The sequence below is a fragment of the Pyrgilauda ruficollis genome, unplaced genomic scaffold (assembly GCF_017590135.1).
Source record: "Pyrgilauda ruficollis isolate IOZ18807 unplaced genomic scaffold, ASM1759013v1 scaffold223, whole genome shotgun sequence".
NCBI lineage: Eukaryota > Metazoa > Chordata > Aves > Passeriformes > Passeridae > Pyrgilauda > Pyrgilauda ruficollis.
In genome coordinates, this window is record NW_024521762.1 from 409,702 (window position 1) to 553,880 (window position 144,179).

The 144,179-nt window shown below is 41.1% G+C and overlaps 1 protein-coding gene across 4 annotated transcripts; it reads right to left on the bottom strand.

Annotated features, from left to right (window-relative positions):
* Positions 1-349: 349 nt before the first annotated feature.
* Positions 350-78,570, bottom strand: ADAMTS18 (ADAM metallopeptidase with thrombospondin type 1 motif 18). Of its 4 annotated transcripts, XM_041468655.1 has the most exons (24): positions 78,314-78,570; positions 78,083-78,161; positions 75,891-76,207; positions 50,020-50,302; positions 46,212-46,411; positions 45,401-45,484; positions 44,398-44,533; positions 44,342-44,363; positions 43,686-43,793; positions 39,883-40,020; positions 38,294-38,447; positions 37,168-37,263; positions 36,079-36,227; positions 30,506-30,678; positions 28,504-28,634; positions 28,240-28,363; positions 26,930-27,174; positions 16,339-16,480; positions 15,016-15,142; positions 10,318-10,522; positions 7,673-7,864; positions 7,112-7,324; positions 5,962-6,109; positions 350-2,385 (listed from the first exon to the last, which is right to left on the bottom strand). In XM_041468655.1, the coding sequence occupies exons 1-24, from the start codon at positions 78,413-78,415 to the stop codon at positions 2,270-2,272; spliced, it is 3,684 nt and encodes a 1,227-aa protein (XP_041324589.1). In that variant the 5' UTR covers positions 78,416-78,570; the 3' UTR covers positions 350-2,269. The 4 variants fall into 4 exon arrangements, with proteins under 4 accessions (XP_041324589.1, XP_041324588.1, XP_041324590.1 ...); XM_041468654.1 differs by lacking the exon at positions 44,342-44,363 and having other exon boundaries at positions 43,686-43,791; positions 44,374-44,533; XM_041468656.1 differs by lacking the exon at positions 44,342-44,363 and having other exon boundaries at positions 43,686-43,791; positions 44,374-44,533; positions 78,310-78,425.
* Positions 78,571-144,179: the final 65,609 nt, after the last annotated feature.

The following is a 144,179-nucleotide window of genomic DNA, read 5'->3' on the forward strand; positions in this document are numbered from 1 at the left end:
TCCCCAGGCAGATGGGAGAGGCTGTAAAACCTCCTGCTGTGTTGAGTGAGGCTCCTTACCTCCAATACCACCTTGCAGATAAAGGAAGACTCCTGCTGGTTCTGGGATACACAAGTTCCCACTCTCTTTGCTGAGAGGAGCGACAGCTCAGGTTTGTCTTGCACATGTATTGTTGTGTATTTTAGCTTTTGTGTTGTCATACAAATAAAACCATGAATTTTTGCTCCATTTTGCCTTTTTGGGCCCAATTTCCCAATTACACAGCAGCAGAAAACCAGGATAACCTTCTCCTTATGGGACAACCAACAAAGATGCAAGGGAATGCACACAACACTTATAACACTTGATATTTACTTATAACCTCCATATTTTATTCATGAATTTTACAATTCCAAATATAATGAAACAGAGTATTTTATTACAAAGCTTATAAAATAATTAAATATTACACTTATAGTTTTTGCTTTTTTTACACCATAATTCATACTTTGTGACACTACCATTTTTCTTTCCTCAGTCCTCACTTAGGGAAGCGAGCAAAGAAATATAAAGGAAAAGCTATGCATTAATAAATTAATTATTTTACATCAAATAATAAAAAGGACACAATTATAAAAACAAAACAAAAACAACCTTTTAGTTTTCCTAGAAAAAAGGTTATAATTACACAATGTCCAATATCAAGACAGAGCAGTGTAGGTTGAGATATGTTTCCAATCATTTCCTAAAGTAACACAGAATACATGTTTTTAATTTAAATTGTTTCAGAAGGAACTGCTAATTTTAAGTGACCACTGTCTGGCATTAGTGCTGAGCTGGCTAATCCTACACTGAAACCATACTTTAAAAAAACACTCAAACTGAACTACATTCATCAAAAAAAGTTGTGGGATTGGGTGGAATTAGATAAATATGTCCCTCATAGGCACTCCCCAGAAAATTACAGTAGGACACAGCTCTGTCTCGGAATGGGTTTGGCAAATAGGTTGGGGTTTCTTCAATGCAGAAATCTTCTGAATGGCACCATTTGATACATGGTACCATCAAACATCTCGATACTGAATGGCCACAAATATCAGCTTTTTTACAATTCTTTAGGTTGCTGGTAGATTCTGAACTAAATACAAGTATTAGGAGGGTGTATAAAAATAGAATTGACTTCTATTTGGTAAGAGTGAATAATCCACTTATCTTTTCCTGCTTTTTTTTTTTTTGTGTGTGTAACATGTGAATAAATAACTGTTTAGAGAAGTTCAGCATGAATTAATGGACTGTAATATTCTTGTTATTTGCTTTGGGTAATGGATGAATCAAAATTTGCAGAGAGATTTGAGATTAGAAGGAAGACGTTGTTCAGTATCTTGGCATTCAAACAATCTAGCTACTTAAAAATATCAAGTTTAAATTTTAAAATTACATATCTAATGAGCTTAGAAAGTTGAAAACATAACCATTGAGCTCAATCAATCTGAGTTCCTTGAGTTAGTTGAAATATGCAATTCTATTTTACTTGTAACACAACAATATTAAAAGTCCAAATATTCTACTGCTGCATATTTCTAGGAATACATTTCAAGTTACTAGTTAACCACCTCTGAGTTTCTACACAAAGCAGAAAATGAATTCTTCAAAAATTATAAAAACATTAGCATGATGCACAGCTTGCTTTTCCAGCAGCAAGTCTGGTAGAGAAGCACCATAATATCTTTGTAGTGCACTATTTACTTCTGGTGGCCACACGTGTGACACTGCCTTCTCCAGCCCTCAGCCACGGATGTCCCTCCGGGACAGCAAACAGCTTCCTCACCCTGGGACAGCAGTCACAAAAAATAGCAAAGGACACGCTTCTGATGGTGTGATCTGTCCTGCTGCCACGCTGCTTCCTCCTCCAGCTGCCAAGCTCTCCTGCTTTGCATTCTGGTAAATCAGCCAGAAAAGGCTCCCTTGCCTTAATTTCTTCCTCGTAACATGTGACAGTGCAAAATGACACTTTTAAAGAAAGAAGAACTTCCCCTTGAGTCTCAGTGTTCAAGTGATCCATAGTACCCTGTGCTTTAGTGAGGTCAGCAAATTAAGGAAAAATAAGAAAGAAACATTCCTTTTTCAACATAAATCCAACAATTACTGTACCTCAGACATTCCCTTAGAAAAAATGTCTCTCCCATCAGTGGTTTATGTGGCACCATGTCTTGCCTCAAAGCAGAGATAATTCCAACATAAATTGAAGAAGAGAATCCCGTCACTGAAGGGCTCAGATAACATGCTGCTATCAGTTCTTCTTCGTACATGATTTACAACATTGCTTGCCATAAAATTTGTGGTTACAGACACCATGCTGGGGCACCAGATGACACCAAGTGAAGAAATCCACACAAGAAGGATCATCTGAAGGAGAGAAACCCAAGCAATGTGGTAAGACTGTGTTTTAGCAAGTCTGCAAGTCAGGCAATAGTCCCACACCCTTGTATGCCTTTGGTAATATTAAAAACATGGTGGGTGACTCGACTCAAAGGAGAGGAAACATGAATGAGCTTTCATCTCAAAAATACTAGTTTCTTGCTTTATTTTAAGAGACACTAAATTTTTGCCAAGAGATTTGTTAACTTGATCAAGATAGAACTAATATTATAGGGGGGTCAAAAGCTGAAGGTATTAAAAAATTTGGATCACACTTCATAGCTCAGGAAGACAGGAGGAAGTTCCACATTAGAGGATAAAAAAACCCATCTGTGTTTACATCTCTGATTACAGTTGCTCCAAACCCAGGCTCATACAAATGAGCCTACTCCATATTTGATACCACTTGCTGGTTGCCATCATCATCATCATCATCACGTGGAGTTCACCTGCACACACACCTCACAGAACTTGGAATGCCTGGGCCCTGCACAAAGTGCTCTGCCCCGTGCTTGCATTCCAGCACTTTCTGGAGACACTTCTTTCTCTCCTTTTTACTCTGCAGGGAACCTCAGAAATCTCTTTCCTCAGACACTTCAGTTAGGTGTCATGAATTAGCTTTTAGGATTTGACTATGCCATGTTAGCAAAATCTTAATTAACTGCAATGGGAGAAGACTTGCTAACCATGATTAGTTCTCAAAAGCCCAGCTTTTAGTTACAAATACAGCCAAATAATATTTTTAAATTAAAATCCTCTTACTCTTCAATTTATGTACAGATATAATTTATACACACAGCTCCATGGCTTTAAAAACACCTCCTAGCTGCTCCTCATTTTGCAGTGGATGCTTTATTTTCTTTAAAAGAAGAGAGTGATGATTCATATGGGTGATTTATAAACAAATTCACCATGTCTGAGAGAGCAGTAAGACTCAATGGGGTTTATCAAAATTTATAGCTAAACTGAAATCTCCTGCAAGCATGGGTAAAGATTTTGTTCAGCTCTCAGAACTACTGTTTACATGGTCAATAAAAGGAATTTACAAGGAGACTGAACAAAAATCTAGCCACCACTGTCTGCATTCTTAGATCAGTTACTGAGTCACATCAGATAAATGCTCCCTCACAGAGCACAGACAACTTCTGCATGTTCCATGGGCCAGGAGGCATCTCCATCTCTCTATAGCAACTTCTTTGGTTTAATCACCACTGCTCTTTTTTTATTCCCTTTTATATGATGGCAAAGGTGATTTTTTATGCCTTTATCACTCCAAAATTTATTTGAGTGAAAAAGAAAATAATTTAGTAATAATAATTCTTTTCAAATGCCATATTTTCCTCAGGTTTTAAAAACATTAGCTTGTCTTTAAACTCCAATGGTAGAGAAAGAAAATACTGTCCTTGAACAGGAACTGGGGAGCTCAGGACTGAACTGCAGCCTTCCCACTCCACTGCACTGCCTTTCTGTTCTGCATGGAGTGTCAGGAGGGATCCAGCTGGGAGTTCAGCACCAGACTTCCCATTCCTTCACCTGCTGCCACCAGACAGAATTTGGGAGGGCCCAAAGCAGACAAGAGATGAAAAGCACACAGCACACCAAGGAAGGAAAGCTGCTCTGATGAAGACAGGAAGGAGCTCTCCTGCCACAAAAGGGTGAATTAAAAAAAAAAAAAATAGAAATTACTGTTTAAAAAAAAAGTATAAGCACTAAGGAATCACGTTAATAAATCTTTATGTCCCCTTTGAAGATCAGAGGGCAATGCTAATATTGCAGAGGTATGGCTAAAACTGGGACCTAATTCAAGGACTATTGGAAAGAACACAAAGTGTCCCATAAAATTCAGTGGATGGGGGTCAGGCAGTCAGGTCCTTATTTCTATTTACCCAAGTATTTCTAAGTTGTTTAGATTTTCATTCATTTGAAGCAGCTGGATTTACTACGAGTTACGGTGACCGTAGCTGCATCTAGAGAGGGATGGAAATGACCCAGTTTGTCTAGGAAAGTGTGCAAACTCTCCCTGAAACATTAATTTCTTGCCTGTGATCACTGAGCTGGAGCTGCATGGCTGATAATAGAGACTGATTTGCTTCAATGTGATTCCAGTCCAGCTGGTTTCCTCTCTTTTTGCTACTTTAGACAGAAAGTTAGAGAGCAGCAAGGAGATAATTGATCTCTAGAGCCTGGCGACCCAGGTATAATAAAGGGGAAAGGGCTCCTGCAGATGTGAGGAGAGAGAGAAGCAGGCCAAGGCCAAAATTAATAACAGACAGTACTTCAGACATGAAATATAGCAGGGGAAAACAGAGGTGAAAGAAAAGTCTTTGCTATATCCTAACAGAAAAGGAAGTTATACAGAAACTCTGAAGTACAGCAGAACCTTTTAGGAATGTTAATTTGAAGTGTTAGGAACATTTACTGATAAAAACAGCAGAACTATTTACTTATCCCTTTTAGGACCATTTCATCTCCATATCCTTGTTTGGATTCAGGTCCCCTGATAGATGAGTCTGATAGCCTGCATGTCTCAGGCTGATGCAGCCGAATGGTCTGTTAGGATCCCACTGGGTTTCACAGGGGTTTTGTGCACAGGGAAAGCCAGGGATTGGGCAGACGTGGGAATGGTTGGCTAATGTCAGTTTACAAGATGCAGGACCAGAGCTTGACCTCTGCTCCCAGCTCCATTACCACCTTCCTCACACAGTCCAGCTTACATTTTATAGAGGTTGCTTTCAGCTCCCAGTTTTAAAAAGGTAACAAGTCAATTAATGTGCAGTATTTTGAAAGTCACTGTTTAAAGTACTTTAGCATACCTAGATAACCAGATTATGTGGGACAAACATGGACCTCCATGAGCATTTTTCATGCAGTTAGGAAAGAGTCACAAACAGTAACCATCCTGTAAGCTAATCTCTGGAACAGGGTAATGCACCACTCTGTCTGTGGTGGCGCTGAGAGAATTCCCCTTCCCTCATTCCATGTGGCACAAAACCTCTTGCTCCCCTCTCCCTTCTCACATTGAAGAGGTGGAGAGATAGAGTAGACACGAAAGTGGAGAGAGACCCTAATTTCATGTACCCTGACTGCATGTCATGCACTGGGCAGAACAGTAAGAAGGACATTCTAGGTAAAGCAATTTTGGAATCCCAGGAGCTGGGTGAAGTCTGGAAGACTGAAAATATATGGCAAATTCTTGTTGTTTAGTTCCAAAGTTGCTATTATTCATCAAAAGCAGTACCAGCACAGAATGCTTGTGTTTTTCAACAAGAGAGTAATAAAGGTGCAGTTCAGAACCAAACAGCATGACTTTTTCACATACTTCTTTTAACATATGCCTGTTTTTAAAATCTCCAGTACCAGTTGTACTCCCAAGTCTGCTTTAAGAGGGCTCACTTGGTGAAGAAGAGATGCTGTTAATATCAGAGTTACTGTAAATCTGGAAGCCTGGGAAAAAAACATCTATGAAGGAAAAGGCCAGATCAGTGGTGTAGCAAAAAGGGGATGTTTGCTGGGTATAGAACTCTAAGCAACAAGCCTGCTGCAGCATCTTGAGCTGAGTTTTACCTCTTTTCACGGGGACTGGGCAGAAGTTGGTGTTGCAGGCTCTCAGGACAGCTGGTTTCTGCTGGGGCAGGCAGCCAGCAGCCGGCCTGCCCTGGCGCAGGCACTGCACACTCCGGGTCTGCACTCCCCCGCCGCAGGTCACCGTGCACTGAGCAGAGGGAAAACAAAACCTTGGCTTCATTGCAGAGACTCTGAGAGCCCTGAAAGCCAAAGGGAGAGCTTTCAAGGGCCTTGGATGAGACTTTCAAAGCAAGAGAGGTGAGGATCAGGTGTGCTGCTGTCCATCAAGCCCCATCAGGACCAACTTTACAAAGATGTGTGTGTCTTGTGCTTATTTAAGGACTCCACTGAAAATCTGGTTCCTTACTTAGGCATCGAGACAGAAACTGAACATTTTAGAAACCTGTTCCTGATTGTTTGCATGGATTTCTTTTGATCTCTAAGCCTCTGGGCCCAACCCTGCTGCCTGAACACAGATAAAACTCCCATCAGAACCATAATTATGGCAGTATCTGGGGAAAACCACTATGGGTTTGCAGGAAGAGCTATGAAGTATTTTAAAATTAATAAGCCTTTTACTTGTATGTGTTTCATGAAAAGTTGTCTTTAAGATAAATGTGATAGTTTTCATCTGATTGCAATTGTCAGGCATACATTGTTTCATCTAAATATTATTAAATGGGTGCGTGTCTCATTGATATATGACTCATAAAGTAGATAAGTTCCAGAAATACAGAAGCTTGTTTGCAAGAATGTAGAAACAAATACAGACTGATCCCACAATTAATCATAGTATTTAGGGAATTCCAGGCAATCTATGTAGATGTTCAAATACATTGTGCACAGAGAAATGCAGTAGTTCAACCACAGTGCACTTTGAAGAAGACTGAGAAGAAAGTGTTGGAAAATGAGTGTGGAATGTAGTGCCTCTCAAGCATGAATAACATTTTTAAGTGACATTCTTCAGTTTCAGGACAAAGCACTGAGGTGCACCAAAGTACATGATGGATGTGGAGCAGCTGCATCCCATCTCAGTGGCTGAGTGGTGTGGTTCTCCTTAGGGAATGGCCCTGTGCAGGAGGCACCTGGGGCCTGTTAGCACTGGAGGCAGCTCCTCTGTGCCATGCCACCTCTGATTGCCCATTCCTACCTGCTGCCAGGGCGAGGAATACCAGCCAGACACCATGTTATACAACGTCTGTGATGGACAAGCTCCCTTGTTACAAGCTTCCTCCAGGCTGGTGTTTGGTTTCTTGATGTTCCTGCATCTCCTCTGGGGGAAGGTGACCAGTTTCCCCTGGATGCTCTTCTCGCCACATTTGAGTTCTCGCTGTCGCAGGCCAGGCCCGCAGGAGGCTGAGCACTGCAGAGGCAAAGCACAGCTTCTACAGCCTCACAAACACATGCAGATAAAGGGGAAATTGTGATGTGTCAGACACCCCAAATTGTGCATTATAAAAGCATCACAGAACTAATCCCACAAAGCCCATGCTCCATAAAGTGTAAATGGAAATATGAACCCCAGGCAGTGATTAACAAAGACATTGGGGTTCATCCATCTACATCTGGGATTTATAGCTCCTCACCTAGAATACCTGATTTTCAAAGCACAGCTCAGCTGTCTTTCCTCCCCATGGTTTGTTTGTCCCTGAGCTGGCTTTGCCAAGAGCAGCCAGGGCAGGCAGTGAGCCATGAAACTGCACCACTGTACCTCACTCCAGGAAGAAATCACCCACTGGAGCCGGTCATTTTTGGGACACCTTCCAAGCACACAGGTCTGCTGGGACTCAGGCTTAGGGTCTGTGCTGCACATGCTTTCAGGCAAGATTTTCACCTTGGGAGAACCAGGACTCTTGCAGTAGACATCCCGTTTCTTAATACCTCTCCCACAAGTCTTGGAGCACTGTGATGGAAAGAAAGACTTCTTTGAAAGAGAGGAAATGAAAACTGGCATCATTTGCATTTTCCAGCAGAGCACAGAAAGCATGGCTAATGTGCTGTACAGCTGTCATCACGATATATAAGTAAACCTGAAATTCTATTGGTAAATAAGTAACAGTAACATCTGTGTGTCACTTCTAAAACATTGTCCTAAGTGCTTTCTTAAATGTAAGCTGTGAACTCTCTCAGCCCCCATGTAGAACAGACAAGTAATCTCTTTTCCATAGATGAGGTAAGTTGGACTTGTGAGCAAAATGCTTTTGTGAGCAAAATGCTTTTTCCCTGCTCAGCATAGTTGAAAGTTGGTCCTAAGCTCCCACCACAGAATCTTCCATGGCAAGATGCTCTCAGCTATTTGTCATTTTGTCCTCACCTTGGCCTAGAGGGATGAGACCGAGGCAGAGGAAACTGCCCAGGGAATTGATACATAACTCCTCCACCAAAGGAGACAGAATCTGATACAGACAATGGTAAAGGAGATATTTCAGTTGCCAACTGCAGTGTAGGACGAGTCACCAGAATAAATATGCATCGCTGAGCCGTGGCTCAGTGGAACAGACATACTGTGGTTTGCACCCCCTTTCATACAACAAAATGCCTGAATGAGCCATTTGTGAGGAAATGAAGCAAAGAGCCCTGAAATAATGCTGCCAGCTTCCTACCTTCTTGCATCCTCTAGTAACTGTCCTTTCTACTAATCACTATGGGGCATGTTCCAAGGCAGACTCACTCAATGTATCAAATTGCAAATGTCTTTAAAAGATGTCATGAAAGCACCGTTGTGCTGAGGGTGTAACAAATATCTGCATGCTGAAAATCTGTGGGTTTAATCCTTCCCCAAACAAAATGATCTTTTCATTTAAAACGACACTGATTTGTGCAGAGAGCCTGTGTTTAGATTAGATGTTAGGAAGAAATTCCTCCTCTGAGGGTGGGCAGGCCCTGGCACAGGGTGCCCAGAGCAGCTGTGGCTGCCCCTGATCCCTGGCAGTGCCCAAGGCCAGGCTGGACACTGGGGCTGGGAGCAGCCTGGGACACTGCAAGGTGTCCCTGCCATGGCAGGGGGCAGGACTGGATGAGCTTTAAGGTCCCTTCCAATCTAAACCATTCTATGACTCTATGATTTTACATTTTTTTCCTCTTGCGACCTTTAAGTCTGCAATAAAAACAGTTTTCAGCTGAATCTTAAAACCTTTACTAACTTGTGCAATAGGCCTGTTCACTATATTCAGCAGGACTGGTGAACCTAATTTTTATGGCCTTATTTGAAAATCGCAACTTGAATTTTACACCTCTTAAAGAGGAGAAAAACGGTTTTTTGTAATGGTCTTATTTATTTATTTGTTTATTTGCCTTAGAAGAAAGAAAGTTTGTAAGTTTGAATGTATTTGAAAACCTGGTTTATGTAATCTTCTGCTACACTCAGGTTTTCTTCAGACACACTGGAAGAAAAAGTTCTTTTCTGAGAGTTGTGCTGGACTACTGAATAGTCCCTCATCTGTTACAGAATGTTACAGGGCACTCCCTGTAGAGGCAGTTTGTGCCTGGCTGTGGGTGCTGAGGTCAAGATGTTCTTGAACACCTAAATAGTGACAGCACCAAGAACAAAACACATAAGTAATACGTTTTCCAGCTAATTGAAATCCACCTTGAATCTCACTAAATGAAGATGGGAAAATAAAATGACTGTAAATCCTTTTATAAGGGTACTGTCAGCTCTCTCTTAAAACCCAGATGTGTGATTTATTTGAATGATATTTCATTTATCCTTACATGAACAGCTCCAATTGCAGTGAAAGACGGAGCAGAGCTGAGTTTTGTGTGTTTTTAGCTCAGGTGTTTCAGTGTCAGGTGTGTAAAGCAGGGTATGCACAAAGGAATTTGCCCTCATGGCAATAGCTGCAGCAGCACTGCTTGCAGGAGAGTTACTCTAACAAAGACAAAAGCACAGAAGTGAGTGGTCAATGTGTAAATCACTAATTTATCAATCCACAATCCATATACACATGTGCATTCATATGCAACTCTAACCCCAAATATTTCTTCATTCCTTGACTGCCTGCTATCTCTAAGAGAAGTCAATACTGCTTGGGAAGTAATCTCATAGAGGGTTGTTGGTCCTAGAGCCTTAAATTATGAATCCAGAAAGAATTTTCCCTCTGTTTGTATGTACCTAAAAGAACACCACGTGCCCACTTCTGGCAAGCCCTCGTGTGCCAGCTCTTCTGAAGGCTGGTTACAATGCATGTTTAGTTTACATGTTTATATAAACATGGTTTACGTATTATCTTCAAGAAAAAAACCACATGCAAGGCACTGATCTCCACAAAGTCTGTTCTGTTCTTTTGGGGGAGAATTTTTTGCAGTATTTTCATTATGGCAGCAGACAAAAATGTAAGTTTTTCTCCAAATTACCTGAGACCACGGGCCAGGGCTCCATTCGGGTGGGCAGTCCTGACCGCTGCACACTTGCACCTGTGCTGGGGTGCTGACAGGACACAGGGAATGGGCCACCACCTCCTCTCTCTGGAAAGCCCTTTTCTGGACACACTGAACGAGACGACTTTGCTGTCCCCCTCCACAAGACTTGCTGCATGTGCTCCATTCACCTGCTGACCAGCTTAAAGGAGGAGACGTGTGTTAGAAACACAGGAGTGCAATTAGCTGTAGAAAATCAATAAAAACAGCCACCTATCAGATGTGAATTATCCAGGGATCCTGCTCAGCCTATCTCCTGGTGTACTGGTATCTGTTCAAGCAATCAAGAAGCTGCAGTTACATGATCTATTTTCAAAGCATGGAACTTTCTGCTAGGGATGAAATACAAGTCACTCAACTAGAAAAACAAGTATTGTTTATTTATAGCTTTTATCCACTAGAACCAGCTTGCCTATGAATCTGACCTGGAATCCTGAATTCCACAGGGACTGAAAAAGATGTTGCTACTGAGGCAGGTGGAATATTTAGAAGATAGAATTGGAAGATAGAATTAGATAAGATAGAATTTAGCCGAGTATGTACTGACCATGTTTTGCTGAGATACACTCCACTCACACAGGGTGACAAATGTTGGCATTTCTGTCAAACCCTACTGGCCCTCCTGGTATTCATCAAAAAGAACTTGCTTGCTAAAAGCAGCAGTCCTGTCCCTGACATCCTGAGGAAATGAAAAGGCTCTGAAAGGCTGAGAGAGTTGGGGATGTTCAGCTTGGAAAAACAAAGGCTCCAGGGTGACTTAGGTGCGTCCCTCCAGTCCCTGGGGGAAACCTGGAAGAGAGCTGGAGGGGCACTTTTCACAAGGGAATGCACAAGGAAAAGGGGGAATGGCTTTAAGCTGAAGGAGGGCAGGTTTAGATTAGATAAAATGAAAGGAATAGTTCCCTGTGAGGGTGGGGGAGGCACAGGGTGCCCAGAGCAGCTGTGGCTGCCCCTGGATCCCTGGCAGTGCCCAAGGCCAGGCTGGACACTGGGGCTGGGAGCAGCCTGGGACACTGCAAGGTGTCCCTGCCAAGGCAGGGGGCAGGACTGGATGAGCTTTAAGGTCCCTTCTGACCCAAAGCACACTGTGACTCTCTAACTCCATGATATACATATCCTCAGACTAATAAATCTGGCAGACAGTTGATGCAGAATCTAAATAAAACAGAGGCAATCTAACCAGCACAAGCTGTTGGGCAGTGCATGCTCAGGCACGGGGACACTGCAGTTTACACGCCACGTCCCTCAAGTGACACAAAGTCTGAGGGGTTATTGACAATTGCTTGGGCTAAGTTCAGTTTTGAAATGCCAGGAGCTGCTCACTATTTCTATTCTTGAAGCTCTGAGTGGGTCCCCAGGCGTTGTGGGACACTTTGCAAACATGCAACCAAGTGTCTTTGTCCTTGAAGGCTTCCAGTGTAAGACCATAATCACAGCCAGACAGGAAAACAGAAGTGAAAAAGCAGAAGAAATTATGAATGACTAAATGATTACTCATTGAGAGCTCTTATTCAAAGATCCAGCACTGAAATTAAACTGAAGATTTTTAAATAGTTTGACCAATTTTTAGTAATTTATGCCATGGAAAAGATTCTTCTCTCACACCTGACCACTTGGCCAGTCCTGCTTCCACAGTTTCTCACAGCATCAATCCTGTGACCATTAGAATAGCTGCTTACATAAAGCTTTAGTGACAAGAAAGCTTTCTTCATCCTGTGTGAAAGATGCACAGCATCCCATTTTCCTGTCTATTCATAGCTGCCTGAAAACAAAGCTAGTTTTAATTGTAAAAATTTATAAAAAGCCTATTTTTGAAAAATTACTTTGGGAATAGAAGAAATCCCAGCTCTCAGTATCTAGCAACTTCAGGAACTGCCAAAAGTAGTGACAAATGTAAAAGGCACTAATTTAAAGACAAAGAATTATTAATGTGAAAAGTCAGTCATTATGTAATTCCAGAACATGTCAGAAGTTTCCTTTTTGTCTGATTTATAAATGTTTGGGCCGTTGAACTACAAACTTCTGAGAAAAGAGTTTTAATCCATTTTACAACTTCTAATTAGTTTGCCTTGATGTTTCTGACAATGGCCATTGGCGGAGTGACCAAAAGTGTTAATTTTAAGAGTTTATTCACCATAACTGCCCAGAAAGTTCCCCTCTTCATAGAGGAGATGGCAGTAAACCTATTTTAATATCCTCTAGTAAACTTCCATTTTCCAAGATTATCTGGGCTGTGATCCAAGAGTATCTTTCATTAGTTCAAATAACTAAATAATTATTACCAGATTTGGCAGCTCTGAAATCCAGCAACAGCAGTGTGCAGTGCTGGTGTCTATCTGTGTGGGACAGAAGTTTGGTCCCGCTCAGACTAATCAGCCTTTGTTCTTATGCAGCAATTATTCCTCACTGCCCATTACAAGTCTGGAGCCTCTTTTATGTCCCCAAACTGAGACACTTGTATCTCATCTGTCACCTCCTTCCCCTGCCTGTTCTGCCTGGTGTATTTGGGTTATTCTTTTGTTTCCTCCATGGTATTTATTAATCCTAATTTTTCTTTTTCTTTTTTTTCCTGTTGGCAGTCTGGCAGTTTTGGGTTTATGGGAAATATTACATGCTGTGAGTTTCTGAGCAGATTCCTCAGCAGAGATATCCTGGCACAGTTTCACTCAGCTGAATGGCAACCTGTTAATTTAAGGCATGGTCCTACATGTAGATCCTCCATGCATTAATATATCCTAAGGATTTTAAGAATAATTAATTAGTGAGTTGAACTATTTTTCTCTAGAGGTGCTTGGGGCTTTTACATGTTTTCTTTTTGTACTCATTTTATGGTTTGACTCATTAATTTTGTTTTAAAGTAGTAAATCATAGAATAGCTGTGATTTCAATATGAAAACATCACACTGTGTGCCAAAATGAATATTCAGCATTGTCATGGTAAATATATGTCAGAGGATGTTCAAAATACATCAGGATCTCCCATTATCAGAAATAGAAATTTTGTGTGGGGTCAATATAAGTAAATCTGATTTGGGTGGAGTTTTAATGATGCCACATCAAAACAAAGGTAAGCAGAAAGAGCTTAGACAGACCCTGCAGACATCACAGACAATACATTTCTGTGTTCATTGGACAAAAATAGTCCTGGCAGAAGATAAGTTGCACGTGAAAACATTGTGTTTGGCTACAAAGATTACTTAAAATTGGTATTGAGAAAATCATGTGGCTAAACTCAATCTAGAGAAACTGCTGAAGCAGTAATATGGGTCTCTCATGTCACAAGGTATCATTATTTAAACCTTATCTCTATCCTTTTGTGGTCACAGTGTGTAATTTGGCATTTGGGTTTGGTGTACTCTGCTGTACTCTTTAAATTTGCAGGAAATTCCAAACTATTACTGGGCTATTTTTCAGTATGTTCAACATATTGCAAAGTATGGATTTTTAAGTAAAACCAAAGTCACTATAGAACATATGCATCGTTTTGTTTTGACCCACCATCCTCTCCTAGACTGGGGGGGGATAAGGAATGCTTCCTATTAAACATCATTAAATGGGATATTTTGTAAACTATGGGAGCAGGCTTAGCCAACTGCTTTTACTGTTGCTTTTATCATCCCAGAGTAAAACCAGCAGATGACGCCAGGTCTGGACCCTTCCTCCATTTCTTCTGCTTCAATGCACCTTCAAGTGTATTTACTTCCCACTGACTGAAACACTCTTAATTCTTTCAACATATTCCTTTAGAAAATCTCCTGTTTTGGAGGCTGAAATATATAGTCCAACATAATACAGCTTTTCTGATCTTTAATATAAAATTAAAATAATGCTGAGGTTGCAAATTCAGGAATCCAAAAGTGAAATAACCAGTGGAAGAAAGATGGCCACTGTGTCCTTTAATCTATCCATTTTATCCTAAGCCACGTAACACTGTGTTTAATTATATAAGCACAGAACTTTTTTTTTTTTTTCCAAAGGACCCCTGCTTCAGCTACTATAAATCAGTGTTAACTCCCTTGGTTTTTACATTGATTTAGACCAGCTGGGTTCTAAGTGCTTATCTATATGTCAATGTCTTTCTTTGCATCTTGCCTTTCTTACATCTTTTAGAAAATAAGATTGTTCACAAAGGCAATGATTTGGTGTATATTTTTGTGGGCACCAGAAGCTTTGCTGACAGCTCATTTGGTTCAGATAGTCCTCTTCGTGGCATCACAATACTCTGTGGGACATTTTGTCCAAAGATCACTAGTTACACTTCACAAGACTCTTTTAGCCTAATCTAATATGTGGAATGCGAGTCATGGGGCCGAGCTTCCACACAGGGAGTAGCACTTTACTCAGGAAATGGGCTTAGTGATTCAAGATGAGGAAAGGTGGCAGAAGGAGCCCCTGGGAAAGCTGGATTTGCCCTGTGTCACCCAGCACAGGGACAGAGCCCTCAGGAGCCTTTGCTTTAGGCACCAGTCCCAAAACCCCACTGGGAGCCTTGGGCAGAACACCTTCAGCAATTCCTGGCTCCCCTTCACAGAGCACCAGGGGTTCATCCAGCAGGCAAACAACTCCCCCTGAGAGGATTCCCTCCGTGGCACAGCCAGACACAGGGCACAGCCAGCGGGCGCCCAGAGAACTTACTAGGCTGGGCAGGGATTTGTGTTGCACAGTTTTGTTTCCATCAAAGGCTTTGTCCTTGGGCCACAGAAGGAGGTGTTGACTCGTGCATGATGATCTTCCAAACAAATTGCTTTTGCTGTAATGTGTCCTGTGGAAGCATTAGAAAAGAAAACACTATAATAAACCTGTATTTGAAATGTAAGAGAAAAAAGTAGTAGGGAACAATTTTAACTAAACGAGTCTAAACTCATCCTTGCTACAAATCCACTGACTTGAACTAAATAAAATATGGTTTTATGTGGCAACATGTTTTTAGCATTGATTTCTTTCTCTGTAGCACAGATACTACTGAAGTCAGATAAAACATTTTAGCTATAAAAAAGAGATTTGAAGACTGTTCCCCCAGCAAAAAATTAGTAATTATCCAAGTCCTAATTCCCTGCAGACACTAGCAGTGCTTGCTTAGAGCCCTCCTCACACACTTGAAAACTACAAATATACATTCTGTAAATAATATATAAACATTATTTTTACAGTGAATCTCTACAGACTCCAGAGTTGTGCAGGTACGTGTGGCTTAGACTCAATCAAGTGTCAGCAGCAGGACAATTACAGAAATGCCTTACGTGAATTTATAGATTTATCTTTTAACTGAGACCTATCATCCACCTCACACATGGTTCACTGGGCACAGTGAATCAAAATTGGAAACAAGACTGTTTTCATCATTTTTATATCCATGCTGCAGCCTTTTAAAGGGAAGGAAGAAAATACAGCTGTCATATTTTATGGCTACAGTGCTCCTGGTGGATCTTTCTTCCATAAACCATTTACTGAGATGCTGTGAAATTCTTGACACTGCACCAGCAAGGTATTCCTGAATTTCACCTGAACATTTTTGCCAGTACAGGAGCATTTCCTTCAGTGCCCAGTCGTATCCTTTGGTATTACAGACTTCCCACATGCCTTTTTGCTTTCTTTACATCCCAGATTTACTTTCACTGACAAAACATACAGGATTTATTAAAAAATAATAGGTGTCTGTGGAAATCAAAGTGCATAATTAATTTCCACATTACTTCAACAGGAAGATATGATATGCATATGGGTTGACCTAAACAAAAAAGACTGACTCACTGGCATGACTGTTTTTTACTCTAAAGGCCATACCAAGTTATTTCCTCTGTGTTCTAAGTTATCAGATAAACAAATAAGGACCAGGTGTTCAGTGTAAACCCCTGTATGTATCAATATATATTTGCAAAATCAAAGGCAGCTGAAAAGCTTTGAGATGCTTTGAAAAAAATGAAAAAGAAGAGGCTTGGCAATGGGAAAGTCACTTACCACCACCACAGGTCGCTGAGCACTCAGACTGCACCGTCACCCAGGAGTAGCTGTGCTTTCTGACAGATGTCTTGTTTTCAATGCTGCTTTTGGCAAATGTATATTCCCAAGAAATCCCAGGGTTTTTGCCTTGTAACAGGATCTGTAGAGGGATATTTGGGTTTTTTTTTTTTTTTAAAAAGGTGAGGAGGAGATAAAAAAAAGGATTCTGTCAGTCTGAAGGAAGATGAATTAACAAGATACACACAAAATAAACAGACACAAAGCATGCTTGTGAGACGACTTTCAGGAGACCCAAAGGAGATACCATCAAAGCAATTCCTAAACAGCAAATCATTGCCTGACAAACACCTGCAGGTCTGTAAGAGAGGGTGCAGAAACAGAGTCCCCTCCTGACCGTCAGGGCACCGGACTGGGTCAGAGCGGCAGCACTGCCCGGAGCAGAGGTGGAGCATCCCCCCAGAACATCACCCTGTGACCCCTGCTCCCACTGGGAGCCCACTGCAGGGGCTGGATCTGCCTGGGCACTGCAGGACACGGCTCTGGCACGGAGCTGGGGACGGGAGACATCTCCTCTCTTCAGTAAGCAAAGCCCTGGCTGGTCCTGCTGCCTGTGCGAGAGGGCCCGTAGTGGCACGGGGTCCCCAGGCAGTGCAAAGAGAGCTGCTTCATTGCAAAAACCAGGCCTTTCTCACTTACACAGCTTTAAATCATAACACACGTAATGCAACCAACCCCCATACGCCATGATGTGAACACATAATGGTTCTAGAACTTGTTTTTCCACCTCTAATTCAGCCACTAATTCTCACTTTCCCACAGTCCTTTTCTACTCAGCAGGCCTGAGCCATGGCTTAGAAGGGTTTCCCTTTTAGGGTTTTATCTACATGCAACACCTAGCAAGGAGGAAGCCTTGCCCACCAAGCAGGACTCAGACGCTTTCCTGGCAGAGGCTTGAGCAAAGCAGCAGCACAGCTGTGGGGCTGGAGATGGCTTCCTCACTTCTTGGGGCCAAGGCTATAAAACACAAGTCTCTTTCTTGTAAAAAAAACTCTTGGTGATAAATTTTGTTTGTAAGACCCTCAGCTGCAATTTTTCTCATGGTGATTGAAGCTGATAAAGTTTCAGTGCAGGAGAGAACCTGTCCTTGGGTGTCTACAGAGCAAAAAAGGATTGGAAAAATCCTTTTTTCCAATAGTGAATATTTTATTCACTATTTCAGCATAATGTGTTGGAAAATTTATAGAAAGTGTGATTACTGACTGTAATAACAATCTCTGTCATCTAACTCAGGGAGCCCAGCTCTCAAGGGTTATAATAGCTCTCACTATTTTAGTGGTGAATTATATTGCAGTTTTCATTCACTGTACTAATTTCAAGACTGAATTATAATCACTGCAAGATGCATGAACATCTGACACATACCTAAATTTGGGGAGAAATTTCTATTTAACAAAATTTATTTTAGAAACTTTTGGCAGCAAAGTGCATTTCTATCCACACTTAGTAGAAACAGTGTGGGAGTTTACAGTTACAGAGCTCTAATGACTTTTAACTCTTCACCAATATGGATCTTGTCACAGTACCATAAAGAGCAGGTGCAGTTAACCTCAGTTCCTAAATTGACTTTTTTGATAAGCATTAGCATTTCAAGTACAATTCAAGTCTGTGTCTAATAATTGCCATTCAAAATATTAATAACTTCTCAGTGAAGTCTACATAATATCTGACCTGAGAACTTAAGCAATCCATACAAGTAGAACTGATCTCTGTAGAGACTGGTTTCATAAAATAGCAACAAACTTGCATTTATGCTGTTTAAGACCAAGGAATATAATAACATTTTGAAATGTAGGCAAGGGTTTTAAGGTATTCTGAAAATGTACCTATTGGAACACAGAAATTGCCCATGACAGTGAAAATTCAGACCAAATTTACATGACCTGCAGCTCAATAATGTTGAACACATGAAGGATCTGGACTGCACAGTGTTTGCTTTTCTAGAAGAAAGAAAAAATGAATGCTATAATTTCTATTCTTAGTAGCCAAAGATTTTATTTCAGTCAGGGAACCTCAATAACGATCCAAACTGAGAGAACAACAATTAGGGCTGCAAAAGGCAAATACTTCCAAATGAATTGAAGAGTATGTGCCTTCTCCTGGGAGGATTCATATTAGAAACTCTTTTAAGCACAGGTAAATCCAGTATTTCATGTGAATTTTTTCAGCCATCCAAGCTTAATTCATGAGCACTTTAGAATAACAGTGAGGTTATGGAAGAAATAGATCCGAGAGTGATTACTGACCTCTATTTTGAATGAAAATTCTTGGTAGAAATAGGATTACCAGCTCTGCTTTAGGGATGAGTTATAGATGCAAGTATACATCACAATTATTTTACAAGAACAGGATGAAAATGGAATACTCTGGAATTAGGAAACATGAGAACTGAGTCTGCTGTGCAACTCCTCTCTGCCCTGCACAGATGCACCCCAGACCTCAGGGTCTCTTACTGGCTCCCCAGGAAGCCTCCACAGTGTCCAGGGCTCCCAGCACATGGGGCTCACTAATGAGCATCTCACAAAGCTTCTGTGTTTCACTCCAGGCTCCTTCCTCAGGGTGTGCTTCTGCACCCTGGCTGCTGTACTCCATCCAAACAATTCCCAGTGTAACTTCTTCTTGGGGATTTTTCTTTTTCCCTTGGTTATTCATCAGTATCTGATATAAATGTGATAAGATTTAACAGCCCCTTCAGACGAAGGGGTTGATTTTCTCTTCTGAAAAATACTACAGGATGTATAATGCTTAACCGAGTTTTCATCAGGAATGCAATACTATTGCAAAGTTGCAATTTTGCCAAACATTTTTATTTTCACAAATCTATCAGACTGCTGACAGCAAAAATTCCAGCTGTTAAAACAGCTGCTCTAGAGTTTGAATATTGAACTCCAAGTCCACTGGCATTACAGATAAAACAGGTTGTAACAATGTGCTCACTCTACTCTTCTCCCAAGGACAAATTGAGACAAATATCTGAAGCATAAAGCTTCAGAACATGTGTTTCAGAAAAAAATGCAGTGTGTTAACTGTAGTAAGAACTGAGCCCTCTAATACCGTTCTTCATTTAGAACAATGCCTTCCCTGCTTCTTCTTACAGACCAGACCTCAAAATATTTTAATTTACATTTACTCATCCTCCAAGTCTAAGGTATTAGCACAGATCTCGGCATCTTAGGCAGCCAGAAACACTTTCTCCCATTTCAGAAGGTGCTCTGTGTTCCTTCAAGAGCAGAGGCTGAAATTCTGTCTGGCCTTTTAATAAGTTTTGTCAAAGGAGGAGGAGGTTTTGTCCATACCACAAAACCTCGTGTAAGGGTTAGTCCTCATCTCATTTGACTCTGACAACTGTCATAAAACTGTGCTGTGCCAGTGGCCAAAAAGCAGCAAAGTTTAAAACTTTTCTAATAAAAATATCTTGAAGTATTAGACCGAACATTTGTTTTCTGAAAGTGCTCTTTGTGACAGTGGAGGCAAGGAACAGATGGAATGCATTCTGAACACAGAGTTCAGAACAGGAAAGGGGGAGGATGAGAAGGTAAGAGTGGCAGTGTTACTCCTGTTAGAGCAACACTCTGCTGGTGCTTTAGCAGAGTGAAGGGGATGGTCGGGGACGAGTGAGAACAAGCCCTTGAGAATCCATCCCTCCAGAGAACAGCCACACCACGGTGCAAGGAGCTCGCAGCCGGCTGGGTGCCTGGGGGTAAGTCCTGCACCCCAGGCAAACTGCGCCATACTCATTTTAAGACCTTGGGCTACAGCCCCTCCTCGCACGCTGGGAAGTAGCCACAATTCTAACAGGCAGGAGAAGGGAACTTCCTCTCCATTTCCTGGCCAGAAGCCAAAGCCAGACCCCTTCCCACCCAGCAGGCAAGGAGAGGGAATGGTTACCAAGCAGGAGCAGCATCACTGTCTCTCCTCCTGCATCATCCCAGCCATGCAGGAAAAGGGCAAAATCAAACTACAGAGCAGTATTGGAGACAAGAATATTGCAGGCACAGAAAAACATATGCTTTGAAGTCCCTGGTGCTCAGCTGAAAAATAGTACATGGTGTATAACGTCTGACTGAGTTTTCATCAGGAATGCAATACTATTGCAAAGTTGCAATTTTGCCAAAGTAACGAGCATATAAAAAGTTTTCTATCGTATTTTCAAACATTCATTATAAAGCCCCTTCTTAACAACCCAATAACTGAAGTCTGCATATTCAGCCAAGTTATCAGACCTACAAATTTGGAAAGACCTCCAGCACTAGTCTACTTAACTGGATGCATTCCAGCATCTTTTCAGCCAACTGGCATTTGCTCCCAAATTTACAGCTGGCAAACAACCTCCTTAAACATTTCCAGTTCCTCAACAGAACTGTTTAATGTCTACCTTTAACACACCAACCACCTGACTTCAGACACAGCACTCAGCAGCTCTGACCGCAGGGCGCAGAGTTATAAAATTTACAGCTTCTTGAGCTGGAAAACCACAGGCTCTGGGGCTGGAATCTGCTGGATCTATTCCGAATGAAAGGAACCGTGCCTTTAGCTTACGGCACAAAATGTTAAAACAATGGATAAATTCAACTCTCCTGAGAAAAGAACCTTTTCCTTTTGCTGCTAATTTTGATGTGAAAGCTAAACCAATACATTCTCTACACTAGCTGTGCATCTGCTCCTTTGTTTGAGATTTTTTTTTCTCGTGGCCGTCCTAAATTTCCAACATAATACTCTATTTTGCAGGTCAGATTTTTAAAGAGTCTATTAACAATGCTTTGCTATGATTGACTTGGTGCTTTCCAGTATTTTTTTATTGTAAGATGTGCATGTAAAGTTACTTGCAGCACACTGAATTAAGAGAGATAAATTGATACAAGCTAAGTTCCTATTCCTTCCACAATGTTTTTTTCCATGTATAGGAAAGGATACTAATGCCTGGCTTGTAGCAGGCTGAAGACTCTGTGAGGACTAAGACATTTACAAATCACTTACAGAGAGAAGCTGAGCACAGAGGAAAAAAATACAGGTAAAAAGGACTATTTTCATGTGCATATGCCCAATTCACAAAATGGGCAAGAGCCCAAACTCTGAATCCCAGCATCCGCAGTGCCTTTGATCTGCATCCTCAAGCTGCATCTACATTGCAAACATCATCTACACGTCCTGGGTCATTCCCATGCTTTGGAGGCCTTGGGTAATTTCTTTAGGGGGATGTACAAGTCTGCAGGGAGGGCAGACAGAGAAGTCTGTGTGAGGACACGTGCCTGGCTGTGCTCTGCTTGAGACCTGCAGTTCTCATCCCCTGGGGATCTACATGCTGTTTAATAAATATTGTAACATCCAATGTCCTTAGACACATTCTGATTTCTCTGCTCAACAAGGTTAATTCCATGGATTTCTTTGAATTTATTCTGGTATATTTAAGCATGCAGCATATATGGTTCTGGTGGAAAAGTGTTTAAAACTAGTTTGTTGTCCTCAATGGGCAGTAATTGGATGGGATCCTTGACAGTGGCAGAACCAGGGCTTCAAAGGAAAGTGGGAGAACACCTGTTTGGAAAGCAGTAAAGGAAGAATTACCCACTGGGTACTTAAGCCAAACCTTAAAACAAAAGGGGTTTTATCTCTTCAGTACTTCTAAAATTACTTTAAACACAGTCCTAACTAAAAGCTTATGACAAACTACTGTTTTTCAAGTCCACTAAGGTCATTAAAAGAAAAAAAAAAAAAAAAGAAGTATCCTTTAAAGGGTCCTATATGATCTCATTTCTACTTCAGCTGTTTCAAATTTATCTTCCATTGTTATTATGCTCCATTTTTTTCACTGTTCACATGCTAAATGTACAACCTTCAGGGATGCTGTCCAGCTAATCTCTCCTCACTACAGGAGAACCCTTTTATCCATTGTATTGAGTCAACATCTGTATCTTATAAGTACATCTTAGGTCTCTTTAGCCTACTTTCTCTTCAGGGGAAATCAGTACAAATTTATCATCTAGTAGCTAATAATAAATGTAATCCTTTATAACTGCAACTTGGCTTTCTCCCAGTGGCAGCTACATCATCAGCAAAGCCATTCCACCTGGTCTCCCTTCTCCTGTTTTCCCCTATTGATAAAGAGGAAGTGATTTACTGGATTTAATTAGATGTATTCCTGCCTTGAAGCTCCATTCACCTTCTCTTCCTGTCAATGTCTGCCTCTTTACAAAGCATCCTTTCCATCTGTTACTTATTGATGTTAAAATAAACTCTCTTTATTTCACAAAGATGTCACAATTTCTTGATTTAATGTTTCACCAAGTTGGAGGTAAACTTCAGGGAGGATTCTCATCCTGCCTCATCCTGGAAAACTTTGCTTTCTCCAATTGTATTTGACTTCTCAAACCAGTCAATTCTTCCTTCATCTGCTTATTGATAGAATGGAACAAAAAATTACAAAACTATCATGTTTTTAAATTAGTTCCTCAATCCCTGGCCATGCAGCCTTTTTCATGCCCACATAAAGTCTTGTTTTCTTGTGCCCTTTCAGAATCTTTTTCAGTATTTGAATCGTGGAGGGTGACTGAATATTTCACCAAATGAATGTCCCCAGTGAGCCCCACAGGTGACAGAGCCCTGTGGGAGCTTTCCTTCTCCAAAGGATTTTCAGCAGCTGGTGGTGCCCACTGACAGCCCTTGTTTGCAAAGCTGGATAATTAATGATAAATATACTGAATGTTTCTCCTCAAGTTAAATATCTTTCAGTTAACATAAAAACATTGAAAAGGTCTTTAAAGAGGAATAACTGACCTTGGATTATCTAGGTCTACATAACAGATAAACGAGCTGAAGGAGCTCAGCTACATTAAAAAAATAAAATAAAATTTCTGTTTAAGATGAGACAAATGTGCTACAAAAACTAGATTTTAAAAAGCTGGTATCAATTTCTCATCCTAGGTTAGCATCTACCTTATTTTTATACCTCTGACCACTGACCATTATTTCATGTAATCTAAACTGGGCCATTTCAACGACTGTCTTCTGAATCTATGAATATTTTTCATTTCAGCTTTACTGGCTTTTGAAAACCCATAATCACCAAAAATATCAGTAATGTTAACTTCAGAAGGACACTGATACACAAATTCTGAAGGACATCAGTTTACTGGGTTTTCCCTTCCCCCTCTCTGTGAAATCAATTCCTGAACAATCCAGAAGGGATCCTGATGAATCCTAAAACCTCATGGTGCATTCACCCTTCCAGCAGTTGTGCTCAGGAAATACTGGTCATGCATATTAATTCCACATTCATCTCACAATGTTCTCTTCAGAAAATATTTGGCCACTGCAGTTTGTACTTTTTCTCCCACAACCCAGTTAAATTACAGAGTCACTACTCTGTCTTTTTTTGTATGATTCACACCCATAATTACATATCTATAATATATAGAAGTATAGATATGGAGGGGAGGGTTTGGTGAAATTCTAGGGTAAATAAGAAGAGCACTCTATATCTTGTTCTGTTCTCTCACCAATTTTTGAATAGTGTTGAGGACTGCAATGTCTGATGAAGTGAAACGTGCTCAGCTGAGCTCTTGAAAAGCCTGACAGAAAAGCAGATGCAAAGGAACACACTGTACAATGAAATATAAATACACCACATCTCACAGAACTGCAAGGCTGAACTTGTGGTGTGCAAGGCAATGGGAAATTTAAAGATTTTTTTCTTATTTGCATCTCCTTCTGCTCTCTCAATACATGCTTCAGTTGTCTCTTTCCAGAAAATATTTTGGAGGATGACTGCATTTCAAAGGAAGTGATTGCCCTGAGCACAGACTTGCCAGACCTGTCTGGTCCCATCCTCTCCTGGGAATGCTGCTCAGAGGACGTGCACAGCCTGAGCTTCCTGGATACCTGCAGCCTGCTTTGCATGCAGAAACAAAGGCAAAAACCTGGACCATTTCAGCCACCACCCAAATCTCTACCAAAATTTTAACTGCACAATGAAATGGGCACGAGCTGTGTTAATCTGGCATTCAGTCATAGGTGAATGGCAATAAATACAGCTGCAAAACCTTCGATTTTTCAGCACACCTGAATAATAAAATCTCCTGTATTATACATACAATTTATCCACGTCCTCAATACCTGCAGTGCACCATTTTACTAGGGCTCACACTGTATTATTTTGGAAGAAAAACAACAGCCTTAATCTAGGAAAAAAAGTATTAAATATATTTTGAATACAGCCTAATTTAAAAAAAAAATTAAATATCTAAAGATTACAGGAAGAAGTTGAGGTCCAAACCCTGGAAAACCTTATCTTACATAAAACTAATGTAGTTGAATAAAAAATTGAAGCAGGACTGTTTTGTGTGCTTCCTTGAAAATTATAGGTGAGATAAAAATGAAAACAAAGCTACACTGTAGTATGCTTAAACACTCCTTTTTTTCAGCTTACCATCAGTTTCTGGTATTTAGAGCTGAAGCAGGATTTGTTTCACTATTATGGCTGCAAGCAGACATTCAGCAATTTTGTTTCTCAAAACATATTTCTTCAGTTTTCTGGCATTTTTGCTTCTTAGAGTTACTGGTAAATTATAAATAATGCAGATCTCTGAACAGAAAATTCTGCTTTTTTTTTTACCAAAATTGAGCTTGCTGAATTTTGCCTAAACTATTAAAGAGGAAAAAAAAATCTTAAATCCAGTTCATAGATATGTGTAATTGGGGAACAAATAACTTTTTTAGCCATTAGCATCCCCAGCTACCAATGCCAGTGGTGTAGGTATTTCAATAAAAATACAAGGAAAGCTTAAATAAGCTCTGAAAGGAGCAACAGCCTTCAGTTAAATGTTACATCTTAATAAAAATCTTTAGCATAATTTGAAAGGATGAAAATAGAAGTGTTATTTGGCATTAATTTCTTTTCTTTAATCTTTATTCTGCAACGTATGTGCATGATATACAGCCAAGTCTTCCTGCAGGCAATTTATTATTCATACTTCAGCTCTATAATAATAATAATAGAGCTCAAATCTACTTTGGTTTATGACAAATAAGATTTCTGGGAGTTCAGCTGAACATTTCATAGTATTTGTAAGTGTGGTGGTTTTGGTGTAAGGCAGATGGTTTGCAGGGAGGGAAGCATGTCTGTAGCTTGTAGACCAAACTGATCAGACTAAAGGAAGATCCCTATGAACACACACCCCCAAAATGAAAATTCTTCAATGAAGAAAAATGTTGCAAAAGGCATTGTGAATTCTGATGGCAATTTGTGGAAAGACAAACCCTTAGCCCGTGTCAAACTGCCTGTTCTAAAGCTTGTGCTCACTCTACAGAGGTCTAACACGCCCATGCTCCAGGGCCTTCAGTAGTTCCCAAGGACACATTTCAGTCCATTACTCAGCCAGCAGGAAGAGCAGCAAAGCTCTTCAGTATTCCAAATACACACTCCTCTGGACACTTGTGAAAGCTTTAATAACCCTTGAAGAATATACTTCATGTCCCAGTCTGTGCTTGCTCTTTCTTGGTTTAACAGGCCCAAGCTGGGCGAGGGAGCGGATTCCAGAGCCTGGGATATGGGATGGGGGCAAGGACAGCAGGATGCTGTCATGGCCAGGGGGCACAGCACCCACTGCCATGCTCCCCAGGGGCACTGCACGTTCCAGAGTGCTGCTGGAAGGTGTGGGAAGCAACTGAATCCCTGCTGGGGGTGATCCTTCCTTCTCACTGGGAAGGAAGGATTCACCAAAACAGACCGAACAGCTGAGTTACAAAGCCAAAGAGAGCTAAAAAGGGCAAACTAATGGAGCTAACAGGAAGCAAAGCCCTGGATGATTCAGCCAGAAATGGCCCTTCAGATATTCCGATGCATTTTAGACGAAAATCTAGCTAAGCAACCTAATGCAGAAAGAGGTTTTTCTCAGAACAGCGGTAGCAAAGGCCAATTTCAAAATTGTAAGGCTTGAACTAACCATGTAAGTACCAAGTTTCCTTTCTGCTCACAATAGTTTCAACACAGGACATCTGGCAAACAAAGCAGGTGACACAAATTTCATTGTGAGATAAACAGATATAATAGAATAACTGAACCGACAGAAATTCATTTTACAGGAACCTGTGTGTGGTATTTTGACTGCATTCCAAGGTGGCTGTGAAAATGGCTCCACTCACCTGCAGTTTCAGAAGCATTATTTGAACCTGTAACCACTGAGCATTGACACAATGGTTCCTTTAATTTTTACATTACTGGATTTTATTACATGCCATGTATGGGAGGCAGTCATAATCTCCATCACCACTGTGCAACTCAGAAATTATACTGTAGGGTGTTTTATGCACCTTCCTTTTTGCTGAATTTGTGACAGTTTAGTAAACTTCAGACCTCGCTAAAGTAGTGAAAGGCCTTTCAATCTAGCATGACCGACCACACAATTAAGTCTGAATGCTATCATGACTCAACACTATTCTTTAATCTCTCTGAGAGCCCCAGTGCAGAGCTGAAGCTGTCGTTACCAATTCTGTAATGGACATCAGGGCAAGAACAAACAGAAGCCAGGCTTACTTCAAAGACCAGCGTCTCATTAGTGGGTCCTGCCGCATAGAGACTCTCGGGATGGTTAAAGGAGCGTTGATAATCAAAAACTGTCCCGGCAAAAGGGAACTTCCCTGGCCAGTCGATTGTCCAGTCTCCTGTCAGGTAGTACCTGCTGGCCAGGCTGCGCACGGCCAGGTAGCTGGGGGAGATGTGCAGCTCCTGCAGCTGGATGCTGCGCGCGCCCGCCGGCACCGTCACCACCGCGTAGTAGTCTGTGAGGAGAGGAGGCAGCAACGTGTCGGCAGCTGGCACACACAGGGCTGGCCCATCTCCATGAGCCACTTTGAAAATTAGCACAGTTCAGAAGATACACAGCTGTTCTGACCCACCAAGTTAGCCCATTTTCACCAGGAAAAACCAGTTCTGGTTTTAACGTCCCCCCCGCCCCGCCCCATGCAGCCTGTAATCAGAGTAACTCTGAGGTATTTCAATTCCTGAAATTTTTCCTTGTGATTAAAGGCAAGAAAAAGCAAGTTCACCTTAGAAAAATTCAGAACACACTAATGGTGGCTCCACTGTAGCTTCTCCTGTAGTTCCCTACAGTGGTTGGAAGGTGCTACTGCCAAGCACAAGGGCTGTGAGGTGAGGTGCACTGGGATGCAGAGTCTTCACAAAGCCCTGGATAGCAGAGGATCTCCCTGCTGCCAGCCAGGGTTGCATTACTACATCCTGGACAATTTCCTGGCCTATATTACTGCAGTAAGGACATGTCTTATGACCAACAGCAAAGAGATGCTCAAAATACCCCTGTGCATACTGAAATCTTATCTGCGTTTTATGCCTGAAAAACTGCAGCATGGTGAGATTATTTCCCAAGAAGCCTGTGACAGTCCACTAAGGAAAAGTCCACCTCCCAGTGCCTGGATCTTCTACTGAAACAGCTTCCAAACTACTTAATTTGAAAATGGACATGGAAATACTGTCATGTTTGGCATTATGCTGTTTTATATGTTCCACAGTCATCCCAGTCAGAGCTGCTGACAGCTATTTTTTCACTTGCCTGAATCCTAAAATCTCTTTTAAGAGGAAGTTCACATGTGTAAAGGGAAAATGTGGCTTAAGAAACAAGAGAATTGTTTAACCGATGAAGACTTATGCTCACAGCCTTCTTGTTACCAAGAAACAGGAGAAATGTGAACTCTCATCTCACTCTCCCTGTGATTTTCTGCTCACATCTGGACCCTCAGCCACTGCCTGAATGAGTAAGAAGTCATATATATTGCATGGGGACACAGCAGAGCAGTGAGTTGATGGTCATGGGGAACAGTTTTCCTTACCATTAGCTTTGTGCTGGGTCAAGTATTGGCCTTTAAAGAACTTGCACGTTGAATTATCTCCTTTACAAACTCCACAAGCATCCAACACAGCTTTGGAACCAAGTCCATGATCACACCCTACTTGCTGCAACCAAAAGGCACAAGTGAAGGACTTAGACAAAAGGGAATTTGAAGAAACAGCTGCATTTTCCCTAAAGGAGTCAATTGCCCACTAATAAAGAAAAGATAGACATTAGGATTGTAAGGAACTTAATTTTATCTTACTTCACATATTCCATCAATACAAACATCATAGTTATTTGGAGAACACAGAGTTCCATCCTTCACTTTGCTGGACATTGCAAAGAAAAAGTCAAAGTCTTCAGCTGTGCAATACAATTTACATCTGTCTTGCTCTGGGGAGAAAACAAACAAACAAACAAACAAAAAAAAAAGACAAGGAAGCATTAGCAGACCTGCTCTGTTAAAGAGATAAAAAGCATCTTAGCTCTTGTTTCTTCCTGTATTCTAGAAGATAAGCTACCAGGATGAACTGTGCATGATGACAACTTAGGACACCAGATGTAGCTAAATAGAAATACAGCTAAATGAAGTACTTTATATTGTGCTTTTTTAAAAGCACACATGAGTTTGCTTGTCCACACAAAGAATTAAGAATTCAACCTCAGTGTAAAAGCATTGCCTTAGCCCTGCTGCTGCCTCCTGCTTTCAGTTCCACTGCATCACAGGCTCAAATTTCATTTTTATTAAGATAAATGGGAGACTGCAGTAATTATATCTGAAGTTTGTTTAAAATTTGGGAAGAGATAACATGGCACAAATGACCAGTTCAGCTGAAAGCTAGAACTGCAACCAGACTTCCCCCTAACAAAAGTATTTTTCCTCCAACATATCCCAACCATTGTCAAATTTCTCCTTACCCACGGGTAGTGTGTTATGCTTATAAAGGGCTGATGAATTCTGCACAGACAAAACCAATAATGAAATTATAAATATTATCACAACTGCTGAAATGCAGAGTTTTAATACAAATTGATGTGCAACAAATAAAAAAGTTTTTAAGAACATGAAATTGGATTCAAAAGTGAATCCTTTTATTGTTAAATCAGTAGCTGGATTTCCAGTAGTCCCTTCTACAGAGGCAAAGAATCTGTGGCAGTTTTGAAAACCAGATCATGTTTCCAGGATGGCAAAAGTAGATCTTGGCAGAGCTTTTACAAAGCAGCTGAGAGGAGGGATGGGCATTTTCAACTTGGACACATCTTGCTTTCGTCTTGCTTTCAACAATTACGCCCCTTGTCCCTAATTTTAAGCCTCTTTTACTAAACACAGCTCCTCCCATTAAAACCAGTGTAGGCCACCTTAATTTCTATTAAACAAGATGTTATACACATCCACTGCTACACGCTGTGAAACCTCTTTCCTCTGTTCACTGGCCTGTTAGGATATTTTTAAATACCCATGAAAATGTCCACAAGGACATTTGGAGGAAATATAATCATGCAATGAATGAATGTGCATGTATATATTTAATTATATACATTGTCATCAGAACCAAATTTGTTCATGTGCTAAACAAAGCAGCTATGACGTGAGAAAATTCAGACACTTTTATTCAAGTAGTGCTTTCAAACGGGAGAAAATATTTGTTTTAGCTGATAAAAGTGAATACTGATTCAAAATATTTGCAAAATTAAGATGCATAAAGTAAAAATAAACTTGCTTGTGCAAAATAACAGAAATAGTTATTGAGACCTGAACTTGATAAGGATCTCTTAGTAAAAGATGACTTTTAAAAATGTATGAGAGTACATTGTTTGCATTTCCACTTCTCATGGGACCGTAGCAGCAGAAAAGTCAAAAGGTTGATTTACTGTTACATTTTGAAATCTGAGAACATTCCAAAAGAAGGAAGATTCTGGTAGTGTTATTGTGGAAGCTTACTTTTCCCATGCTGAAAATTCCATGGAAATTGTTTTGCTTGGGTTTCAGACTAAGCAATATGAAATATAAAATAAGAGAGAGGAGGGTGGCAAGAGCCGGGAGTCACGGTGAGGACAAGGACTCGAATTCCCAGCCCAAATCCTTCCTGCATGTCCCTGCAGGCAGGATCACACAGCAGCCTGGCTCCAGCTCTGCCAGAGAGCAAACACACCTCAGGCAGACCCGGGAGCCTGTGTGTGCTCACGGGGGTGATGCTCACCCGGAGCACACGGGTGAATCGGCGCCCAGAGCTCCGTGTCCCTGGGAGCAGGGCCACGCTCACCTTCCACTTTGGTGTAGGGCTTCCACTTGTAGAACCAGCCCCGGAAGGGTTTGCTGTTGTACTCTGCACACTGCAGGGCTCGGAAGTCCAGGCTGCCTGCTGGGCAAGGCTGCTTATTGCAGAGCTGGTACACACGGCTGGAACCTTGGCAGAACTTCCCACCGTACTGAGGCCTGCAAAGCAAAGAGAAAAAGATCATTCTGCAAAGTCTCCCTTTTGCGTGATTGGCGTGTTGCACGTGTGTGAGAATACAGGGAACAGGAGAGGACATTTGCCCTGGGAGATCAGTATTTCTTATATGGGCCATTAATTTTCATGGTTCCTAAAACCAAGCAAAGCAGTTGACATGAATTATCTACTTGGATCACTGCAGACTCAGCAAAGATGCAACCATCTAGAGGTGAGTCATGTTTGCACTAATTTAAATTTATAGGGCTATTTGGTACTGGCCGGGTTCAACCTTGTTATACAGCTATTTTTACTCTGCTGTAACCAAGGAATGAACATGTGCAAAGAATTACCTATCACAATTAGAGTTAATAAAGGATAACATAACACTGATCAAACAAAAAGAGAATGAATGATTACATTTGCTTGTTCATTTATTTTGTAAATCATTTTGAAAAAATGTGCTTTTAAATAGTCAGAAGAAGGAGAGACTGTGCATAGTTGTCCTGCTTTAGGAAAGTGCTGGAATTTTGAGGTAATTTTAAACATGTCACATCCACTTCAGCAAACCTCACCTGGGCCTTTCCCTTCATCCTGGCCAGAATGGAAAGAGCATATTCTATTCCTTTGCTCATAGCTCACATTATCAGAATATTATTTTTTTAACCATTTGGTCTATGCACAGATACTGTACAACAATGTAAAATGCAAGAGTTGCTCTTTTGAACTTAGCAATTCAGTGATGTAATTTGTGCAGTTTCACAACGCTCAGATACACATCTGCAAGCACTGAGCCAAGTCTTCAAAAAAACAAATTCTAAGAACTCTTTATTGTATTACACATTTCCAGGATCGAGCGAAAAGAAATGTACCAATGCTACACTTGCACTTATTTATGTAATGACTTTTTAAAAAATTTGGGAACTTACATACTTGAAGGACAAGATATAAACTTTGAGTGGACAACTTTGCCCATATTATACACACATTAAGGAAAAAACCCCGAATAATATAAAAGATACTGAATAACAGTAATATATTAACTAAAAGCAAAAATTTAAAATTCTAAGAGTACAGAATGTGCAATTGAAACATATTGTTTGTTGAAATCCCTAAACACTATGCTGTAACTATTCCCCACAGCCAAGGATCCCATGCAACTCCTGACTTGCTCATGCTGGAGTAGCATGGAGACAGCTCTGTGCAACGTGGAGGAGAAAATCCAGGTGCTTCTTCTGTTTGCTGTGGTATCAGTTTTAACTCCCATATGTCTAACCCTCTAACCAAGCTGGGACTTGCCTTTTTTATGTTTTACTTATACAATATCTGCCTTTTCCAGAATTCTGGGCTGCAAAACAGTCTTTCAGAGAAAGAGATGGAAACCCACCTGTTACTGTGTTTAAAACTGTTAAATCACCAGTGCTGTGGAAAAAAAACACAACTTCCACTGACTTTTCCTGAGGTCACCTGCCAGCTACACTGATACTGGGTATAATGGTGAAGGTCTCAAAGTCAAATTTTCTGTCCTAGTTGGTGGCAATCCAGCCTGTGAAGGACAGGGAGGATATGGAACATCAGTGAAATCAGGGAATGTTTATGTTGACTTTGAGCAATTGGTGAGAGCTTTGAGTTAAGGCAGCCAAACTGTTGGGTGCTGACTCAATTCCCTACAGACTTTCTTTACAGCTTCAGCACATGGAGGATTTTTGACCCCCTTCAACCCCAGAGAACAAATCTGCTTTAGTGTAAGGAAAAGAAGCAACCTCCTTCCAAGTAAATGCCACCAAATAAGCAATATAATAGAATTATTTATGGCTAGATCGTGATTTCCAGCTGCACTCTTGCCTTTAAGGATGGGACAAAATTCCTCCAAACTAAGAAAGCTCTGAAAGAGGCATTCTGTTTCCCAGCTCCATTACAGCATTTTAATATTACAGCACATTCCCATTACTGAAACTGTTGGCTTGAGAGTGGTGGAAACTTCTCCACCTTCATTTTTACCAACAAGATGTCAGTAGGAATTAAGTAATTCACAGGAAAAGAGATGGAGATTTACAAATACAAACTCCTGTGGAAATACTATTATCCACACTGAGAAAATCATGCTTTTCTTGAGGATGTTTGTAACACCATTAGGTTTTGGGTGGACTGCCTCCTGAAGCTGCTGGTGTATCCACACTTAGAGTGGAAGGCCCTGCACAAAGGATATTCCCGTATTTCTGTATTACAGTTCTCCCAGTACAGATACAGCCTAAAGCTTTCACCCCTCTGTGACCCCCTCCAGAACTGACATAAACAGGTTGACCTGCATGAGGTCTTCCTAGGATAATCGGAAAAGGGAGAAATTTGGTGAGAAAGGCCAACAAGAAAATGTCTCCAAAGATAGATTTGGAAAAGGAGTCTGAGTGCAAAATGTAAGTACTCCACTCCATATAAGACTCAAATACTAAAATGCTACAAGAGCAGCTTAAATTAATTCTAGAGTACCCTTCTAAGGGAAGAGTTCCTAAACCATGACATTCACTGCAACACAACAGAGTGTAAAATCCTGAAATTCATGTGATCAAGGAAAGTATTTCATGCAATGCCAAATGAATTAAGACTCTGAAATTCCAGACTCCTAATTTTCACTTTTGTAATAATTTAATTTCATGTAAGAACCCTTCTGCTCATCTTGTGCCCATATTATGATAGTATCACAAAGCTTTATTATTCTGCATGAATCTGAAAGGTCTACAATACCTTTCACAGTATTTGTTTTTTAGAAGTATTTTAAATGGCATCAATAATTTGCATCAGTTTACATCTCACATTTTCTGTAATCACCATTACAGATGTTGTATACAAAAGATTTTAAAGTGTGTTCAAGCATTTTGATTCAGTCTTTTGACTGCACACATGCCTACAACTCCATTCTGCTCTGCTGAACAATGCACTATTGTGAGGTGTAGGATGCAGTCCCACAGATATGATTCAGGTATTCATTTAAACCTCTCGGGCACTCTTCAGGTTCTTTCCCAGCCAAACTACTAAATTATGCAATCAATTTCTATATTGGAAAAGTACCTGAACTGTAAAGTGCTGTGGTGTATGAAAACCAGATCCATGAAATTACACTGTGACAATTTACAGGAACATAATGATTTTAGCAAATCTGCCCAGCTCTGTGGCTGCAGGTGATCCCCATGGGTGTTTGTCAGTGAGAATTTGTGCACAGCTCCAGTGGGAATCCCAAAGCCATACCAGAGCTGTTTGGGTGTGGTCACAAAAATTGGTGTGCCTGAAAATTGGCAGGAGGATGGGAATTGAATTGCTTGGATATTATTTGCAAGGGGAGGATTTCACAAACTCACACAGGTAACAAGATTTCCACATACAACAGCCTCATGTTGTATTCCTCACTTGCCCTTAAATTTCTGGTAACGTGGGTCACCTTTAAATCACCAGAAACTGAGACATTTCCCTCAATGTTCATAAGATGTCAATCATTGTAATTTCATTTTAGAGTCCAGTCAGTTCTTCACAGATCCACATCCTTGTTCTAATCTAATTTTCAGAAATGTCATTCTTTGTCATTTTCAAAATTTTGCTATCCAAAATCATCTATCAAGCTTTTGAACAAAACAAACATCAACTCCTACACAAATCTGGAATAGGAAAAGTGATATAAATATATCACATATAAAATAACATACACATATTTATGAAAATATATAAACATCTGAAATACGTTTCAGGAATTCAGAAAGAAAGGAATCATTATTCTGAATTCCTGTATATTTTTAGAGGTTAACAATTAAGAGGGACTAATCCTTAAATCATTCTGTGTGGTGTAGCATTGAAAATAGATGATATTATTTTTCTTCTGATTCCACATTCATACAAAATGCTGTGATGTCAAATACAGCTACCTGGACATTTGTGCACTGTTGTGTGGCTTATTTATACTCCTCTCATTCCATCAATGTAACTCTGAGAGAGTTTTCTCTGTGCCCTAGCTGGATTACTACTAATGCAATGGAATTAAATCTAGTGTGAACATGATCCAGCTCTGGTACCAAGTATGACTTGGTTGCATCAAATCTAACTTCATTAGAACAGACAGTTCACTCTGAAGGGAAGTTCTAAATGCTACAGCAGCTGACACACTTCATATTGAAGAGATTCTGTTTGAAGCTCCCAGAAATCTTTATCAATCACTCCAGTGCACCAAACTGAACCATTTCTACTACTGGACACTCTCCTGTCACACCAGGAGAGCAAGGGGGAGCTTTTGCATAAATGCAAAGAACAATGTGCAGCATTCAGCAAGAAAAGCAGGGACCAAAGCAGGAAGACCAAAATAAATACATATGTCCTCTAACTGAGACTCTGCATTCTTGTGCTGAACTGCTTAACAAAGGAAAATATCCAAGCAATTTTATTTAGGAAAATGAACTGAGAAACAACAAAAAAGGTTGACAAAACACTCTGCTACGGATCTGCAAAAATTGGCTTGACTGAGGGTAATAAAGACTATTTTAACTAACTCACATTCTCCTATAACATAGTATATGAAGCATGGATATTATACTGCAACACTGTATAGATGAGAGGCTTCTTTACAGCCTCATATAAACTGTGTCATATTTTCTCTGTTTTTTATTACTGCAGTTTAAATGCTGCTTTTACTGTGTGCAATGAGGAATACATGTGTCTATGCCTGCTGAATTTGTGAATGAAATAAAACAGGGAAATCCTTCTTTTCTGGTAAGCTGCAGTGAGTTGAGTACTTGGGAAAGATGCTGGTCAGTTAACACTTTTAATCTACTTTGAAATGCTTATTATAATGAATAGTATTTACAGAGATAACATATTAATTAGAGGCAAATTAAAAAAATGTTTCATGAGTTAGCACACAATTCCAGGATTCAGCAACTTTCATTTGACTCATGAAATATAAAAGAATGCAAAGAACATGACAGACATGCAAAGACATCTGTCCTTATCATCCTGGACAATATGATCTCAGTAGAAGTCTTAATAGCTTTTAAGATCTTTTTCTCCTTCTCGTAGGCTTGTAAAAATGTCTGTATGGTGCTTCCTAAAATTTAAAAGTGTAAAATGTAAAAATGTCTGTATGGTGCTTCCTTACTTCTGCAGGTATTTGATAAACTGTAGCATCCCAAAATAAATGAAGTTGGGCTGGAGATGTTGAGCTACTCCAGCAGTCTGCAGCCTGCAGGCTCTGCTTTCTGGTGTCAGGACACAGAGCTGTCTCCCAGCCACGGACTGCTCGTACTGGACACGGGGGGAAGCCTTGCAAACATTTCCACACACCTTGTTTCCCTGCAGAAATGGACCGTGCTCGTTTTCTGCCCTAGGAACATGAATAAAAATACTGCCTTTCCATATCTATGTCTTACTTTGGGTTATTGCAGTGTCTTTCTTGATAGGTGACCCCCGCTCCGCAGGTGCGAGTGCACTCGGACCACTGGGACCAGGCAGACCACTGGCCATGGACAGGCTTGGGCCCGTGCTCACCGTACCGCACACACTGCCCTCTGCGACACCACTGCAAAACAGGGACACAAAACACAGTCAGCAGCACCGGGGAGATGCAAAAAAAGGAAAAAAACCCCAAAATTTAAAAGCCCCAGTGCTTGATCCTAATGCGGTCACCCACTGAACTCAACGAACAGCTCACAGCGGGACAGGGACTCTGGAGTGGGACATCAATCCATACCGTGCCATACATAAGTAATGTTCTAATATTTGTCCAAGTTTTGAGCTGAAGATCCCTGAGGTAGCAGATTTTCAAAACTGTTCTCTTGAAGAGTGCTTTTTTGTCTCACTCTTCCCCCAAAAATCCACGCTACTTTGTGACCCTGAGCTGCAGAGCCTCAACACTTCCCGTGTAATTTACACACAGCCTCCTAGAATTCTGCTAACGTGTCTCCCTTTTATGATTCAATTAGGAAATGCTGCACAAGGAGAAAAAGCAAAATAGAACACTCGTCAGTAACTTCCAAATCAATACGATGTACTGCTGGAAGAAACCTTATAGGTAAAAAAATATATTTTGCATAACTACAGATGAGAGTAAATTAGAAGGTTTGACTCAAATAAGCTCTTTTAGTGGTGATCTCTGATGAAAATATGGCCTTAGTACAGCAAATAGTATGGCTTAAGGTATGCTCATATCAGAGTGGAATTGGAAACGGTGATCTAACTCCTGTTATAATTCATGTGTTTTCTTACTGATTTAGATTTGCCAGAGATGTCTGATCCCCCAGCTCCTTGGGAGAGGCTCCAGGCCCTGCCATCAGACAGGCAGCATTGGGAGGCCACATCCTGAGTATGCATCACAGTGGAATCATTTACAAAGCAATCTCAAGGTCTAGGATGGCAAATCTGGAGGGATCTGACTGAAATTTTCATGGGACCTTTTATTTGACCAAACGCAGTCTAAACTCAAGACAGGATGACAATATTTTATTTATAAAACAACGTACCATACTTATACCACACGCTGTTCCTTCTGCTGCAGGCATGAACTTTGTCTCACACCTGTGACCCACTTTGTGACACCAAAGGGATTTGCAGATATCCTGAAAAGGAAATAGTACTCACTACAGTGCTCCTAATTTCCATTATTTCCTGGTATTTAAAAAGAGTAACCAATGAAAAATGCTTTGCTACCTTAAAAGACGTATAAATAAACTTTTCTGAATTTGGAAAAGCCTGGGTTAAAGTTTCCTAGCACAGATGTACCCTATATATTGCCTTCTTGTTTATGCACCATTTCACTATATATTTCTTAAAATTATATTGAGTGTGAGATTATAATAGAACACAAACAGTGTTAAAAAGTTCATGGCTAAAATTTCATCGTGTCTGCAGGGACTATAATACTGTGAAGAGACAAGATTTTTCTAAACCACAGAAGATATCTGGAAAGGCAGTCTGTGCACAGTGCTGTTCACTCCCTCTTCCTTGTCTATTAGCTGTGGAAGAAACACAGCTGCCACCACTTGAATAATGTGGTTGGTGTATAATAAATCAAAATACTCCAGGATAAAAACAGGAGTAAAAGAAATTACCATGCGTTTTTTTCAGAATGAGCACTCCGGCTTATTTTAAAAAATGCCTTCTCTGAAGAGACCAGTAAGGAGTGTAACAGTCATTAAAACAATAGGTTAATCTAAATTAATCATTCATCATGAAGTCAAGAGTATGAGTTACATTTCATTGCTCTAAAATAACCCCATAGATCTCTCCCAGACTTTTTGCTGTCATAAAAGTAAAACACAAGAAACTGAGTCCTTCTTACCCCACGCAAGCTTTGATCAAAACTCCACTGCCTGCTAATTTCCCTTAGCACAGCAGGCAAGGGTTCATGGCTCATGTGGATTCAAGTGCCCCCCTTATGACTCCTGGAAGGAACACATTTCCTTCTGAAACTCCCCTGGGACTGGGATATTCCTCAAAAGAGGCCAGTACCTTCAAAGCAAATTGCCAAGCCAGATAAGGCAGAGAAACAGCCCAGGCCTCAGAAGGGCCCTGTACTTCTTGTACTTTTTCAGTGTACTGCAGTTCTCTCATGCCATTGTAACTTCCCAAAAGTGCATCAATAGGTACCTTTACAAAGCTGAGGTTGCACAGTTTTGCTTTCATTCCAAATTGCCATTTGCACTGGGTATCAGCATCATAGATCTGCCCTGGCAGTTTGTCAGGGTATTTATACTGTCCTGTTTGCTTAGGTTCATCAATCAGGCAGGCAGCTTGAGCTGTACTATAATGAGAAGGTAAATTAATCACGACTATGATCTTGACATCAAAATATTTTAATTTGCTACAGATCAGCACAAATACATAATATGGTACACAGTACCTTTAACTAGTTTTAGAGGTATGCTCTGAAACAAGAATATCTATGTGCAGGAACCAAAAGTTCTTGACATCTTGTTGGTAGCCTGACCTGCAAAGTTTTAAGGAAGCAGGAATTTCCAGGCTTTGGGACTGTTGTGACAAGAAGAAAGAATGATGTCAAATTCCTTGCCTCCCTGTATTCCTGGATAACCAAGAGCGAGCTGACCTCCTCTGCTTCTTTGCCATCAGTGGATTCCCCAAATCAGGAACCAGCAGAAGCATCAGGCACAGTGTCCCATTGCAGCATCTGCCCTGCGTGGAGCTGCCAGGAGGCTGTTGCAGGTGTGTGCTTTGGGCTGTGCAGAGCACAGCTCCCAGCTCCACCTTTTCCCCTTCACCTCCGCCTGACAACCCCTGGGGACAGGTCACTCCATGCTGGATTTGCCTCCCAAGTGTCAGTCTCTGGGACCATATGGCAGGATGGAGGGCTCATGTGACTTTTTAGCTTGCAGTTTTCTTCTGTACACAAAATATATTTCATCACTGGGGCATGAAAAATAACCCAGAACTCCATTACCTTTTCTGGCTGCTACTCAAAGATATTAACTGGGAATTCAAGGACCAGATCCCCATAACTACTGAGGTGCCTGCTTCTCACTCCAAGGAATTAATATCTAAAATGCCTGTGTTCTCTTGCTCTAAATACATGCTGCACATTTTTTAGTATTTCTGTATTGTCTACCCATGAATGACAAAAAATAAATAAGGGAAAGATTAATGTAATCATGAATTAAACAGTGATTAAAGAACAGTTCTTCTAAAGGCATCACCAAGTAATGACAACACACTGGAAAAAAACCTGACAACCTTCCCTTTCTCCTTTTTTGTTTCTCCCAGAAACAGGATGTGAAAAATGTAAAATGGCCTTTACTCGTGACATGAGCTAGATCAAGAGAGAAACTCCAGTGAGAAAGGCCGCTGATGTTAATTTACATTTTGTAATGACTTTGGTACCACTGTGTCTGCCCTCTTTTGTGTACGCTTCCTACTCATTCTCTAATAAACCCAGCTGCTGACAGGAATGCCTGGGAAAGAATGATATGCCAGTCATTACTGCAGGGTATTCCTGGAGGGTGAAACTCCTGCTTTTGAAAGAAGGCAGGACAAAAAGCCCTTCCAGGCCACACCACTTCAATGCTGCAGCAGCCCGAGCGTGTGGGCTCACACACTGCAAGGGCTTGAGCACATTTTAAAGGAGGAGAATTTCACACTTCAGTAATTTTTATGCTGTTCAAGAATTCAAGCCCAGTTACTAAAGCTGCATTCCCTGGCACTGGCCCAGATTTACACTGACTTACCTGAGAAATTTGTTGAGATACTGCCTGCTGCACACAGACCAAGAAAACACTCCATTGTTTCCAGTGAGTGTGGGAGACATAATATTTCCCTCAGCTTTTCTACAAGCATTTCCTTCTCCATCGTGAATCATCCCAAAGCTGAAAAGAGAACCAGGTGGGAGAGAGAAAGTCTAGATTAAACAGAAGCAAGAAAAAATATGGGGGAAAAGAAACACTTTCTGGGTAACAGCTCTATGCTTGAACTCCACAGGGAAGGTGGAGTTTATCCCTTTCATTCCAAAGGGATGAAAACTTCTGCACCATACAAGTTAGCATTGGTATTCTCGGGTTCCCTACTGTCAGGATGACCCGAGAGTCCCTTTTTCCCAGCCTGATGGTCAAAGAAAGAGTCGGGATTCTTTGGCTCTGGTTCACAAGGGTGTTTATTATCTATGATCTAAAATATTTTCTCTCAGATCTGCAGAGGTCTGCTCTGCAGGTCTCTCAAGGGCACACTGCCTGCCCCTGGGCTGGTGTCTACATTTTATACTATGAGTTACATGTACTTTATTTATCATTATTTTCCAATACCTATCACCTGTATTAGACTGTCTACTTCTATCCTAAACCAATCCAAATGTGCCACCATCACCAAGAAGATGGAGGCCAGGAAGAAGAAGGAAGGAGGACAGGACAATGCCCAAATCCCTCCATCTTGCCTCCTAGACCCCTATAGTAAAATCCCCCAAAATTCCACTTTTCACCCTGTGATTAATTCATTATCACTCTACTTAAACTTTTGTGACTTGTGATTCTTTATACATGGTTGGTAATTTGTTCCATGGGTTAGGATCGAAATCCCAAGTGTCTTTGGCTTCCTGCCAGGACCCCCCAGCCCCTGCCAGGGGCACACATCACCCAGGGCACCCTGAGGGATGTCCTGGGTTCCAACAGGTATAAGATCCAATTAGCAGCAATTTTTGTCATCACACACTGATGGGAAAGGATGGTCAGGCTCCAAGGAAGAGCCACACTGGTGCTGCACAGGGAGCCAGTGGCAGGACACTGCACAGAGGAGCTGCAGCCTGTGCCCAAGGTCTCCCAGTTTACCCATTTCCCACGCCCAAAGCACAACAGTTCCATGGTGAGGTGGATGGATGTCACGGATCTTGTGTTCAGCCACACTTGTCCTTTCCTAGGGATCTGTCAGCCTAAACCTGCAAAGCAGTGTGAGCCTGTCTCTGCCCAGGGACAATGCCTGCTAACAGGAATGCTGTGGAGATGACAATCCAGGGAAGCACCACTCAAGGAATGCAGTTTACACACCAGAACTGCCTTCCTGATCGGAGGGAAGAGCTACAGAGCTCCATCTGTAGCAAAGGAAATGGGTGGGAATGAATAGAATACAGAAGTATGAATACAAAAATATTATTATTATTTTTCCTAATTTTGGCCACTAACTTGCTACATTATCTCAGAAAAATCACATTGATCTCCTCACCTTTGTTATACAGTGTCATTTTGTCTAGACTGGAACTGTTTAATGGGAATAATGCCTCTTACTGGGAAAACTGCCTCTTATGGGGTGTTTTGCTCAGTCTGAGCATCAGGAGGCCCTGCTTTCTCTAGGAGAGGTTAGGATGATATAAAAAATAAAAAGCAATAATAAAAAATCACATTATAATTACAAATTATAGGGATTTTATTGATATAATAAAGCTAATTTTTAGAGGTTTTCCTTTCCCTGTTCTGATTTTACTGACTGTATGGGCCATCTGTGAATTTCAATGTGTTTGGGATAGAAACTTCATCATCTGTTACTTCAATATTGTAGAACACTGGCGACTTTATAAATGTAATCTGTGCATGTGCAGGGAATATCTCATTTACTGGACTCAAGACTCTACTGCTATAAATCATTACAGGCTCATCAGAGTTACTGCATGTGTTGCCACCAGCTGAGGCTCCAAACTTCCTAAAATATATGGCTCTTCCTATAAATGGACAAAAAAAAGTACCAACTGAGCCAGTGTTTTAGAACCCTTCATAAAATACTGTGTTCCCTGCACTGCAGCCAGAGAATCCCCAGTTTATATCCCACTGACACAACGGGCTCTGAACACCCAGAGGAGCTGTTAAGGTTTCAGGTAAAAAAACTTTAGAAAATCATTAAAATGTCTAACAAAACAGTAAAATGTCTAACCACTGAAGCTTTAAGTGGATCACAGAGTGTGATATTCCCCCCTGTGAAACCTTTGGTTAATACATCCACAGTGGACCTCAGCACCTCCAAAGCTGTCACCGTTTTTTTCCTTCCAAGAATCTCTGTATATCAGAAACCAACTTCTGTTGTCTTATATCACATATTAGGTAGTCTCAGGACCATAAACATGACAAATGATCATAAAGATATCTTGTGTCTGGCCCAGGCTTTTCCCAAGAGATAAGAAGCATTTTATTAGGAGCATGGAAGTATACCAAGGAAAGGTTGAATAATACGTGAATCAAAGGCAGTGGTGAAAAAGAAAAAAAAAATAATTCCAATTTGAATCTCTCAAAGCAAATAAGAAAAAATAAAGAGGAAGGAGAACATCAAGAGACTAAATGGGATAATTCTTGAAAAATAAGCTATGGGCCTGATTCTCTCCTAATACTGATCGAAGGGCATTAAACATGTACTGAGGTCAGTGAAACTGCATTAGTTTGACAGGAGGATCACACAATATTCATATTACATATCTGGTTCTTTGAATGCTTTGGCACAATTCCCATGGGCCTCAGTGGCAGCTGGATTACTCTTTAATTCCTTGCTTCCCTTCAGATGTACAGAAACCTGTGAAAGGGTCACTCGTGTAGACATTAGGTCATAGTGTGCACTGCAGAGCACATCAGTGCAATGAAAACTGAATAGTCCTGAAGCAGTCAGGCAGAATGGGAAGGCTTCGTGCCTTGACCAATCAGCAGAATACAGCAACACTGCTTTCCAAAGGTTTTCTGTGCATTAATGTTGCTGAAAAATAAAGACCTTTTAACTAAACCTTGATGTTAGGTTTGTCCCACACAGAGAAACTCTGCTTCTCTACTGCCAGTGGTGAGACTCCAGCTTGAACTGTGCTAAATTGGAAATCAAAACCATGCACAAAGTTGTGGAAAAGTAACTCAAAATTATTGGGAGAAAAAACCAGCAGAACATAACCTGACCACCTTGTTTAGATTTAATTCAGCAATCTTAAGAATAGCTGAAGCTCCACAAAAGATTATTACTGGTTTTGTATGAGAGACAAAAGCTTCTAAGAAAATTACAGTCTTTCTACAATAGAAAACAAATGGAAATCCAATGGACATAAATACAGAAAGGCAGAAACCATTACAAAGGTGGGTTTTGCCCAAATCACTCATTAAACAGGTAGAGAGAACAAAGGACTGGTTCAAAGTTTTTTATGAAACACTGGGTCTTCGGGGAAGAGGAGACCTCCAAGAGACTCAGAGAGCAGAGAGATCACCTCTCCAGTGAAGCTGCAGTAACCTGCAGCAACCTCTCTCTTTTTGGAGCAACCACAGGGACACCAGAATGGATTTGCCTACCAGAATATGGGAGCAGTGTGGGAATCTCAAAGGTTTTAAAGGCTTGTTCTGAGCTCAGCAGAACACCACTGGTGACCAGTCACCAGCTGGATGGAACCCTGGTCACTACCACTCCTTGGGCTTCCAAATGATTTATATTTAGAATGTGCCAATCCAAATGACCTATATTTAACTGATTTATATTAAATAGGCTATGTTTACATTCACTTACATATTTGTTTACAGAAGAAGAAACTTACTTGTGTCCAGATTCATGAGCAATTGTAAAAGCCAGTCCAAGGCCTGTGTCTTCGTTAATGGTGCAGCTGCGGTATTTGCTGCACATGCCACTGATGGGTGCAAATCCTGAAGGAAGGAAGCAGTAAAATAGCTTGTTCCTCTACACAATTCCAAATTCACATATCATCTGCACTGGTCCTAATAAGCCAGTTTATTTTGGCACATGGAGACACTTGTCTACTCCATCAGGTTTATCATGGAGGAATTACAGCAGACTTTTATTTGACAATAAAAGAACTCCTATATAAAAAGTATAAATCAAACCTAACCTCTCCAACTACACTTTATTTGTAAAGATTATTCTCCCCCCCATGCCTTTACTGCTCTCCAGTTAGGGAGGAATCCCATTCAAAAAAGGCAAGCAGTCACAAAAAGAAAATAAAAATAGAGTGGCTCAGAAATATTCTCAAAATCAAAAATATTCCTTGAAGAGGTGACAATCCCAAAATAATACTGTCCTGTCCTCTTCAAGAAGACGAACAACAAGACACAAAATGTGCAAAAAGGGACTTTTATTTGTAACCAGTTCAGCTCTGGCTGTGGGCACGCCCAGGTTTCCCAGCCATGCTCTGGTGTCATACCTAAAGTGTCACAGGGCTCGTTCTGGTGTCACACTAAAGTGTCACAGGGCTCGTTCTGGTGTCATACCTAAAGTGTCACAGGGCTCGTTCTTCCACGAGCAGATGTCAAAGCCCGTCAGAAGGATGGCGTGGTCGTGGCGCTTCCCGTTCTTCCCAACCAGGGCAGACTGCCACTGGCAGAAGCTGTTCAGGGACTGGTCAGCGTGGTGGTTGATCAACAACCCGCCCTGCAGGGAGGGATGGACACTCAGACACACAGACAAGGTGTTTCCAGCAGTGCGTGAGAAAGGAGATTGAAAGACTGAGAGTTGCTTAGGGAAAAGAGAGTTAATATTTCATATTTATTCCACATCAGCTTATGTGTTCCCATGCTTACTGTCTGTGATGGCTGAGTCAGCTGATGAGGGAATCTCTTACAACTGTAAAACAAAACTGGGCCTCTCCCCAGAAACACAGATATTTCCAAAGCTGGTGGCTGGAATTAGTGTACAAGTATATTTGATTCCTGAGAATGCTGAACACCAAGCCACATTCAATATTGTGATTATAATGTATTGTAATAGCTGGGGAGGAAGAGTGTTATCCAAGTAGATCAGCCCTTCACAAGTTTCTTTTCAGCAAAAGAGATTTTTGTCTTTTTTTGTCTCAGCACCCTTGACACAAGAATTGGCTCTGCTCCCACCTTTTTTTTACATGTTTTCTTCAGTATGGGACTTCTGACTCCTTACCACTTCTGATCACCACACCTTGGAAAGCCCAGTTCAAAACTGTTCCATTTATTTAAATACTTATTAAATAGATTTCTCATTCCAGCCATTTCTCCTCAAGAAAATGTTAGAAAATGTTAGGTTTTATCTTACTGGAAGCATTTCAATGTTTCTAAAGAATATTTATATGAAATGAAGAATTTAGAATCAAAACCCAAGAATCAGTGAAAAGTAGAAAGTGTCATTTTGGAGATTTTGGCAGTTTTAATCTTCTTCTCACACTCCATGCCTTAAGAAACCTCCCTGCACATAACGTAGGAGCACCCAGTGCTCCCAGAGAACAGCAACAAATGAAATAGATCAGACAAAAATTCGGACACAACTTACAGGCTCTTGTTCCAAAAGAAGCAGGCTCACAACAATAATGTTTATATCACTTCCAATTGTTCCATCCTTAAACAGACTTGAGACCTGCAATGATTATTGGAGAGGAAATATCACTACATGCATAATCCCTTTTTAATAGATTAAACATATGTACTGAGTTATTGCCTTGGACTTCAATTTTCAGTACTAACTTATGGAGTTAAATACCTTGCAGGATTAACCCAAAAGAGCTCAAACCAGAAGAATTATGTCCCAAACTACACTTAGTCCAAACCCTTCTATTGACTCCAATGGGCTTTGATCTGTCCTTGCTCTCCTGGATCAAGTGTAATTAGGGCCAAAGTTCAAGCTGAAGTTTTTCAGTACAAAAGTAAAGAGCAAGGCCATGCAGGAAAACATATTTCTAGTCAAATGATTTCAATTTTATAGAAATATATTTGTGCTTTCTCAAATAAGTGTTTCTAGAAGATGTGAGATGAAACAGATAAAGCTTCATGACATTAAAGGAAAGTTTCAATTTCAGAGTATCTGCCTTTTTTGTACTACAAATAAAGTATTTTAAAATTCAACATTTTAAATACTTTCAAATTATTTTTCTTTACTCCGCAGTACTGTTGCCAGAGCTGTGATGTTCTAAAAATGTATATTTAAAGGCTTTTTGATAAAAGTACTACATTAAATAAGGTCTGAAGAAAGGCTTGCACAAGGTGTCTCTGCTCTTTTTGTTATCAGTATTTGTCTAATGAAAGATCCTACTCTGACACAACAATATTGCCCAGAGAAAAGACACTTCAGTGGCACCACACCTTACCATGTTCATCACTGTTAAGATATATGTTGTTACATTTTCCTTGCCATGTTTCTCCAACATTTTTTTATCTGCCACAACAAGGGTTTCAACGTTTAGACTTCCATTTTTCTGAATTTTAGCAGATGATCTTTTGAACCTCGCAGAAGTGCCGTACTCATCTGAGCGAATGTAAGTCTCTTCTGTGGGTGGCTGGGGTGCATCTAAAAGGAAATAAAACTGTTTTGGAAAGAGTTCAGATCACCCATGAACAGTTTCATCAGAAAATGAAGTATCACAGGTTTAAAGCCTTAGATTGTTTTTATAGCATGTGATTTAATACTTCTGGCTAAGTTCTTCCATATTTATTAAAAAAGACCTGATTCATTCCTGAGGGAAGGACTGCTACAGAGAGAGAAGGAAATGGGAGAACCACATTTGTATTCAATAAGCACTTTAAAATAAGGAATTAATCTAATAAAATGGTAGCATCTGTGCAAAAAAATACAACAGAATTTTTAACAGAGTATCTGCATTTTTCCTGTCCTTTTGATAACTTCCTGAGGTGTTTGGCATGTGCTACTTACATAGCAGTTGGCAAAAAAGTCCTTTCCACAACAGATGTCCTAGGGCAGTACAGAAATCAGATACACACCACAAGTAAATTCCTGCCAGCCTGATATTGGGACTGACACTGGCCTTCCGTGCCAAACTGCCAGCGAGATTATTCCTGCTGGGAATGTATTCATTGAGTCAGGCAACAGCATGGAGGGCTTGACAACAGGCAGTGCACATCCCAATTCTAGAGAGCATTTTCTCCCTCTGTACTGGTGCAGCACAGGCTGTGGCACAGCTGGAGAGTGGTTGCTACTCCAGTTCTTCACGGAAGCAGAAATCGGGAAGAGAAATCCATCTCCCACATCCTACAGTGCTCCTGCTATCCACAGGTTCTTCTGTATGAACCTACACTGCCTTTGCATCAAGAATTAACTCAAAGGCCACTTTAACAAACTCTTTGGATAATAATGGGGTTTTTTTGACACAAGTGAGGGAGCCTCAGGTAACGAAAAAAATCCTGCCTTTTCCTCATCAGAAATTTATTCCAAAGAGCTAAACCAGACCCTACTTTCTACCCTGCCAAACTGGGGAATCAAGCACGCCACAGAATGCACAACAGTGGTCTGCTTTCAAGAACTCAGCATTCTGACGTGCATTTAACATACAAAGGACCAGGTTATGGTGATTTTCAAGTGTATCACTCATTATACACAACCATCCTTTACAAGCTCAAAGAACTTTTCTATTCTGGAAGCACATCAAGACAAGGACAGGCCTCACCCAAGCGGGAAGTGCTCAGTTCAAAGCACATCAGTGCCCAGGCACTGTTTTGAAGGCAATACAGCTCCAGTGCTCTGGACACATATATCCATGAGCAGAGGAGTTTTGCTCTTGAATTTACTTCACTGCTACTCAGAAAACCTAAGCAGCAGCAGCTTCATGCATGTTTTACTAACTATATAGTCCAGTTAACTCTCATGATCTAAAAGCATTTAGGTTGTGACAAAGTTTGGAAGATGATTAACTGGCTTTTCTAGTGCTTACAAAGTCCCTGCACATGAAATTTTAAAAGATGGCATGTACAAGTTGATGGGACAATTTATTTTTACGACACCCAAGTGGCAATGTGCTCTTTCCTCTTACTGCTCAGCAAGTCTGATTTTGTTCTTAGGTTAAGATAAATTAACCCTGACTAGGCAGGGTTAATAGCAGAGGACCACCTTTTGTCAGCCTGAATTCTCCATCCCTTTGTTCATTTGAACTGAAACTCTATTCCAGGTGACCAGATTGGATTTCACTGAAAATTTCAAATGTCTATGACTCCAGATCTCAGAATAAGATCAGGGAAAAAATGTAAAAACTTAAAAAGAGAAAAAAAATAGGCAAGAATAAAATAAGCACTAAATACTCATAAAAAAGGGTTCCCTTTACTGGAGTAATTTCTTCTGCATCCTGTATTTTCCTCTACTCATTTAAACAATGACATGTGATTTTATTTGTATTTCATTCACTGAACATGAGATTGATTTGTTCTATAAATTAACCATGACTGGGTCTGGAAATAAGTTGTTATTTTTTAGAACTCCTTCCTTACTCTAAAAAGGTTACAGGTATGAACTGCACAAAGTGAAAGACCCCAGGGTGTGAAAAGAAAGTTTTGTGGGTAAGGTACTTAAATGCCATCTTGCTGAATCAGACCCTGAGTGTGTCTGACATCAAGTTCCTAAACAATGACGAGTAAATCACTTTTACTAAATTCATCATAGTTGGATGCTAATTGCATGTTCTTCATGTAACATAAAACCTGCTTGAATGTGCAGCTAAGAGCTCATAGCTGTAAGTGAAATTATTGAATAAATAGATATACATGTAGACTTACAAAAGCACAAAGTATTTTAAAGAAAATTCAGTTTCTCAATTAGGTTCCCAGAATCACTGGTTACTTCTGACCTCTCCTGTGTCTGTGACCCATTTATAAGACAAGAATAACAATAACATCTTCTCACATCCCAGGAGGCCATACAAATACAGTGATTAAAATGCTCTTGCCTATTATAGGGATAAGCACTGTGTCAAGGGGACATGGATAATTCTCATTTTGGACAAGCAGTCACGGGAGGAGCAGTAAATAAAGCACAAACTCACAGTGGACAATCCAGACAAAATGGGCCAGTGTAGAGCAGCGTAGAGCACCATCAGCCCTGCTCTGCAGCAGGAAAACCAGACAGGGGGAAAGGGAGGATGTAATGAGGCAGTTTTGGATTGCAGTAGAAGGCAGATGTTTACAGGTTGAATCACAGGCTTGTGCATCTGGCATTTGAGGGTTGGCTTTTAAACCTGGGGGGAAGGATTTCTGAAATTTTAACAAGCCATTTGTTTTCAGGCCACAGTCTCAGCCAGCCACCTTCTCACTAACTCCTTTCTCATTCCTTCCCTTCTATTTATTTTCTCCTTCTTCCTTACACACCTTTGGAAAAGGAAGCTGCTCATTTTCTCAGAACTTCTGTAGGAAATTGGAAGAATATAAGTGGACTCAGGCACTGTTTTCAATATTGTTTGCAGTCCTGGAAACCCTCATTAAGGAACTCAGCTCAGAAGCTGATCAGCTTTCAAAAAGACTCCACTGAATGTTAAAAGTACAGATATAGGGTCCAAGGGGGCTCTAAAATGTTCTGCAATTTGAGGGCCTAATGAAGGACTCAGAATGGATCTTGGCAGGATAATATATTTCAATACATTTTTAAGACATGGCTCCAAAATCTTATTTAAACAATTTACATGGGTGGTTCTTTTTGAAGATCTCAGTTGCTGAAAATTTCATTATCAAACGGTGAGTCCTGAAAGTCTTTTTTTCTATCCTCTCAGAAATTAATGATTTTGAAGCTTTTTCCTCCATCTTCAAGCCTAATTAATTTTTTATCCCCAGTCTAACAGAGAGAAGTTCAGGGACTTGGCATCCATCACTGTGCAGAACTGCTTACTGAAAACTATGTCAATGTAAAAATGAAATCACCACTGGGATCTTTTAGTCTAGGTGAAGCACAAGAAAACTAAACAGTGATTCTGATGGCTTAATAAAAGAGATGATTCTCTGAACTTAGAGCAAAACTCAAGTTTCTCATATGCGTTTCACATCAGAAATATATAATTTAAAGTTATTATGCCTCCATCCCAAAGGGATGTGAAGAGATGTGAAGCACACCTCGGGACCACCACAGGACACAGCCTGAAACAGCCACTACCTCAAGAAAGGAGAGAAAGTTTCCTTACATACATTTCTTGCGACGTCCACAAAAATGCTGCTTTTGAAACCTTCCGTGGCGGTAACCGCTGGCCCGCGCGGGATGCGCGTGGGAAGCGCGCGCTCTGCGCCGGCCAGAAGGGCAGGATTTGGGATGGGGCTGGGCTGGGGAGCGGTGCACCTTCCCCTCGGCAGTCCGCTTGTACAGCACGTGCGGGTGGTGGCCGGCGGGGCACGTGTAGTTGTGCTCCCGTGCCAGCTGCTGAGGTAGCGGAGAGATCAGGAACTCCATCTGCCGCGTCCGTATCAAACCCGACTGAAAAGAGACACGGCACCGCAAATTAGAGAGGAGCCTGCCAGCCCGCAGCCCGCGACCTTCCTGCAAAGCCCAGACCGACCGCGATGCGCACCTCGACACTGGTTAGCTGCTCAAGTTACAGATTATTCAAGTTATGATCTGGACATTCTTCCCATCTAAATATGCATCGTTTCCTTTTGGAAATGACCAGGATTCCCATTTGGAAAAGCACCAACCAAGAAGGTTGTGGGATGGTGCCGTGATTAAAACCATGACGAATGGGCAGCACAGCACCTTCATACAATAGCATGGATAGTTTCATATGCAGTGTTAACCCATTCTTCACAGTACAGGTTTGTTTGTGTGGGTGTTTGTGTACAGGATATTCAAAAAAAAGAAATGCTTCTGGAAAATACAACTTCTCATAAGTGCACACATCATAGAAGAAAATATTTGAATTAAGGTTCGCAGCTTTTTCACAACAAGGTATTACCAAACAGGAGTCCCACACTTAAGGACATTCCAAGAGAAAATGACATTACAGGTCAGCAGCACAAAGCTGAAGCATCTGAACGTTTAAGGACCATCATTCAGTAATCAACTCCTTGCAATTTAATCATAATTTAAACACAACCTAAAATGTATACCCTCCTACAAGGGAAAGCTAATCAGTAAAGGCAAGTATCTGATTGTTTTCTTTCTTGGATCTCTGAAAGACACAAGTATGGGAAAACTACACTGTAGTTTTCACATAGGATCTGTGCATAAAACTGCACATGTGATGAAGTGTTTCCAGGATCAGGGCCAGGGAAATGTGGGTGGCACTGAGGAAGTATTTCCATGCAGCTCATTAATCAGTTATGATTTTATTTCATTTCTTGGTTTTGTAAAACATGTTGTAATAAACACCCCTTTTTACCAAGTCAAAAACCAAAAAGAAGTTTCATCAGGTAATTCTATTACATTGTATACGTAATACTAGATACAGATTTTTGGTTTGGATTAGTGAGGCTCTACCATGTGCCAACACCCTCCTGCCAAAACTGACATCCCACGAGGACTACATATCTCTTAGGCTTCAGGAAAATATGTGCAGACAAACAAATGTCAATTGCAAACCATCTTGCCGCACATCTTGAGTCCTCCAAGACCATGATTCCAACCTCCTTCCTCAAAAAATCCTTTGAAAATGCAGACATGTCACATGCATCACCTCTTCCCTTCTGAAAGGGATGTTCTTCAGTCCAGCCTCCCAGGGCCTGAATGCCATGGGTATGACAAGGAGAGCAGTTTGAATGCCTAATGCGAGCACTGTATTTTTTAAGGATCTGTGGAATTTTCTGTGCTTTAAGAACTATTTCCCAAGAGGGAAACTCAACACAGTGAAAAGCAAGTGAAAATTGAAAGTTACATATGAATCTTCACATCTTTAACTGTTAACTAAACCAATGCAGAAACTGGTTTTAAGTCTATTCCAGATGGCAAGTTTTATCAAAGATCTACAGGTCCTCTACAGACTACAGTCATCCACTGCACTTTTTTCATAGAAATGCTCTTCTGTTGATCCAAATCAAAGGCAGCTTTGCAGTGCTCCCCAATATAGGCACCTTTCACAGGGGCCCAATAACAGAGCTCACAATGTCACACTGTGATCTCAGTTTTGGCAATAGAACTGAGAGGATCTAATTGCCCTCTGAAATATAATAATAATAATAATAATAATAATAATAATAACAAAACACACAAATTATATTCTGATACACAATTTTCCTGTTCTCCTCTCTTCAACATGAATTCAAAATTATGTATCTCAGCCTGTATCCACTTCACATTCTAAAAGAAGGTTAAAATTGCCTCCATCAATAAAAGACAGGTTTTAAATAATTGACAGGAATTTAACTCGCCTGCTCACTGCAATAAGTTGGCATATTTCAAATGTCAGATCACATTTGGTCATGACAAAGTACTTTCCTGTAGGGAAGATGACTAATATTTTAATCCTTATGATGTGTGTCATCACACAATTTACAAGTGGTTCCGAGAGGCAATCTTTATCTCGAATGCACTGATAATTGGGCACTGCTAAGAGATTTTTTTTTTCAGCTGGAGAACAGAAATGTAGCGAATCTGGTTCTTATTTCCCCATTTTAAAGATTTCCACATCTGAAATTATTCCTGTAGGATTCATTTTGCAAATGATTCGAACCATATGGAAAAAAAAAGGGGGTTCTACATTTTCCTGTAAGAAACTGTCCCTGATGCACATGAAGTCTCAGCCCCAAACATCATTTCTATATTTAACATTATAAGGGTGGATTGAGAATTCATGGTTGGGGGGGAAGAAGTGACTGAATTCTGGGCCCTGCTTGTATTTTGCTGCACCTTTACAGAGGCAATAGCTGACTGAGTGCCTTACAAATTAGTCACTTCTTTCCAACAGAAATGACCCTAAACCTCCAATAAGACATTTTTCCTTTGGGTTTTACATCAAACTCATCCTCCAGGTTGAAAAATGCTGTGTGAATGAAAGATACCTTCTTTTTGATAACATCCAGTTTTATGAAGTTGTGAAGCTGTCAAGAAGAAAGGGGAAGTGCCACAGAGCAGTCTGGACACTCATTCAATCACACACCATTTGCCATTTTTTCCAGGCATGGGATGGTTTCAAGCATTCCTATCAAATTAATCACTTTGGGAATTCCAAAGCAATGCAGAGAATGCTGGCCTGGCTTCAGACAGAGCTGCTGTCTGGAGCACTGCAAAGGGGGCAGTGGAACAACAACTGCCAGGTACATTTCCTGCAGGTTCCCAAATTGTAGTGTTGGGTGAAGCAAAGTGGCCAATGGCTCCACGGTGCTGGCTGGCACACATGCCAGCTGAGAAATGCCACGGCACAGAGGCAGGAGATTCATCTTTTCATTCTTTTTCATCTTCGTTCAGAGACACAGATTCATCTTTTCTAGCTTTACACCAAGAAGGGATTCCAGTTTTTGAAGGCCAAATTTTGGTTACTGTGTACTCCTGGGAGTTTTTTCTACAAATACATGAATAACATCTCCATAATTGTGAGTTAGATTCAATGTATTCATCCAGCTCAAATGCTTCAGAACAAATACTGTCAAAACTCTTGTGGAAATTTTTGCTTTGGGTTTTCTACTTTATGCTTTAGCTTTGTACATTACATGTGATTTTCCCTGAATCAAGGATGACTTTCCATTAACCTCGATGGGGTTTAGGACACAATGAGGAGAGGGTCAGATAGGTCAAAATTCCATTTTTATTTCAGATTCTCTGCAATTATAACACCACAAGAGGAAGCAGGATGACAAAATCTAACATTCTTGTAAGTCTAGACAACACAGCATGAAAAAGGCCAGGGACTCCTGTCTATTCCTTCTGTATCCCACTGTGGCTATCACTAATAATAGCAATAATTGTGAGAATATGGTGGGAAGGAACACCCAAGAGATTGCTCAGTTAGAATTTTGCTGTTTCCTTCTTCTCTCACAACACATATTTGCCATCCTTCTGGAAGGGATATTCCATGCCATTGGAAAGAAAATGGAAAGACACAAGTTGACCTGTATGGTTAGCAAATAATTTTGAATCAATAATTTAGAGGAACTTGCAGTTTGTTTGCAGAAAAGTTGAGAAGAGATAAAAAGGCAACATTCCTCCTCCTCTCATTATTTGTTATGAAATGTTTGCTTAGCTCTGGGCTAAAGAAATTTTCAGATCCAATACACCTCTGTGAAATTCCTCAGTATCTGGCTGTAATCACCAAGGTAAGGAACTTGTTGTGTTTTCTTGGTGTGTTTCAAAAGGAAGAAGAATTTCAAAATGAGATTTGGACAAGGGCAATGACAACATGGTGTCTGCTTCAAGAATTTTTTAATTGAACATAGACTATAAATTGAAAAATAAGGATAATTCTTTTAAATCACTGAAAAAGATCATCTTAACTATAAAAAATCAGGTAGATTTTCTACTGATTTTGCATCCACAAGGAAGAATTTTCAGAGTCACTAACATATCTGTCCCTAACACATCTCATTGGCCTCTTACTGGAAGAGCAGAGGCTGCTCCCATTTGCTCCCCTGTGTTCTTAGACTCGGAGTGAGCCTTTGGCAGCTTACCAGCCTGTAAACCTAATTCACTCTGGGTTTCAGCATCTCCAGAAAAAACAGACCCTCCATAAAAAGCAGAGCAGTGACAGTGAGTGAAGGATTTGCAGAACTTCTGCTTCTCTCCCATAATTTAACAAAGCTGAGTGCTGACAAATCCTCACTCCAGGCTGGAAGGGCCTTGTGGCCGAGGGCTCTCTGTTTTCATACAAGGCACTTTGATTACATGCTAATTAAACTGAAGGCAACAGCTTTATGCATGTTAAAGTTAGAGGAGTTTCAGAAACCAGATGCAAATAATGAGGTAAAAGCCGAACAAATCGAAACTGAGAATTAAAACAGACAAATCATTGAACTTCAGTGTCTCTGCTAAACGTAACTACTCAGCACTGACTGATGTAAAGTTAAATTACAGTTTGCACAAGAGCAAGAGTGTCTCTAAATGAGGTAAGAAAAAGCATGAACATATTTCCTAAGGAATACTACTTATACCCAGAATGCCTTATTCAGTGTTAGGAGCATATACATAAAATAAGGTGTTAAAAAAACCCGCTGTGTCTAAACTAAAACAATGGCCAAAGAAATCCATTAAATCTATACCATTATGTGGATGTGAGTGTGCTCAAGATGAAAAATCACTAAAAAGGAAGAGTTAAATGTCATTTCACACCCATTAAAATAGTTCCAAATATTCATGAAAAGTTTTAAAAGACTTGACAAAAGGCCAACTGAAATTGGCATAAAGCTTTCCACAGACTTCAGTGGACATTGATCCAAGATTTCTGTTATTTCCCAACTGTCCAACTCCTAAAAAATCCCAAATCATTGATTCAAATACATCCCAACAAGAATTACAGAACGTGAAGTACAGACACATAAAGTACAGTCTTTCGTTCTACTTAAAACACATAAAAATGTAAACTAAGAACTTCCCTGGAAAACAAAGAATAAGGAGAGCAGATGACCTATGAACTATGGTTCCTGGTTATTTAAAACTGTCTGAGGCCAAAGATTCCTAGAAATCTAATATGCACATCACAGTGTGGTTGGGGCCATCTCATGTTACAGCATACTGGAGTCTTCTCTCATTCACTTTGCAGAGAGAAAACTCATGAAATTACCTTACCTGCAGCTCATTTTCATCCAGCTCTTGCTCCCTGCCCCGATGCTCTGTTAATTCTTCAGAGCTTTGGCACCACAAAGGAAACACAAAAGGCCCAGCTGTGTCACCAAAGCTTTCCATTGCTGGAGGAGAGACTGCCCTCACTGAGCTGTCCCACCTGCACATGGAACCAAGGCAAATTGGAAGCCAAAAGAGGGTATGACAGAGATCCAGAGAACACAAAGCAGTTCACACAGCTTAGAGCTCCCCGACAACAGCCAGAAGCTGCCTTTTGGCCAAGACTGGTCTCTGGAATGGGGCAGATGTCCATTTTTAAACACCAACGTTGCTAGAAGGGGAGAGAGGTCTCCCGTAAGTGCTGTACCTCTGCTCAGCCTCCACCCCAGCCCGAGGGCAGATGAGGGAGGCCTTTCCTCCGGTTTCATGAGCACATCATGGCAATGCCCTCACCAAGTACAGAAACCACCTTGGTGTTTGCCACCATCCCTCTGTTCCTGCCTGGAACGCACACTTGCCAGAGCAGGCCAGCCCAGCCCAGGAGCACAGGTCTGCCCTGGTTATTGAGGGAAGCACAGCACAACGTCCACGTGTGGACACAGCATTTCATAACTGCGAGCTCATGGCAGCAGGGATTTCAGAAACATTCCAAATGTCCCCACGGAGAAACCCATGAGGAGGTGGCAGTCCCTGTGCACCAGCAGAGACAAAACCCTGCCAAGACAGCAGGGGAAGTGCCAGCTACTTGGAACAGGTTTTGGGTTAAGCCTTGAAAATGTGGTAAATGTATCATTTTCTCACTTATGCCAAGGAATCCCAGGAAGAATAAAGTCCTGTTTAGTTTGCCAACATTCATCTTATGAATTCCTCTTTCCTCCAAAGCAAGGGTATTCAACCAATACCATCATGAGACTGTTCAAAGAAATCCTGCATCATGTAAGCAGTTTAAATAATAAATGATTCTTTCTTTAGGGAATGTGTAATGAAGTAGACTCACCTCTTGGGACGGGTTAAGTTGGTAGGCTGAAAAATATGTGAGACTATAACCTTACTACAGTCATAAGCAAAACTACTTCCAAGAATTATAGCCAGCAGGATAGTACAGCCTGACCTGGAACTGCAGATACCCGATAGCACTGACTGACTTTTTGAGAGATGGCTTATTGAGCTCCTCTCAAGTTAGGGTCACAATGTCAATGCTCTGGAAAATATAATCAAAATGAGCAAATTAAGATGTGAAATTAGGTAGAAAAAAATGACAAGCAGCATATCTGGAAAGGAGAAAGGGGCTGAATTGCAGAAAGTGTTGCTGAGGTGAAAGATATTTTTACCCTCGGGAAGCATCAGGAGCAAACAGCCAAGCCAATGGCAGTAAATCATGGTAATTAAGGGAGTTCCTTCCCTCTCCACTCTGACCCACAGCCCCTTTTCTGGGAGGTAGCTGCAGAGGAGACAGCAGCAGCCACGAGGCTGAGGGCATTTTGCCTTTCTGTGCCCCTGAGAAGGGCACTGACACGATGCACCCACGGTACTGAAGCACTGGGTCAATGGGACAAGCTGCTGAGACACCGTGACAGAGACACAATCCCTGATCCACCAACAAAAAGTGAAAAGTCTGGACCCTAAATCCATACACAGATTGTTAAATTAATGACAGACATTTACAGAGTGTTAAGCACCCAGGAGCTCCCATTGAGCTGAACATTGTCCGTGCAAGCATTTCCAGAGTGCTTTTATACCAATTTGGGAAAGAAAATGTTCTGGGAAACTAGTGAGAATGGACTCTCATGAGGTTTCCAATAATACACATGTATTATTGAAGTCAGAAATCCCACGAGTAAAACTCAGAGCATGTTCATTTTTGATCCTATCCCAAACCAGGCAGCACAAAGGCATGCGAACACGCTGAAGGGAAGAGAGAATTTAAGTTAACTAAACTTTTCCCTAGCTTTTAGGTTTGCCAAAAAAATTCACCCATCCTCCAGAAAAGTATCAAGCCTGTAAATGGGCAGTTCCTGATGCTGGCCCCAGAGTCAGGGAAGTACAAAGTGATGTTTCATGGGACTGGGTCCTTGGCTGATGAGAATAACCTCAGCAGACCTGTACCAATTTTCACCAGACTGGAATACCTGGCTCTGTACCACAGCAAATGTTTAGGTTAAGTTAATGGCCCTTATACACACTAAAATATTTTTTTGTCGTGAAAGAAGCATTAGAATCATTGGTTACCTTTTCTGACTTGAGAATTGTCAGCAGATGGCATTTTTCTTTAGAATCTGACTCAGAAAAATAACTAAATTATTCTGTTCTCCAACATCTTATAGATATCTTGCAAATGTAAAATGTAAAGGGTTCTTAACAATATAGTATTTTATTACCTGACGATCTGACAGAAGGAGAGTACAAGGTTTAAATTGCCAGTCTGAGTTAGCCATGAAAGACTACTCTGTTTGGTTGCTCAAAAGAAGTGCTATGCAGAACAGTCAGCAATTAAAACAAGGTAACAAAATTGCATGTCTTTAATTATTCCTATATGAACAAAGCCAGAGTTATCTCTGAATAGTGCCTTTGTATTTCTGCAGTTGACTGAGCTTGTTTCAAACATCTTTATGCAACCCCCTGTCAGCATATGGCAAATAAGGAAATATTCTTATTTGTTCCTCCACTTACAGTAATTGAACCAGTCACATTGGTATTTAAATGTATTAAATTGGTATTTATTGCAGGGTAATGAGATATTCTAGAACTAACACAAAGTTGATTGCTTTGCCACAGATTAAATACTTGCTTGTCAGTACGTGAGCTCGCTCATTTCTCATGTTATGGGTTTAAAAAAGACGCCAAAAACCAAAAAGAAACCACCCCAGGAGCAGGCATGATAAATGAATAGAAGAAAAATACTAATTCAAACTACAGCATAACCACACCAACTATACACCAATAATACTTAAGTGAAGTGCCAGAGGTTTACCAAGTTACAGTCAGCATCACTTCATTTACAATTCCATCAGTGGGACTCTTTGGCTCCCTAGAAAGGTTTTGGAAGGCAATTAGCTAAAACCAACAGCTCAAATTTAGCCTTGGTAGCCGTACAAGCACTTGGGTATGGCCTGTTTAAGCAAATCCCTGCAACTGCAAGATAAAATCTATTAGTTATGACAGTCCTGAAATCCATCACAAAGCAAACAGGAAACAGCAGGATTATTTAATGAATGCATTTATGCTTCACTTTCCCTTAAAAGAGGCAGCCCACTATTTGTCGTGTGCTGACAGTTGATTAGTTACTTAGGGTACCTCAAGAATAACAGAAAAGCTGACTTCAGAGGGTAGCTCAGTGTGTCCCCTGAGCTAACATCCCATGTAACTAGGTGCACAGCTTGAGAGAACACTCCAGGTGGGAGCAGGATTACCTTGAGAAACCTTCACAAGCACAGGAAATGTAGCTCTCTCTCCCTCCTGTCATTCTCTGTAACAGCACAAAACAAAAGCACCATTTATGTCCCTCTTAAATATCTGAAATGTGCCTTCGAGATGCCCAGATCTTCAGACAGAGCAGTGTTTCACCCTAAGGTGGGTTTGCTATGAATTATTTATGCTGCTCAAAGGATTAGGTGAAATGAAAATGTTCTGGCAAGATTCTCCTCCCTCTTTGTGTACAGCTAATCAATTTTGTAGGGCTGGAGTTCAGTTGTACCAACATTCTAGAGAAAGTGCATGCCTTCTTAATGAAGCTGCTGCTCCTGGCGTGGTAATAAAGGCAAAACCAATAAGATTAGGGCAGAGTGACACAGAAAATGAACAGCTAAAAAAAAAAAAAAAAAAACAAAAACCAAACAACTGATGATATATAACTAAAATCAGTACTTGGAAATTCCTTTTCCATAGGTACTTAGCATTAACAGATGCTTGCTTGAGTGTTTCTGATCAGCAACATTCCTCCCTATCAGACAGGCAACTCCAAACATTAAAAGTCATGAATCAGGCCTTGCAGGAAACACAACTATAAATTATGAGATTTTTTTAAATAATGCCAAAGGGCTTCAGTGTTTTATTTTCTTTCTGATTTTTGAACCATTTTCAGCTGAGTTTTTAAAAGCTTTTTTTACCCTTTACAATCATGTATACTAGAATCAAAGTTGAGTGGGGTTGTTTTTTTTTTTTTTTTACTGAAAAAACAGCTTTTCCTGTGATGATGGGATTTTGGCAGCTGGACCCTTCAGAACATTTCATACTGTAAGTGAGAATTAGGCAAGGCCTAATAATCCCTCTCCCTTACAGGATACCCTGTTGAGGTTGCAGACAATAGAGAGAGAAGACACTTGGAGCTACCTGATGGCAGAACCTTCACTCTGGGTGGGACTCTGGGCTGCAATGAGTTACACCCAACTGCATCAAAGCCCCAAGCAAATACTCTCCACATCTGGTGGTTCCCTACCCATACCCACATTTCCCAGTGCAGATCCTCCAGATACGAGCTTTGCCTGCCAGAGCTGATGCAAATGAATTTGAGGGGGCAGAAGATCTGAGCCTGTCTGACCTGGGATAATTTGCATTCAAACAAAATAAATCCAGCTCAATTCCCATAGCAATTTTGCTTTGCTATGAATAGCTCAGGCAGCTCCAATAACGAGGAGCTCGGGTTACATCTGATTGCCAGCTGTATTGCTTACTAAGAAGTTAGGTCAGTGCTTCCCAACCTTTTAATTTTCCTTGTTGGAGTATACATTGCTATGGATTAGTTACATGAGAGAGTGGTCACAAGGAACTCTGTAGGGAGCAAAGTATCAGCTTTGCTGATATTCCACATACACAGACATATCCATATGTTGAAATATCTACGTGGGAAGGAGAAAGGGAGTGGAACAAAAGAGCTTAGGACATGAAGGGAATGGAAAACAAGAAGCAAAGATGGCCCAAGAGTGAGAATGTCAGCCTGGCGCCTGGGTTATCTGGATTAAACTCCCTGCTCTTCAGCATTTCAGCTTCTCTGTTCCTTATTTATCAGTTTAATAGGCAGGGTTCTGTAATCAATGTAGAAAAGGCTCACGAGGGACTCGTGAAGGCTCACATTTGACCCTGGCTGGGTCGTTCTGTTAAAGTGCTTCCACCCTCTCCACTCTACGCTGCAGCCCCAGCCTTCAGGATGGCAGCCCAGAGCCAGAGCTGTGACCCAGGAGCACAGAGCACAGCCAGGCGTGTGCCACCTCGCGGGGCTCCCAGCTGGCACCGTCCCCAAACACAGCCCTGTCCCTCAGCACATCCTGGCCAGGCTGGTGCCAGCGCTGAGCCAGGAACAGCACAGCAGCTGGGGAGGGCTGGGAGCTGTGCTCAGCACCGGCAATTCCTGTGCCACGGGGCCTCCGACTTGTCACATGCCTTTAGAGAAAGGGTGGCACTTGGGCCGATGGTGTCAAACCCAGCTGGGATGAAACAGCACACGGCCACTCCCTCCACCACCCCCCTGCCCGGGTGGCACCACTGCGAGGCAGAGCAGGGGACAGTCAATGGCACCCTCTGCCCTTTTGCTGCAGAAATCTCTGAAGCAGAACAGCAGCCTAGGTGTGGCTGAGTCTCTTCTTGCCACCACAAAAAGGTAAAGCAGTAACATGTTGGCTGTAATTCACACAATTAAAGCCAACATACAAGGCAGCAGCATCCCAGAAATCCACCAAGCTGAAATAAGATTTCATCCTTTTCTCAGTTTCCTGTAATATTAAAAACCTGCACAATGGCAACTCCACATAACATTTCCATGACCACACAAACACCCTTAGCATTCAGAGCTTACTTTACATGGGCATTTAAATAGTTATTTACTAAGATCAATGTAATAACATATATGTACATTCCATGGCATGGAAAAGCCATGGAATGTACATGTATGTAATTACATTTATTTTATACATTATTTATTTGTTATTATTTATTTATACATATTTGCAGGCCCTGCTTACAATCACAAAACCTGCCTTCACCATATTACACTGTCAAGTGTATCCTGAGTCCAGACAGTCTCTGCTTCCCTCCTTGTAGGCAAGTGCCACCAATCTGCACTGCTCAGCCATTCTACACCCACCCTGGGCCTGCTTTAAAGCTCTGCACTCATTCACTCCTCTCCCACAAATTAGCCTCAGCTTCTATTTTAAGGGAATGATGCCCAAGGGTGAACATGCTATATCTGCTCTGCTGGAGTAAATGAAAAACTTTGCTAGTCTGTGACAAATCCAGCCAGATTTTCTGCTTTTAATAATATTATAAATGAAAGTTTGATGAAAAACAATTTTTTGGCATTATTTTCTAAATCTCTGTAGTAGAAATAACTCTGATGACACGCAAAACTCACCACAACAAGGTCCTGGTTTGGTATAAAATGAAACATAATGCCACAACTGTCTTAAAATGGACACAGAAATACTACTTAATACTAGCCCAGGTCGTGGTAAGGTGAGGTAAATTAATTTTTTAGCCCAATGCATCAATTTACACCTCCTGACATGCTGTCTGTGACAAGGTCAGAGCCCAACACACAGGGCTAAAGCAGCATTTGGGGTGATAACCAATGACTCCCAGGTACTCAGCCCCATGTTTGACTTGGACCCCCTGAACAGGTCTGCAGAACTAAACTGCTCATGAAAGCTTACACTGATTTTGCCATCATCAGACTTTAGTACAAGCATCTGAATTATGCAACTGTTTAGCAGGGATGAGTGTTAAGAAAACAGTGGGGGGAAAAAACCAAACCAGTGTGGGAGCATTTACTTGTGTCTTTTCATTGAAGAAATCCATTCAATTATGTGTTGTGTCAGCAAAGCACCATTTGCCAGGGTTTTCATGCAAGTGAACAGCATTTCTTCACAAAAGCATCTGTGCAGTAGAGTGTTTTCAGCGCAATACCTTACATGTAAGGGTCTCAAAGTACAGTCTGTGGATTAAAGTTCAAGGTAGCTCTGTGATATTCTGACATCTCAGGAAACGGGAAAATGTAAGCGGCAAAAGTGAAGGTAGTGTCTGAAACCAACTTTTTATTCTATGTGATATTCTTTATATTAAATTGGTCCAAGATAACCAAGTATCTATTGAACAGATGTTGCCACTATGTTAAACACTACAGGCCTTCTGACTGAAATAAAGATACAGTGAAGACAAGGGAGATACTTGTTGACAGCTCAGAATGCTGCAAAGTTACAAAGGGACGGTAAAAAAAAAAAATTGTATCAGCAGAAGATTTAGGAGGCAAAATTTCCTAAGCAGCCTGACCTTGTTTCTGCAATGAATCTACTGAACAGTAGGTTAAGCAAAGGTCAGGTGAAGCACAGGTTAAGAAAAAAGCTCCAAGAAGAGGAATGTGCTGCTAGGGTCACAGGGGCTCTGGGACATCAGGGGAGTGTGTGAGAGTCACAGACACTCCAGCCTCCACTGCAGCTCCTACTCCCAGGGCCTGAGAGGGCTCTCTGCTCCATCCTGGCAGCACGGGACCTGAGCTGGCTGCACAGCACAGCCAGCAGTGACAGAAATGCTGCACGGCTCAGCCAGCAGTGACAGAAGTGCTGCACAGCTCAGCCAGCAGTGACAGAATGCTGCACAGCACAGCCAGCAGTGACAGAAGTGCTGCACAGCTCAGCCAGCAGTGACAGAAGTGCTGCAGGGCTCAGCCAGCAGTGACAGAAGTGCTGCACAGCACAGCCAGCAGTGACAGAAATGCTGCACGGCTCAGCCAGCAGTGACAGAAGTGCTGCAGGGGACAGCCAGCAGTGACAGTAATGCTGCAGGGCACAGCCAGCAGTGACAGAAGTGCTGCACGGCACAGCCAGCAGTGACAGAAGTGCTGCACAGCTCAGCTGCTCCTGCATCTTGAGCCCTTAGCCAGGAATTGGAACACGCCTGCTCTGCTGAGAAGTGCCACATGAGTGGAATAATTAGTACATCAAAGCACCCAACTCCCATAAACAGGAGATAATTTGTCTGCTTTCATAGGCAAGAACTAGAAAAGTGAACATGAAAAGTGACAAATGTGGTCCTCCCACTCCATGTCTCTCTGAAGCTCCGTGTGACCTGCACATCCTCTGATTTATTATACTCAGATGGTATCTGCTCTGCTGGAGCCTGTCCTCAAGCCCCATCCCTCACTGTGTCGTATCCCCAGCTTTTCCCCAAAATAATCTGGCTGCTCAGTGGCCTCTGAAGGAGCACAGCCTGCCCCAAGGGTACTGGCTGATGGTAGTTCAGCCCTCCTCATGCCTGCACACTTTCCTGCTGGAAGTTCCATGTGCTTTAGGAGCTGAACTGCAATGCTGCCACTTCCCTGTGTGGATTTGCCCAGCTTAACACATCTGACCACAGACGTGACTGTTCCTGCAATCCATCTGGATCATCAGTCAGTCCCTCCACCTTTTCTTCTTTCCAGGTGGTAAGGCAAACAGAGGAAAAGCCAGAAGGAGCTCTTGTGAAACATTTCCTCTCTTCACAGCATGTTACACCACACACTCCTCCCCCTGCAGAAAACCAGCAGTGTTAATGTGCTAGAGAAGTAAATTAGGCACAAATAGCACCATGGGGAACTTAAATATTTTGAGTGTATACCATATAATCAGGAAATGCCCACCCTCTTTATCTGCTAGGAACAAGGAAACCGAAAGCTTTGTAATTTTAAACTGCCCATCGGTTGCTGTGAATCAGTCAGGCATCTTGCTGGGGAGAGGTAGCACACACAAGAACACTGGCAAGATAAGAGAGGGTTTAAGTCACACTCCCCATCCTGTCAGAATAGTTTCAGCCCAAGATTTCAGATTTGATCACCCCTCTCCAGGGCTTCTCCTTATACACCTCCACTGAGCCCCTCAAAAGGACTAAAACAGGACACTGATCATAGCTTTTCAGGTTATTTATACTAATTCTTAAAAGATTCACCATTCTGAAATAAAATTGGTTTTGTTTTCAACAGCAAATAAATTTTATAAAATACTTTACAGATTTACAGTGACCTATTCCTTTAACATATTTTAACAAAAAATAAAGGAAGTCATGTGAGACTCATTCACATACATCCTCCACATTATAAACTTTTGCAATAAACCTATACCCTCCATTTACTACAAAAATTAAAGGCAAACTACAACAACCTCTTTAAAATGCAATTCCTTTCCTGAAAGAAGCACAACAGTGTTGCTTTAAATCGTAATAATAATGATTGAACAAGTTATTGAACAGCAGAAAAGACTACAGCCATAAACAGCACTGTCATGTGCATCTTTATAGAAAAACAAATATATTCATATTTCAGATGCAGTGGGCACTAAATTGCACTGACCATTGCAAGATAAAGATTTAATAAAGAATAGGCACCAATTCAGTGCATTGGTATAGAAAATAATGCATCAGTATCTAAATTCTTCCTCTTTATTGGCAATCAGGTCCAAAGGCTAAACTGTTATTATAGGATGTGGAATATCCATGGAGATATTTTGGAGCATATGGGCACCATTCTGAGCAGGCTGATGGTGGGCAGGAAACATTCCCAATGGGAAATACTCCCCATCTTCTACTAAACCTAACACAGGAGCAGGGCAGTGGAGGCAGAAGGACCTTGACTTTGCACAAATGCTGGCTGGCAGAAGACAGAACTTCATTCTGTATGAATAACATTTCCTTCTATTTTGTTTCTCACATTAGAGTGGGTTCCTGACTTTCCCAAACTGTAGTCTTTCAAATGACTAAATAAATCATGTGAACAGCCACAACAGCAACAACAAAATATGATTCCCTCAGCCCTCAAGCTATTTAACTAATTTAGTATTGTGGTGCTGTTCTGAGCACCAGAAAGCTAATTTTCAAGAAATGCTTGGAAAATGAAAATAAAAATAAACTCCTGATGGCACTATAACCCAAAAGCTGGGAACCTGTAAACAGAACCAGTGCAGTACTCAGAGGCCAAGAGCACAGTCTGGCACATTTTTGTTCGTAGCTTTAATGGGTAATATATGGTAATATACCAGCCCTCTCTGATTCAGCTGCTGGTCCAAATTGTCCTTTCCTTGGTATTTCATCTATCCCACTGATGGAAAACACAAACCTTTGTCACCACAGCATTATCCTGATGCTCACAGCCATGGCACCACCTGCACCCTGTTCTGTCCCTGGGATCATGCATGGTCTTCATTACTGAGACCTGCAGGGCTCTGTGCCTCAGGCAGCTCAAATGGCCACCCAGCTCTCTCTGGTAAGCACAGGAATCAATTAACCATTTCTGTAACATGCTTCCCTCTCTGCAATTACTCAGCTTTCCTACCATGAGCAGCAGATGAATGAGGTCTTGTCCCCTGCAGGTGCTCTGTGATGGCATCTGATATTATTCCCTCAGAATTTCACAGCTCAAAACCTGCCAAGTCCATCTCCTGTCTAACAAGGACAACAGGTCTCAAAAGGTACCATCCTCTTTTATTCCCATCACCAGACTTGACTTTATCAGGACTGGATTTGGGTTAGGCCAAATAGCCTCTTCACATTTACTTGTGGCTTTGCATTTTCTGGTGGCCACTGCGCTCCCTTCGCTCCTTCATGGTCGGGATGCTCCGGCAGCAGAGTGGAATGACAACACTTGGCACCAGGGCACTGAAACCTATCTGGCAAGTGCAGGCACTACATGCCGAGCACTTGGGTGCACTTTCTAGCAGTAGTAGCAGCAGCTGGCTCTCTGGAAACTGCCTGAGCTCCTGCCACGTCTCACTCCTGGCTGTTCTGGTCGGAGCAGTCCCTGGGAACAGCAAGGCTCAGCCTGCAGATGGGGTTTGCCCTCCAGCACGCTGTTTGCCTCCATCTAACTTCTGATTCAGTGAAATCTGATTACACAGCACCACCCTGGAGTATATCCAACAAGCATTTTGGGGTCCGCCAGGAGCAACAGACACGTTTCACTTTCTTGATGAGCCAGTGGTGCCTCCCCTTTTCAAAATATCTTGCTAAACCAAACAGCCATTGCAGCAGTGCATCCCAAAAAAATGGTGTGCCTACTGACTCAAGGGCCAAGATGATGTAGGAAGGAATAAAAGACACTTCCCAAGGCCAGGTTCAGATCCAAAGCAGTCAGCAGAAAACTTTTTACTCACCACAAGAAGCTTTAGATGAAGCCCATCAAGCAGCAAACACCTGTCAACGAGAGTGACAGGGCTGCAGGGATCAGCAGACATCAGCAGCTCACTGCTGTCTCAGCGTGGAAACTTTTCCTGCCCCTTTGCTCAAGCTTTTGCTGCTTGGGGTAGGATAACAATCCCACCACCAGTATGTGATGTAGTGTAAAAAAATATCCATATGGCCTCCAGCATGGTTTCCAGCATGAAGAGAACCAGCTGACAGAGCGAGCCCAGAGCTCCTGTTGTGGCAGACTGGTCTCCACAGTGGTTGCAGAGATGTTTATTACAAACAATGAAATGTAGAGCAGCCTAAAAGGAATTATTCTTTATCAGAAAATGTAACAAAAAAAGTGAAAATGTGACAGAAGCATTTTTCTTGTGTATGCCATAAATGTCCACAGCAGACTGCAAAACAAAAATCATCTCTGCCCTAGTCCAAGACTGCTATTTTAACATTTAACTTATATTTGCATCTAACAAAACAAGTAACATAGGTTTCTGTCAAGTGTTAACAAGAAATGACACTTGCCACATTTTTAGAGAAGTTTAAACTTTCTTGTCTGATGCTGTCTTACAGCATTTATAGCTATCCCTCACCATGACCAGCTTGTACTTTAACAGCAATATTAATTTGAAATATTTCTTGAGGTTTTATTCTAGCCTAATTTTAAGGCCTACTGTTTTGATGACTTCTTCCTTAAAAAAAAAAAAAATAAAAAAGTGTGTGACATCACTGAAATGCAATAATTCACACAAAGAAAAAGAAAACTTCTTTTTAATTTCATGATTTAAAAAGAACTGATTACATTCTGGTGCTATATAAATTCTATATCACATAGCAAGGAAAATTTAGGCCTGAGGAGTAATCCATGTTTCATTAGTTTGTGTATTCTGCCACAGAATACAATATTACATTCTTAAATTAGTCAGAAGCCACACTGTGCTGCAGAGTATAAAAACAAAAGTGAGGGCTCAAGCTAGGTCAAGCATATTTTGTATAAGTCCATTAAAAATGTCATTCCATTAATATTAATAAAGATGTTGAGACACAAAAGTCCTTCAATTAACATATATTAGGCAGGCAGGCACAAGCATTCAAGTGATCCCACTGTGAACAGCAAGAATCCAGCCCTCAAAGAATAAAGCCCCAAGTGTGCTGTGTACAGAGTGGGGCAGCCTGAAATGCAAATGCCCAGGGGAGTGAAAAGGCAACACCCCATTGTCTCTGCAAGCAAATATCACTTTATTGCCTCAGCTTCCTCTTCTCTTAAGCAGGTTTGTTCTGGGCCTTGTTATTGCAGTAGGAATAACTTCAAGACCTATTATCTTTGCCATCCAACTTTTGTCTTTTACCATTTTTTGGCAGTCACTAGCTGGGCAGCCACATATGAGATTCAGCAAAAGGGTTTTCATCTGACTGTAGAAGTTGTTTGCAGATTTCCCTAGCTTATGAACTAACATTGTAAAAAAAGAAATTAACTTGCATGTTCCAGAAATCACTCTGGGCAATAATGGTTCCCACGGTACCAAGCTTCAACCATCAAGACTCATTCACTCGCATCTGACCTGATTATTTGACATTTCTTCACCCTCATTCTTGGTGACTTCCGAGCACGATAAACAATAAAAGGTTACTGATGTCAACCCATTGTGTGCCAGGATGTTGTTCTCATCAAACACACAGCAGAGCCAGCACTGAAGCTTAATTAATACATGTTTGTAAATTGTGCTGAGCTGCAAGGCTTTATGATTTCAGGTTTCTTCTGCAAATGTTTACCTCAGAGCTTTAGTCAATGCTCCACTGTCTGAACCCAAGATAAGTTCTGCTTCCATCAGCTATTCACATAGCTGGTCAAATCACTGTCAGAGCAAATCAATAGGAAATTCCTTTAGCATACAGTAATTTATGGTAGACCTGCAGCAACAGAATTGGGATTAAAATGGGATAAGAAAAGGCAAGAAAGAACCAACATTTCTGCTCCCAGTGACATGATCAAAAAGACAGAAGAAAACCTTGTTTGCAATGGAATTATCAGTTAAAATTCAATTCAGATACCACTTAAGGGCTAGTCAAAGCCTCTCAAAGACAAAATAAGTATTTTTTGGGAAAAAAAAATCAAGTCTGGGTTTCAGCTGCTAAAACTCACTGTAGGTCCACTGCCAGCTCCCACTGCAGACATAATTAAGTTTAACCCCTCTCCTGCCAGCTCACTGGGAGAAGACCATGACAAAATGAGACACACAGAGCTCCTGGAAAGCAGGTATTTTCTAGAAAATCCCCAGCAGGCTCTATCTCTGTAAATCAACATCAGTGCTAATGCTCAGGAGAGAATGAAATCAGATGCAAAGAACTCTAAATTGATCTTGAGGAACTGACTGATATATCACGGGCATCACCACCATGGATGCCTTTATTTAGCATAGTTCCAGCTTTTATTTTGATCCATGTGCCACAAATTTCCAAACCACAGTTCTTAGACCTCCAATCTTCCCTCCTGTTACAGTACTGGACAGCAGCTCCAGTGATCCTCTCCTTCTAAGAGTAAAGAACCTGCTGTGCATCAGGAAGAACAAACCCTCCCCTAAGAAGCTGCAAATTAGAAAACATTATCATAAATATCTTGTGGACTTAAGCACAATACGGTAACAAACAAACATTTGAGGAGCCAAAACATGTGAGGGCTTTCTGGAGCTGGTGACAGAACTCCCAGTGAGCATCCAGAGTAGCTACGACTGAGCAGCCTACAGTGACTGGAAGTCAACTCCCAGGGGAGTGCAAATATGTCACAGAGCTGTCATCATGATCAGGGCTCTGGTTCTGCACAGGGTGAGCAGAGAATAAGCTTGGGAAAACAGCACTCTTTAAGAAGAGTTTTGATGGCACCATTTGCTCAAATTAAGTGAATTGTGTGGGGGTCAGGGCACAACCAAGACACTTCTGTGCTTCCCACTCCGTGTGTCAGGTACAGACCTCCAGGAGTGGCCTGCCTGAGCTGCAGTTTCACAGATTGCCATTGTGTTTTGGGTAAACAAAAGCCTTTACACACCAGGTCTGCCAACCTGGTATCCTCCTCAAACACTTCCAAAGTGGAGGAAGAAAAGGGGAAAGATAACAGAAATAAACCCCTGTTTAGATTAATCAGTGACTAGAAGCTTAGATTAGTTATTAAAATCTGCCTCCAAAAAGAGAACTATTTATGATGTCCAGCAGTTCCCAGCCGTGCAGAAGAGCATACACTGCCTCTCAGCAGCAGAGATGGTACAGACCACATGAAAATAGTGGCGCTGAAAATAAAAATCCTCACGACATCAAAGACATCCTGTTATGAAGGGGTCACGTCTGTGCAGGCAGGTCATCCACTCCTGACCCTCACAAGGGTATTTGTCTATAAGCTTCTCTCTAATGGACTAGGCAAAGTGTGGGAACTAGGTTTAGAGGAAAGGCTTTGCTACAGCAAGAAAAACACTGAAGTTTCAAGCATAGATAGTGACTACTGATTCCTTTGGAAGTGATGATGAGACTGCTGCTTAACAAGAAGGGCCAGGATGAACTGTCTCTGTACAAATGGATACTCCCTGTTTCTGGAAAACCACTCCAAGGGTTCAAGCAATGGTGCCCACAGAAGCCTGACATTTGGTTGGAAATACACCAATGAAACATTTATTTTCACATTCTGCTGCCAGCTGAGCAATGACAGAGCAGGCACAAGTGACAGAGGACCTGCTCCTGTGGACACTCAAGAGCAGCTGGGCAGCCACAGCCTACTGTGCTCAGTTTCCTCTAGGTACATTCAGGTTTTTTAACATAGAACAGGAAGAAATACAACTTCTATTACTTTTTTCTGCCAAGCAGAAGCAGATTCTTTCTCATCATTAATCCTCTTTAATTCCACTTCTTACCTATCAGGAATCAGTAGTGCCAAAACACCTGGGATAACACAGCCTTTGTATTGCAGAGCTAAAGGCAGAGTTAAACAGAAAGCTTATCAGACAGATATGGAGAAGGTTGATCAATAACCTAATCACACAATTCATCACCAGTCAGGTCAATGCTGAGACCAGAAACACTGCCTTGTATTTTTCTAGCATAATAATATTCTTGAAGATATTTTAGGTTATTTCCCATTGTCATCTCATTTTCATGTAGAGATTTTTCTTATTTTCATATTTACCATAATATGGAGTAATGGAACAATAATGGAAAAATCTTCACCAAAATAGTGGACAAAAGGATGATCCTGTAAAACACAGTTTGTGTTTTATAAAGGATGGAGATGCAATAGTGTGTGAATGCAAAGAAAATCACAGAACTCCCATGAAAGAAGCTGTTCATGTTGTGCTGGTACAACGGCAGAAAATATAGGATTTGTGTATTGGCTTCTGTGTGGACTAAAAACACATTTAAGAATGAGAAAAACCACCAGCTCTTGTACTTAGCTTCTCCTCAAGGTCCCACTGGGCCAAATTTTGTTGTATTTTTACAGCTGTAGATTTCTAAAGGACCCTCACTGCAAACAGCAATTATTCTGTATTTTCACCAGCAGTCTGGCTCAACGAGTTTAATGGCAGTTTGTCTGCCTAAGAACCTTGGGATTTGTCTCAACATATTTAATCAGACTTAAAGTGTGAGCTCTAGGAATAGGAGGCTGCTGTTAGCATCAACTTAAATAATGTTAATACCAGGTGCAATTAAATGACTACAAAGAGTGGGTACATGAGCTGCCTGGCCTGCTTGCCTCTTAGGTGGTCAGACTGCATCAAGAAGCTTTAATTTTGTGGCTTCTTTGATACTTTGAGCAAAGCCCTGCCCTCAGACACACACACACCTCCCTCCACTGAATTAATACATCTCCTGTTTATCTCTCAGTGCTACATCTATAACCCTTCTTGTCTAGAATCCTCTGACAGCTCAACGAGTGTAACATGATTCATCCCTCCCTCCTCTTTCTCTTCCTTTGACTAGACACTAATAAACATAACACAGCTTGAGACAAGAGGCTCCTTGTAATGACAGATTCAAACACATCTTGCCAAAGCCAGAGGAGGGCACCACTACTGACTGAGGTACATAAATCAAAGGGAGAGAACAGCCCAAACCCACCTCTGGTGGGAGCAGGTGCAGCCTCTCAGGCCTCCAGGCCAGTGATAAATTTGGCCTGGAAGATAACACTGTGTGTCATATAGCTTTAAAGGACCTGAACTGTTCCACTGAACTGAACTTCCTTCTTCTGACCCAAAATACACACACACACCTTCTCTGTGATGGAATGGCAGGAGAGTTCCTTATGCTGGATAAACAGGTCTTTGGGCATGCATTTTGTACTTGCTCTAGACCCTTCACCTGTGTCCTGCAGCCCACAAATGCTGTATAACAAACCCTCATTCATTAGGGCCACCAATTCCTATGTTGTGTACTGGATTATGAACTTGTTTGACTTTGCCAGAGCTCATGTTCACAAGGGGAATGTGACTCTGCTCCCAAAAGCACAGTCATAAATTACTTTTGAGAATGTCTCTACAATACAACTGGAGACCTCTGAGGTTCTCTTGTGTTCTGCCCTGATTTACTGTGTGACTGCAAACAACCCACTTTATACAGGAGATTCTGTACACATAAACCTAAGGTAAGGAGACAAAAACTGGCCTATAAAGAGAGGCAAACAACACACTGTCACACAGGCTGGGAAGGCAGCAGTAAATCTTTTAGATGCCATCATGGAAGTGGAGTTAAAGATGGTGAACATACAACAGATCTCCTTTTTAATGCAGATTAAATAGCACAAAGTGGATGAGAATGGGAAAGGGAGAAAGAGGTAGGAAGATACACAACCATACTGAGTAGGTCCTAAAAAACTAATTTCTTATTCAAAGAGCAGCCAGCATAATCTCTTTCAAAAACCTGAAAAACCATGGTAGTCTGTGGATTTGGTACAGTCTGCCTCTCCACGAGCCACCTAAAGGCAATTCTAAGTAATGATAAATTGCTAAATAATAATAGTAATAAAAATACAATTACAGAGAGTAAGAATTAGCTCAAATCAGGATTTTGGGAAAAAATGTTGAATGTGGAAAGAACAAACAGTTTGAATTGGAGAATGTAAACGGGATGAAGCAGCAAGACAAACCAGTAGTATGGATATACCAACTGGGAGAGCACAAGGTACTGAAGGAAACTCCAAAAAGTCACGCAGGAATAAAACAAGAGGTTCATTACATGAATCATGAAAAATCAGTGAAGAAAAGTAAAAAAAAAAATCTGCATTACTTTTTATTTGGGACACATTAAGATGATGCTAAAGAGAGAAACTAGCTTTGCATTTACTAACATAAACAAACTCATTGTCCCAAAGTTGTAAGAGTGAAAAAATGATCCCAGGGAGTGAGAATGCATTAAAAAATATGTGAAAAAAAATTATAACTTCTGTGGAAGGACTATATCATATTCTCCACGGAAGGTCCAGAACAGAGTTTTCATTTACCAAACAAGTAAAAGCACTGGGTTTTTGCTGTATAACAGTGCTCCAGCAAGCAAAGGATGCTGACTGCAGCAGAAAATGGGCAGAAGACAGAAAAAAAGCAAGATTCCATTTGAAAATTGAAGCACTTTGATGATGAAAAGAGGCATACTCACAATAAACTTGAGCACATTCTCCTGAAATGCTCACTTACTCTATTAGAGACTTGTTCAGATAAAGATCCAGTTCTGCCTTCTGACACACCAAGAAAATTGTGTTGACTGATGGAAACATTTGGTCTCAAATCAACAAATCAGCATAAAAACGTAGGGCCTTCCTGTCAACTAAGCCATTAAAATGTAATATACACACATCTCTTAACAGATCTAGACCAAAGCAACAAATTCTTGCTCCTTTGCAGTGTTAAGTTAAGGTCATCCTGCCTAACAAGCCATTTCATACAGCCTCTCCCCAAAGTCTCCTCTGCAGGCACTGGCAGATAACAGACAGCTGAATGACTGAATACTCTAGGTCATCCAAAAAATTAGATCAAAGAGTCCCCGTAGTCTATTGAAATGCAATTGCTTCCAAATCACATTGTGGTGTTCCAGGCTTGAAAGAATGGGTCACTGCAGCTTTATTGTAGAGAAGCTATTGCTAATGAAAGGAACAATGGAAAGATTAGTGCTACCAACCATATAGAAGAAACACCACTTTCGGTTTAATTGCAGTGAACAAAGCAAATAGGAAAGAAGGGCAACCAAGTGACAAAAGTAGTTGGTGAAAAAGGATATAGAAGCTATTCACAAGGTTCTCTTGATCAGAGCACAGCGTCCAGACTTAACATATGATTACTGAATTTGGATCCCAGTGAAAAGTGACGTGGGTGTCATTACGGACAGCTGACGACATCTTTAAGAGGACAGCCTTGTAAACTGAAAGACTCAGAATCCTGTTGGTAATTTGCCTGGGATTCATTAGGTGCACTGAAATTAATAGATGGATAGGGAGAGAAAGGAACAATTATACTTTGGGATACAATAATCTCCTGTAGGGTAGGTAAGTAAAGGCTTACTTCATTTGCCAGTTTAAAACAACAATTTAAGGCAAAATCTACTGAACCTTGAAATTAATTTTAAACAGAGATTCTATTTGTTGATAATCTAGGTACTTCCATAATAAGTTTGTTCATACCACAATATTTACTCTCTTTTGATCAGTTTCTGGATCTTTTCTAAGTGAAGCTTACCAGTCATAACAACCTCTGTGTCGAGACAGTGGTAAAAGATCCATTTCATTCTCAGTTAAGATCACCACATTCTGCTCCTCTGTGACCTGAGGCAGGCTTGAACCTTCCTTCTCCAGACAAGACTTGACAAGCCCAACTTCACTTAGCTCAGAAAGCATGTTAAAAACCAAATCGTGGCCAAACAGGGGAGATCTCCCAAACTGTACCTGCTGTGTGTAGGCAGAGCACTTCCCGTAGCAAAAAGCCAAAATACTGCAATGAGTGAAAACAGGGTATTTTTCTGAGTAAATCTGATAAAAGGTGGCAGTTGTGAACACGAAGCTTCCATTAAAACAACTGAGCACATTTGATATTAACAGTTCAGCATCAGAAGCACAACTTTAAAAGCAAAAGAAAGCTTCAACCCAGTTCCTGGCACCTGCTCTAAACTCACATTTACAACTGTTCAAATGAACTGTTAAGATTCCTCTAACTTCATGGGAGGGAAAAAAAAAAAAAAAAAGAGCACAGCATTCAAAATATAACCCAGACCACTTCAACCAGTTATCAACAGCCCTTCCTAATGAACAGGCTTCTCAAGTCACTGATTCCAGTTTCAAAGGAAACACTGGCTGTCTCAAGTGCTCCTTCTTTGGTCCCGTCACACAGTTTAATAGCCCTCAGAGACAAGTACCTTTGCAAAACAGATTTCTAGAGGGTGACCCAACATATCCTCTGGACCTTTAGTCAACCACAAAGCACACAGATGACTTCATAGACTTCCCACTCAATGTCACTGCCTTCCTCTGCAGCCATAGCAGACTGCTTTGCAAGTGCAAGCGATTAAGCCTTAAAAAACATCCTTAGCTATTAATCCTGTAGACAATTCTCCTAAATTACATCAGTAAAGCCTTCTCTGCAGGCAATGAGCACTGTCAAACGTATTTTGAAAAAATCACCTGTGAATAATGATTTTTCATGAACTTGGCTGGCAGCCATAAATGGAAAATACACAATGATAATATTTAACACATTTATAAGAGATCAACTCATCAAGACCAGTAAACCCAAATAATGCTTCAATTATCAAAGGAAACAAAGGGAAATTTGTTCATAACTCCTGCCAAGCTAGGAAATTCACCATTCCTTAAAGTAGTTGATGAACCTAGATATAACATTGTTTTTTCACAAGCTTCTGGACTGGCTTTTTTCCTTTATTCGCTGCAGTTCACAAAGGCAGGAAGAACTTTTACTTAAGAGTGAGCAGAAATGTATAAACTATCACAAACTGTAACAAATTGCTATGGGATAATTACTAGGTCTACCAGCTAGTCTTTTTTTTTGGAAAGACAGTCATAAAAATTATAACAGTTTGATGCTGTTCATTGGCTATAACGAAATCTCTTCTGTTAAATACAATAGCAACTAGTGATACTAGAAAAATCACAAAAGGGTTTATGGTGTCTTGACTATTATATGAACTACATACCTTGAGCTACTATTGCACGTACAGAAACACTTTTAATGCTGATTTGTTTTAAATAGACACTTACCAAGCCTACACACGTAGATATTGCTACCGAAGAGGTGCTATCATTCCTTATAAATCCCTGGTAGAAACACTGCTCAATTTCATGGTCCTGAGAATTTGACACTCCATCTTTCCCGAGTACCTGGACAATAAAACTGTTGCTTAAAATGGTCGAAGGTTTAAGCTCTAAGTGAAGTTCCTGTCCAAATGCTGAAAATTTGTAGTGCAAGGAACTCTTTGAACTCTGAGTTGATCTCTTTCTCCTAGTACTGTGCAAAACATCATGTGAAATGTACGATCCGCTGGCATCCACTCTGACAGGTGTCACAAACACATAATCTGTAACGATAGAGAGTTGGCCATCAGCTCTGGCATCCCACAAACAAGGCACTCTGACACGGTATCAGGCATTTCCTACGGCATGGAGCATTCCCTCATTTTGGGGCTGGCCTGCAGGCTCTGTGTGTGCTGTCTCGCCTGCATAAATTCACCCCTGTAAGTCACAAAGGCTCTCAGCCTGTGTTTGTTTCCTTTGTGCCCCACTGAGAGGCACAGACTAACTAGCATAGCTGTGAACATTCCCACAACTGCTCCTCTGAAGACATTTGTCATCACCAGCAGATCTGTAGGTTCTCCCCTCCCCCTGTATTAATTGCTGTCAAATGTGAAGGCCACTCCGGTTTGAGAGGCTTTTCCCTTCCCTAAGAATGCAGCAAATGTTGCATCACTGTAGGGGTAGCCATGACTGAGACCTTGCAGAACTACACCACTTGTTCAAATGGATTAAAGGATTAATTTATTAATGCCTTAACTGAGTAAGACCTCACCTCTTTGTACGGACTTGATTACATTGGGTTTCAAATTGTAACTGACCTCCAGCAGAAAAAGACTACATCCTACCTAATAACCTTTAGTCAGCCATTGCTAATTGCATGTCAAAGAAGTTTATTGTTTTGGATAAAATATGCAAAAAATTACAAAACTATTTCTGAGGAGAACACTCTGATCTACTCAGAACCACCGAATAAAAGGAGGGTGAAAGAGGCCATAATTCAGCTGGCTGTACAAGCAGGTGCCCCACTTGCAGTACATTACCACTGGTGTTGACCTAGCCATGCAGGGATTAGCTGTGTCCTGGAACCAGGGTCTGAGTTTCAGCTGTTTCCTGAACTAGGATCTTTGCACCCATTCCTGGTAGCCTAAGAAATTATGCTGAAAAAACTGCTTCCCAACCCCATTTAATTTGTGAACAGTGTTTCTCTGTGGACACTTAGAGATGTCCATGCATTTGACAAACAATTAATTTCCCTTCCTAAATTGAAATAACACCACCAAAAAAGAAGAAAACCCCCTCCTTTTTGTGTTGTAACAGATGTTGCAAAATCTCTCAGTCAATCTCTTTGCCTGAATAGACTTTATTGGACACACATTAGGCTGAAAATGTAACCACTGACAGGTTGCTTTTCCTTAGACAGTGGAAACAATACATCAAGAGCTTTCACTTTCCTCGAGTGGTGTTAATCAACGGCAGAAGTTGAGGGCGCTAAGCAGGCTGGTGGCCAAAAAATGCAAGCAGCTGCTGGAGAGAGGGAATCCCCCAGTGAGCAGAGCATAGGGTGCAGGAGGGGTTTCCTTTCTGCACCCTGGTGTGGTTCTCTACTGTACTTTGTTTCTACTCACACACAATACAAAGCATATACTGCACTTCAAAAGTCCCAAAGCCATCAGCATCTACGTGCTAGTCACTCCAACCTGGGAACAAACGGCTCCTGAGCTCCCACTCATACAAGCCCTCTCTCTCCAGGCTTTTCCCCCCCTTAGCCTGCATTGCACAGCTCCTCCTGCTCCCCCACACAAATCTTTTCATTACTTTTGTCTCACTGCTTCCACAACAGACACATGAGGTTTTGCTGTTGTGGCTACACACGCATTCATCTTTCTAATCGCACATGGAAACGTGGATGTATTTACCATCTCATTCATTTGCTTTGCTGCTACATATTGTTCCTTTCAGCTTTAGCACACAGGGCTTAACAAGTTAATCCCTGCCCGTGGTTCACCATCCCGCAGTAGCCAGCCTGCTTGCACTTTATGCTCCCTAAACACTGTGACTTCTCCCCTCTAAATGTCCACTCCACGAAAAAAAAAGAAAAAAAAAAAAAAAAAACCAACATGCAAATGTTCACATACAGACACAGAAAGAGCTATACAAACCATGAGTCAATTCACTGATGCTGTCACTGGTTAAAGTTGCCGCATGAGACATGCAACAGAGGCAACACAGCTGAAGGGTCTGCAAGAGAAAGAAAAAATAAAAAAGAGAGAGAGAAAAGGAGTATTGGGCAAAGTTTCCTTGACAAGGCAGAGAGACAAGGCATCAGAAACTGCGGTAACCTGGTATGAAAGTACACTAGGCGACCGCAAAAGAAAGTGCTCTCGACCTGCCTTTACAGTGCTTCCGAGCCACGGGAGAGTCTGGAATTGCATGGAGCTGCCGCCGAGAATCGCAGCAGGTAAAGTCCAGACGGCCAGCAGCAGACAGTCCATGTTCCGCCGCGCACCTGGCGAGCGCTACCTGCTCCCCGAAGCGTGCGGCGGGCGCGCCCGCCCGCCCCGCATGGTCACCTGGGCGCTGCCCCGCAGCCGCTGCGGCGGCCGGCGGAGCGCGGGGAGCGGCCCCAGGTGAGCGCGGCCCCGGCCCCGAGCGCGGCCGGGCGGGACGGCGGGCGGGAGGCACCTGGGGCCGGGCACGGCGCGGCAGCGGGCGGGTGAGCCGGGCCGGGCAGGGCCGGGCCGGGCAGGGCGCACCTGAGGGGATGCACGGCCAGCGGGGGACCTGCGCTGCGGGGCAGAATGGGGGCTGCCCGCAGGGGTTGGGCACAGGGTGGTCAGGCTGGAAGGGATCGCAGCGGATCAGCTGGTCCAGCCACGGTCATCCCAAACACCAGGCACAGGGGTGTCTCTACTCAGTTTTGGAATGTTCCCGGTGAGGGAGGCTCCACACCCTCTCTGGACAATCTCTTCCAGTGTTCAGCCGCTAGGGAACAGGGAAGAAGTCCTTCTTCATGTCCAAGTGGAATTTCCTGGGCATAATTTTCTGGTCATGGCCTCTTGTCCCGTTGCTGGGCACCTCCAAGTTGCACCTGGCTCCATCCCCTTGGCACTCCTCCTTCAGACACTTCAGATGCTTGGCACTATGTCTTCATATATTGATGAGATCCCCTCTCTTCACAAAGATTCCCTCTCTTTACAAAGAAAGTTCTGTGACAGTGCTGGGGGGAGCACAGTTCAGGACAAGCCGTGCAGCTTCCAATACTCACTTGGAGACAATGAGCTGTTGTTTTCTATTCTTTTTAAAAGTTGCATCATTGGAAAACAAAGAAACAAATCACACGAAGGTGAAGGTGCCTGGGAAGTGAACACAGCTGTGACAGGTACTGGACACTGATGTCCATTGAGGAGCTGATTTTCACACAGTGGTTCACACAAACTGAGCCAAACACAGCACCAGGTTCTGGTCCCAACCAATGTAGTTGTGCAATTACACTTTCTTCTTTCTGCAGAAAACTTCAGGAAAGGATCAAAGATCCAAATAATCTAATAGCAAACAAGTATTGAGTATGGATGGGACTGGTCCAGGCTGGAAATCAACACAGAACTTGTTTCTCATGATTTTGGCTGCATTTAGGAGAAGTGTCCCTCACCTCCTGATCTCCCTTTTGTGCCAGACCGTTTTCCAGTATGTGTCTCAGTCCAATCTCACTCAAAATCTCCCTTGTCCCACAGTCACATAGTGAAAATAAACAGTATCTGTGTCAGCTTAAGGTGCCCCAGTTGGCACAGGAGCTGGAGAGCATGATGGAAGCTGAGGTGAGATGGAGGTCATCTCCTCTACCTGCCCCCTTCACCAGGGGTATCGTGGTGACTAGTCTGGAGCAGTGGATTAGACAGATCTGAGATATGTTTGCTTTTAAAGCATTTCCTATCTTTGTACATTAAATAAATTCCCAGGTGTGGAATTTCTCCTTCACCTCTCTGCATTTTCCAACAGCTTTTACATTATCACCTTCTGAATATATTACGATAAAATTTCAAAATCTTTTTGTAACAGTGCACCTGCCACCTCCCACTGAGTATATTCAAATGAAAGAGCTGGCCACAGGTTTACAATGGTCCCAGTGGAGTAGAACACATAAAACATGCTGTGCATGGCAGATAATAGGAGAAAAATATAAAATTACTGGGCTGTAATTTTATTATCAGCCCCTAGCACCCTGAATAGACAGCCCTGACTGTTTTCAATAGACTACTTGATCATGAAAATTGACATTTCATTTGCTGAGAGGGGAGAGAAATAAATACATTTCTCTAGCAATTACAAGAATAGTTTAAGAAATAAAACCACAACTTTCACCATGAACTGTGCATCACTGAAAGGAGGTTTGCTCTGGGTTTCTGTAGAGCTAAGATTTCACCCCGGGGATTTATAGTTTCTGGGTATGATCAAAGAAGAAGAAAAAAATGTGACACTGCTTTGCATGACTATAAATGACATGCATCTAAATTTGAGTTGGCATTAGGCAGGGGACCCCAACCTTTCCTGGCCTGTAGGCAGCAACATTGATCAGTTAACATGCTCAGACAACATCATCCTGTGCTCCCCAAGTCAATCAAGATCCCAGCCGTGATGGTCATAAACATCAGAGAATCCTGCAAGGCAGCTTGTTCCATGTGCAAACACACCGTGCAAAACATCAGAGAAAGCTAAAGCTCCACAGCCAGCAGTGGAGTAAACAATGCACTCAGAGGGGGGCTTTCCTCCCCCCTCTCCCTAGCAAGTCCCACCTCAGATGACCACAAACACAGATTTCCTCAGAGAGAGCCATTACCATACTGCAGTCTCATTGGGCTTTACCCTGCCTAAACTCCCAGGCTGGATGCTCCCACCAATTTTTTTATGCTGATCAGTTTTATCAGGTTCTTAATAGGTCATTATTTTCTCCTACTGGTTTGTATCTGCCCGTTCTAATTGTTTTCTGCCCATGTGAGAAACTCCTTTATTGCCTAGGAATACAAGGAGCTGTGCAGAGCCAGTAAAGGTTGTCACTCTGGAGCAGCATTGCCCTGCAGGTAGCAATAACCTTCTTGGGGAGGGATCTCCAGCATAAAGAGATCAGCTGCAGACCCCGACTGGGGAGGTCAGGGTTTCTCTCAGAGCTGCCAGGCAGAGTAGGAGGTTGCTGCTCCACACCAGCAGTGAGTTACTGCTTCACTTTCCCCACACCAAGGTCCAAGAGCACAGCCCAAGTTTCACCAGGATGTCTCAGCCCCCTCTCAGACAGACCACACCTGCATGCAAAGTGTCTGTCCACTGTCCTGATGTCTGCACACAAAGATGTTAGATGTTCTTGTTTTGACCTGTGAGCATATCATAGAAAACTGATCATTATTTTTCAGGAGTCTATTCTTTCTAATTCTGAATCCTTCTTTTCCAGTAAACTTTCCTAGGTTTTTTTCTCCCAAGAATTATGCTGTCATGGCCATCATGATAGAATCAAACTGCACACAGAAGTCACACATCTGTGGCTGCCCCATCTCTGGAATTACCCAAGGCCAGCTTGGATGGGGCTTGAATCAACCTGGTCTAAAGGAAGGTGTCCCTGCCCATGGCAGGGGTGTTGGAAGGAGAACCATTCCATGGTTCTATGATTCTGTGCTTACTGCTGACATGACTGACAGGCATGCAGGAGAAACAGGCCCTGGACTAAAACACCACCATGTTTGTTTTGCCATCTTTGTTAGAGCAACTTTTCATCATGTGGGACATTTGTGACCACTGACCTGAGTGAACAATTCACAGAAGACAGAGAGCTGTCAATCTAGATTATCTTCCAGATTTATTTGTGTTTAAAATTAATTTGTATAATTTATACCACAGCTAAACCACATATGGTTGGATGACTGGAGGCAGAGTAGTTCCAATGGGAAGTGGTGCAGGGAGGGCTCATTTTAATTGATATTCAGTGATTATGCATAGTAGAATCAGAGCAGAATTTTGCTTTGCTAACTCAGCTTTCAGTTTCTGCAACTGTCCATTCCTGCTTGACCATTTCTGGGACCATTTCTTGCCAAATGACATACTTGTTGGGTTACTCAGGGTACATATAAGCACTCCGTAGGATTCTTCCAGCTCCATCTTTACCCCCTCTATTTTTATCCTCACGATGAAGTTTCCCTCTTGTGAGGCACAGAAGCCTTTTGCCTTCAATTCTAGTGAGGGATGATTAACCACATGCTGGGTGAAACTCTTTGCATAGAAGTCTTCTTAGAATTCCCCTTACAAATGACCCTCTTTAGAATGAGCTGGTAGTGTTTAAAACCCATCAGTTTCATCTTTGTCACAAGTTAAAGAGGCCCCGTAGTGAAATTATGCTCCAAAGTTGGTTGTGCTCCTTACTCAATATAACAGCTAAGGAGGCTTTTCTTTCTCCTTACATTTTTCATTCAATAATCTCAAGGCATTTTGTGAATCTATATAATTTGTCTAAAGAGTTCAGCAGCTGTTACTCAGTTGTAGCAGGATGAGACCACTGCTTGAACAAAATATGAACAGCTTAAAAAAGACCTTGGGGAAGGGTTCCTGTAGATCCAGTGGAGTTGCAGGGATGTGCTCAGCTGGCATCAAATCCCATTGGCATGTCTACCTGTACATTCTCTAAACCCATGCAATACTGTACAGTTTGAGGCCAAATCAGCCAGCTGGCTTGACTGACCACAGCTCCTTTCTCTGGCTGGGTTAGAGAATGTGAGAAGATAATCTTTGTATCCTCCCTGCCAGAAAGATCCTTTGTGCAGAGAGGAGGCTGTGAGCAGAGAGAGCTGGTGCCCCTCAGGTTTGGGATGAGGGCACATCCTGACACACTGATGGTCTGAGCACACTGCTCAGCTTCCCCACAGCCGCAGCACCTTCTGCACTCGCTCTGACTCCCACAGAGCGGGGTTATAAAGTACCAGACAGAGCTGGAATGGCAGCTGACAGCAGATCCATTCCTGCACTGTCCTCTGCCCCCCTCCACCCCAAATTTTGAAAGGCTATTCTCATAAATAGAAACTCCGAGGACTCCTTTGTCTACTTCCACAAAATCTGAAGCTGACTACAGTGTTCTGAGGAATGGAAAATGCTAGTCTAGCATGTTCCCAAAAGCATATTTCTGCATTTCTAACCAGTGTTCAGTTTACCATACAAGCTACTGGAATAGAGTTGCTTTTGTGTGATGGTTAATTGCATTTTTCAGTGACACGTGGCACGGGCTATACCATGCCACTGGTTATTCTGTTTATGGGTAACTATATTTCAGCTGACATGAAAACTCATAAGTAACAAATACACATACTGGTTGACTTAGTGTAGTTCCTCCATTAATTCCTTATCCTTAAGGACTGAAAGTTCACAGAATAAAATTACACTGTCTCACCAGTTTCTCTGTTAAATTCTGCTCTCTGCAGCTGCCTTAAAACATGGTGTTAGGACAGAAGTCATATCCTCAGCTTGTCCCTAAACCCACAGTTTTCAGTTTGCATCCCATAAAGTCTGGCAAACTCCTGGCAATAAAGAGTAATCATTGTGGAATAGGTTTCCACCACCATTTACAGTAATATTTTCTGTCAATAACCCCCCAAATTCATTTCACATAGCTTTTTAATCACAGCCCCTGGAAAAGGATCTCCTTCCAGCATTCCTGTTGCACCCTAACTCCGTGAAATCAAAGAAACAATGTTTACATTTTTCCTCACCCAATTTGCACGTAGCACTGGGCTGTTATAGTCCCAAATAAATGCTTTTGATTACAAATATTAAACACAATTTTCTGCTTACATGCATTTCTCTGTATTGCACAGCATGTCCATCCTAATTTGATTAGTTCTACACATTTATTTGTGCTAGCTGGACATCCCATTTTCTGGCATGGAGTATGAAGTTCCAGCTATCCTGCTGACTTGTTACCATTGTCCTTGCTCTGCCTGCGACACAAGAGGTTTGGGCTCAGGAGCGGAACTAAACCCACCTTCCAAGCAATGTTCTGCATTTCTCCAGCCGTCTCTGCTGTAGGCTGGCGCTTAGATTTTAGAACAGATTAACTGACTTGCATTTCTAGTGTCACCAGTAATTTTTGGAAGGGGGAGGGGAGACCAAGGAAGCAAGACAGACAACCTAAAAAACTTTGCAAACAGCATTCGCTTGGCTGGGGTCCAAACGTCACAAGTGGCTGCCACGGTGTCCCGACCACTCTGTGGCTGGAAAGTGAACAGGGGGAAGCTGCAGCTCAGTACACGGGGGCTCTGTCACACACCCAGACCGAAATTAAATGAAAATGTCCATCACTAATAGAGGAAAAATAAAAGCTGTCATTGTGGGTGGCCCGACGAAGGCTTTGCAAGCACTACATTTTAGAAGAGTTTTCCTGGATGCATGCCAAGGGTAATTAAAGCACAGGTACCTCCAAACTCACAGAACTCTAATAAAAACAATTATGCAGTTTATAATGTTGTGCACGTGCCAAAATTTGTATTTATACAATGGATCAAAAATGGCACGGGAGAAACTCTGCAGTCCAGCAGGTTCAAAGATCCACTTTGAAAATGCTTTTTATAAATAGCGATTTGCACTCTACCCAGAAGGCTGGGCAGCCTACAGAGTCACAAAGACACAGTTAAAACCCCTGCAAATTACTTCTAAGACACTAAGATTGGTTTCAGACGTACTCTGGCATCACATGCAGGAAGGAAAGCTCAGTCCCTGTTACAGTCAGCCAGCATCTGCACCCCAGAAAAGGATAAACCAGGCCAAGAAACAAAATCCTTATGGAAGTTTCCACCTCTGTCTTCCATGTTAGGAATGTATGAGATTATTCCACCCCCAAAACAAATGGCATTGGGATGAAATGATTCCTCATTCATTTCTTATTGGTTCTTCTTTTCATGTCTGTAAACAACATATATTTGTTTCGTCCAACAGAGAGTAAAAGTTCTGCTTTTCTCCCCCATTCCCGGTAGTGTTGCTTCATCACACCCAAGCCTGAAATATTATCCTGCTTTTTCATTTTATTACTGGACTGGAAAGGTAACTTCTGCTGATGTGGCTAGTTCCCACAAGTCCTGGCATCAATCTGAAGATAAGATCTCTGATAACAATTCTCCTGCTTGTACCCAGTTAGTTTCAGGTTGGGAGTCTGAGTTCTGGGATGAAAATTTTGGGACTTAATTTTCCACAGTAACAAGAATTCACAGCTCCAGTTGGCATCAAGAGGAACTGAACCTCCTGAGCATTTCTGAATGTGGATCCCTGTATGCTTTTGAGCAACATACCCCAAGAAGAATGTTGCTGGGAAGATTTAGTCTCCAGTCCTTTGTAAACGTGTTTCTTCTTTTATTTGCTGCTCATTTCATGGGCCAGGCAAAGAAAATTGGCTTCTCTTTTCTCTGAATTTCATTATTTGCAGATTTTTTTAATACAAGATAATGCTTCTTTGGCTGGCTCCTGGGATTCCTCTATTAAAAACTTCCCTCCCTTCTCACATCAATGAGCCTTTGTTTCTCCAGCCTTCTTGCTGGGAACACAGATTGCAAAGGAGCTCAGGAGCCTTTTCAGTCCCTTCTGTGGAACAGTTGAGGCGTACTCACAAACCCTTTGTTTTACCATTCTCAATTAAGTATCAGCCCATTTCCTATGAAAATTAGGTGGTTTTACTTCTGGTACGGTGTTTGTTCATCTTCCCTTGTTAGGTGTCTGCCCAGACCCACCACCTTCATGTCCTTCTTACCCGAACTGGACTTCTCTGGGGGAATTTTAACTACAGCTTGGCAAACAAACAGGAAAAGATCTCCCACAGAATTATGGAGCTGTTCCATATTTACTTCTATAAGAAAGGGCTTGCAGCACCATGCAATGCTGTGTACAAAGAAGGTGTTGTCTAAAAGATCTGCACAGATCCTCTGTTTGCTGTGCACTGAAAGGCTCTAAACTCTTGTTCCATAACAAGGGTGGGATTTGTGTCAGACACTGGAACTGGTGCCTTTTGAGGACCAGAGCTCATTACTTGAGAACTGCACTGCACCACAATGGCAGTGAGCAATCACAGCTTTGGATAAGGGCATTAATTCCCTTCCAATTGCTTTATACTCTTTCATCAGGAAAACAAGGCCTTCGTGACCTACCTTTTATTTTTCTGCAAAGAGATTTATTTTTTACCACTAATTTTTATGCCAAAAGATGATGAGAACAGATGAAGAATATGGTAGCAGTAGCTGTAGAAGATTCCTTGAGCTAGGTGCCGAACACATGCAGAACAGAAAACTGGTCCCCATCCCAAGAGCTCAGCTTACTGTTTTTAATTTACCACAGCCTTCTTTGCATTCCTAATTTGCAAACAAAACTACTCCCCGACTGTGGTGTTGATTTCAAAAGTGATTTCAGCATGTTGAGGAATCAAACAGCTGTTTTACAAACTCAGTGTTGCATCAGTTGCTGTGACAACATTTAATAATATCTTCCTCTGTCTGTGTGTACCGAGTGGAAAGTGTTTGATTTTTGCCTGTTTTCAATACAGTAGGATGTTGGGGAAAAAAAGGAATTAGATCATTTTATGTTGTATGCCTGTAACACTGAAATCAGCAGCTCTTATCAAACTGAATTTAGTAAGGCAAGAGTTGGGCCTTTACAGCAGCATTTTAGGAAAAGTGCTGCAGTGGAGCATAGATAAAGGGTAGCTGGGAGGGTGATTTCTAGTTCTATTACAATAAGAGAAGTGTGGAATAGAATATTAATGAAAATTGGAATCCTGAAGGTTGAGGTTCTCCTCAGCAAACCCTTATGTACAAGTCTAATTCCAGGTATGTTTATGTTTGCTGGCAGGTGCCTCAAAATCAAAATCCTTCCCTTCCTCCCCTTTAAGGAGTAGCAGATACTGTGACAGTGCTGTTGTTTCGCTCCATAGATGAACTCTTTAAGACTGTAACATTAATAAAAGTGAGTTCATGGCCATTTCAGTCATTTTACTTTTAATGAGAGCAGGAGTATTTTAGCTTGAATTTAAATGAGATTTAAACCTCCTTGGCAGGGCAGACACAGCAACATTGTGCTAGATCTTCATAACAGAAACTCAGACTGATTAGTCTGTTTGAGGGTAGCTTGATCAGTTTTTCCTCATGCTTCCAGGATAATTGTACTGAATCTAGCAGGAAGAACCTTCCTGGCTCCAGCTCTGCCCTTCCAGCCAGCCACCCTCATGGAATGAAACCGGAGTCCCATGGCAGGACATGCACAGGATCTTCCAGGGAAATATGGAAGGCAGCATGCCAAGGCAAAAACCATTTACGGTCAGAATTCTACAACTGATGTTCAGGACTTGAGTTATCTTGGCCTATTTTCATAGTCCAGTATAAAATAGAATTAAAAGTAAATAGAAGAATGTGACAGGTAAAATATTCATTATATTGACAAAGCAGTTTTATTTTTTATGGCCTATAATAGTCTAAGCTTCAAGACATTTTTTTTTCAGTATCTATCTTTTGTTTCCCCTTGATTATAGATATACACTTGTGCCTTTTTCATCTGTAATCCCACAGTCAGGGTGTCAAAACATAAGTGCAGCTCTCACAAGTCGAATTTTCTCACTGCAAACTGAGGAAAACGGGCAGTTAATTATTAAGTCTCTGTTTTCCTGATACATTTTTTTCTGCAGCCTGTCTCATGACAGTATAGAGACAAGGAGAGGTGAAAGCAGATGGGTCTGGATGAGTGCCAGCCATCTGGGAATCCTTCACAAGTACCTGAAATAGAAGCAAGGTAGGGCACATTGAGGTGAGCGGATTCCAGAATCTACCTGAAAGCTCTGTAGGTGGCCTAAGGCCACTTGAATCTAATCCAAAACAGGCACCTGGCTCTGGCCTGGATGCCTGCCAGTTTCATAGCATATTCTATCCCTGAATTATGGTGTCTGGACTTATTTCATGGCTTATTGTTGTATGTCTTTTAAAACTAATTCCTCACTGAAAGATGTTTGAAATTCAAAGCTTTCTTCAGTTTCCCACTTTATTCTGGAGCTGCAGACACTTGCCTTATTGGGTCCAGGACAAACCTGCTCTAAGGATTCCCTAAATAGAACTTAATGCTTTGGGAGCTGCTGGTTGTTGTTTTTTGGGAGGAGGAAGGAAAGGGGGAATTGAGGCTTGTGTTATGGCTTCAACTTATTGATAACTGTGATGAGGTATAGCTTTGGTAATGCCAGATTTGTCACTGAGTGCCTGTGCAACTTTTAAAGCACTTTTTAATAGGTGTAAAGGGATCCATCTCCTTGCAGTGATTAAAGCTTGGTTGCTTGTTAACTACTAATGTGGCTTGTAGATGCTAGCCCCTGAATTATCACATTGCTCTTATTAAAGATAATTATTCCATATTTCAGTGAGATTCTTCTGACTTCTTCCTCACGGGCTGCCAGAAGGAACTCTACTATGGAGCTTCATAACTATTGGACTTCTCTGGAATACTAAGTCAGGCTTACTCATACTCCAAAACTCCAAAAGGAGAAGCAAAATCTCCTAAACCCCAAATGTGAGTTGTATAGTTGATGTTTCCTCCATAGAGGAATAAAATGCTTAATATACTTAAGGGAAAATTTAGCAATGGGTGATACAACTTCTCCCTGAGAGTCAAATGTTTAGCTTTTGATGCTGAAATATTTTAAGTGGACAGCACTACAGGATTTCTCAGTGCTACAAGGGCAGCTTAGATGATAATGTGTTCATCTTTCTTCTTTCTATCAGATCTGTCAGAATGGTTTGTGTCTTCATGATTTTGTATAACCAGCAAATCTAATCCTTACCAGATGCCTGGACTTTATACTGCAGTGTTGCATATTCTTAATTATGCTACTATCTGCCCACCTCAGTACTTGGTTATCATTATCACACTAAACAGTCTACTTAGTTAAACTTTGAAAGAAACAGAAAGGCAGACATTTGCATACTCTTTTCCTAAGTTAGGCAGTCTCACTTTAACAAAAAACATGTTGCTGTTTAAACAGCCCAGAAAGGAATTACCTGACCAGAATAAATAACAACTGCCTGAGGCTATGTTCCCTCTCAAATGTTGATCTGAAATTGCTGATCAAGTGTTAGATTAAGTGAATTACTTACAACTCTCAATTAATAAATACCAAAGCAACTTGGCTAAGAAAACAACAGAGAACATGAAACAAAGAGAACAATGCCCACATCTGCAAAAATCACTGGGAGTGGTTTGTTAGAGACCAGGGCATTACACAGAGAAGAGATTTCTCCTGAATCAGCCTGAGAGCTAAACCAAGGGTCGTCTGTTATGTCCCACCTAAAACTCTAATAAGCAACTTAGAAGGATTTAAAGACTGTTGGGCCTATAGGAAAAAGGAAAATAACTGCAAAGTCAGGAGAACACTTAACCTGAGATTTATGTGTTGTATCAACAATAATGGAAAGCCCGAGAGAGACCAAGGGTTCAAGACATGAACCTATTATGTGTGTGTGTGGAGTGTGGAATGTGGGAAGCTTAGGGCTACCATATTTCTGTCCAGGTTTTCCCAGACAAAATGAAATGCAGTGAGACTAATGTGTCTGGGATGCATCCTTGATTTATACCCATACAGTAAGCTCAGAGTGAATTGGATTTACTGTGCTCCCACAGATCACCTACTCAGTGCACACACGTTCGATCCCATTGCATCCCAAATGCAGGAGATCCATTGTCCATATGCCACAGAACAGATCTGACCCTGTGCAATGGAGGTGTCTGCAAATGGCCTTGATCTGCTCATCAGGTGACTAAACCTTGGCTTTTCCTAGACAAAATATCTAGGTAGAAAAAGACAACGTTCCTGGAAAAAGTCAGATGCAGTCCTAGCTAAACTGCCTAAGTAGAAGTTTCATTGAATGTGCTTAATGGTATCTTTAGAGAAACATTTCAAGATGCCATTAGTATCAGAATTTCTGTAAAAAGAATGGTATCCACAGAAACTGGAAATTTTATTTCCCTGAGCGTCCACAGAGTGAGATGAGAAAAATATGTCATTGTCCACTCTTGTTTACAATGGGACAGAAATAAGTGCTGCTGTTCAAGACAGAGAGATCCTCCTTGAAACATTAAAAGTCTAATAAGCCATTTTCCTTCCAGCCTAATATATGTGTATTGTTAATATACACTAAAAATCCTGATCTTAACCATAGATTTTAAGGACTTTCAGTGCTTTTTGGAAATGCACTTCAAAGTATTTGTATTTCGAAGAGGCTCTGCAGTACTCAGGTGGCGACAGTCCTTCATATTCAGAAGTTTTTGGATCTCCACAATGTGCACTTGCTGTGCATCCCCACATTCCCTGTCTTGGACTACAAAACTGGAAAGTTGAATGAAGAAGTAATTATATCCTCAGCAATGTATCGTTAGTATTTCAGTAGAGTAAAGGCAAGAAGAGGATGAGGAGCAGCTAGTGCAGCATGCTCCAAGGCGGCTGAGCACAACCCAAGCAGACTCACTCTGTCACCTCTTTCTTGGACCAGGACCCAAGTTCTGCATGTATTGAGTGACTGGCAGCTAGAGAAGCACTCTAAGACATAATCTGATTTCAATTTCCAATGTACACTGATGGCCAGGAAGTTACAGTATCTTATCTGACTCCTATTTCTTTGGATTAAAAAAAAAGGCAACTTTATCTAAAAATCTGCCTCATTACAGCATACACTGCCAGAGGAACATGTCCTGTTCAACGTGAGGCTTATCTAAATAACCTAACTCAAAGCATACCCACAAGTATTCTTTTAAACAGTGTGAAAATAATACTAAGCATTTTTTTCCAAATCCATAGGGTAAGAAGCAGGCAATGACAAAAACCCAGGAGCACTTTTCCATCCAGTTCCTGTGCATGCTCCAGCCTGAAAAGCAGTCGGTGTCGGAATGGTGGGACACAGCACATCCAAAGGTTATGCTACACCAACTGTGTACATAAAGGAATTTCTCTGTTCTGCACCACCATAACATTTTACATCCTGACTCCACTGCAGCCAAGGAGCAAGTCAAGACAAAATTACCTTTGCCAATAAACCTGAAATTCCCCTCAGCAGATGTCAGCAGCGAGACTCGCACATCGTCCTCAGGTTACACACCGCTGTCGTTCTTTTCAGGGCATTTGCTGCATTCAATTTATACAAAAAAAGTGAAGACAAAGTAATTGACATATGAATCAAGACGGAAATACATTTTTATATTAAAAAGATCAGTGAATATTTCCTTCGCAGGGGTGATTATGCGAGAGGCCTTTTGCCTTTTTAAAAATCTCTGTCTTTCACCTGTTGACTCTCAGACTGAAAGATGTATTTAAAAACTACCATTTCAACTTGCTGCTCTCAAACTGAAAGATGCTGTTTAAAAATTACAATTTCAGCCTGCTCCCTTTCTGTTGAAGAGAGGAGAGTGCTCTCACAGAAAGCTTTGGACGCCTGATGTCCACAGGATGATTCCAGTGGTTCTTGGGGAGTCACTGTGGTACAAAAGCACAGTGATACTTTTGGGGAAAGCTTCCAGAAAGGCTCAGAAATAGAAGTGAAGGCAATTACTCTTAGCCAGTCAGAGTCTATATCCAAGTAGCTACAACATCTGCTGCAGCTGCCTAAACTCACTTTTCTAACTTCATGGGAAGACACTGCTGAAAAAATAATGAGGTTCATTGGGACTAGATGATCTTTAAGGTCCCCTCCAACCCTTAGCATTCCATAATTTTGTTGTGGAAGACTTCTAGATGGAGAAATACTCTGGAATGCCCCCTAAATTGAAGACTACTCTGGAATGCCTCCTAGCAAAGCCTGAAGTCCTCATCCCAGTAGCCATCCACAATTCTGGAGAGGAAGATGGTCCTCCAGGGGTGCTTCAAAGGAGCTTTAACTTGAACAACATTTCAGAAGAAGCCAAAACCTGTCTTTGTCTGTCCCAGTAAATGCACACACAGAGGTTTAAATCTAGCAGTGGCCTCAAAATCAGCTAGACAAGGTCTGTTGAAACCTTTAAATAGTATCAAGTCCACATGCTGAACCCTCTGAGAGCCCTGCCCAAATACATGGGTTGGTGACATTCATTGCACTAAAGGGGTTAAACTTTTTCAGTGCATTTAACCTCAAAGAATTCTGGTAGTTCGTTTTATATTAAAATTTCTTATTTCAAATTTTCATCTGTAATTGTCTGTTGTAACTCTTCAGAATAAACTTGTAATTTTAATTCAAAAGACTTTAAAACTGTCTGGACAAATTAGACATGTACTTAGAATACTGGCACTTCTCCAAGACAAACAGTGTCTGTTGTTATCAGCAGTGCTAGTGTTACCAGAATAACTAGGAAGCTTTACAAATCAGCATGACAAATTAAAAAGAGGAAAAACAAAAATCTCCAAAGGCAAGGAGCTTTTGGCACTCATTTAAATTTAATCTTCACAGCTAGATTTGCTTCCACAAACATAAGTTTGTTGTAATTAGCTACCAAGACTGGAGCTTAATGAGTTTAATAAATATTTCAGGCTGTTAAGAGGTGCAAGTGGCACTGTGGTGACTGGAGATTTTCTGCAGTACAATGAAATATAAATGAAGACTAGAAATTAATAATTAAAAGAGAATTGGAATGGCTGAATCACACATTTCCTAAGGGCACCACTCGACTTTCTGTGGAGTGGAAAAAGTTATTAGGAACTGGGCATGGACCATAAGCTTCTAAACAATTGTCCAGCACAAAGAGCAGCTCAGTCTGCTGGAGTTATCCACTTCTACTAAACAATTATGTGCAGATGAACATTTTCTCCAAACAGAAACTGAGGAGTGCAGTGGAGGTATTGCCACTTGATTCCAAACTATTTTCACTGCAACTCCTATGAACAGCACAGAGTTTGATGATGCCCTGTGAGGAAAGAAGTGTAATGGGAGCCACACATGGAATTACAGAGCTTCAGACACCTTTATTCATTTAGACCTCTGGCTGACAAAATATCTGCCCTCTTCTTGTTCCTTTATTTTAGAATATTTGGGTGTGAGATGTTATGGGCAACAATTTTCACACTGTTTGGATTTTGTGGTCCTGAGCATAAATGCAAGGACATTTCACTTGTGTGTGCTCCTGGGGCTGGAGTGCAGAGACCAAGGCATCATTCCAGTCCTGACTCTGGCCCTTCATGTCAAACCAGATGCATCAAAGCTGTCTCAAGAATCACGAGGGAAATGTACAAGCCATCAAATTATCACATACTGCTGTTTGCAGGAGGATTTGTGCAGCTGAAATCAATACTCCTCTGGTTACTTGCTTTAGTTTTCTGTATACTTTAGTCATTTTTTACAACTACAAGATGAAAACTTCCTTTTCTAGATTAAAGGTTAAAGGTCCTTAAATGACCTCATGATTTCAGGGATGTTGGGACATTTACCTCTTCCTTAATACCATCACTAAAATTGAAAATAAGCATCAAAGAGTGGTCTGAAATTTTGGAATTTGGAACTTCCTTCTTCCTAACTGACTGTGCTCAGAGCAGGGACAATTTTTGCTTTTAGATTAGTAAATCACACTTCAGAGAAAATAAATTAAGTGCTGCTTGTTGTGAAGATTCTAGCTCACACTCTGTCTTCAGGTGCCTGTGGCTACAGATGCTTCTTAAAGCCAGACAAGGAAAATTCAATTCCCTAATCCTGGAGCAAGTACAAAGCCAGACTTTGCTGCAGAGTGTTTGCCCCGGCTCTTGAGAATCTCCTGACTGTGCTGCATGGAAAATAATCTATGGATAATCTAGTCCATACTGTATAATAATTCACTACTTCAAAGGACACAGAGAACTGTGCATTTATCAGATAATGGTAACGTAATGAAAGGCTGAAGGATGTAAAAGACTAAGATTAAAGTACAGAGATAGAAAGTTAAGTATTTAAATGTTAATGTGGCAGCGCTTGCTGCATACCATAAAATGCATAAAAAATCTTAAAATAGAAGAACGTGCTAACAGTGGAGAAATTACTTCAGGCCCACTCTCACCTGTTATTTCAGTGTTTGGGCTATCATTCAATAATTATTTGTAATGCAGCAAGCAGATAGCATTTTGAAATGAGGCTTTGGAGAGCCACCTTACTTTGACTCCCAGCAAATACAGAAGCTACTGCAATGGGGACTGAAAATATCATGCCAGGGGACACTGGTGAGGCTTTTCCTTTTCTTCCTCTCTGGCTCTTTAATTGATGAGGTTACATTAGCCTGACCCACAGACAAACAGGTAAACAATCTAAACTTTTGTCTGCAGCTGGATTTTTTCCTTATTTCAGTCCATCTTTCTCCATGTTATTCCATGGGCCTGCAAATGAAGCGCTGTCAAACTTGTTTTCCTGGTCTGACTCATGGCTCATTTCTTATGCAGGAAGAATTCTACATGGGGTCAGCATGTCCTAAATTATCCTTATTTCACTTAGTTCAGACAGGCTCTTTCGCTGGTTAACATATTTTGCAGAGTACACATGTCTCAAGAAACATAGCAACATATGAATACACCAACCACAAAAATCAGCTTATCTCAAGCTGCTCAGAAAGACAAGAATTATAATGGATGATGAAATTAGGAATCAACTGTCGTCACTTTGTAATACTCTCACCCCATATATTTTCATAATTTCACGTGGTTATGTCACAGAACTCTTTAATGATTGTACAAGTTTTGTCTCATGAGGTGGAAAGATTTAAAACTGCTGGGGGAAAATGGTAAGCTTTTTCTTTCTTTTTTCCTCATGAATTTGAAAACTTTCTCATCATCTTTTTACCAGAGCATTCCAGTAGCTGAAAGTTGCTCTGTGTATTCCAAAGAACATGAACATGGTTCAAATAATATTGATGAATTAAAAAAAACTGCAACTACAATTAAAACAAGCAAAACAGAAACATTTGATATTTTTCGAATATATCTTCAAAAATCAAGCCCCCTGAAAGAAAATTCTCATGCACTAGAGTGGAAAAATGTGATCTCAAACCCAATGTTTATTTTTCAAACAAAGAAAGAACTAATCAGTCCATTTGATTCCAATGTCTTCAATGTGGTCTAATTAATCAAATCAAAATGAAAGAAAAAAAAGAAAAAGTAACAATTTGCCAAACACATAAAAGAGATGTCTAATGCTGATGACTAAAAAAACAACTCCTCCAAACAGTCTGCATTTTTTTTCTAGAGGAAAGAATTTTAGGGGCTTTTGAGCTTTCTGAACTCTTTCTTGTAAGTTTTTTGAAAAGATCAAATACAAATTTACCATTTATCAATCATAGCATGTATAAGAATTCTGTGTGTCTTTGAAATTCTCTTCACTTGAATTTCTGCATTTACTTAAAAAAAAAAAAAAAAGGCCTCTGTGGAATTTTTATCTTCTAGGAAAGGCATTTATGAATAGCTCCACTAAAATATCTATGACTACAAAACCGAGCACAGATGCAGGTGCTTGGTGCATCATTTATAACATGCATTCCTGATGAACTCAAGCAAGTCATTCCCATTCATCTCTCAAGTGCAAAGGAAATACCAATGCTATTGTGAAGCACCTTCATTGTTGGGATTCAGAATTGGATAGGTGCTCCTTTCTTGTCATATTTCCAGCAGCCTGCAGCCTTAGTGTCTGATGGCAATTTAGTGACATCATTTACACCTACAGGACCAGTTGTTTCCAGTGAAATTCTCTATTTTCATGCTCATGCCATGTTTATGCCCCTGCATCCCAAGCCTGTGGCTCAGGGATGCTGCTGAGCAGGATTCCTAGAGCTAACACCAAATCTATCCGTTGCCAAACATAAAATTTCCTTGAGGCAGTATAAATGTTAATAAATAATGAAGAGAACAAAAATCAGTGTTATTTTGCTAAATGGCAAAAGGTTTTAGCTGTTTTCACCCATGCAGGGATACAGAGGGAAATTATATTATACTTATATCAAGCATAAGAAGGCTGGAGGTTGCACATTGAAAGAGACACTGGGAGATTTTGTGTGTGCCACCACACTGGGAATGGTAACCCAGCCTCTTTTTGCCACTTGCACACTATTTTAAGGCCAATTAATCTGTGTTTTCATTAATCTGTGCTTTCACACACCCTGCATGTGTTCCCCAGTCAGGTCCAGCCACACCTCTGATGCTGTACTGTGCCATGCTGGAACAATCCACGGAGCTGCTGACCCTCATCTCCACCCAGAACTGCTTCATGCAGAGGAACAGGAGTTTCATGGCCTTCTGTATCACAGTGGGCTTCACCTGCTTTGGGAACTGGCAATAGCAAAATAATTTCCATGTGCTGTGGCTGCTGCTCTGCCTCTGCAGCGACTGCGCTTCAGTCAGAGAAATGTAGAATGCTTTTCTATTGCTTTATTTGATACCAGCCTGTATGGAAAACAGGTCAGAGCTCTGAGCACACTTGTGCTTTTTCAACGTCTCAAATCAAATGGAAATCTGGACACTTAGAGACAAAAAACAGTCCAAAGGTCAAAGGAGGTTTTCAGCAAGAGCTTTCAGCTGAAAGGACTCAGACATGAGGAGGATATAAAAGTTTATCTGAGGGCATGTGTGCTTAGCCATAATAAACAGCAGCACATTCTGGGAGATGAGAGATGTCCTGAATGTTTGAAACACTGATTAAGTTATTATTTCTCTGCAGGGAAAGCGCATTTCTGATACCATAGCTCTTATCTGCCGCTTCCAGATATACAATACAGTGAGTTTTCTTAGTGACAAATATCACCTGTGTTTTACAGAGAACTGACACTGAATAATTCATATTTATGGTCTGCTTGATAATAATCACAAATGTCATCTTGTGATGAGTAAACTGAGTATTCCCCATATTTCCTGCCTAGCAGAAGATCCTTTACTAATATTAGTATTGCCATCTATTGCACTGTCTGATCACAATACTGCACGTGCTCTGATGGATCCAGGGACAGTCCATTCCCAAAGGACTTGTCACAGAAAATTCAAGAGCTGGACATTAGGGTAGCAAATAAATCAGTTTAGAGAAAGTGGATTGCCTAAATAGCTGTTCATGTCAGCATGGTACAATCTTTCAGGATCTGAGGAGCTGATTCTTAAAACAAAATCCAGAAGCTTTGTCCAGGCTACTTTGCAGCCTTGGGTTTTGCATAAAGCCTTTGACAACTTCGTTTTTAAGTAAAAAAGTAGAAAAGGCTTTTGAAAATTGAGTTCCTACTCAGTTGACTGACACAGCCTGAAATACATCTACCCACAAAGGATTTTCAAAACACACTGGAAGCAAGAGATGCTGTTGAGTGGATCTATTGCTGCAACCTACAAGCATTTAAAATATTTCAACAGGCTGTTCATGAAGTCCTCACTGTAAATTGAGGTGACCTTAATGGATGTGGATAAAAAAGCTCCCTGCATGATTCCCTTCACCCCAGCTACAGTCTCCTGTAGGTTTAAAGGTCATTGATGCTTTAGAAACTGAGCAGAGGGATCTTTTCCATTCTCTCTCACTCTTGTTAGGGGAGGCTTTTCACTATTCCTGTGCTGGAACGTGGTGTGTTGGTATTGCCTAAAGCATCTGTTTGCCTGTGGGCTACCAAGAGAAACCTGCTGAACTCTCTGCCAGCAAATCCCCTCTGTGAGAGCATCAGGATGAGCTCTGGGAACACACACCCTCTGTGGGGCCATCCCTACTGGCTGGGGTTTGGGATCAGGGCACTGCATTGCCCCAAAAATACCAAACATTTTACCATTCCTGCAGTCAGAGCTATGGAGCTTTACCAAGGGATGAATTTTTATCTCACTAAGGTCTTCAATTCTTTTATTATCATTGCTTTTGAACAAAAATGCCTGCTTTAATCAATATGGTTATAGTTTTCTCTCTGCTGTCCTCTGAAGTCAGTAAAGTATCAGTAAAGTATCTCCATTAAAGCCCAGCCAAAAGGACATTTGTTCTTAAGAAAAGAGCAGCACTTTTCATGAAACAATTTATTTAAACAACATCTGCTTGAGTTTTCAGAATGTTGCTGTAGGATATGGTTACACTGAATTGTAAGACAAAAATGTCTGGTCTTACTGTGTTCTCTATCTTGGTTATTAAGTCAATTTTATAGGAACACTTATGTAGGCTGAAAGTCTTCCTAATAAATCATTAGTGGATATTTAGGCCTCTCTCTCAGTTTGTGGTCTTTGTTTTCCAGTAACCACAAAACATCTGAATTAAATTATCTAGTGAATTTGATTACTTGTATTCCAGAAGTTGTACATCTTCAAGATATGTGAATGTCATTGCTACATCAGCAACCTCATGTTCTGACTGCACTTAAATCACTCCATTCCTCTTCCAGTGCATTGCTGCCACAGAGGGGTTAAATCAGTTACAAACAACATTATACAGCCTCAACTTTCTTTGAAGGTGAATACACAAATTTTTTAAAAAATTATTTCAGCTTGGATCACAGCATGTGACTTGTTTGACCTTTTACTAGCCACAACTGCTGCCTCTGCAGCTGACGAAGGAAATATAATCTGGCATCTTGCATGGTGCTCTCCAGGCTGGAGGGTGTTGGGGACAATGGTTCTGAAGGGGGTTCTGGTCATACCCAGGTGATTATTTTGTCCATTCCAACAAACCCTTTAATGAAATAGATAGAATTGAAAGTGGCTGAAAGTTCCATCTAGATATGCCTCACCTAAGAAAGATCTGATTTTATTTAAAATTTTGGAACAACTTTTTCAGAATTTAGAGCCTTCAAAGTAATTAACAGCCTGTGATTATATCTTGAGGCACAATGTTTCTTTTCTAAGCAATCTCAATATTTTTTAGAAGATTAGGCATTTCTGTTCCAATCAGCTGTGTTTGGTTGGCTTGGCACAGCCTTGGTGTGACTGAACTTAGCCCAGAAGAGAGGGCAGAAGCCTCACTCTGGGATTGCAGACAGAGGAGCCAGCCCCTTTATTTACTATAATTATGTCTTCACTTAGACAAAACACTTTTTTTGACAATTTAATGCAAAAGTAAAAGATAAATAAATCCCAAAGACGGTACAGTAACTCTTAATTTTCTTTAGCAATATAAGAAACCACTGGGGTTTTTAAATTTGCTTTTGCTGCTTAAAAGTGACCTTTATTTGTATGTAAAAACTCTTAAATCCAAACCCAAAATAATCATTGAAGAACAGCTCATATAACCCATGAAATGCCCAGGCAATACCTGGGAGATGTCTTTCCATATCAGCATTCTTCAGCACGGGGAATACAAAAGTTAATTGAATTAGATATTAAATTAAGCATGGGTTTGACCCAATACAGTTCATTGGAATTTCATACAATGAGCTCCCAGAATTACTAATGGTCAATAAAGAATTACCTCAGCAACCCCCCATGGCACAGACATTGTCCCATCAGACAGAGCAAGAATGCACCACACATTCCACTGATCAAACTGGGCTTTTAAGTGTTCAGGTTGTGGGGGCAGATGATGGAGAGAAAGAAAAGGAAAATGAACAGTCCTGCAACCATCACTTTGATATAACAGAAAAGGAGCAAAGAGTCTCCTCTGCATCACTCCCCTGGCCTGCAGGAGCAGACAAGGAGCCTTTCAGATGCTCCATTTGTGTTCCACTCCACATTCCACATTTCCTTGCTTTGGGCACCATCTGTAGTTTGCAGATTCCTTTAGGACGCCAAACATCCCTGGGAAAACAACAGCAAAAACCCAAACACACACAACACACAGCCCATTCTCACACAGCAGAAGCCGCAGTTGGAAAATCTAGACAATAAAACTTTAAATAAAAAATTCTATCGCTAAGCAGAACTGTATTTTCCTGGTCCCCTAGAGATTTATTTTCTTGTTTCTGGCTCTGGTTTTTGCCAGTGGGTACCCTGTTTCCCTGTTGTTTGAGGTAAAGAAATCTATAATGATGTCTCTTTCTCCATTAAACTGTCTCTGCAAATGACTACAGATAAATTCAAAGGATTTTTAAAAGCCTCGGTGGATGCAAAGTTGGAAAACCAGAGTGTTTTACTGCCACAGTAAGTAGATTACACACTGCCAGCAAACCTGAACTCCAGCCCAAGCACAGGGATCGATCCTTGCCTGCCAGCCAGAGCTGCAGGGCAGCTGTGCTTCCTACATCCCCACATCCCCGCATCCCCACATCCCTGCATCCCTGCATCCCTGTATCCCCACATCTCCACATCCCCACACCCCCACATCCCCGCATTCCCACATCCCCACATCCCCACATCCATCTCCAGAGCCTGCAGGACCTTTGGCAGCAGCGTGGTGCTTTCCCCCCACCTTTGCCAGCTGTTTCCTCCTGCAGGGTACCCAGGGTGTGCCCGGTGCTCCCTGCAGCTCTGAGCCCCCGTAGGTCACTGGGAGATGCTGCTGTGCCCACCAGGACAATGGCACCAGGCTGTGCAGTGCTTAAAGGTGGGCTTTGGAGAGCAGCAGGAGAACATTGCATGAGGCCTCAGTTGCTCTGTGCTATCAGCTAAGCAGCAGCAAAGAGTGTGGATCTTTCCCAGCAAATCCATGTGAATCTGCAGATATTCAACCTGTCCCCTCCCAACTCATGCTCTTTGAGTGTGGCTCTTCTTCTAAGGATCTTTCTTGAGGCTCCATTTTACTGATTTGTCTCATAGAAGAGCATAATCAGGATCTCGGTTCCTTCACTGGCTCCTCTGGTATCACTTGTATCAGCTTTTTCCATGCAAACATATCTCACAGCACCACAAAACAGGACCTCAGAAGGGAGTGTGTATTTGACACAACAGGAATGCACACTTTACAGAGGAGTATATTTTTAACATCCAGGATTTGTGTGGTTTGGCTCTTTTCTTTTCATGAGTGCACATTTTAAATCATGCTTGAAAAGACTGACCTTTTGCTGAAGAGACATAAAGCTGGGGTGAGAAGGATTAGGGGAAAGGAGTAATAGCACTATTAATTTTTATTTCTTCTGTTGCTAACAAAGGTGAGTGCACAGGAAAAAGGAGCCTGAGTGTATTTCTGCCCATCACCTCCCCAGAGCTGTTCATGGTACACTTAATTCTGGAAGAAGTAAGTCCAAGGAAAGACCAAGATATATTTTATTTTGTTGTGCATGTGGTCTGGTTAAAGCAGTAACAGCCCCACAGAAAAGACCCAGTCCAAGAGCTGCAGACGTGGCTCTCTGTTTACATCTCTATGTGAACATTAGGGGGTTGCTTTGTTAGATTTTCACAGAGTTCACAATTCACCAGCCCTGAAGCCCACCAACACTGGAATTCTGTTTTTCAGCTTGCACCAGGTTTTCCTGCAGCTCTTTGACTTGTGTGGACTTGTACTTTGTTGTTTTGGTTGGTCAGGAAAAGCACGACAGGATTTCATAAGGAAACTTAAGAAGGTCTCAAGAATCTTTGGTTTCAAAGCTATTACTGGGACAGTTCTATTGAATTTTTGGGTGGCTCCAGGCTCAGAGCCCTCCTGTAGTGGGCACCCTATGGTACATTATTGCCTGTTTCCAGTGAACTAGTAGGAGGTGATCTGGTTCTTTAATGTGATACAAATAGTTTTTATTAAAGAAAATAGGACTGTCAAAAGGGATGATGTCTTCTGATGATTAAAGGGTCTTTAACTTGTTCAGTGTCAGTACAAAACTGGGGCTCAGCAATATATAAATATCTGCTACCACTATGAATTAACTGCTGCTCTTTAGGTTTGATATGGGACTGGAGAGATCACTGTAATATATCTCAGAGACACACTTTCTTTCAGTACCTCTTACGTGCCTTTTATAACCACCCATCAAGTATTTTGTTAAATGTAAATTAGAAGCCCTTTGGTTTAGGACCAAACTCTTTTCATCAGTTTGAACAGTGCCTAATGCAACAGCTCTTACCTTTGGGGAGCTCTGCAGTGCAAATTCATAACATCAAGCCTCCCAAGCCCTATTTACAAAAGGACATTAAGCTTGTGAAGTAAGGATTTGTGATGTAGGGTACCAGCAGGTACCAGAATGAAGGTTTCCTCCTCAGTTGCTGCAGGGGAGACATGCATGCCTATGGTGTGATGGTGCAGGCTCTCATTACACAGCCAAATTCCCTGTACAGAAACAGGCAGTGCTCACTGCCACCAGGGAGAAACTTATTTTGTTCCCTGCATTCCCTGCTGCGCCTCCTCAGGCGGGGAGTCTCCCACAATCTCCAAATGCGCCGTCGTCTTTTGGTCGCCTGCGTTAAGCAAGGGCTTGACTTTGTGAAACAATTCCAGCATATAGGGCATTTCCACTCAGAACAGATGGCAGTGCCACAGAGGTCCTGCCACATCTGCCAACCAGAAACATCAGCTTAGATGCCTCAGGTTGGATCCCCAGAAAATGAGGAACACAACATTACCACCTCCAAACCCTTGGTTTCAATCACTTCCTTTGCTGACTGAACTGAATGTGTGCCAAAGGCATCATTCAGACATGGATTTCACTGCACAAACACTGATTTGTCTCAATGCTTGAATCCTCTGCCCCTTTTACAACACATCCTCCTCATTTTGATCTGGCACTTATTTAGCAACTTCTCCTCAGGACTAAAGCTTATTTTAGCCTGTGTAAACGAAGCACCTGGAGATAAGTGTTCTCAATAGATTTCTCAATAGATTTCTATCTGGGAAGAGAAATTGGCACACATTTCTGTCTTGCCCAAGGTCTTCAAAAGGAGTCCCTGTGTGATCCTGCCAGGTTCCTTATCCAAATAGTTTGGAAAATCATGACCAGAGAGAATGTTATGTCACATACCTGTGGCAGGGTCCACGTACAGCCTCAGAAATAAAATTCACTGCAGCATCTAAGGAGATTAAATTCTCATAAATATCTCCCAGCCAAAATGCATAGCAGTTCCCTTTGCTCATCAGAGGCTGATCTTTCCTAAATCACCATTGATCTAGGACTTTTCTTGTATAGTTGACTTCTATGACCTGCATTTGCCTCCCTGCCATACTCCTGTTTCAGGCTGTGAGTGGTGCTTAATGACCATGTCCTTATCTTACAGAAAGATCCACAGAGCAATGATCTCCTCCTGTTGTTCCCTAATCAGCCTTGATACAAAATTGACAGTTCCCTGTCCAACAAGGAGCATTCCCACAAAAACAGCATAGCACTGAGCTGTTCCACTAGAGAGTCTCACTCTCTCAAACGCTTTTTTTTTCTCTTTTTCTCAGACCTCTTTTTTTGGCCCTCAAGCTCTATTTTATCCAAATCTGTGAAGCTTACTGCCCCCTCTGAGGACAGGAGCAAATATCCCAGTGACCAACTACTTGGGACTACCCACGTACATATAAATCAAGCAGTGCTTGTGTTTTAGGCTTTACTGGTGTTGGGATGAAGTCTCCCTCTCCCTTTAAGGAGACAGAGATAAGAGTGTCTTCCCCTGGAATTCCTGTATTAATTAAGGAGAAAGTAATGCTCCACTGGAACAAACCCCTTGGGTGTTACTTCTTAATCATCAATTTACAAAAACAGATTTTAAAGCAAAACACCCGTGGGTGGTTCTGAGATCATTATTAACAAGATATAAATCTTTTAATAAACAATCTTAGGGGTATGGCATCTTAGGAAGACTGGTACCGATTTCTACCCCACTTTGAAACCTTCTGTGTAGTTAGGCTGGATGCCAGTGCTGCAAAAGAACAGCCTGAATCTTGGCATGGCCAACCCCCAGTGGGCAGCTTCGGCTGTGAGTGCTCATAGTGCGCTCTTCCAGGGCACTCTCTGCAGCAGTCACCAGAGGAGGAGGCTCATGTACTGCAGTGGAGCATTAGCAATGTGTAAATCCAAGTGTTTTCATGCTGCCAGCTGAAGCCAGCCTAACAGGGTGTGTGTGCAGCATGTAAATAACCCAGTGGATGCTCTGCAGTGTGCTAAGGCCACACTTACAGGAGGGCTGGGCAGGAAAAAGAGCTGCCCTGTCAGTTTTTGTGGACTTTTTCAATAAAAACATGGGGGACAGAGTCTCTGAGGGTGTACATGTCTGTGGTGACAGTAACAGGAGGAAGAACTTGCAGCGGGACCATAATTCTGGATGTGCTTTCCTTGCTGGCATGGCCATAAGGGATGGAAATCTCAGTGCCTTTCTGACTGGAATGGTAATGCCATCAGGAAGATAACAAATGAGATGAAGCATCCAAAATTAGCCTTATTAGCCTTGGATGGGATGGGAGGAGCTGCCAGCAGAAGGAAGGGAATGGTAATGCCATCAGGAAGATAACAAATGAGATGAAGCATCCAAAATTAGCAAAATATATACGACCTGCTTTTCAGCTGCTTTGTGTATGGAAATGCAGTGCTGGAGCAATGTGGAGGGTGAGCACACATGAATTCCCCTTCCATGAGGCACAGTAGGTTAAAAAACAGTCAGGAGGAAGAATTATTGTAGTCTCCCTTTTATTGTTGTAACTTTATGTGCAGTCAGCTTTGTCCTTTCAGGCAGTTATTTACAATTCTGTTGTTTATTCTATTTATTGTTACGGGATCTTAGACCTGGCCCACAAACTCAGTGGTTTTTGCATGAGGACTGTATCATTTTGACATTTCTCTCAGCAGTCTTTTATCTGTTCTAAACTGCTTGCTGTGCCTGTCTGGTTTAAATTGCTAAAATAGAGTTGGTCGGTTCTGTTGCACAGGAGCACAAGGTCTAGGACAGCTTGTGGGGTGTATTACAATGGAAGAGCCCCCAAACAACTGAAGAAAGGGCTTTGGCGTGCCCTGCCCCAGCTGACTTGCCTGTTGGCTGGGAGAGCAGCACAGCATGTGCTCAGGCTGCCTCTCTCCTCCCTTGGCTGCTCTAGAACACAAAAGTGCTCATTATTTTATGCTCTCTCCCTGGGAATATATAGAATGAGAATATCGGGACCTGTTTTTGCACCTCACAGGGTCCCTCCGTGCGCCTCCCTCGTGTGGCTGCAGTGGTGGAAGCAGGCACAGGAGCGCCTGCCCAGCCAGGAGATGTCAGGAGGAGCTGGCACTGGAAGGCACAGTGCCCATGCTGATGTCTCTGCCAACCCCAGCTGCTAAAGCCAGCACAGGATCATCAGACTGGGCTTTTAGAGATGACACATGGAGCTCTCTCTGTCCTCTGACTTCTGATCTCCAGCTATGGAAGGCAGAAATACGAATCAGTTACACTGCTATTCTTTTCAGACTTATTGGAGAGTCTTCAGTCACATTATCAGAAAAGCTCTTTCCGAGGCAAACACAGATTCTGTGGTGTAGTTGAAATACAGTAAGACCTAGAAATAGATGCAAGGCTTTAAAGCTGAAGGACCTTGACTTTCAAGGAGCATGTGACAAATCATATGAATTGTAGCAGTGGTACATATTACAGATAGAGAGAGCTTATTTTATCAAGTTAGGAAACTATTAGTGTGGTCTCTTATTTTCTCAGCAGCTAACAAATATCTTCAAAATATTTTTTTTTTACTGCTCATTAACTGAGGCTATTTACATTTGCTAACAAATATCTTCAAAATATTTTTTTTTTTTTACTGCCCATTAACTGAGGCTATTTACATTCTTATATCTATTATGTTTAATGGATTACAAAAGGATTGGCCTTAATTCATTCCCATTAGGTGAGTTGGTGAAACTGCCCAGAAATGAAGGGGCTGCTTCTCTGTCTTGGCTCCTTAAATCCTGCCCTAGAGGTGTATTTTCTCACACAGATCTCATCAGCCATATGGCTCCTGCCCTCCAAATCTATGGACTGTTCAGTCCTTGGAAAATCCATCATTTCTTACAGTAAGCAATTTAACAATTTTCGTCACATGTCCTCAAGATAACATCTTGAACAGGCAACTGATTTAGTTTAACAGTAAAGTGTTCACAAGGAAGAATTCAGCAACAAGGCATTGTAGGAGTTGTCAGAGACGAATAAAAGGAATAAATGCAAGTTTGCTGATATATGTGTAGCTGAGTGATTTAGTTCAACCTATTCTGTATGTATAGAGAATGTCTCAAATTAGATCCTTTTCCCAGACCACACTCATGGTTCTGCTATCTCCACTTTTCATCACTTCAGCACATGGCAGGACAGATCTGATAGGACTTTGTCTTCAAACTGGCCTTTACCTCAGGTAATTTTAATGTCTTTGCAAATATCCTATTAGCTTAAGAGGGGACACAAATAAATAAAAATCATCTTACATTTTTGACAATTACTCTTTTTTCTATAAAGGAAGAGTTTGTAGATATCATGAGTGAAACCTGCTACAAAACTTCTTCTACTGCAGATGTTGCCATCCCATGAGAAGGAAAATATGTCAGGAATTCTTTTCCCATCTCATATGACTATGGGACAAGCTTCTAAATGCATGTCTCACCAACAGCCTGAGGGTACACTGCGGCCATTAGTTGTGCCAAACATGCAGCACCAAAAAGGTCCTGGCACATTGCCCAGCATTTACTGCAACCACTGCATCTGTACCTGACAGCAGATTGCTTTGCACTGCAGGATTTCCCAGAGCATATCCTGGGAACAGCACTGTAAGCCAAGTGGCAGTCAACATTTAAAGGGAAGTAAATTTGAATGTCTAATGCAAGTGCCCAACACCTGGTTAGTGAGTGTGAAACACCTTTGTGCCTGGCACCAGCTTGGGTCTGCACAGCATCTTCTGCTGAGAGCCGAAGCCAAGCACAGGGCTGATGCCTTATCCGTGCTGGGACACACTGGGTGAAGATTGGAGAGAATGAGCTGATGCCAACATTTACTGTCAACTAGACAAGAATGCAAATTCCGTGGTTGCTGAGGTTCAGGGGACTCAGGCTGTGGTGTGTCTCAGGAGAGCCCCTGTAAGCAGAGCTCTCCCAGGGGCGTGTGGCTGTGAGGGTGGATATGCCCATCCTAGCCATGGCTTTGGCCAGGCTGCCCTGAGTTAATCAGCAGCCCTGGATATCAGAACTGCACTGGAAAAGCTCTGTAGCCACTGTCACTGAGCTCTCTGCATCTAACTTGGCCAATACAGCAAGACCCACGCACGCACCTTCTGCCTGAGCCCACCCTGCCCTTTCCCAGCTCCCTCCCTTCCCGCCAGCCAGGCTGCCTGGCTCGTTTGCCCCTGCCCCCAGGAAAGCAGGATTGTTTTTCTAACATCCCACAGCCACCAGACAGAGCAGCCCTGACCCTTGGTGCCTGCCAGAGCAGAGGGAGGCCTGTCTCTGTGCACGGCTGCAGGAGGTGGACAGTGTTTGTAGACAAATCAGGGCTCCTTGTGCCAAGTGCTGCAATACCCAGCAGGAGCATTTCCCACTGCCCATCCCAAACCACAGGGCTCCCAGAGGGACATGTCTTCCTGAGCATTAGATCAGTCTTCAACTCTGCATGAATTATAAAGGATAGGGTTCTCATAACTGAATTAAGGATTATTTTATAGGCTTAGAAACTGAAGTGATCTAGGAAATATATACAGTTTTTAATGCCAAATGCTTTAATACCAGCGAGAATGCTTTCTTTGATGAAGGATTTTAGCTATAGGATCACTACTAAAGCATTTGAAGCAGCAGCTTCTGGGAACAGTAATTGACAGGGCTTGTAAGGAATTTTAGCTAAGTAGAATAAGAGATAATGACATGTGGTTAAGCTATTTAGGCAGGATATCAGAAGAAAATTCAAAGTGAGATCTATTAGACAATGAAAATATTGTCCAAAGGAAGTGATAAAAGCCACATCACTTAAAATATTTAAAGCTGGTGTGTTTAAAGCTCTAGAGAGGATAATTATATTGAGTCAATCTCCATTCACAGAGAATGGAATCAGCTTCTATTCAGGAGCATGCAATAAATTACTTAACAGGCCATTGTAATCTCTAACTGAGGTGACTCCATGGGTTTTCTTCTCTTAGGGGGATGCTGCTTCACTCTATGTATTTGTTTTGAGAGAGAAAAAACACTTTCAAAAAGGAAAGAATCTGCAATCCCAGTTCAGTGCCCAAATCACTGCTGTACTCTGGTGTACATACCTGCTGTGGTGCAGTAAGGCTGAAAAACCAGTAAAATAAACTCTCCCAGAGTGTCACAGGTCTGCTGGATCCTGTACACCTCCCTACCAAAATCACCACTATAAAACCAAATTTATTAATAGCATGTAACTGAATTTCTACCTCAGTTTCAGATTTCTCTGAAACATAAACAGCTCTTCCACGTGTGTGTTTGTATATACCTATTCTGCAATATCTGAGGGATGATCTTTGGTATATTCTCCTTCAGCACATTTAATCAGCTCACCTGAAAGTGCTTGTTTCTTTTCCATAATTTTGAGTATAAGTTCTACTTAGGGATGATTACAACTTATGATCCCTGTGAAACTATTACACTGATGGAAAATGTTCACTAAAGTGATTTTTAAGTTTTCAGCTCTGAGCCCCATCTAGATGTGCTCAGATTTTTTTTGCAATTATTCCTTAGAGGAAATATGTAAGGACATTCATTAGTGGGACACTGGTGGGTTCCTGTCTGAGAACAATGGCAACTCTAATTGCAGAGCAGGAGCTGTTTGATTCTGCAGTCAGTCCTGGTACTGAGGGCTCATGTCCAAATGGAAGGTTTTGAAGTAGACATCTGTTAATAAAATATTTCCTAACTTTGATATGGAAATAAATCAGCAAGTCTGATTAAGTCCCTGACAATCCTTAGGGCAAAAAGCAAAACAAAACAACCCTCCCAACCCTCAGTTTTGACAATACATCAGAGTTACATCAGGGTTTCAACTATAAGGCAGTTTTCCAATGGATTTAAATGCCACCAAGAAAAAGGATCCACATTTGCTACAGTGTGATCAAATTTTCTCAGCATGACATGCAACCATCCATATAAATATCTGTTCTTTATAATTTAATTTATATACTCATAATTCTAGAAAGACTTATTTTCATATTTAACTAAACCCTGGTATCAATGCACTGATCATAATGAGATTATCCACAGTTTATTGACTTAAGCCCATGCATAAATCTCTACAGCAATGAAACAATAGTTTTTTGCACAAATGTATTTATACATTACACAAAAAATATTTAGGACAGCACTGACGTGTCTACACTTTTTTTTAAACTGATGCTGGTTGATTTTGTGCAATTCTTCATGTTTCTGCATGCAGCAACATCTGTCATAACATAATACCTTTTTAAGGAAAAACGTGTATGCAAAAGGCAAAAACTATATAGGTATGTGTCCACATACTTCTGACTTAGCCACACAGAAATTAAATGCCAAATACACACATATTTATACATACAGAGAAACTTACATATTTATGCATCATGAATATTTGGATGTATGTCTGTGTGTATATATAGGTATACATACATATATACAGAAATAAATGTGATGAGAAGCAGAGTAAGTGGAGCCAGAGCTGTGCAACACCCTAGAATCCATGCTTCAAATACATGAATACAGGGTATTAACATAGATTAATTTTAGAAGGGATTAGGAAGAAAAAAAGAAACAGTGGATTATCATGAAAGATTTGAGATTATCATTGATGAATGAATAGCTAAAAATTGGAATACTTCCCCAGCAATTATAGGATATTACTCAGCTCCACTCTCTTCTCTGTGTCAATGACCATAAATATATAATAAATATAATATTAATTATATATAATAAATATCATAAGTCATATAATGTACAATTATTTATATAATATATTAATTATTATGTTTATTAATATATTTATTACTATAGTTGTTATATTTATTATATAATATATTAATTGTACTAATTATTATATCTATTTTTGTATTTAAAAATATATATTTATAACAAAATAAACTCTGTCCATGTCACTGTGGTTGTGCCACACCTAAGCATAGGTATGACCAAATTATGTCCTTGGTGTCTATGTGACCTTTCAGACATCACTTTGTTCTGGAAGATACCAGTGTGCCTGGAACACAGCCTGGGCCACTCTGCTGACTCCAGAGAAATTCCAAATATACCTCTCCTTCACAGCTAATACATTTCTTCCATAGTTAATAATGCTGAAAATTTGCTTAGCTAATCTAAACTAGTACTGGCAGTGAAATAACCTACAGCAGGTCTCTAGATGAGATTCCTCCTGTGCTGCAATCACAGTCTGCAGCTCAGCTGAGACACAAACTGACCCCGTCCTTTAACACTCTGCTGCTTGCCTGTACTGCACAGCAGGTTGGATCAGAAATCTAATTCCAGCCCTTTCAATGGGCACAAGGGCTCAAACCATCATAGATTTTCTTCCCACCCACAATATCTTCTGGAACAATAATTATCTGAGCTGTTTAGAGGATTTTTTTAAAATAGTATTTTTGGGCAATCACAGGCCATTTTATGTAGGCCATAAAGAATTATACAGGTTCAGTTTTCTGGTCATGTATGCCATTAGAATCTGCAGTAAAAACACTTAAGTTTGGGCATTATTTTTGTATAAAACATGAACCTTACAGTATTCAATTTAGCTGTGTTGATGCCAGAAGAATACCTATTATCTTAAATTAGAAGTATTGGCACAGCTGTAGTATCATCAGTTAGGTCTCCAAAATGAACATTGGCCATCATAATTTTAGAATAGCACTATGAAATTTGCTTTAGCCTTAAGGGTTGACAGTTATGTTTTTCTTTCCACAGTTAGAAGAACAAGGAAGGTACCTTTAAAAAATAAAACAAGAACCAGGAAACTATTGTAATTCATGCTATAGGAACTGGAATTATTTTTTAAACTCCCAGTTTTGTGAGAACTGGCAGCTCTGATTCTGGATGAAAATTGTCCAGCACTTCCTTCAATGATTGTATAATTTAAAAAAACCAAAAAAAAACCCAACTAATTTATTTCCACAGAGTTTGAGGAAGTACAAAAATGCCTGACATTTCTGGCCCAAGAGCTTGAGCATGCTGTTTGAAGTATGATTATTTAAGAAGCTGTCTTAAACCATTTTTAGATTTTGGCATACAGCGTTGGGCTGAACTATAAATTCTCCTTTGCCTTACTTTTCTTTTGAGCAGCAATTTGTGTCAGCATAAAGCCACAAGGGTCTGTAAAACCCATAACTTCAAGCATGGCCATGCGTGTTAATTGGCAAAGTCAAGGAAGATAAACAAAATAATATGCAATAGGGACAGGATACTTCTTGAATTCTAGAAATGACTTGAAATGCATTAAAATATATATGACTCCCATTGGTCTCTACACATCAGTGTGGCAAATCCAGAATTCCAACACTCTGCGCGTTAATGGGCACTTGCTGGTTTTTATTTGTATAAATCTTACTTTTGATTTAACACTTTCAAAACACAGAGAAAGGGAACTACTGCATGAATTACAGTTCAGTTTTTCCACTCCACACTTAAAGAAGGTAGATATAAAACCTTATATGAAACAGCTTTAAAAACAAGGCTTGCTGCAGGAGTGATTTCCCCTGCTCTTTAGCGGTCACAGCTGAGCGAGCTGTATTCACAAGGGGTGTGGGGTTACTTCGTGGGAGAAAGTGGCTCCAAGGGCAAGGCAGAACCTCAACCACAGCAAATCTCTGCCGTTCAGGAAAGAAAAGCTGTGGAAGGCACACAGTGTGGCAGCTTGCTTGTACACAATAAGGTACAGCCTTCGGAAGGCATGCACAGCTTATCCGTGGGATTTGCTCCTGGCATCCTCTCGAGGAAGTTGTTCCCTAGGCTGTGCTGGGTCAGAGCCCTGAGGGATGCCCACAGCAGCTCTATGCCCTGAGGGTCTTTGCCTGGCTGATGCACAGACCTCTGCTGTGCCTACCAACACTCCATTTTCCTAGGAAATTGTAATTGCTGCTTCCTGTGGCACTTTGGATCGCCTACAGGGAACCAGCCAGGTAATGATATTTGTTTCTGGAGATTGCTGGGCTGTTCATTGGCCAAGAATTCCCATGTCACTCTCCACAACTGCAGGCCCCTGTGGAAGATCAGGGTCATGAGAAATCTAAGCAGAGAGGAATAGCTGAATTCACTCTTTACAATGGTTCTTAAAAGTTGGCTTTGGCTGTGGCCTGGAATGGGCCGCCAAGAGCAGCTCCAGGAAAATCCTTTCTAAAGCTTCCCCCTTTGCAGACAGGTGGCAGCTGCAATGCAAAGGCCCCTTTTTGGGCTGAGAAATAGACCACATGGGAACATACATTTAAAAATTTTAAATGTCTTTTTTTTTTCTGCTTTTGCTGTCTCTGAAGCAACAGCTGCTTCAGCTGAGCTGCTGTGTTCTATACTCTCAACATCCTTCTCATAATAACAGATACATTGTTGAGCATTATGAAAGAGTCTCTCCAGGGGAACAGAGACTGCTCTTGGGGTGCCAAAAAACACAGATATTAGTAAAAAGACAGATGATTTGTGAATTTGAAACTGCCTGGTTCTGTCTCTCACTGTGTTAATAATGAATTCATTACAGAAGAACTGCATTTCTCCCCCCATCCAAGTGAATCACCTTTTCTTGTCTGGCAAGCCAGCACTTACTAATAAAACCAGTTCTGATCTGAAACGACACAGATCCTGGAGACACTCTCTGTTTATGTAAGCAGCCATCAGAGTCGTGTGCAGCCCCCAAGTTTGCACTGTGGCTTCTGTGCTACCAGCTTCAGGCAGTTTCAGACTGTTCATCTGAGCTGAGGAAAGAAAATACACCTATATGCTCTGCACAGATTGCTGTCAACCGGTGCTCCCAGCCCAAATTATGGACACTTATGGACAAGGATGGTTAGGTCAAAAAGAGAATGTTCAAGAGTTGCTTTTCTTTTTTGATCAAGTACACTGAGCTCCTCTCTGGCTTAAATCCCAGGGTTTCCTGGGAGGTTGCAAGGCAAAGCCATGGCAGGCATTGACATCCTCTGAGCCTCTGACCCCATGGAGCAACAACATTGGAACAATGCAGTCCTTCAGGTGGGAGCTACAGACCCACCTCCTACAGATGGCTGCACTGGTCACTGAGCAGCAGCATCAGGTAATCATGGAGATCCACATTTTTAGGTTATTAGGTTATGAAGGACTCTGCTCCCAGCCTGTCCTTGGCAGTTTGTGTAATGCTCCTCCCATGGGGAAGAAGAAGCCCAAGGGAAGAATTTGCCAAGTGTGATAGATGAGAGGGACACCAGGCTGAAACAACTGGGTAGATGTAAGACAGTTGCATGAACATTTCAACAGAAATGAACTACGGAAAAAAATATTTTTGCTCCTTTTCACAAAATTAAGTCTTTACTGTTTGCAGAACTCCAGTTTCAAAACACAACAGCACCACTTTGTCAATTCTCTATTATAAGCAGAAAACCGCAGTCAAAATAATAAAAAGTGCTACAATACAAAACTGTCTGTCTTCAGGAAAGGAGTTTGGTAGGGATGCATTCTGCCACTCCCTCAGGTGTGCTGGCACTGCAGAAAAATCCTAATACACATTGGTCTTGAGCATTAGAGTATGGTGTGTGAGAATCTGAGGAAACAACTGAGTGGGCTTGGCTACAGCATGATGATGGTGATGATGGTGATGGTGATGGTGATGATGATGATGATGATGATGATGGTGATGATGATGATGATGGTGATGATGGTGATGGTGATGGTATTGATATAATTCTTGAGGACCAGGCTGGGGTGCTGGTCACAGAAATGTCTAAGCTGCTGTGGTTTCTGGGCTACACATGCAGTGTGACCCTTTTTGGTTTTCCTTCTTTGGAACTGGTAAGGTTCAGCAATGGACACTGGTAGTGAAGTGCCTGGGAAGGAATTTCAATAACTCCTTTTCCCAGCACATAAAGATAAGACACCTGTGTAAAATAATAATAATAATGAAAACTAGGAGAGTGCAAAAGGCAAGGGGGATAATTACAGTGCTTGTCCCAGACCTTCTGGGGCTTTCTTGACTCCCTAAAGAAACAACAGGTATACGCAGGCATGGCAGAGGTGAATTGTATTAATCAGGTGGTAGCACTTGAGGCCAGTGGTGCAAGGAAGTACATGAAGAGTGCTCAGTGAAAAATAATAATCACTTTAAACCTTAGGTGAAATGTGAAACCATGTATATAACATTTGGTCAGTAAAGGTCACCTGGCCTGGCTCTGTCTCCATCCAACTTCTAATGCATCCCCAGCCTGCTCATGGTGAGGTGGATGGGGAGCAGAAAATCCCTCCATACTGTGGTTCACATTCCTTCTGCAAACTGCACATTAGTGAAAGGGTTGACCTTGACCAAGTTACATCAAGCTACATTGAGCATGGGTATGAAGTTCACTTAAAACCTTTTCAGGCTGGTAAATCTGTCTAGATATTATTCTTGGCTGATAGGGGGACCTGCAGGGACAGTTCTGGAACATAAAGCCATATTAATTCTTTGAACATAATCAGTGTGGATTATGTACCTTTAAAAACTGAACAAAGTTCTTGTCTGACCAAGAAAAATGTTTTACTTATTCTTATGATCATTCAGATTATTATGGCCTTTCTGATCTCTAAGTACTATTTAGAGACTATATGGGGAAAAAAAAACCCAAATCAAACCAAAACATTTGGATCTGAGTATTAATAACATAGAGCCAGATACAATAAAAAATGCTGTGTTACAGAAACATGGCTGCGATGACACTTGCTTCTCATTACATTTTTGAGAAACAAAATTTATTACTGCATCATTTCCAACTATAAAATAACTGTGTTCTTTTAGGATCCTGATCTAGCTAGACCATATTGCCAATATAATGAAAAAAAGCTATGTTAGGATCAAAATTATAACACGTATTATACTTGATATTTTGCATGCAGCGATGAAAAGTTTTGATTCACATTTTTAGACAGAAATTCTCTTCTCCTCAAGTGATTTTTCTAACTCCTTTTGAAGGTCATACCAGCATGGAAGCAAGTTGGCCTGAGTCAGCACAGATAGTAGCTGTATCATTCTTCACACTTTAAAGTCTAACTCATGTATTTTTTCAATTACAGAAAAAGAGTTCACAAATGCTTTTTCAACATATTGCATTTCAGCTTTAAAAATAAGCCTTCAGATATATGCCCTCCTGAAAACACAAAAAGGAGATTTCAGTTCAAAATGAAAAACCCATCATTCCAGTTAATAAAAAACACTTGTTAAAGCAAAGATGAGCCTTGGTGGAAATGTAAGTTTAAAATTATTTGGACTAAATGCATATGTAATAAAAAACCTCCCAACAGAGAGGATACATTTTTACAACATATTCCTGTCATTTCTTGTTTTCTAGAGTACAGAAGCACTTGTACAACTTTACATAGAGCAAATCTCCTGGCAAAATACTATGTGCAATCATTCTGAAAGCTAATGGAGCAGCACAGCTCAGAGCTGAGAAAAACACACTTTCAGCCACTAACCTAATACACAAACTCTTTTCATTTTATTGCCATTTTGCTAATTAGACATATTTCAGTTTCTAAGATGATGAATGCAGATGTGGTTGCAAAAAGCCATAATTGCTATTAAGAACAACTGGGTTAATTTCTGAAAGGGGATTTCTAACAACTTCAGTTCAAATGCAATGTTATTGTAATAACACACAGTGATTTACTTAAATGTTTATGCTGGCATAAACATATCTGCTAATGTTTTTCCAGGATTTGACCCATGGTAGTCACTAAAATTGTTTATTCAACTCACTCCATTTATTAGGATGCTTGAATTTTGGTGCTAGCTCCTCTTCTGTACCATCAGTGCTTATGTTTAATATTAACTCTTTTTCCCTTCTGTCTTTCTTCTCTCGTCCCCATTAAATCAAATTAAAGCAGCACAATACAACACAAAGTCATTGATGGTTTTTCACCCAAAAGCAAGACCCACTCCCTTTTTGCCGTTTTGGTGGTGAAGGATTCTTCCCAGATACAGGGAATGTTCTAGGAGTCCTCCATTCTTTCCATCCTAAAAGTGGAAAAAAGGACCATGTGCCCCTGAAGCAGCAGGAAGCTCCTTCCCAGCTGCTAAGATGGACAGAGATCGCAGCAGGGAACGCCACTGGCTCCAGCAGCTGGGAAATATCCATTTGGGTGTGTGGGTTGGCCTTGTGTGACTATTTGTGGAATCTGTCTATGTGCAGCTTATAAATTCTGCCCTGATATTTTGAAGCTGTTGCTGTAAAAATTCTTGAAAACTGGAGCACCAAAGGGGGCCAGAATCCAGAGCTTCAGTGGGCTGACTTGACCTCTGAAAACGCCGTGCGTTATCCCTGTGGGCAGCCTAAGGACGTGCTGCAGACCCAGCTCCTGCCTCTGATGGGGCTGCCTCAGGTTCGATGCTCTGTGCCTCTTTTCTTGCCAAAATCCTACCAGGTGCTCTCAAGATCAGGGCCAAGGGCTGTATGTTGGCAGAACAGTAGGTGTGTTGAGTGGCTGAGGTAAAAAACTCTGGTGTACAGAGGAGATAGCTGAATACAGAGTGGTTTTTTACTAGAGTCTTGGCATATAACTATCCCTTGGAAGGTGGGTACACACACTAAGGTATATGCCTTGGGGAAGGGCTGAGGTAATGTATTTCTCTTTCCTGAAAGGATGATTTGAAGCAGAGCTGTATCAGAATGGCTTTACTGTGGGTGAGTCTCCCCAAACGCACATTTTGACCTTGAGTCTTTTGAAGGACTCTCTTTTTATCAAAATCTCTTTTATTTCCTCCAGTCTCCTTCTTAAGTCTCTTTCAGCTTTGTTAGGTTCAGCACTTTGTCGATAAGAGAATGACAAGCCATGTAATCCTACCTCTTCTCTGGTCACTCTACATTGTTGAAGACAGAACCTGTTGATTTATTCAAATATACCTCGCTGTGTAGTTTCCTTTGTCTGGGTCTGTCTCTCTCCTGCCTTTCAAACCTCAGTTATCTATTTATCACTCTGTCTCAGGTCCCAGGCATTGAGTCTCTGTTGGGCAGAAACTATTTTTGACTCTAGAAAGTGCTGAATACTCTAAAGGCACTTAACAAAGTGAATCTTTGATCCTTAGGGGATCGCACTGTTATGAAAATATTATCATTTGTCAAAAGAGGAGATTGAAACTTCTATTTCATCAAAAAAACCAGCACAGATGTCTGGGTATACGAAATCTCCCCAGCTACTTACATATTACTTATGGGAATCTGTATTCACCTGTCTGAATAACACTGCGTTTAAGATGATTAATAGAGACATAGAAGAGAAATCTATCTGTGCCTGTTTTGCTTTTTCACCTAAACAGCTGAACTTTTTACCGTCTCTTTTTAACACACAGGTTATGCAATTTTGTCAGTGAACTGTATTTCTTTCTGTAAGAACAGTTTTGGCTTCACTCCCATTGTGACAAACCACCAGCAATACCTTTAATAAAATACTGTGGTTTTTTTTTTTTTTTCTCAGTGCCTCTTAATTTAAAGAATACATTCAAGGAAAGATATCAGCCTCATCTTTGTTCAGATCATCTTGAATAAAAATATTGTAATCAATCCTTTTCTGAGTTTGAATCCACAGTTTTCAAAGAAAGTGACTGTTTTACATTTAAATATTTCAGATTTATAGACATACTGAAAACACATTGCAGAGATTTATTGCTGGTTTTTTTCTTGCTGCTCTTATAAAGATGGGTCTGTATTGCCGACACCACAAAGATGTAAACACTCTGGATAAGAAATAAAGAGCAACCCCCACCAAGAATGAGATCCAAGCCACGAGACCTATAAAATGACTGTGGGTGTTGCAATGTTAAAAGCATTCTTGTTTGTAGACTGCTAAACTTGTTTTAGCAAGGACTTGAAATGGACTTCTAAAGGCTCCCTGTATGACGTGTGCAGCACATGGGGCTGTGTTCTTACTCTTTGTGAAGAATACATAGCAGTTTCTTTCAAAAGGATGTGTACAAACAAATTCTACATGGCAGCTCACTTCCTTTTTGCTTTTGCTGTTAACATTTTCTTCTCTTTATTCTTTTTAATTTTTTTTCCATCTTTCTTTTCCATCTTAAAGAACATCCTAGAGACTTTGCTCATTCTCTCTTTAGTATCAGGCTTCAATCTGTGCCTGGCAAAGTGACTGGGAGCACACTCTAACCCTGAGTACACCTGCATGTCCAGGCCATGTGTGACAGCCACTAGTCCAGGACAAAGCTTCCTCATCACTTCTGAAAAGGTCTGTACTTCACCTTGAAAAAATATATCAATGCATTTCCCCGCAGGTTACGTATTACTTTTGTTTTATGAATATTGAAAAGATTAGTGAACATGCAAATGCTTGAGGCAATGTGTGTACAGATGAAAAGAGGCAGAGAAAGAAAGGAGAAAAAAGAGGGGACAGAAAGGGGAAGAAATAAGTCTTATTAATGAATAGACCTTTATTGTTTCAGGGATGACTCTTAGAGAAACAATTCCAAAGGGAAGCAGCAATGAATTTTTGTTCCGTATCACTGCTACTACAGCTGCATCCAAGAGAGTGACCTCACAAAAGTTAGGCTTAAAAGACTTTTGACCAATTTCTTCAGCCCCACAAGCATGAGCACTCATCTCCTTTGGCCACAGCTTTTCTTCACGAGTCCTCTCATCTAGCATTGTATTGATACTGTTCAAATCACCAATCAGTCACTTTCTTTTCTCCAAGGGAAACATGTAATTCCTCTGCTAGGACACTTCTGTCTCCTTGGCTTCCTTAGGAGCAGCTCTTGCCCAGTTTTCAGCCTTCCCTCCAGTCCAGTGCAGCAGATCTCACATCCTGAGGCTCTGCTCCTTCCATGTCATGAGGCTCTGGTAGGAAGGGGTGATCCTCTGAATTGCTTCTGCACTTAAACTGGAGGATTTGGATATTCAATATGAGCAACTGGAGTTTCTTGAATGTGCCAGAGAAACAAGGAAGAAAGTTATATTCAAAGGCCGTGGGGAGCTTTATAAAGATCCAGCTGGTTGTGAGGATGGAGAGAAAAGCCTTTAACTCTGCATTTTTATTTTGACCTGGGAGGTAAACCAGCATTTCAAGGAAATGTCATCATCTGCCTCAGTTTCCTTTAAACACCAGGATGATACTTTGAGAGCACTTCTTGATGGTGTTGCCTACAACTGGCACTAGAATTGGTACAGTTTAGGCACTTTTTCTCCAGAGAGTGAATAGTTTTTCTTGCAGAGGACTCTAATGCTCTGTGTTCAGTACTGTGCCTATTCTTGTAACTTAACAAGCCCATCCGAAGATTTATGTAAGCAAATGGCATCTGCTACATGTCAAGGGAAAATACGGGCCAACACTTTGATTTAAAGATGATGCCTTGTGCTGTGTAATGCTAAATAATGTCATGTGTCTGACATACCCATCAAAGCATGTGAGACACACCCTATAGCATGTTTTAAATTAATTTATCCTTGTGGAGAAAAAATTGTTTCCTTGCTTGTGAGTTTTTGGGGTTTTTTTTAATTATTATTATTATTATTAAGAAGTTTCCTGGCCCAGCCTTTTATTGAAGTGAAGTAAATGCACATTGTCCTGCTCTTGAATAGAAGGTACATCCAACTGCAGATTCTTCCTGCCTGGCAGTACCATGCCAAGACCTCAAAGGTCAGGATAAGGAAAATAAAGGAATAACTTCATGATTTACATTTTGCTTGGTTTTCAAGGAGGGTTAAGGAGCACAAGGAAGCCTTGGAGAAGATGGGGTGGCAGTTGACTGCCAAATTCAGTCTGGTTTTGATGGCTCCTTAGAACGCCCCTCCTTAGCTGTTTGCTTACCCCTTCAAAATGCTGCTGTAATGCAGTGCAACACAGGTACCATTGTTCCTCTTATCTATGGGATAAAACTGTTTGAAAACTTCAAAAAGATCACTGATTTAAAAAAAAAAAAAAAAAAAAAACCACAAAAACCCCACAAACCAAAGCTAAAGCTCTCAGTCTCAGTGCACCTTGGGCAAAGAGATACAGGCACTTCCTCTGCCTGGGTTTTACAATGCATGCTTGTGATATATTGAATTATTCATGTAATTAACTCCACTGTAGGCTACCACAGGGTTAAAAATTACCCTTTTACTTTGATCTTTAGACATTATTCTTCGTAATCAGGAGCACAAATGCACTTTCAGGAGTACAGAGGTAGTAAGATCCTCTGGAATCCCTGTGACCCGTGCAGGTGACTACGAACAGCCTGCTTAGCCAAGACTGGGTTTTGTGCAGGTGTAGAAATGAACTGTTTGTGCAAGAGAAATCACCAGTACTGTGGTGACTGTGGTGTCCCTATTAGGGAAATAATTCAAATATATATTTCACAAATTAGATTGGAATTACAGTTGTAGCTGAAGTAGGAACTACAGGCCCAAGCAGAAAACTGAGGCTCCTATTCTGAAGCTTTGTTTTCAAATCCTGTCTGTACCCACAGCTCTGGAAGTTCCTGACAGTCCTGAAGACCTAACTTTACATGGAACTGAGGAGCTCTATTTATATGACGGAGTTTTATTAGATTGGAAAATATTTTAAATACTTCTGTGTTTTAAACATCAAGACACTGCTATTGTCCTGTCATTACTGAATAATTGCTGATAACAAAGGAGCATTCAGTGGGCATTACAAATTTTACACCATGTAGTACAGACAACTTGTCCCATCAGAGCCATATTGATAGCATGAATAATTACATCTTTCTCAGCTATAATAAAATCAGTAATAATATACCATGTGAAACACAGAAATATGACTGCCATTGATGAAGCAGAGAGAATTGCATTGAAAGTATGGTGTAAACAAAATGGGGCTGCACCTTGGTGTGACACAGCTCTAAATCTGAGTCTTAAGAGATGGCTGAAGACTCAGATTCCTCCTCTAATTTTCCCCATTTTGAGATGCCTAAGGGCATAAAGAGCTCTTTGAGGGCCTGAGACCTGAGAGTTGAAGACTGCCTTAATGCAGACCTTATGACAACTCCGAATAAAATTATCAGATGTCTCCCTTCCAGAGGGGAAAAAAGCTAGGAGTGATGATTTCAGAACCTGGGCATCAGCTGGAAGCACTGGCTGGAGAGGCAGAGGGAGCTCTTAGGAAAGAGGAGTTGGTGTACGCTGGAGAAGCTTTCTCCAGCTGACTCTTTGGGAGTGACCATGGAGGGCAGATTTCAGTGATGGTTTAAAAGCACTGAAACCTTTCACCAAGGACTGTGCAGTCTCTGCTTCACCCCTCAGACCAGCGTTCAGTTAGAATAATTTTCTTCAGTCCTTTGAATAAAGAAGAAAAACAGTTTACACATGAATTTCCCCAATGAGTTATTTTTATTTCTGTGTAGTGCTATAAACCAGTCATTGATTTCCTCAATAACTTTGAAAAAAGGAACCATGTTAGTCATTATTATAATTTCTATGGTAGTCTCATGACTGGGGACAGAGTATCCCAATGGTTCCTTGGCACCCAAGGCACAGATGGATTTGTGTCATTCTGCAGTCTCTAATCACTGCTCCCATCTGATAGCCCTGATATTTTACAGCTGAGGTGGCAGCTTGACTGAAATAATTCAGTTTTATTCAGCAAGAACCAAAGACATACAAATGTTCCCTTGCCTCTTTGTACCATAAATGAGCTAACTGTAATGACCAGACTTAGTGTTTCCCACTGACAAGCCTAATCCTTACACATGCACTTTAACTTGCCCATCAAGTCAATCCCCATGAAAACCCGAGTTATATTTTCCCATCGATATCAGTGACATGATCAAATCTTTTCTGGTACTTATCTTTGCAATCAGGTTGTCATTCCTGAAATATCTCTCATACTTTCCCACAACAAAGACAATCAACAAAGAAGCTGGAAAAATGTCACTATTTGATGAGTACAGATTTGCCTGTATCTTTTAAAGTTAGCTTATCCACTAAAGCTGTAATTAATTCTTATACGTGATTATGTTTTTTCTTCTGATCCCAGCTTAAAGCCAAATCTGTGCAATAGGACCAGCCACATGAAAAATCCCTCAGCTATTCAACTAAAAACATACTAAATCCACATTTTAAAAGATGAAATTCAGAAATGTGTAATGACTCCTGCATGAACAACAGTCTAAGTACAGAAGTTCATTTCAACTCTAGCAGCTATAATTTACATGGCAAGTAACCTAATTACACTGTGCTTTTTAGTAATGTGTTGTTCTGTGACCTTTTGGATTGGACAAGGAAACATTAGCAGTCAGAATGCTAAATGCTTAATCACACTGGTGAGTGATAAGTGAGTCATTCTGAAAGATCATTAGAAATATCAGTGGAAAAACAGTAAAAAACTTAACTCTGAAAACCTGATTCACATAAGAAACTGCACAGCAAAATAGATCAGCTGTGAATACAGTCATTTGCTGCAAAGATCCTTCATAAAATTTCAATTAAGCAAACATCTTAGGATCTGAACTGTGGTGCCTTTTAATTAATTCCATGAGTGGCAAGAAAATTAAAATACAGCTTTTGTTTTATACTTTGGACTAGAAGAAATATAAAATACTTAAACTGAAATACAATCATACCAGGACTCCAAAGTGTTGCTTAAACAGAATGTGTTTTTTACCAGGCACACTGAAGACCTAAAATCACATAAATACAGAAACAGGCTGCAGTGATATGGCTGAGCTGAGGATTTTATTGGAGTACCTTTACCACAGTTTTAGGACTGTTTAAGGATAACATCTCTCAGCTACTATTTTCTCATGTTTTATATCTAAGTTTGTATTTTGCAAAATAAACGCAAAATGTGAGTTTATCTTGTGAGGGGAATTATATGCAAGGAGCCCCATGGAGACTGGTGAAATCAAACCTCATTAGTATTTCCTGCCTTTGAATATAACTAATGACAGGGTTTCAAAGAGTGACAGATCTCTGAATGAACGGCAACAATGGTCATTGTCATCTGGGGATTGTGCAGGAGCCATTTTGAACATTGTCCAAAGAGCAGGGAAAAGGTTTATACTTCTGCAGAGTGGACATGAAGGCTGAGAGAAGCCTGTGTTGGGCCCTTGTCTCCAATTTTCTGCCCTGATTAATTACAAAGGCCGCTAATTGTGTATTGATGTTAGTTAAAACCATTTGGCATTTGGTATCTGTCTAGTCATGTCAAAATAAAAAAAACTTTCTGTGTAAATGTTGGGTCAAAGAAAGTACCATAGTGTTTTCCTCCTCATTCATTTTTGTTTATAAATCCTTTAAACTACAAGTATTTGTATTTGTATCATATTGAATTGACTGTAATGGGTTAAGAAAACACAAATTAGAAAAAAAAAGGCAATTATAAAAATACAGCGTGGAAGTGGTGATTTCTGAATGTCATTAGTCTATGGTGATTCTGCCACAGTTTGTAAACAATGAAAGGATCTGATTTTCAGCAAGTTGGCTATTCATGTGGTGCACATCTCATTTCTGTTTACTGTTGTTACACATCAACACACAAGTGAGCAGCTGAATTTTGCCTTCCCTTCCCTGCCTGGCAGTACTGCCTTCCTTACCCAGAGCTCCCCAGCCATGGCACAGCCAGTGTCCCCTGCACTGACAGGACCCTCTCTGTGCCTTACAGCACGCTGAATTTCAATTTCCAGCTCACATTTATAGATGCTTTTTCTTTTTGTTCCTGCTGTTACACAAATTGATTGATTGGATGATTGTTCCACAATGGCTCACACATCTGGGAGCCCAACATCTGGATATGTTCCCATTTAGTGCATGTTCCCAAGAGACATCTTACATTGTCAGTGCTGAACTGCATTTGCCTCCTTCTACCCTACATCTTGAAATAATCCAGAAGCTGCTGAGTCCCAGGGGTGGTACCTCAGTAATTGCTTTACCTCCAAACTTAGGGTTTCATTTAGTGTTAGTTCCACAAGTCTGAGTCAGCTAAATGAGCACTGACCTACTTTTGCTGAAGGCACAAGTTTCTCAACTACAAGATTTGGGGATCCACAACAGATCCTTATGGAGGCAGAGCAGCACATGGATTGGGCCCACCCTTCTTCAGACCTGCTGCAAGCTACATGGGAACAGCATGTGTAAGAACTGATTTCTTTGCAGATTAAAGGTCTTACAGCCAATGTTTAATTGCTATTTCCCAATGGGACAGCAAAGCACAGCCTAGAAAGATGCGCCTTGAGAAACTAGTGGACCTAATGCTGTAGGGGTGTTTGGTTTGTAGGATGCAGTCCAGCCTCCCAGGTGATGTGTCACACCTGGGGGAACATGCTCAGCTGCTGAGGGCTACAGGAAAACCTTGAAACAAAGGGCTTCAGATAAATAAAGGCTTGCTCTTAAATCAAAACTACCTTATGTAGTTCTCAGCATCCCTCAGATCATCATCCCACAATTTTCCTGCTTCCATAAAATACCTGAATTCTGAGAATGTTTTTTTCTTTTTAATAAAAATGTTCATTTGGAAGGGAAAGACTTCCCATATAAATGGCATATATATTTGACCTTTTAAAAATGAGCTTGTTTTCTGACACTGCCCCAGGCCACTTGCACACATCCCTTCTGCTCCCCACGCTCTGCCTGGCAGAATTGAGCCTGTCACCTCCTGCCACTGCCGAAGCCATTTCTGCCACAAGCAGCCATTATAATTCCCTTTGCCACTCCCCACACAAACCAGTCTTGCTCTGAGCAGAACTGAGGTAACTTTGCAGGTCTCTCCCAGAAAGGGAGATGTGGCTGTGGAATGACAGTGTCTGGAAAGTGAGATGCAAGGGATTGTTGGCATTTACCAGCTGCAGTAACTGCCTGCTGTGTTAGAAGCTCTTGGATGGAATCTGGAAAAGATAATTGGTGAAATAAAGACAGAGTCCAATCCAAACAGAGACATGAGAAAGCAGAGACAACACAATGTGCACAAAAAAGTGCCTCACAATTAAACAGCAAGGAGAGAGATTTCAATACAGCTGCAGAAAGGCAAGAGCAGCTAGTTTTAACATCAAAATACTCATTATCTGAGAGCAGATCAAGAAAAGTGAGGCCCAAAATACTTGAATTTATCAGCTGAGAGGACCCAGAAAAGGTGTTGAGCTATGTCTCAGATAAAATGCAAGTACAAAACTGTAATAAGCAAAGGAAGTATAAAGTGAATTCTGCTTAGATAACTATTTATTGATATGGTGTCAAGGAGCCCAGGAGGGTTCAAATGTGTTGTCTCCCTAATGCATTGCAAGCCATCACAAGCAATCTGGAGGAGCTACATTTCCTAGTCCTTCAGGAGCATTATGAAAGCATCATCTATGAGATATAAACCGCAGTGGACTGCTCAACTGAAGCCTTTCATCTACAGTTTGTTGCCCTGAATGCAAGGATTATCACACAACAGCTTTCAGATAAATACCAACCTTATGTCAAGTAAATATTTTTTCCACAGAAAAACAGACTGAAGACAAAAAAAGATACCATTGTTTTAAAGTAAGCCAGGTAAATTGAATAAGAGGATTTGGATTATATTTCATGTCTCACCAAGCCACAGATATTGAAATTCTGTTCTTTCAATTTCAAATATATGTCTCTCCAGATTAAGAGCAAGGATTACCATTTACTACAGCTGACTGGATCATGCTAAGAAGGGAAACAAAAATTTGTAGTTCATAAACTTCTAAAGTAAACTGAACGGAATATGTACACATTGACAGAAATTTTGAGAAACTATAACTTCTTGTGATGCCTTCTTCTGGCCATTTTCTCTGTGTGTGATTGTATAAACATGACAACTCTGAAGGATTATTGAATCATAAAGGGGTCTGTTTTTCAAATTATCACTCTTCAGTTTTTTTATCCTAGATTCATCAAGGAACAAGTCACACCAACAAATTCTCTACCTGTTTTCCTTCTGTTTTTAAAAAGTTCCTCATGGAGATAAACGGTCGAGTTGGATGTGTCCAAAATATGCCATGCCCCGTAACCACCTACAGACAGAGCCAGCCACCCAGACACCCACACTCCCTTTGGCACCCCAAGGGATGGAAAGGGCCAAAAATACTGTAAGCCACTGTTGTTCCCCCTTGGAACAGGTGGGACCCCCCCGGGGTTCCCAGCATTGTCAGGGACTGTGGGAGGCTCTGAATTGCGGCTGTTGGAGCCCAGGGCCGCACCTGCCGCTAACGGCGCAGCGCAGCCCTTCCTTCCCTGCCTCCTGCTTCCCTCCTTCCCCGCGCAATGGCAGCAGGAATGTGCTGGCAAGGAGGCTGCCGGAGCAATGTGGAGTGCAGCCAGGCCTTGGCCACCAGCCTCTGCAGCACACCTGGCAAAGGCAGACTGGGAGGGAGCTGCTGCTGCTGGGGAACCTTGCTGCTGACACAGAGGGAAGTCTTTCTCTTGGACAAACACTATGCAATGCTTTCCCACACAGATTTTCTCATCCTATTCTCCAGAATGTTTGAAAACACTCCCAGGTAACTATAGCTTACAAGTGTGCATGTGTGTTCCTCTCAGTCATTAATGGAAAGTCAAATAAAATTGGTTAAAACCAGACTTCCGCGAAGCTTTAAAACTACTTGAAATATACATTTATACCTTCTCCAATTGCACGAACTGACAATAATTAGCATGTATGTTGTCACAAATACTCAAAATCTACAGAAGTATATTTTCCCCTTTCATTAAATACCATATTCACAATTAAATTGGTATGCTTTGAATTCTGCATAATCTTACATTTTCTGTCATTTCCAATACCATTTTCAGCAGCTGTCTTAAGAGAGGTGCAGATGTGAAACATACAACTGTATATAACCCTCTTTCCTGGGACCAGCCTCTTTTTTTTGCTCATGTGCAGAACACAATTGCATTTTTTAATATTTTCCAAACCAAAAGTGGTGAAACTTCTTCCTAAATAACACATGACCATCAGCATCTAAACACAGAAAATGACAGCAGCAATAGTTGTATTTTACTTAGATAACTGCTAAGTGGTTGTTTGCAACAGATTTTTTTTTCTGCTCTGTTACTTTTGCACAGATTTCAGCATCAGCCCTTCCCAGGACACTCTCATACTTAATCAGAGATGACTTCTCAATGCCTTCTGTGGGGCACTAACATCTACAAGTGTCACCAAGCGTCCCCAGGGGTACTGCAGCTTCACACGGGCCTTCAGCATTCATTTAAGAGAATCTGAGCCAATTCCTGAACTCAGCAGTTGGGGATTTGGTAGAAACAAAGAACTGGAGCAGACCTCCTACATCTTTGAGTCAACTCCTCTGCTATTGTAAGCAGCACATCCTACAATTTTGGTCAGAAACTCATCAGCTGACAGTAAGAAGAACAATGGTACAGATCTCAACTGGGCCTGGTTCTGGGAGGAGCACCTCAAAGCAAACTCCATTCGTGCCACCTCTGGAATGGATTGCCTGTGACTGCTGTTCGTGTGTTCAAGGAACAGCTGGAGGTGGCACTCAGTGCTCTGTGCTGGGTGACAAGGTGGGCATCGGGCACAGGTTAGACTCAATGACCTTGGAGGTCTTTTCCAACCCAAAATGATTCTGTGGTTCTGTGCTCTGCTTAAAAACCCTTCTCCCCACACAACTGCAGCTGCCTTAGGACTCCAGCACTGGGGGAGAATCTGCAGCTTGTACTTCATAAAAACTCTCTAAACAATCCTCCCTTCTGGTTTTGTCTGTAAAGGACTGAACTGGGGCAGCACAGAGACGTGGGATTCGGAAGCACTGAGCACAGCAGAACAGGAATATCCTGCAGCAGCTGTACTGACAACTCAGGGCGTGAGAAGCAATCAGGAGCCTGGCTCCTGACTGGAATATGGAATTGTTATGGCAATGATCTACCTTAGGATCACAGATAATCTCCAGGAAATGCCTCAGCCTTCTGAACATCTTGAATTTGGACAGCTTTGGGTAAACTTTGGGTAAAAAAGCCAACACTGCTGCCCACCTGGATGTCCATGTCCAGCCTGAGCTGTCGCTGTACCTGCTCACTTAACAGTGCAGGGAGCCAAGGAACTTACCCTGCCCTTCCCAGCTTCTCTAGCTGCCAGGGAAGGCTGTGTGCACAAAGCTCTTCCCTCTTTCCTTAGCACACAGAGGGTGTGCACAATGGAGACCAGCACGACTTTTAACCTGGAGAGAGCAGGGAGGGAACCAAGAAGTGGGAGTCAGCATTATTCACTGCTCCAGCCAAGGGTGTTATAATCTTGCAAACAGCTATTTCTGGATGATCGATAAAACACAATTGATCCAACTGTGTAAAATGAACTAACATCAAACACATCAAAGACAGTGCATCAGTTATCCTCCCTGTGGCCACAGACCATGAGACCATCTCTCTTTGCATCCTACACATGTGGAAACTCAGCCTAATAAAAAGAGAGGTCACTCAGCCCTCTCCCACCTCCCACTTCCAGAAAAGGACAAGACACACAAGTCTACATCTGTGCAATTAAATAAAAAGAGTGTGATAGTAAGAGTTGGTGAAGATGTCAGGCACCACCTAAGTTAAGAACACCATCTCATTTTTTTTCTTATATTCTCACAAGGTTTAGAGTCTTTTCCACTTAAACATTTGGGGAGGCATTTTTTGTCCTTAATTTTACATCAATATCATTACACATAAAGTGATATTAAAAAGATACACCAAAAAACAAATTTCACATCAAAATATAAACATGGAAGTATTTGTAGCTGAAGAAGCAGAAGTCAATCCAAGTAATTCTTGATGTAAAACTGAGGAGTGTTTAGTTACTTTTGAGACAAATAGAAACAGAAAACTATTTAGTAGTGCCAGTAGAGTTTGTGCTTATTTTGGCATATTTTACCATCTCAGTGAACCAAACAGAACCAACCCAGTTTCAACAGCCACTGGCTTTTTATAATCTGTGCTGAGTCAGAGCTATTCAGAAGCTAAAACCAGCTTGTATAATATGTGATATTTATTGATTTCTTCTGTCTGACAAGATCTATTAGAAATATTAAATAAATGCACAAAAATCTGTCTACATTAAAGTATTTTTAAAAAATGCTTAGTTCAAATATTTTAATGAAAGAAAGCACTTTCCTATACCCATGGGAATTTATGGTAGAAAAACATGTTTGATAGGATCTGATTCTTAAAAAGAAGATCAAGAATGTGGCTTTCTACACTTTTTAAATTTGCAAAATAAACCCCATTTCAGGAAACCTCAATTTAAAAAAAAATATTATAAAAAAATACAGCATTCCAGTAAATGCCAAGATAAAATTGGCTTATGTTCAGTTCTATGATAAAACATATTTTAAACCTTATAATCCAAATTCAAAACATCACCAGGTTAAATAAAAGCTAACCTACACTCTAAGTGAAAAAGTACCTACTCACATTTGGTGATGTCTACCAATAATTTGTGACTCGTGAGAGCAGACACAGAGTCTTGTGGAACTGTGTAGTGCACAGAGTACTTTGGGTGGGTTCCACCCTTGCTGAATTCCCACACTCCCTCTTTTTCTCTTCTCTGGTCTGCCACATAAAACTGGAAGGACTGTGCCTTCTCTGAGTTTGGAACCTGCCACACTCTGGCACAGCTGAAAGGAGGAGGAGGTAAGAGAAGGAGGAGAGAGAACAGGAGGAGGTACAGAAGGAGGCAAGAGAACTGGTGACACAGAGTTTGTAACACACACACCTCTCTTTCCTGCAGCAAGAAAAGGGTTTTTTTCCCCATTCCCAGCTGACTCTTCACACAAAGCCTGCACAACAAGGTGGTTCTGCTTTGCTTCCTGCATTTACCTGGAACTGCACAAGGCTTGTGATGCTGACTGGGAACTGATGCACAGCCAATCTGCTTGCAAGCCTGGATTAAGCCTTGTGCAAGGTTATTAAACATGGACTGGAACGATTCTTATTCAGCAACAAGATTGTTCTAATTAAACAACTGATGTTCTTAAAATTAGTTTCATTTAACCCATCACCCCTTGGCTCTTTTTATTGTGATAGAAACATTTAATCACTTAAAAATTGCAGTGGATAATGTAAGCTACATGTTCACCAAGGAGAACCTTCTAAGGTTCATTCAATGTTATTTCTTTCCCAAATCTACCTTCTCTGTCTTGTCTTCAGTCTGTGCAATTTGTCAACATTTTTCTTCTAATAGTCACTATTTAGGGACTTTGCAAGTACTTTGGCCTCAGCAATCCAGAATATCTGGAATTTATTAGATTACAGAATTCCACTGGCTTTATTTGATTTTTAATTTAAGGCAGTAATCTTGTATTGCATTATCCTTCCATGCAGTATGACTTTGTGCCATCCAAAATATATGCTCATTTTGGGGAAAGAAACTTTCTTTTAAATTAATTCAACCTTTTAAAATAACACTTCTCAAAAGAATGTCTGCTTATGAGATACATTTGAAAGCAATCACAGGCTAAACCACAACCAAACCAGTAGTGGATGGAAGCAGAAACATATTTGAAGTACCCCATGGCAATCAATGACTTAACAGGTCTTCACAATTGCAAGCCAAAATAAATGCTTTGTGTTAATTCAGATAAAGGATAATCCACAGAAAAAGAATAAGGATTATTGGTTGCATTTTGGCTTTAAGATAACTACACCATGAAGAAGAAAAATCTGTGTTCACTACAGTTCAGCACATTTCCTACCATCAAAAAGCAGCCTTATCCTCCTGATATGCACCTCCTAGAGACACTCATCTTTCTTATTTTCCCCTAGGTAAGTTTACAGCCTTTCCTGTATTCAGATAAGTTAGTATGTCAAAAATATTATTTGTTTGACTAATTGGTAATGTTGCATGTGCTCTTCATTGCAATACCACAGAGCTGGACTTGAAAAATTGATCTTTGATGCAGGCAGTTGCTGACAACATGTTCCTGCATCTCTGTGATGTTACTGACATCAGTGTAGGATAGGCTTAGACAAAGCAAGAGTCTGTGTGCTCAGAAATTCAAAATGAAAGGCAAGCTTTTATTGGATTTTTTTATTTTTGCTTGCTTCTGGAAAGTCAGTAAAAGCGACTCCCAGCAGCAACTACTTTTAGGGGTAGTGAGTTCTGTAACTTTGAACCATTATGTGGTTGTGTAGAACATGACAGTATTCAGGAAAATGAACCTGAAAATCCATTTACCAAGATGTGGAGCAAAGAATTTGCTGAGCTTGAATAATAAATGCCAACAAGCATCTAAAACATTCTAAAATGTGCCTTAAGCCATGCTTCCATTGCTTTCTGTGATTAGTGATAACATTATCTTTCTACATAGACCCACTCCATGACTGAGAAGCCTGACCATCAGATATATCCAGCTGAGAGCTGTGGCTTTAGAGGGGTTTCTCCTGAATGCAGGTGTTTCCTGAGGGTCTAAAAGCGAGCAAAGAACCCCCAGGCTCTGCTTGCAGGATGTCCAACAAGACAGGCCGTTTAAAGTAAAAGCTGTTTCTTTCCTCATTGCCTTCTTTTGCCTGATTTCAAGGGAAATACATCAGCCAGGACAACAGAACGTGTCAGAACAGAACCTGCTGCCAGAATATGTCAGTTTAGATCCCTCATCTGCCATATATGTTTTTGTGTGAACTCCAGCTAATCAGCTTCTTGTGCTTTAGTTGCCTCTAGGAATAACAGCATTACCCTGTCTCACAGGCCTGTTTTTAAGAAAACAAACACCAAGAATATAAAACTGACAGCTATTTGTGGTAATGGAAGCTAAATATACTTTAAAATAGATAGATTTGCTATGCCACATTTGGTTTATCCAGCCTGCATATTAATCAGGGCAAAGAGAAGGCCATGTTCCTTTTTGGTGAAGTGCAATGCAAACACAGTTGCTACATACGTGTTAGCTATTAATAAGAGATACTCTTAGATTCAGGAGTGAAATCTGATTTTCCTGGCAGAGAAGTGCAATTTCAAGGGTATTGCATTCTTCTACTGCATTTCCAGAGTTAGCACACTAGGAAAGGAGATATCCCATTGGGGAGGGGCAAGTCACAGCGGGTTTGGTTCTTCGGCAGTTTAAATGGCAACGTTAGCAAAACGCTGCAAATAAATGAGCTTGCTAAAAGCAGGAGAGGCTGGGACAGCCAGGTTTCTGCAAGGCCTGGTGCTTGCCCAGCCTAGGCAGGCAATTACACAGTCAGTCCCTTCTGCAGCGTGGAATGGATAACCATATGCCCCAGTGGCCCCGAGTCCTGCATTCAGCACTTTGGGGCATTCCTCATCCCCAAAATAGATCCTGCTGACCAGTCCTTGGCTGGAATAAAGCCTAAATCACCCCACGGATTCCAAAAGATTTAGTTCAGCTTTGGGTCTTATGATGCCTCAGGAACTGCACTGCACGTCCAGTAGTCCCTCTTTTCAGACAGCCAACCACTGCTGGTGCTTGCATTTTTATTCAGTATATTCTGGGATCTAGAGTTCTTTTTCCTATTGATTATGTTACATATTTTAGATCAATACACTATTTTGTTTAAGCTCAATAGAAGCTATGTAAACTGTCTGACTCCAATAAACATTCCTCTTCTTCTTTTCTGTTATTTTTTTTTAAGGACTCACACTCTTCCTCAAAGGAAAGACTGAAAAAAAAATAAAGTTCTATTTTAAATTGAGATTGAATTGAATGAGATCTAACATTCCCCACAATACACAATTGTGGTATTTGGAGATACATAAAGACATCCTGGAAAATGCTGAATACATCATTCTTTGTAAGATAAAAGTTGATAGTATAAATAAAAAAATACTCTGTATTGTTTCCCCATCTGGTCCTACATTCCTAATGAGGGGTACCACAAGGAATAAGTTATCTAGAAATTTCCTTCCAAAGCCTGCTGACTGCATCAGAAGTCAGCCACTTTCTGAGCTTTTTGTTTGAACACGCCTGGTACACATGTGAAGAATAAAAGAATGAAACAAAGACAAATTAAAAACATAACCAAAGAAGCATCAAGTCATCTCTTGCTGCCACTATGTACAGTGGCAAAGCAAGAAAATTGCTTTTATGACTCTGCATCTTTTTATTAAAGAGAAAGTGCAGGTATGTTTAATTTCACCATCCTGTGAATCATGATTTCCTTTCCAGCATCTTCAGACATATCTTTCTTTGGTGCAATCTAGGGGAGACCAGACAACTCCATAATTTTTACCAACAGAAATTTGGCCTGATCATTAAAGTCTGAACAGAATTTAGTTAATCTTTTTTTCCTTCTTTCTCATACTTTCTTCTTACAAATCAAATATATCAAGCCACATTGGGAAGAACTTTAACTAACATAACCTAATTCTGAATATTGAATATTGGTTCACTGTGGCAAATTGCTCACAATGAACGCATTAAAATGAAAGGAAAATCTCACCAAGGCCTTGTTACAGAAAAATCAAGAAGATTGCAAAGTGTTTGTGAAGAGACAGGCTTCATCTGAAATATTATCCACCACAAAACATTTCTTCAAATCTCATCATATTAATTTGGAGGTTTTTTCTTCTCCTATAGGTGTTAGCTTAAACAATGCAGCAGCACTGAAGCCAGATCACATAAAATACAGTAACTGCTGATAACTTATGAGAAAGTGGAGAAGGGGAGCCTGGATGTGGGCACCAAACAAGAGCCTGAAGTGGGTCTGCAATGATCCTGCAAATGCACCTCCAGCCCTGGCTTAGAAAAGCATGGAGCACGCACTGCTCTGGAATTTATGTACAGCCTGGTAACTTGGTGCACTAACACCCTTCAAAACTACCTTTCTTTATACACTGCTACCTGAAGAGAAAAAAAAGAAAAATGGCACTGCAATTAGTAGGTGATATTAAAATAAAAAAAAAAAAATTAACTCCTTTCCCTTGGAATCTTGAACATTGCTAAAACAGGAATGAGAGATTTTGGCACAGACTCCAACTCCCAGCCATGTAAGTCCACCAAATTGCATATCCCTCCTAAGGGATATTAGTTTCTAAGGTGTACTTTGGGGAATACTGCCTTTCACGTTCCTTCTTATTTGTGGAATTGTTCTTAATGACAATATTAAAATTGGCAGCGATTCTAAGATTAGTAGAGATGACCAAAACCTGTATTTGCCACCCTAATTCAAAATGTAAAGTGCATAGGATACAAAATAACAGCATGGGATCCATCACTCAATTACAGGGCTCCCATTAATTCAGGCAGATAATCTGAGATTTTCAGTTACTGTGGGAATTTTCAAAGTAATTAATGGGTTTTGGACAACATGACATCATTGCAATGAGTGACATTTGGTTGAACTTAATATGTCACTTAGCATTCAGTGCTAAGCAACCAAGCCCTGGGCACGGTGAATGTCTGAGACACGAGGTCAGTGTCTGAAGTGTACATACAACACAATTACTCAGAAACACCAGCCTCTGCTGAAAGCACACTCACTTTAGTTATTATTTCAGTAATTCTCCTCTTGCACAAATCTTCAGCCTTTCTAATGGGCTTTCATATAGGCAAGTGTGTCCTCCTAAATTTATAGTTCTGCACTTGCTCTAAAATGTAAGCATCTCCCATTTGTTATCCACGGTGGTGTTTGCTGCTTAACTACAGCAGTTTGGCCTGCAAATAATAAAGACAAAACAAGATAAATTGCTTTAACTTGGCTTCCACTTATTTCATATTTACTCTAACTAACCTTTGAGCTACTGATGAAGATGGATTTTCAGGAGCAAAAGGCAGATCCAGAGCTGAGCTGATGTCACAGTTCCACAATGAGGGACTGGGGACAGTGATTTAGTCTCTTTTGGTGAAGAATAACTTAAAAGTCTCCATAGTGGAATCATAATTCTGATTACAACACCAGAAAATCACAGCATTGAGAAGCAAGTCAGATGTACTTCAACTTAATATTCCAGATGAAGGGCTAACTTGGATGAATTCTCATTAAGACATATGTTCATTTTCAGTCAGTCTGTTCCCAGGCTTTCCTATATAGTGCTGCCTTATAAAAGATCCGTGAAATGTTACAGCTTTTCACCAAATAATTTTTTCCACTCACAGAATGTTGCTTCAGGAACTGGTCCCACCTTTTCCAGGAGTAATTTGGAAAGGGTCCCACCCTGACCAAATCTGACCTCTGACTGATTGCTTCAAAACCTACACACCCCGAGTGGGAATTACTGTCCAGGACATGTAATAATGATCTCACCTGACAGAAGGGGAATGATACAACTGAAGTAGCAGCCAGAGCAGTGGAAACCCAAAATGGATCACTTTCTTCCTTGCAGTGTTCCTTTGCTTTGCCAAATACACTCAAACAGGAAGGATAATGTAACAGATGATGGCCTCAACTGCAGAAGTTACAGACCAAAGTATGTGATTCATATATACTGCAACTAGTTAAGGAGAGACACATTAAGTAATGCTGGAAGGAAAGCAGCACTTGTCAGTATCACTTTAGTGTTAATACAAGAAACCCATAGCTCTGCTTAAAACAACTGCCCCATAATTTGTGTGATATGCCTTTCAGGCAGTTAGATGCACTTTTTCAGCAACATGACCAGAAAATGGCAGATATATTTAGCATTTGGTTACGATTAAATTATGCTCCAACTATCCCAACATATCAGTAAATGTCAACTCAATTCATATTTAACCAGCTGGTTTAGATGTAACTAATATAAATAAATTTGTATTTTAATCTTGTCAACGAATACAGAAGATCAAATATTATTGACCACCATTGGATCCCATTAGCTCCAGTATGATTGCAGTGTTTTTACCTAAATTGGGGTAAATGCTAGCATTCTTACCCTGTTGCAACTACATGAACTTTGCACATAAAATGTAAATATTAGTATCTGTTCATTCCTATGTTTTTTATCTTTACATGTGATCAAATCTGAGCTACAGCTAAACCACTTTAAGACATTAAGGAAACTTAAAATAATGTAAAGTAGTGTCATTTTAGAAGACAAATTTATGCTCCAGTGAGCCTCAAGAACTTCACTGAACCTTCAGGTTTTTAGGGATCTTTCATCATAACAAATGTTTACGTTAAGCATGTTACCTACTCAGAGTATAATTTTTCATTTTGTCAAAAATTCTGCCCTTGACCTCTGAATTACAAACAAAATTCTTAAGCTTAACATGGATCTTTAAACCAATTCTGCTGAAATTTATTTCCTTGACATCAATTCAGCAAAAACCATGAATCTGCAAATCCACAGAAGAAATGCATGACAAAGGGAAGAAGCTCTCTTCAAAATCTGAAGTCAGCATATCCAGATTCAATTTTAAATTGTATTTGAAGGAAATGTTAAAAAACCTGAAGATGGTATTTTCCATATTGCCAGTACGTGAGAACTCAATATGCCACACACTCTACAGCTCCCAGTCAGTGGAAGACTGATATTAATTAAGGTAAGATTTCGATGTGTCCAAAGGATCAACTTTAATCATATAATTGTACCTATTCTTCACTTGTTTTCCCCCGAGTAGTTGTTTTTCACAGTTAAATGCTTGTTTTGAAATTATTTTAGGCAGTGGTATAGCCCTGATAAAACTTGGAATAGTTATAAGGCTTAGACAAAGCTAAAAGCAGCAGTACAGAACAGAATTTGGCTCTTTGTATCTTATTGACACACTAACTTCAGGCCTTGTCATTGTAAAGATCTCCTGAAGCATCTTCTTAAACAGCTGGGGTCTGAGCAAAATTCTTGCACTAATATAAAACACTATATTAGCCACTTGAGACTTTTTGAAAATATTTTTTTTTATCCTAAAGCAACAAAGATTCAGATAAAGCAACTTTTTTCCTCTTACTGCTTGTTGCACTTAGAATGCAGATACTGGGATGATTCGTGGTAACTATGGATACACAAACAGAACCCACCAACACTTTGTGGATATTAAGTTTTGAATGTATCAACTTCAGTTCAATCCAAATTTCAGGCTCTTCTCCTCCAGCCCCTCCTTGGGAGCTATTTTCACTGAGCTCAGTGGAATTCCACAGATAGGATATGACCCAAGTGAGCATTCAGTTGTGCTCCAAAAAGGGGCAGAAAGAAGCCAAAAGTTGTCATCCTCTTGCTGAGAACAGCTCAGCTCTCAGCTGAAGGAAAAGGAGCCATGGAGCGAGGAGGTATTCCAGTCAAGAATGACTGATTCATCTTTGTGTGGGTTTTTTTATTTGTTTGTTTTGTAACGCTTCCACTTCTCAGCTTAAATCTGCTCTCTAAATGGATTAAGAACTGCGTTTAATCAGCCAGCCTTCATGGGATGGGCCAAACTGGAATTCTTCTTCACCTTGCTTTAAACGTGCCAGCCTTCAGCTGCTTCCAAAACACGTTTGATGTGGACTCTGGAGATCAAACCGCCCGTGTCCTTGGGCATCCTGAGCAGAGCACAGCACCATCCCCAGAGTGGAAAAGGGACTGATGGCTCACTCAGAGCCAGGTTTGGGGTCGGGGCTTTTGGGGACTCCTTCAGGCTCACTCAGTAAGGGCCAGGTGTTCCCATGACTTGTCCCACACAGCTCTGGGAACAATTTTGCTGCAATTACTGCAAATGCTGTCTGGTACACTGGGAGCTTCTACAAGCTGCCACACATCTGACAAGTCTTCTCACAGTTAGCAGCTAGCAGGGACATTTCTGCTGCTCTTTTAAACAGTATCACATTGAGTTTGCTCCCTTAGTCTTCTACACACTGCAAAATTCTGATTGATTGTTTTACACTCCAGTACTCTATGATTCATTCACATTTACCTGCCACAATCTCAAATATGGGAATATCACATTTGTCAAGAATCACAGAATATTTGGATGTGCTTTACAAGGATCATTAAGTCCAGCTCACGAGTGAATGGCCCACACAAGGCACAACTTTGGCATTTTTAGCACAAAATATTGAAACTCACAGAAGTTCTGTAGTTTTAGGACTCATTTTAGCAAACTCAAATTTGCTAATATCATCTGCTCCATTTCTGGGGACATTTCTCTTAGAAACACCGGGAAAACCAGTGTTTCACTTTCATAGCTCCCAAAACTTTTGTTAATTTTGTTGGTAAATGTTTAACACCTCGGTTGAAAGCATGCTCAGCACACACTCTGAACACTGAGGTTATAAACCAGTTTTAATCAGCACGGTACCAGCTACCCTCCATCACTGCACACTGTGATTAGGGGAGGTAATTAGTCTCCACACTGAGAGGTCGGGGTGAGCGGAGCCTGTGGGGCAATACAGGCTTGACTGTCCCTTTCTTACTGTCCTGGGCCGGCTGTGACTGCCGGGACGCGGCCGGGGCCGCGCGCTTTGCCTGGGCCAAGGGGGCCCCCTGGTGGCCAGGGGGAGAACGGCCCCGCGGCTGCGGCTGCGAACACGGCCGGGAAAGGGAAAGGGAAGGGGAAAGGGAAAAGGAAAGGGAAAGGGAAAGGGAAAGGGAAGGGGAAAGGGAAAGGGAGAAGGGAAGATCCGCGCATTCCCATCAGGAAAGGACAGGGTGTCGCCTCCCAGGGCAGTGGGAAGGAGGCAGCCACACGTCCATATTCCCCTCCCGGCCCCTCACACGCGTGTCCCGCTCTGAGCACCCGCTGTGGCTGTGGAGCCACACGCTCACTCTGCGAGCGGACCGTCCTGCTGGGATAATAACACCATACAGGCTCTATTCTCACGTCTTCTAATAGATAATTCTCGAACAGAATTACAAACAAAATAAATTCACATTGGCTCATTGTAATATAATTTGGAAACTCAAAGCATTGCCTCTCCGTCTGTCCTGGCTGGCAAAGCTTGCTGGGAGCTCGGGAGACTCCTAAAATTATGCTAACCAGAAAGTCAGCCACAGATTTAAAATACCACTTGTGAAAATATGTCTGGGTTTGGGATCACCATTCAGTAGCTATTGAACATAGCTGTGGCTGTGGCTGTCTATGACAAGCAGAACGAAAATGGAATAAGCACAGGAGGACGGAAAATGTGTTCTTTTTGCTGCAATGTATCCATACCTTCCTGTTTGATATGATGGCCATTTCAAAAGCTTAGAATGAAGACAACAGGAAAATTTGAAACTATCAAGGCCAAGCCTCAGAATGTCCAGATAAATTAAACTAGTTACAAAACAAAGCTTGAACAAAACTGTCCAGAACAGTAACAGCAACCTGAGATCCATCATAGACTTGCAAAAGGTATAAAACACAAGGGTCAGAAGAAGCTCGTTTACATGTTACACCCATTTTTGAGAAGCTCAACAGCTTTATTCTCAAAGATCAGCCATGAACACCCTTTGTCTTTTCAAGGGGTTCCACTATAGATTTTACTTGTTGCCAGTAGCAAGAGCAGCCAAAAAAGAACCAGGGCAATATGTATACTTTGTTTGTCTTTTGGATTCGATGGCATGTAACATTTTTGACTTGCTGTATTATATCATAATTTTCCTCTTGACTTCAGCTGTCAGCATGTCATGTTCTGATCCCCTTTCAAGCTTTCATGACAAAAGCCCCCCAGAGATTAATTCTTTTCATTCATCGGGTTCTACTTTAAAGTCTTCCGTGCCTTGAGGGAAGGAGAGAAAACACTAGAGGGTCAGTAGGGGGTTAAACATTCTTTAAGCATATGAAACAAATGTGCAGGCCTACTGGTTGTCATAGGCTGGTAGTGGGGAAAATTGATTAGCAAATGAAAGAGACAAAATAGCTAACTAATTCTGCACATTTATCTGGGGAAGTTAACACTTGGAGCTACATGCTTTCTCATAAAACACTCCTACAAGCTTTTCTGGCTTTGACTGCTTTCATATGATTTCCACCAGTGCTTTGATTTTCAGCTAAGCGATTTCCACTTAAGTGAAAAATCCATCCATATGTAGAAGCAGCAGGTGTTTGTTACTATTTTCCATGCCTCGACCTGCTGGATAGTTTTCTTTTGGCTTACCCAGTGTACATGCCTTAGAAGCCGAATGCTTCCCGCAGTGATTAGTGCATGGAAGAATAAAAAAGGAAGCAGGATCCAGGAGTCCTTATGGTTACAATGCTACATTGTATGAAAGAGGCAATATTCTAACAACCTATGTCCTACCTTAAACTTCTCCAAAGGTTTGAATTAGTGTGCGAAAGATTTCACACAGTTTCTTTGGGAATGTAAACAAGCTGCAGTAGCTCGGAGCAAGAAAACTCAAGGGAATATCCTTTACTGGCATTGCATTAAGAGCATTTTCCTTTCCAGATGACTGCAAATGATAACAGCTTGTATTTGGTTTGAACTTTTGTACCAACTGAAAGGGTTTTTTCAACTTAGCAGGATTTAATTCATCTCTAAGAACTGGTACCATTAGGGAGTTCACCTTCGTGCTGGTTTCCGCTTGATTTGCACTGGACTCGGGTTTAGATAAGATCGTTGCTCTGATCTAAAGAATGCTTGACTCTCCAAACTGTCTTGAAACATATGATCTGAGAAATATGTTCAATGCAAGACAACTGAACATCCACTTCAAGATGAAATCTACTGAAAATGCACAAATATCGTACATAAATTAATTTCAAAGTAAAACAAAAGAATGAAGGTGAAAAAAAAAATCCACAAAAACTCAAAAGGCAGCAAACTGAAAATACAGATAATCCAAGTTGCATGCATCATCCAAGTTTTTCCCCACAGTACCTACTCAAACAGTAACTCAGTATAAATATAGTTATATGCTTTTTAGGCTTCTTAATATGTTCTGCTAAAAACATGCAAAACTGTTTTTGACCCTGTTCATGGTCATCTGGCATTTTTTAAGTGACCTTGGAGTGTAAACTCTTGGGAAAGCCAATATAATTTTTGTTCTGAGTTCACCTAAGGAGAGATAATTAAGGAATCTAAGTACCTAAAATTGTAGTTGTGTAGGCAGTAAGATCCTCAAAAGTGCCCATGTTCCTAATTTTCACTATAAATGGGGTATCTTAGGTGGTTTTGAAAATCCTGGTACGTCTGTAACATCAATTTTAGTTGACTCTAAAATCTGGGCCTTCCAAACTGAGCTACTCTCCCACAGATAGAATCCATGAACTTCACTCCCATCGGGGCTGGTCTGCTCTGCTGTGAGCTGCTGCTGGCTGAATTTGTCCCCAACTACTCTTATGAAAGCATTCATCCATTACCACCACTTTCTTTTTGATGTATATTTTAAGTGAGCCATTTCTGGTGGGTTCTGCAAACTTGCAAAACAAGAAATTCTGGAAGCAAACTGTGTGAACTTTCATATGTGCAAAGCTGGAAAGGCAAATGGTTACAATAAATGCTGCCCTAGCTATCTGTATGGCAATGTGGATTTTTTAAAATAAAAAGAACTGGTGATAATGACAATCAATGACTTTGTATTCCTAAGCAGGCAGCTGGGTTCAGAAATATTAGAATAAGAATACAAGCATGGATACAGTGGCATAATAAATGAGATGGAACAGTTAGAGGCTAAATGCTGCCTTTTGGCAGTGTCTCACAGGTCCTTCCCTGTTTTGTAACTCAGCTGCAAGAAACCCTGCTGTGCAATGAGCACCAGTTCAAGCCACAGGCACAGGTAGGGGCTGAGATGAGACACAGTCAGGGGGCACAGGGTTAGGGAATCTCTTTCTCATGTGGGACATGCACATCTTGCCATGCAGGAGACTGGGTGATGATGGGTTGATGCCTCAGATTTTAGCTCTTATATTTTCCAGATTCTGTGCTGCTTTGCTGTGTAGTTCTGAGCTTTGTATTAAGGGATGGTGAGCTCTCTGCACAGAGCAGGGAGACAAAACAATTCCTTCTCCAGCTGGGCACCAAGGACAAATGATCCAAATCTCAGGCCCAAGAGCACAAACAACAGAAAAACAAGAAGGATGGCACTTCATAACCTAAAGCTGTAACTGGACAATTAACTCCAATATGCACATGGAGCAGAACTGATCACAGTGAGAGACCCCGTGAGCGCTCGTGCATTTTGGGAGCATTTTGGTTCATCTTGGGTGCAGCCCTGGCTGGGCTCTTGTGCTGCCCAAGGTGGATCCACTGAGGCCTTTTGGTAAATCCCTACTTTATTCTGTAACTCTGTCCAGCCTCTGTTCTAGGTCAGTCTTCTCAAGGCATCAGGGACATTGCCGTGGGGGTTTCTGTGTTGTCTATGTTGATACTCTGTGCCCTGTATTTTCAAATAAGAATTACAGCTCTGGTGACTGACATCAGTAAAATGTGTTTTGCCTCTGCAGGGTTCAGCTGAGTCTGATGCACAGCAGTGAAGTGCTCCTGACTTGCCTCATCTGATTATGCAGCCCTAACACAGTCTATGATTCTGTGAAAGCAAAGCACTTTATTCAACATGCCCTTATCATTATGACACGTATCCTTGTTTTGCTTTATACTCTGGTATCTTACCTTCCCCTTTTCCTGTTGGTTTGGTTATCAAAGACTAGTACCACCCATGAAGATACAAGTTTTACCTTGAGATGCAGCTGGAATTGCCTCACATTTCACATTTAAGAAAATAAATACCTTTAACCTTACAGTGTGTGTGACATTCCTTCTAATTATATAAAAATGCCACAAAAATTCTGTTTATTTGTTTCAAGAGTATTCCAGTTGAAAACTTGTATTGCACCACCAAGCACAGGGAATTAGAGTTAACTAGGGCTATGCACAGCTCAGCCATTGTGTGAATTTGTACGTTCTGAAGTCATTGCAAAGTCCTCACTGTATTTGAATGCACTTAATTGCAAACAAATGAGTGGTTTCATGGATGCCAAAGCCTGAATGTGTGCTGCACTGAGGCTCCCTTTGTCAGGTGAATCCTGGTTTTACTGGCAGAGAAGGAAGCAAATATATAACTACAATTACTTTGCACAACAGAAGAAGTAATCACAACATTTTAATGTGAGTGCACAACAGCAACAGGATGATTTTCTAATTACTACCTTATAGAAACTCATATATGACTAAGACCTAAATATAAACAAAAAAATCCACTCATTTAATTGTCAGTACAGAACACAGAGACATGTGGAAATGCAACAGGCACTCAAGTATGATGTTCTCCTTCAGTTAGAAGCTCACCAAAAATGGCCCAAGTTACTTTTTCTATCCTTAGAAAATCCTTAAAATTCCAAGAAAGTTCAACTTGGCTAAATCTAATCTTTATCTGTGATGAAGCCTGTTCTGTCTGTATATATCCATGAAAGTCAGAACCTTCTGTGCTCTCATGCACTTCAAACCTTGGAGGCTGTCTGTCACTTAATTTTGTTATTTATAAGGATTCCTGGACAGGAAAAAAAAAGGTGGAGGTTCATTCCTTGGTTTGGAATAAATGATGAGCTAACCATTGTCAAAACCCTCCTGGTTCCTTCTGGGCAGAAACGTTTGCAAGTGGATGTTTTAGTGTATTTTTAGATTCTGTTTGAACAGCTGACAAAGACAAAATAATTGAGCACAGATGCAAAGTTAAAGAGAGGCAGAACTGAAGGAATCAGTGAATGTCTGGAAAATCTCTAATGGGGATTGGAGGAGGATGGGCAAAATAGACAGAGTTTGATTCCTGGGACTGAATTTCACATGCATTTGATTGTTACATGACTCAACCTCAGACTAGTTTTATTTCCACTTAACATCATGTGGAGTGCTGGAACTGTGATATTTGGTTCTGATTGAATAATCCTGAATGTTAAAAGGTTCAAATTCAAAGCCTTGAATCAATACTTCAAGAAAACCAGAGATTTCACTTATGTGGACACAAGTCATGTAAAGATTTTTTTTTTTTCAATTTAAGAGCAAGTCAGGCCAATGACACAATATATATCAAGTGACCTCTCGTGTCATACAGTGCACATGTAGAAGACACACTCAAGACAGACGGACTTCATTTACAGGAGATGTTCCAATGGAATTACTGTGGTTACTTTTAGTCTTAGGAAATTCCTCTTCTGCTGTAAGCATTCATAGAGGAGTATTCATAGAGTGATCTTCAGTTTTAATATACTTTCTGGCACATCATAAATGAAATACATACTGCCTAAACATGTATAGGTTTCTAATAGCAAAGAGTCCATACAGATTGCCTACAGCTGTCCTAACCACATGAAACAATTGAACAAGCTCCAGTAACCTTATTTTGCTGTAAATTCATTCATCAAATGTTAGATGTTAGGCCACAGATAAATAGTGAACAGTTTGGCTGTGTAACATTGTCTGTTGGTACAAGTTTTACCCTCTACAGCAATAAATCCCTGCCCATAGGATGTATACAAGGAAATATCAGACTTGTTTTCTTGTGCTGCTATTGAATTTCACAAATGAAGATCATGTTAGGAACAGATTGTTGAAGGAAATGCCTTTATGTGGATTGATTTTCCAATCTTTGTTCAACCAAATGACAATGACCATTAGAGCAGACATTAGCAAGTATATTGTCTATGCATGGGAACTGACATTGTCATAATTAGCTGAT

Excerpts from the sequence above, each read along its gene's own strand:
- ADAMTS18 (XM_041468655.1), bottom strand. The coding sequence starts at position 78,415 with ATGGACTGTCTGCTGCTGGCCGTCTGGACTTTACCTGCTGCGATTCTC. Across the intron at positions 15,143-16,338 it reads CTCAGCGACCTGTGGTGGTG|GACACATTACAGCAAAAGCA; the intron begins GTAAGTGACTTT and ends ATGCTTCCACAG. Across the intron at positions 10,523-15,015 it reads ACAAATCCCTGCCCAGCCTA|CTGGTCAGCAGGTGAATGGA; the intron begins GTAAGTTCTCTG and ends TCCTCCTTTAAG.